This window comes from Gossypium raimondii, chromosome 13 (assembly GCF_025698545.1).
Source record: "Gossypium raimondii isolate GPD5lz chromosome 13, ASM2569854v1, whole genome shotgun sequence".
In the NCBI taxonomy this organism is placed as follows: Eukaryota; Viridiplantae; Streptophyta; class Magnoliopsida; order Malvales; family Malvaceae; genus Gossypium; species Gossypium raimondii.
In genome coordinates, this window is record NC_068577.1 from 43,607,806 (window position 1) to 43,751,984 (window position 144,179).

The 144,179-nt window shown below is 35.5% G+C and overlaps 3 protein-coding genes and 1 pseudogene across 16 annotated transcripts; all 4 read left to right on the forward strand.

Moving 5' to 3' along the window:
- The first annotated feature begins 30,087 nt into the window (after positions 1–30,087).
- On the forward strand, positions 30,088–33,215 carry LOC105784398 (uncharacterized). 5 transcript variants are annotated; one of them, XR_008192600.1, is made up of 6 exons: positions 30,088–30,252; positions 30,627–30,928; positions 31,036–31,329; positions 31,925–32,005; positions 32,242–32,329; positions 32,830–33,215. XR_008192600.1 is itself a non-coding variant. In XM_052626123.1 (6 exons), the coding sequence occupies exons 3-5, from the start codon at positions 31,059–31,061 to the stop codon at positions 32,265–32,267; spliced, it is 378 nt and encodes a 125-aa protein (XP_052482083.1). In that variant the 5' UTR covers positions 30,089–30,252; positions 30,627–30,790; positions 31,036–31,058; the 3' UTR covers positions 32,268–32,329; positions 32,830–33,215. The 5 variants fall into 5 exon arrangements, 3 of the variants coding, with proteins under 3 accessions (XP_052482083.1, XP_012465733.1, XP_052482082.1); XR_008192601.1 differs by having other exon boundaries at positions 30,627–30,686; positions 30,791–31,329; XM_052626123.1 differs by having other exon boundaries at positions 30,089–30,252; positions 30,627–30,790.
- Positions 33,216–39,334: 6,119 nt separating this feature from the next.
- Positions 39,335–50,598, forward strand: LOC105784041 (ABC transporter C family member 3). 10 transcript variants are annotated; one of them, XM_052626321.1, is made up of 14 exons: positions 41,237–42,276; positions 42,457–42,507; positions 42,780–42,869; positions 43,710–43,787; positions 43,897–47,365; positions 47,525–47,611; positions 47,688–48,314; positions 48,422–48,586; positions 48,742–49,036; positions 49,141–49,355; positions 49,435–49,740; positions 49,827–49,890; positions 49,970–50,209; positions 50,293–50,598. In XM_052626321.1, exons 5-14 carry the CDS (start codon positions 44,993–44,995, stop codon positions 50,409–50,411), a joined length of 4,491 nt encoding a protein of 1,496 aa, XP_052482281.1. In that variant the 5' UTR covers positions 41,237–42,276; positions 42,457–42,507; positions 42,780–42,869; positions 43,710–43,787; positions 43,897–44,992; the 3' UTR covers positions 50,412–50,598. The 10 variants fall into 10 exon arrangements, with proteins under 10 accessions (XP_052482282.1, XP_052482283.1, XP_052482281.1 ...); XM_052626317.1 differs by having other exon boundaries at positions 42,780–42,845; XM_052626320.1 differs by having other exon boundaries at positions 41,237–42,262; positions 42,780–42,845.
- A 13,216-nt stretch (positions 50,599–63,814) lies between these two features.
- LOC105783945 (ABC transporter C family member 3) lies at positions 63,815–80,612 on the forward strand. The gene is made up of 12 exons (XM_012609660.2): positions 63,815–64,070; positions 65,917–66,070; positions 74,607–77,172; positions 77,382–77,468; positions 77,565–78,197; positions 78,275–78,439; positions 78,612–78,906; positions 78,984–79,198; positions 79,274–79,579; positions 79,680–79,743; positions 79,874–80,113; positions 80,195–80,612. Exons 1-12 carry the CDS (start codon positions 63,815–63,817, stop codon positions 80,290–80,292), a joined length of 5,079 nt encoding a protein of 1,692 aa, XP_012465114.2. The 3' UTR covers positions 80,293–80,612.
- A 1,051-nt stretch (positions 80,613–81,663) lies between these two features.
- On the forward strand, positions 81,664–114,375 carry LOC105784089 (putative DUF21 domain-containing protein At3g13070, chloroplastic; annotated as a pseudogene).
- Positions 114,376–144,179: the final 29,804 nt, after the last annotated feature.

Consider the following 144,179-nt stretch of genomic DNA (forward strand, 5'->3'; position numbering starts at 1 on the left):
ACCACTTAAAGAAAATATCGATACCTTAGTGTTAGTATCGATACCTATGGACCTAGCTTCGATACCTATGGACCTAGCTTGAGAATTTTACTGAATGGACCTTATGCATTTTAACACCCCAAACTCGGCTTGAACGTTATGGCCGAATCTGGCGATGTCACATGGTAGAGTGTTTGAAAATCGTAACGTTGCTTAAAACATTTTCTGTTTACAATATCTTCACTTATTCATTCTAATATCATGTTAATTAATCATTCGAAAGCTTTCAAAATGTTTATTCTATGCAGAAGCTTTTAAAATAGTTTGCGTATCCGTGCGTATTTTGTTAAAACGTTTGGTTCGTTTGAAAACTCGAGTTTTCCTAAAGCTAATAGTTATAATCCATAGCTAATAAAAATCCAAAATTTAAGAAAAATCCATAGAGGCCATATTTACAATAAAATTCCCAAATCAAATTTAAAATCATAATTAAGTACGAAACAGAGTCAAATAAGGTTGTGTGGCCACAGCTGAGTCCTCCGCCACATCGATTCGCCCAAGCATAGCGATTACCTGTGCAGATAAATTAGAAGGGTGAGTTTACGAAAACTCAGTGTGTAATCCCCATATAGAACAAGCAATCAACATGCAGTCATAGTTTGGGCTTAAGCCCTTTCGGTACCAGATTCAGTTTCAGTTTGGGCCTTAGACCATTTTTGTACAGAAGCAATCATGCATTAGGGCATTGGCCCATTACAGTATCAGTAATTAGTACAGTAATAGACTTCCAGTCAAAAATCCTACCCAACCAGCCTCTACACACCATCTCCGTCCAACCCTACACTCCATATGGGGATATAATCAACCCACCCATCCCTACACTCCAAAAAGTATCGAATGCAGCACTAAACATTGGTGTGCAGCTGAGCTGCCAGTAAATTAGGCCCGAGGCCTTTCAGTACACTTCCTCCAAACAATACCAACCCCCAACCCAATGCAATGCAATATACAGTACTGACATGCTATATCACAGCAACAGTGCATACAAAATTAATTCATTAAATATCATCACGCTCGATAACATGCAAATATATATTAGTCATACAATCATTTCAGTCAATTAGGAGTCTAGGTAAGTTTACCGACCCTACAGTAGATCCGCAGTCGACTCGGGTTTAACCCTCCTCCTCTCCATTCCACATCATTAGTGTACTTAACACTCTTAGAAATAACATTTTCTAAAATTGTCTATCCGAGTCAGGATCACTAAATTATTTTTATCTGGAGCTGAAGAACTCCAAATTAAGAACTGTTAATTTTCCTGAAACTAGACTCACATATATTCTTACCATAAAATTTTTAGAATTTTGGGTTTAGCCAAATAGTACAGTTTATTCTTTAAAGTTTACCCTGTTACGCAGTCTGACAGTTCTAATCACTCTTCACTAAAAATGAATTATCTCATTATACAGAATTTTAATGGTGTTCTTGTTTGTTTCTATTGAAAATAGACTCATTAAGGATTCTAAGAATATAAATTATAACTCATAATTATTTTTAAAATTTGTAATGATTTTCCAAAATTAGAATAGGGATTTTGATATCAATCCGACCTGTCTCATTAAAATTCAAATATATCAAAATATATAACTCTTTTTCTTGCTATGTTTCTTTTATGTAAAAATTGATTCATTAAGCTTTTATTTCATATCTTATTCAATCTCTAATTCAATTTCCACCATTTTTTGTGATTTTTCAAAGTTACACAACTTTCGTTGTACAAAACTATTTTATTCCTAAATTTACTCTTTAATAGTTTCATTACTTCTTTTCATCTTAGTCAAGGGTCGATTAAATATCGTACCCAAGATTCATCACGTAATCTTATCCATTTCACATGTACTTTCACTTGTCCAATTTCCCCGATGAACACTTCGGAATATTAACCGTTACTCGGTGGAATCACCACTTAGCAACCACCTTATATTCAGTGATACGGGGATTCAGCACATAGCAACCCCTTTCACAATCAAGGATACGGTGGAATCAGTATTTAGCAACCACCTTTAGAATCAATAATTTGGGGAATTAGCACTTAGCAACCCCTAAGGGAATCTGCACTTAGCAACCCCCTTTTACATCAGTAATTCGGGGAATCCGCACTTAGCACTTCGGAACCTATTATTGACCAACATTTAATTCAATTAGTCACTTAAACGATCGAATTAAACTTAACCCCAAAAAAAAAAGTTATCTTCCAAGCGAAAAAATCCTTACCTTACAAACTACGAATGCTTTCCTCTATAATTCGACACTAGCACGGCCCCTCACAATAGAATTTTGTCTATCAACACAGCTAAACAAATATTCCCCAATTAATAACTGAAAAATCAAAATTTTAAAGCACCATTAACACTTATCGAACAACTGTGACTCTATGTTGTGCAATATGACGAATTGAAAACAAAGTTGAAAAGGGAAAGGAAGAAAAAAGGTGGATTCCACAAGAGGGAGGGTAAAATTTGGCAGCAAAGGAAAAATATAGAGGAAAATGACAGAGAATTTTTTGCAGAAGAGAAGAAAAATAACTGGGTAACTCCCAAATCCCCTAATTTTCTCCTACTAAACCACATCCGTTTCAACTACTTCAGTATTCCAGTCTATCTCAAACACCGACACGGCATTAGCAGCAAAAATAATGCCCAAGTACAGACTTGAACACAAGGCCTCCCTCACACCAACACTCCACTTATCCACCAGACCAGCAGGCTCATTCTGACATTATTTTACAAACAACTCTACTGTAAACCCTTTAAGCAAGGGTAAGACTTCAATCATTAAAAATTAAAAATTTGCCCAAGTCAAGGCCTGAACATGTGACCTCTCACACACACCCAGGACACTTAACCACTGAAGTAGACAGATATTTGTGTCATTTGATAGCAGAAACATATACAGAAATTTTAGGGGCGTTACAACTCTACCCTCCTAAAAGAAAATTTTGACCTGGAGATTTTACCTTATCAAAATAGATGAGGATATTGCTGATGCATCACATCCTCAGGCTCCCACGTAACTTTCTCCATGCTATGATTAGGCCATAGGACCTTAACCAGTAGAATGGATTTTCTCATCAGAATCTTTACATCACGATCCATTATCTGAACCGGCTCCTCCTCAAAGGTCAGATCTGGCCTAACCTCGATCTCTTCAACAGGAACAATATGCGTGGGATTAGAGCGGTAGCACCTCAACATCCATACGTGGAAAACATCGTGACTCCTATCCAACTCTGGAGGTAGCTCTAATTGGTAGGCAACCGGTCCCACTCGTTTCAGTATGCGGTAGGGTCCAATAAACCTAAGGCTCAACTTGCCCTTGCAACCAAATCTCAGTACCTTCTTCTATGGCGAGACCTTAAGAAAAATAAAGACTCTCACAGAAAACTCGATCTCACGATGCTTCAGGTCTACATAAGAATTCTGTCTGTCGAACACCACTTTCAATCAGTCTCGAATCAATCTAACTTTATCCTCGATATCAAAAACTAGTTCAAGGCCCAGAATATGCCGCTCGCCCAATTCAGTCTAACATGAAGGTGTACAACACCTACGACCATATAATGCCTCATAAGGTGCCATCCAAATGCTACACTGATAGCCGTTGTTATAAGCAAACTCTGCTAGCGGCAAGTAATCCTCGCAACTGCCACAGAAATCAATCAGGCAACTCCTTAACATGTCCTCCAGCATCTGAATCACCCTCTCTGACTGACCGTCCGTCTGAGGATGAAACACAGTACTGAAGTCCAATTTAGTACCCAGAGCTTCATGTAGCTTCTTCTAGAACTGAGACGTGAAGCGAGGATCCCTATCAGATATTATTGAAATCAGTACCCAATGCAGTCTCCCTATCTCAGACACATACAGCTTAGCCAGCTTCTGTAGAGAGTAGTCAGTACGAACATGTATGAAGTGTACTGACTTGGTCAATCGATCCACGACGAATCAAATAGAATCCTTCTTAGTGGGTGTCAAGGGTAACCCACTAATGAAGTCCGTAGTTACTCGTTCCCATTTCCATAGTGGAATCTTAATTGGTTGCAACAAACCCGAAGGTAACTGATGCTTAGCCTTAACCTGCTAGCAAGTCAGAAATTTACCCACAAAATCAGTAACCTCTCGTTTAAGTCCTAGCCACCAGTATAACTCACGAAGGATTCGGTACATCGTATTTTCACCACGATGCATACCATAAGGGCTACTATGCGCCTCTCGTAGTATAGACTACCTCAACTCAGTATCATTCGGTACACAGATTCTCCCACGGAAACAGAGTATCGCTTCGCTATTCAGTCCAAAATTTACAGTATTCCCACTCTCAATTTGTCGGAAGCGAAGACCCAAAGACTCTTCCTCCAACTGTTTACCCTTAATCTCTATCCATGTCGGTTTAACCTAGAGTTCGACCAACAAACTACGATCATCAAATAAACTGAGACGAACAAACATCGCCCTCAGATCAGTCACAGCCCTACGACTTAGTGCGTCGACCACCACATTAACCTTACCAGGGTGGTATTCAATCGTACATTCATAGTCCTTAAGCAGCTCAATCTATCTACGCTACCTAAGATTTAGCTCCTTCTGAGAGAGGAGATACTTGAGGCTCTTGTGATCCATGTAGATGATACACTTTTCACCATATAGGTAATGCCTCCAGATTTTCAATGCAAACACCATTGCGGCCAACTCTAGGTCATGCGTCAGATAATTCACCTCATGAGTCTTAAGTTGACGAGATGCATATGCTACCACCTTACTCTATTACATCAACACATATCCCAAATCGACATGTGATGCATCACTGTAAGCAATAAACTCTTTCCCAGACACTGGCTGTATCAAGACAGGGGCCTCAATCAGTACGGTCTTGAGCTTTTTAAAGCTCTTTTGCTGCGCATCCATCTAGTTAAAAGGCACACCCTTACGTAGCAACTTGGTCAAGGGTGGTGTAATAAGTGAAAAACCCTCTACAAATCGTCGATAATACCCTGTCAATCCCAAAAAACTGTGAATCTCAGATACAGTCTTAGGTTGTTTCCAACTCAAAACCACCTCAATCTTTCGAGGATCAACCCTAATCCTCTCAGCAGATACCACATGGCCTAGAAATGTTACTTCCCATAAGCAAAACTCACATTTACTGAACTTGGCGTACAATTGTTTCTCTCGCAAGATCTGCAGAACCACTCTGAGGTGTTCATCGTGCACATCATAAGTCTTCGAGTACACCAGTATGTCATCAATAAATACCACCACAAACCGATCCAAATAGGACTGGAACACTCGGTTCATTAGATCTATGAAAGTTTTTGGTGCATTCATCAGTCCAAATGGTATCAATAGGAACTCGTAATAACCATAGCGAGTCCTAAATGTCATCTTATGCATGTCAGCCTCCTTAACTCTCAACTGGTGATACCCTGATCGGAGGTCAATCTTAGAGAAAATTGTAGCTCCTCAAAACTGATCCAACAAATCATCTATCCTCGGTAAGGGGTACTTATTCTTAATGGTCAGTTTGTTTAGTTGCCGGTAGTTGACACACATACGTATGGATCCATCATTCTTTTTTACAAACAGAACTGGTACTCCCAACAGAGACACACTAGGGGGATGAAGCCACGATCCAGTAACTCTTGAATCCGAGCCTTAAGCTCTACAAGCTCTTTCAGTGCCATTCTATAAGGAGCGATAGACACCGGAGCTGTTCCAGGAAGGATCTCAATTCTGAACTCTACTTCACGATTCGAAAGTAACCCGGGTAGCTCTTCAGGAAAAATATTTGGAAAGTCCTTAACCGTCCTGATATCCTTAACCGAAGAATCCCCAGAATCTAAAACACTGATGTAGGCCAGATACGCCTCACAACCCTTACGAACCAACTTTTTTGCCCTCAATGCAGAAATCACATTCCATAAGTAGTTGTAACGTTCCCCAATTACGACTATCTCGCTATCCTCCTCAGCTCTCAATACAACCTTTTTTGTGGCACAATCTAAGCTCACTCGGTGTTTAATTAACCAGTCCATTCACAGTATCAGATTAAACTCTCCAAAAGGCAGTTCCATCAGATCAGCTAGAAAAATAGCCCCTTGAACCTCTAAAGGAATGTATCTAAACAAATTATTTACTCTTACTGATTGTCCCAAAGGACTCAGTACAGTCACTTCACTCGTAGTGCTCTAAACCAAGATACCCAAGTCCTCGGATATTGTACAAGCTATATAAAAGTGAGTGGATCCTATATCTATTAGTGCACTATAAGGTATATTATAAATAAAGAACATACCCGTGATAACGTCCAGAGCATCTCTATCCTCTCAGTGATGTGTAGCATAAATTAAGGCCGGTTGCCTCACCTCAGCATGACCAGCACTTTTATCCCATGCTCTCTGACCACAGCCCAACCCATTACCACCTCTGGCCTGACCACGACCTCTCGGTGGCTGCGGAGCTGCTCTCAGTGGTGGTGTAGTACCAGAATTTGGGGCTTACATCTAACCAGACCTCTGCGGACACTCTCTAATACACCTTAAACAAGCTCCAGTTCTTTTCCAACACCCGCCCTGATGGCATCTACTACAGTCAGTACACAACGACTGTCCAATAGCAGCAATAGGAGCCCCAATTCTGATCGGCCCATCAATTATGACCTTTTTCTTAGGCTTCTGAACAGAACTTGAGGGCTCCGAATCCCTCTTACTCCTACCTCTCTCTCGGTTTTGGCACTCAGCGCGCTTTACTTCCTCGGTGATCTTTGCCTTATCAACCAATATAGCACAGTCCCGCTCGCTCTGTTGAGCTATCAGAATGCTAAGATTATCCCTGAGGCCATCATCGAAGTGAACACATCGCTCGTACTTAGTCCCACCATACATCGCACATAGCGGCTGAATCTTAGAAATTCAGCCTCATACTTGGCCACCGATCTATCTCCCTCAGTCAGATTTAGGAACTCCCTCCTACGGGTATCCACATAATTGGCCCCCACATACTTCCTCTAGAAAGCGATCTTAAAGAACTCCCAGGTCAGTCGATTGGGGTGAGTGCCCTCTTTAACAGCGAGCCACCATTGATACGCCTCATCACGTAGCAACGATACAGCAACCTTTAATTTCTGCTCGAGAGTGCAGTCCAGATCATCCATAATCCATAATCATCCATAATACCCCTGAAAAGCTTAGCTCTGTTAGACCGAAGTCATTCCGTAACCGACCCGCGGCCTCCAACTCTAGTATTGGGCCCAACAACCCTCTCTAAAATCCTCAACATGGCCTAAGATAGTGCGTCGTCCCCAGCCGCTTGATCATGAGCCCCAATCTCACTCAGAGGTGAGTTCGGTGTTTTACTAGTATTTAAATTAGGCAGATTGTCAGATGACGATGACCCAGCTCGAGCACCTCTACGGCCTCTACCACGGCCTCTTGTACCCTGTCCGCGAGTAGCTTTCGTACTCATTGTCTAATTACATTTTATAAGTATTAACAGTTTTATGCATCAGTTTACAGTTCAAGTGTTTATTAACAGATATTTTATGAAAACAGTATCAAATGTGTAAAGTTTGTTTCATACATCGCAGTGTCAATCAATGTCTGTCAGTTTTACTATAGTCTCTGTATACACTATTTTAATTTTTTATAGTACAGTCTATCTACAGTAGTCTCAGTATATACTACCTATAGCAGTTTCAGGATATACTATCAAAAATAGTTTCAGTCACCGGTAGAGTGTTTGAAAACCGTAACCTTGCTTAAAACATTTTTCGTTTAGAATCTTTTCACGTATTCATTCTAATATCATGTTAATGAATCATTCGAAAGCTTTCAAAATGTTTGTTCTTTATGGAAGCTTTTAAAATAGTTTGCGTATTCATGAGTATTTTGTTAAAATGTTTGGTTCGTTTGAAAACTCGAGCTTTCCTAAAACTAATAGTTATAATCCATAGCTAATAAAAATCCCAAATTTAAGAAAAATCCATAAAGGCCATATTTACAATAAAATTCCCAAATAAAATTTAAAATCATAATTAAGTATGAAACAAAGTCAAATAAGGTTTTGTGGCCACCGCTGAGTCTTCCATCGCACCAATCTACCCAAGCCCAGGGATTACCTATATAAAAACTCAGCGTGTAATCCCCATATAGAACAAGCAGTCAATATGCAGTCATAGTTTGGGCTTAAGCCTTTTCAGTACCAGATTCAGTTTCAGTTTGAGCCTTAGCAAATTTCAGTACAGAAGCAGTCATTCATTAGGACCTTGGCCCATTACAAGATGTCGAATCAAGATAAAGAATGTGAGACTTACAGTCACAAAATCCTATCCAACCAGCCTCTACACACCATCTCCGTCCAACCCTACACTCCATGTGGGGATATAATCAACGCACCCATCCCTACACTCTAAAAAGTACCGAATGCGGCACTAAACAGTGGTTTGTAGTTGAGCTGCAAGTAAATTAGGCCCATGGCCTTTCTGTAAACTTCCTCCGAACAATACCAACCCCCAACCCAATGCAGTGCAATATACAATAATGACATGCTATATCACAGCAACAACGCATAGAAAAGCAATTCATTAAATATCATTACACTTGATAACATGTACATATATATTAGTCATACAGTCATTTCAGTCAATTAGGAGTCTAGGTAAGTTTACCGACCCTATAGTAGATCCACAGTCGACTTCGGTGACCAGTGAAACCTTGGCAATAAAATAGTAAAAATGGTTACAAGCCTATGATGTTCACCAGTGTAGGCCTACAAGTCTATGATGTTCACCAGTGTGGGCCCACACGCCCGTGTGGCCCATATGGTCCAAATAGGCCTTGCCCACTTGATCCATTTTAATGTAACCTGTGCTAGTTAATTATTCATATGTGTTTCCACTATTTACTTATATGATCCTTCAAAGCTATCTACGTGGGTCATTGTTACTAAATTTGAAACAGCCCATACCCAGCCTAGGAGTTATGGCCAAATCTAGCGGTGTCACATCGAAGTGTCTTTCGAAAATCTGACTCGTTGGTAAAAATTTGTTTCTAAGTTTAAAAAAAAAACCCCTTATTATTAATTAACAAATCAACTAGTCAAAACGTTTTCCTTGTTAATTGGCATTGATATATTAAGTTAAATTAAAACTGGGAAGCATTTGAAACCTTTAACGTTTAAAGTTCGTGTCTTTGAAAACAGTAATTATTTTAAAAATTTGTTTTCACCTAACTGGAAGTATAAAATATGCAAACAAAAGCCCAATTAAAATTTTAAAACCAAATTATAGGCCTTATTACAAAACAAAACCCAACTTATAATTTAAAGTAAAATAAATGCAAGTGTGAACAGCAGCAATTGTGTGGCCACCTCCGTATCCCTCGCAGCACCGAATCATCTATGGCTAAGGATAACCTGCATAGTTAAGAGGAGAGGGTGAGTTTACGAAACTCAATGTGTAATCCCCTGCTAGTCAAACAGTAACAATATACAGTAACAGTCTAGCTTGAGCCCTATTCAGTGATAGTACAATGAGGGCCTTAACCCAATGCAGTAACAGTGTGGGCCTTAGCCCAATATAGAATCAGTGTGGGCATTAGCCCAATACAGAATCAGTGTGGGCCTTAGCCCAATACAGTAAAAATGTAGTGCAATAATGCAGCCCATCCCAATCCAGCCAACACACCACTCCGTACCACCAACACACCATGTGCAGATAAAATCAAACCACCTAGCCAACACACCAGTATCGCAGTAAAGCTGCCAGTAACAGTATATGTGGCAAAGCCACCAGTAGGTCCACAGTCGTCTTGGGCGACCCGTGCGACCTTAACAGTATAGTACACTTCCTCCAAATATAACAACCCAACCTCATGCAACATGTCGTGACATAATATCATACGTGTATGCAAAATGTCATGCTCAATCATAGTCATACATATCATAGAGAAAATTAATCATACATAACATAAGGCCATAACAGTCATTTCATCTCCTAGGGGTATAACAGTTATTTTACCCTATGGGGGTATTTCGGTCATTTTACCCTACGAAGGCATTTCGTTCATTCTAACCTATGGGGGTATTTTTGTTATTTTACCCTATTGAGGTATTTCGATCATTTTACCCTATGGGGGTATTTCGGTCATTCAACCCTATGGGGGTATTTCAGTCATTCTATCCTATAGGGATATTTCTGTCATTTTACCCTATGAGGGTATTTTGGTCATTCTACCCTATAGGGGTATTTTAGTCATTCTACCCTATGAGGGTATTTCAGTCATTCTACCCTATGGGGTATTTCGGTCATTCTACCCTATGGGGGTATTTCGGTCATTTTACCCTACGAAGGCATTTCGTTCATTCTAACCTATGGGGGTATTTTTGTTATTTTACCCTATTGAGGTATTTCGATCATTTTACCCTATGGGGGTATTTCGGTCATTCAACCCTATGGGGGTATTTCAGTCATTCTATCCTATAGGGGTATTTCTGTCATTTTACCCTATGAGGGTATTTTGGTCATTCTACCCTATAGGGGTATTTTAGTCATTCTACCCTATGAGGGTATTTCAGTCATTCTACCCTATGGGGTATTTCGGTCATTCTACCCTATGGGGGTATTTCGGTCATTCTACTCTATGGGGGTATTTTGGTCACTTTACCCTACGAAAGTATTTCGATCATTCTACCCTATGTGGGTATTTCGATTATTTTACCCTACGGGGGTATTTCAGTTATTTTATTAACCTCACGAAAGGTCCGCAGTCGCCTCGAGCAACTCAAGTAACCTAAATGGGCAAAATAGTGTAAATGGGTCTGAAGCCCATTACTCGGCCCAAGTAGGCCCAGACGTTCGTGCGGCCCACTCAGTCCAGAATTTGCCACGACTATGGGAACTATATACCCCAGTCCAGTATTTGCCACAGATCGTGTATTTCATCCATGTGGTGCCCACGAGCCCATTGGGCCGCCACGGTCCATTCCGTCCCAACGCGGCCCATTACGGCCTAAGCCCATGAAAATGCTCATGGAGGCCTCTACAGTCTATCTCCCATGATTTGTGTGTTTGGCTTACCACACGAGTGATCGCACTCTCGTGTGGTCTCAAACGTTGTATTTCGGCTTTTGTCGTTCTACAGTTAGAATGGTCATCGCACCCTTGGTTCCCAGGCAATGTGCCAATCAACCTCAACCACTACCAGTTAGGAATGGAGCAATGCAGGTTGGAGAAAGCGACGAAAACCTTGAAAACCTCACTGATCTCCCCCTTCAGATTAAGGAACAAATGAGATGGATGATATATAGCTCTCTACAATAACAACCTCCCCAAATCCCAATATTCTCTCCTCAAATCTCTCCAAATATCCCTCATCAATTCTCTCTATGACCAGTTCAAACTCCATTCAAACTCTCCCCTTTAGCTGTGTTTCAGTCCAACTCCACCACCTACCCAGCTCAAGCAGCAAAATAAATACTTCATTGCACACCCCAAGACTTGAACCTCAGACTTCACAGTTATATAACACGCCACCTTGCCAATTAACCACAAGCTCTTTTTGTGATATAAAACAAACACTATTACTTATAAGGCCTATATGCCAGTGTCCAGATTCATTTAGGAGCAAAACTAAAAATTCTACAAAAGCCAAGACTTGAACCCAGACTTCTCAAACACTCGCAAACACTCCTAAATCACTTAACCACTGAAGCAAACATTCATTTATGTCACTTCCTTGCACAACTAACTATTTATGTGCAGCCTCTTAACTATTCGCTTGTTCAAAACCTATTTCTTCTAGGCCCAAAATTCGGGATGTTATAAAATTATTTATATCTTGAGCTACAGAATTCTGAATTCAGATCTGCTTAATGTCTTTGAAAATAGACTCAAATACCTTTCTACCATAAAATTTCTAGAGTTTTTGGTTCACCCAATAAGTACAGTAAAATCTTTTAACTTACCCCTCTTCTGCTGTTTGACAACTTCGACCATTCTTCACTAAAAAATAGTTATCTCTTAGTACAAAATTTGGATGACATTTCAATTTTTTTCTACTGAAAATAGACTCATTAATAGTTTAAACATGTAAATTTTAACCCCTAACTATGTTTCTACAATTTTTCATAATTTTGCAAAGTTAGAGCAGGGGAACCCGAATTCATTCTATCCTTGTTTCACTAAATTTATATAACTCACGATTTACAATTCCATTACTTACACAATTTCTTCTATTGGAAAATAGACTCAATAAGCTTTAATCTCATATTTTGTTCATCCTCTAATTCAATTCCCAATTTATGGAAATTTTTCAAAGTTAGCCTATTGCTACTGTCCAAACAGCAAGCAATTTCGGCTTTTCACCGAATCCCTTATTTTTGTGTTTTAGGTACACACCTGATTTTGATTCGAAACTAAAGCCACCACGAGCACTCCAGAACCTATTATTGACCAACATTTCACTCAATTAGTCACTTAAATGATCGAATTAAACTTAACCCCAAAATGAAAAAGTTATCTTTCAAGCGAAAAAACCCTTACCTTACAAACTACGAACGCTTCCCTATATAACTCAGCACTAGCACAGCCCCTCACACCAGATTTTTGGCTATCAACATAGTTAAAAAATATTCCCCAATTAATAACTTAAAAATCAAAATTTTAAAGCACCATTATCACTTACCGAACGAGTGTGACTCTATGTTGTGCAATATGACAAATTGAAAACAAAGTTGAAAAGGGAAAGGAAGGAAAAAGGTGGATTCCGCAAGAGGGTGGGTAAAATTTGGCAGCAAAGGAAAAATGGAGAGGAAAACAGCAGAGACTTTTTTGCAGGAGAGAAGAAAAATAACTGGGTAATTCTCAAATCCCCTATTTTGCTCCTACTAAACCACATCCATTTCAACTACTTCAGTATTCCAGTCCATCACAGCATTAGCAGCAAAAATAATGCCCAAGTACAGACTCGAACACAAGGCCTCCCTCACACCACCACTCCACTTATCCGCCAGACCAGCAAGCTCATTCTGACATTATTTTACAAACAACTCTACTTAAACCCTTTAAGCAAGGCTAAGACTTCAATCATTAAAAATTCCAAATTTGCCCAAGTCAAGGCTTGAACTTGAGACCTCTCACACACACCCAGGACACTTAACCAGTCAAGCAGACAGATATTTATGTCATTTGATAGTAGAAACATATACAGAAAATTTTGGGGAGTTACAAATCTACCCCCTAAAAGAAAATTTAGACCTCGAAATTTTACCTGATCAGAATAGATGAGGATACTGCTGACGCATCACATCCTCAGGATCCCACGTAGCTTCCTCCGTGCCATGATTATGCCATAGAACCTTAACCAGTAGGACGGATTTTCTCCTCAGAATCTTTACATCACGATCCAATATCTAAACTGGCTCCTCTTCGAAGGTCAGATCTGGCCTAAGCTCGATCTCCTCAACAGTAACAATATGCGTGGGATTAGAGTAGTGGCACCTCAACATCCATACGTGGAAAACATCGTGAATCCTATCCAACTCTGGAGGCAGCTCTAAATGGTAAGCAACCGGTCCCACTCGTTTCAGTATGCAGTAGGGTCCAATAGACCTAGGGCTCAACTTGCCCTTACGACCAAATCAAAGTAACTTCTTCCATGGCGAGGCCTTAAGAAAAATGAAGACTCCCACAGAAAACTCGATCTCACGACGCTTCAGGTCTGCGTAAGACTTCTGTCTATCGGACACCGCTTTCAATTGGTCTCGAATCAATCTAGCTTTATCCTTGGTATCAAAAACTAGTTCAGGGCCCAGAACACGCCGTTCGCCCAATTCAGTCCAACATGAAGGTGTGCGACACCTACGACCATATAATGCCTCATAAGGTGTCATCCGAATGCTAGACTGATAGCTGCTGTTATAAGCAAACTCTGCTAGCGGCAAGTAATCCTCCCAATTGTCACGGAATTCAATCACGCAACTTCTTAACATGTCCTTCAGTATCTGAATCACCTTCTCTGACTGACCGCCCGTCTAAGGATGAAACGCAGTACTGAAGTCCAATCTAGTACCTAAAGCTTCATGTAGCTTTTTCTAGAACCGAGACGTGAAGCGAGGATCCCTATCGGATACTATTGAAATCGGTACCCTATGCTGTCTCACTATCTTAGACACATACAACTTTGCCAGCTTCTACAAAGAGTTGTCGGTACGAACAGGTATGAAGTGTGTTGACTTGGTCAATCGATCCACGACAACCCAAATAGAATCTTGCTTAGTGGGTGTCAAGGGTAACCCACTAATGAAGTCCATAGTTACCCGCTCTTTACTTCCATAGTGGAATCTTAACTGGCTGCAACAAACCCGAAGGTAACGTAGGCTCAACCTTAACCTGCTAGCAAGTCAGACATTTACCCACAAAATCAGTAACCTCTCGTTTAAGTCCAGGTCATCAGTATAACTCACGAAGGTCTCGGTACATCTTATTTTCTCTAAGATGCATAGCATAAGGGCTAGTATGCGCCTCTCACAGTATAGACTGCCTCAACTTAGTATCATTCGATACACAGATTCTTCCACGGAAACAGAGTACCCCTTTGCTATTCTGTCCAAAATTCACAATATTCCCACTCTCAATATGTCGGAAGCGAAGCCCCAAAGACTCGTCCTCTAGCTGTTTACCATTAATCTGCTCTATCCACATCCGTTTAACTTTGAGTTCGACCAATAGACTACCATCATAAAATAAACTAAGACGAGCAAACATCGCCCTCAAATCAGTCACAGCACTATGACTTAGTGTGTCGGCCACCACATTGGCCTTACCAGGGTGGTATTCAATCATACATTCATAGTCCTTAAGCAGCTCAATCCATCTACACTTCCTAAGATTTAGCTCCTTCTGAGTGAGGAGATACTTGAGGCTCTTGTGATCCATCTAGATGATACACTTTTCACCATATAGGTAATGCCTCCAGATTTTCAATACGAACACCATTGCAGCCAACTCTAGGTCATGCATCGGATAATTCACCTCATGAGTCTTAAGCTAAGGAGACGCATATCCTACCACCTTACTCTATTGCACCAACACATATCCCAAATCGACATGTGATGCATCACTGTAAATAGTAAACTCTTTCTCAGACTCTGGCTGTATCAAGACAGGGGCTTCAGTCAGTACGGTCTTAAGCTTTTCAAAGCTCTCTTGCTGCGCATCCGTCTAGTTAAAAGGCAAACCCTTACGTAGCAACTTGGTCAATGGTGCTGCAATAAGTAAAAAACCGTCTACAAATCATCGATAATACCCTGCCAATCCCAAAAAACTACGAATCTCAAATACAGTCTTAGGCTGTTTTTGATTCAACACTGCCTTAATCTTTCGAGGATCAACCCTAATCCCCTCAGCTGAAACCACATAGCCCAGAAATGTTAACCCTAATCCCCTAAGCAGAAACCACATGGCCCAAAAATGTTACTTTCTGTAACTAGAACTCACATTTACTAAACTTGGCATAGAGTTGTTTCTCTCGCAAGATCTGTAGAACCACTCTAAGGTGTTCATCGTGCACATCCTCAGTCTTCGAGTACACCAGTATGTCAGCAATAAATACCACCATGAATTGATCCAAATAGGGCTGGAACACTCGGTTGATCAGATCCATGAAAGCTGCTGGTACAATCGTCAGTCCAAATGGTATCACTAGGAGCTCGTAATGACCATTGCGAGTCCTAAATGTCATCTTATGCACGTCAGCCTCCTTAACTCTCAACTAGTGATACCCTGATCAGAGTTCAATCTTGGAAAATATTGAAGCTCCTCAGAACTGATCAAACAAATCGTCTATCCTCAGTAGGGGGTACTTATTCTTAATGGTCAGTTTGTTCAGTTACCGGTAGTCGACACACATACGTATGGATCCATCATTCTTTTTCACAAAAAAAAACTGGTACTCCCTACGGGGACACACTAGAAGGGATGAAGCCACGATCCAGTAACTCTTGAATCTGAGCCTTAAGCTCTACAAGCTCTTTCAGTGCCATTCTATAGGGAGCGATGGACACCGAAGCTTTTCCAGGACGGAGCTCAATTTCAAACTCTATTTCACGATTTGAAAGTAACCTAGGTAGCTATTCAGGAAAAACACTTGGAAAGTCCTTAACCGTCATTATGTCCTTAACTGAAGAATCCCTAAAATCTGAAACACTGATGTAGGCCAGATATGCCTCACAACCCTTACGAGTCAACTTTTTCGCCCTCAATGTAGAAATCACATTCCATAAGTAGTTTCAACGTTCCCCAATTACGACTACCTCGCTATCCTCCTCAGCTCTCAATACAGCCCTTTTTATGGCACAATCCAAGCTCACTCGGTGTTTAACCAACCAGTCCATTCGCATTATTAGATCAAACTCTCCAAAAGGCAGTTCTATCAGATCAGCTAGAAAAATAGCCCCTTGAACCTCTAAAGGAACATATCTACAAAACTTCTTTACTCTTACTGATTGTCCTAACGGACTCAGTACAGTCACCTCACTCGCAGTGCTCTCAACCATGATACCCAAGTCCTCAGACTTAGTATAAGTTATATAGGAGTGAGTGGATCCTCTATCTATTAGTGTAGTATAAGGTATATTATAAATAAAGAAGGTATCCGTGATAAAGTCCGGAGCATCTCTATCCTCTCGGCTACATGTAGCATAAATTAGGATCGGTTGCCTCAGCTCAGTATGACCAGAACCTTTGTCCCATACTCTCTAACCACTACCTGACCATGGCCTCTCAGTAGCTACTAAGCTGCTCTCAGTGGTGGTACCGTACCAGTATCTGGAGCTTGCATTTGACCGGACCTCCGCGGACACTCTCTAATACGGCACTCTAATGAACCACACCTTAAACAAGCTCCAGTTCTTTTCCAACACTCGCCCTAATGGTGTCTACCATTGTCAGTACACAGCGGTTGTCCAGTAGCAGCAATAGGAGCCCCAACTCTTATCGGTCCATCAACTATGACCTTTTTCTTAGGCCTCTGAATAGAACTTGAGGACTCCGAATCCATCTTGCTCCAACCTCTCTCTCGGCTCTGGCGCTCAGCGTGCTTTACTTCCTCGGTTATCTTCACCTTATCAATAAATGCAGGAAAGTCTTGCTCTCTCTGTGGAGCTATCAAAATGCTCAGATTATCCCTAAGGCCATTCTCGAAGTGAACACATCGCTCGTACTCGGTCACCACCATACCTCGTGCATAGCGGTTCAATCTTAGAAATTCAGCCTCATACTTGGCCACCGATCTATCTCCTTGAGTCAGATTTAGGAACTCCTTCCTACGGGAATCCATATAACTGGCCCACACATACTTCCCCTAGTAGAGCATAGCGGTCTTAAAGAACTCCTAGGTCAGTCGATAGGGCTGAGTGCCCTTTTTAACAGTGAGCCACCACTGATACGCCTCATCACGTAATAGCGATATAGCACCCTTTAATTTATGTTTAAGAGTGCAGTCTAGATCATCCATAATCCTCTCTGTGGCCTCTAACTAGTACTCAACCACATTAGGGGCAACTCCAATAATACCCCTGAAAAGCTTAGCTCCGTTACACCGGAGTCGTTCCGTAACCGACCCGCAACCTCCAGCTCCAGTATTGGGCCCAGTGACCCATTCAAAAATCCTCAACACGACCTGGGACAGTGCGTCATCCCCAACCGCTCGATCATGAGACCCAGTCTCAGTCATAGGTAAGGCCAGTGTTTCACTAGTATCCAAATTAGGCAGATTGCCAGATGACGAAGACCCAGCTCGAGGACCTCTACGGCCTCTACCACGGCCTCTTATACCCCATCCGCGAGTGCCTCTAGTGCTCATTGTCTAACTACATTTTATATGTATTAACAGTTTTATGCATCAGTTTACAGTTCCAGTGTTTATTAACAGATATTTTATAAAAACAGTATCATAAATGTAAAGTTTGTTTCGTACATCGCAGTGTCAATCAATGTCTATCAGTTTATCTATGTCTACGTATACACTATTTTAAGTGTTTTTAGTACAGTTTATCTATAGTAGTCTCAGTATATACTACCTATACCAGTTTCAGGATATACTATAAAAAATAGTTTCAATCACCGGTAGAGTGTTTGAAAACTGAAACCTTGCTTAAATCATTTTTTGTTTAGAATCTTTTAACTTATTAATTCTAATATCAAGTTAATTACTTATTCGAAAGCTTTCAAAATTTTTATTCTACGCGGAAGCTTTTAAAACAGTTTGTGTATTCGTGAGTATTTTGTTAAAACATTTGGTTCATTTAAAAACGCAAGTTTTCCTAAAACTAATAGTTATAATCCATAGCTAATAAAAATCCCAAATTTAAGAAAAATCCATAGAGGCCATATTTACAATAAAATTCTAAAATAAATTTAAAATCATAATTAAGTACGAAACAGAGTCAAATAAGGTTGTGTGGCCACCACTGAGTCCTCCGCCGTACCGATCTGCCCAAGCCTAGAGATTACCTGTACAAATAAATCAGAAAGGCGAGTTTACGAAAACTCATCCTGTAATCCCTATATAGAACAAGCAGTCAATATACAGTCATAATATGGGCTTAAGCCTTTTCAGTACCAGATTCAGTTTCTGTTTGGGCCTTAGCCCATTTCAGTACAGAAGCAGTCATGCATTAGGGCCTTGGCCCATTACAGTATCGGTAATCAGTACAGTAATAGACTTACAGTCACAAAATCCTACCCAACCAGCCTCTACACACCATCTCCGTCCAACCCTACACTCCATGTGGGGATATAATCAACCCACCCATATCTACACTCCAAAAAGTACCGAATGCGGTACTAAACAGTGGTTTGCAGCTGAGCTGCTAGCAAATTAGGCCCGAGGCCTTTCAGTACACTTCCTCCGAACAATACCAACCCCTAACCCAATGCAATACGATATACATTAATGACATGCTATATCACAGTAATAGTGCATACAAAATCAATTCATTAAACATCATCATGCTCGATAACATGTAAATATGTATATCAATCATACAGTCATTTCAGTCAATTAGGAGTCTAGGTAAGTTTACCAACCCTATAGTAGATCCACAGTCAACTCGGGCGACCTGTGCAACCTTAACAATAAAACAGTGAAAATGGGTCTACAAGCCCATGATGTTTGCCTGTGTGGGCCCACACACCCGTGTGGCCGACATGGCCCAAATTGGCCTTGGTCACGTGATCCATTTTGCTAGTTAATTATTCATATGTGTTTCCACTATTTACTTATATGATCCTTCAAAGCTATCTACCTGGGTCACTGTTACTAAATTATTTATATCTTGAGCTACAGAATTTTGAATTAAAATATGCTTGATGTTTTTGAAACTACACCCAAATACCTTTCTACCATAAAATTTCTAGAATTTTTAGTTTAGCCAATAAGTACAGTAAAATCTTTGAACTTACCCCTAATTTGCTGTCTGACATCTTTGACCCTTCTTCACTAAAAATTAGTTATCTCCTACTACAAAATTTGGATGATGTTTCTATTTGTTTTTATTGAAAATGAACTCATTAATAGTTTAAACATGTAAATTTTAACCCCTAATTATTTTTATCCAATTTTTGATAATTTTCCAAAGTCAAAATAGGGGAACCTAAATTCATTCTAACCTTGTTTCACTAAGTTTATTATAACTCACAATTTACAATTCTATTACTTACACTATTTCTTTTATGAGAAACTGGACTCAATAAGCTTTAATTCCATATTTTTTCCATCTTCTGATTCGATTCCCACCATTTATGGCGATTTTTCAAAGTTAGCCTACTACTGTTGTCCAAACAGCAAGCAATTTCAGCTTTTCACCGAATCCCTTATTTTTGTGTTTCGGGTACACAACTGATTTCAATTCGAAGCTAAAGCCACCACGAGCACTCTAGAACCTATTATTGACCAACATTTCACTCAATTAGTCACTTAAATGATTGAATTAAGCTTAACCCCAAACCGAAAAAGTTATCTTCCAAGCGGAAAAACCCTTACCTTACGAACTACGAACGCTTCCCTCTATAACTTGGCACTAGCATAGACCCTCACACCAAATTTTTGGCTATCAACACAGTTAAACAAAGATTCCCCAATTAATAACTTAAAAATCAAAATTTTAAAGCACCATTATCACTTACCGAATGAGTGTGACTCTATGTTGCACAATATGACGAATTGAAAACAAAGTTGAAAAGGGAATGGAAGGAAAAAGGTGGATTCCACAAGAGGGTGGGTAAAATTCGGCAGCAAAAGAAAAATGGAGAGCAAAACGGCAGAGACTTTTTTGCAGGAGAGGAGAAAAATAATTGGGTAACTCCCAAATCCCCTATTTTGCTCCAACTAAACCACATCCGTTTCAACTATTTAAGTATTCCAGTCCATCTCAAACACCCACACGACATTAGCAGCAAAAATAATGCCCAAGTATAGACTCGAACACAAGACCTCCCTCACACCAACACTTCACTTATCCACCAGACCAGCAGGTGCATTTTGACATTATTCCACAAAAAACTCTACTTAAACCCTTTAAGCAAGGCTAAGGCTTCAATCATTAAAAATTTCAAATTTTTCCCAAGTCAAGGCTTGAACTTGGGACCTCTTACACACACACAGAACACTTAACCACTGAAGCAGATAAATATTTGTGTCATTCGATAGTAGAAACATATACAGAAAATTTTAGGGCGTTACATGCATGTTTTAATATGTTTATAAGACTATTTAATGTAAGTTAAGCATGTAATAATGATAACTAGCTAGTAAAATTTACTTAAGACCGATGCAAATAGCAAACTGATGGATGTTTTATTGGAATGAGCTTTTACTTGTTGGATATTGCATGAGATCATGGTGTGGCACCTTGATATTCGGGCTTGGCGACCAGGCCGGGTATAGGGTGTTACAATAAGTATGATGTAGTGATGATAGGTTAGCTAAGATGTGCAACAATAGAAAATTTCAAAAAGAAAATCAGAACGAGTAGAAAAAGTACTTGTAAAGTAAAAGCATTTGTGAGGGAGATGTATTGAAAAAGAAAAATTGTGATAAAGTCATAAAAGTAGAAAAGCTCATTTATTAGTGCAAAAAACCTTATGAATTAACCGTTGTTGTTATATTATACTGTGACTTCCTATGTGGAGACATGAGGAAGGTGAGAGAATGAGAAATAAGGCGATGAGCGGGAAAGGGTTACTATGTGCAAACTATTTTTATGGTTGAAACTATATTGTGCTTACTATTCTTGAAATCCATACCTATCCTAAGCCTCAGAACGTTACAAGCCGAAAAGCCCTATGTGATCTAGGTAGACTTATTCACAATTCAAAATCATACTAAATAATTGCACTTATAATTGTTTGTATTCTGCTAGGATAATCAAATTACTTGTATAATTTATTGATCGATTAATACATTTGAGACCCTTAATGCTTGTATGCTTTGTAATATATTGAATCTAGGTGTTTGATATCAAAAGTGGTAAGCCAACTATATCTCATGCCAAGATTTTGAAATCTTGATTTTCTTGATTCTTGAAATCGCTCCAAATAGCAAAATTGGGCCAAGATTCGGTTTCTTGATTTTCTTGAAAACAAGAAAGTGAATCTTGATTTTCTCTTTCCTTCGTGTACGTATCTAAGGCTTTTGTGACTCGTATCATTCCCCCTTCCTCAAAATTATTCGTCCTCGAATCTTTATAAGCAGAAGAAGAAGGGTCGATTTTACCTTTTCCATTTAATACAAACCTTCGCTCATCGAGGGCATAGTGTAGTCGAAGCTCTGTTGTTGAGTTAACCTTTGTCAAATGGAACTCAAACTTCATGTACAACCACCTAAACTATTTAAGGCACGAATATAAATTGAAAACAAATTTGGAAAATTTCGTTACCTTATTCACCAAAATAGATTTGCACAAATTCGCGGATTTTACACAAGGCAAATCAAGAGAATAATAACTCACGCTTCCTTTCGTAATGACTTTATCAACCACAATCAAAGAATAACAATTAATCGGATCAAAATGAGGGGATCTTTTAAGAATTAAGTCACCAAAAGTTTTATCAATAATTTTCAAATCTGCACGGGACTCGGTTGATAAAATTTCCTTACCTCGCTTACCTTCGGGCTCATGTAGTGTGATTTCATCTTTGCCTATGTTGATCATATGAAAGCGTCTTTCATCGGAAAGGTATTGAAGTTGGAAGCTATCTTTCATATGTGGCCAATGGAAGTGTTCTATCCCACGCAAAGGTGGTAAACCTTTAGTGGCCTCACTAAAAACATCCTCATAATCCTGCGAAAAACATTGAAACACACTAGGTAAATTTTCATTAATGTTAGATGGAGATAAATAATTTTGCCTAAACCTCACAAGGATACAAGGCTGTTCATTGGATAGGTCTCTCCGCACATCTTTTTTTGTTGCAATTAAATTTTTCACTCTATTTTGACCACTTGCGGATTCACTCACCTTTGGGCCATTTAAATTTTGACTTTTTTCACTAGTAGCCTCTTTTCTCTCTGTCTTTTTTATTTGTCCTTTCTCCCTCACCCCCTCACAAAATTTCATCAATTTTAATTGATCTTTATATACATTACTGGGATTTAAAGGAGCAAGAGTGAATTTTCGGCCTTTAAACACAAGAGAGTATCTATTAAGCTTGCCTTGGTGTGTAACATCACGATCAAATTGCCAAGGCCATCCAAGGAGCAAGTGTGCCGCATGCATTGGGACCACATCACACCATACCTCATCCTCGTAATTCCCAAGCTTAAAAGTGATCAAGGACTATTTTGTAACTTTAACTTCTGAGCATTCATTAAGCCACTGAAGGTGATACGGCTTAGGGTGCTCAATACAAGGTAACTTTAAGGAATCCACCAAATAGCTGCTAACTACATTCGAACAACTCCCACTATCAATAATAAATGAACATAAGTTACCTTTTATAAAACACCTAGATGGAAAATATTGGTCCTTTGGTTATCACAATCATCTCCCATTTGGATGTTAAGGGTGTGGCAGACTACCATCTTATTTTTTTTCTCTCTTTTTTTTTTGAAATACCTGTAAAACAAATACTCAACACTCAAAAGAAAAATTAGCAAACCTCACTGTTAGTCACTCAAAAAGAAAAATCAAATTCTCATTGAGGTAGAATTCAGTCTTGTGAGTTCTTTAGTAGAGTCTATATCAACCAATTAGAAAGTGTATGAACTGAAACTACCAAAGAGTCCTAATTTGCACTAAGATGCCAAAAACTGACGAGACACCAATTAATTTGTGTTGCACCGAGGAAGAATTGTGCACACCTTAAAATCCTACTAACACAAGAAACAAGAATGTGTTAGATAGTGTAAAGGAAGAATAAAGGCAAACAAATGAAAACCTATAGCTAAGGATCAATAAAAATTGCTGAAATCGAAAAACCCGAAAAACTGCGGAGTAACTTGATAACTTCGTTCGAGATGTTCCTGATCTCCAAAAATCACGAAATTAAATCTGGAATGTACTTAAATATTGAATTTTTGATCTGGAAAGTTTGGGCACCAAACTCAACCCGCTGAATCTTTTTTTAAATTTTTATTGGATTTTTTTCAATTTTTTTGACTTTTTTGACTGATTTTTTTGCGAGAAATATTTTTTTTATATTCAATCACAGTGCCACAAATATGTATGCAAAATTTAAGATCAATCGGAAAACGTTTACCCACTCAAATTTTTTTTGAAAATTTTTTTGGGTAAAACTGCTATTTGTAGTTTAAAAAATAGATATCAGTTTAGAAATCAACCAAGAACACCCAAAACGCCCAAAATCTAATACCAAATGATAGAGGGTTGCGTGCGGACCAAGATCGAGTCATCAAGTCACGGGAAACTCCTAAGAAAGCTTTAGACGATCAGATCTGAATCGAAATAGCAAAACTTAATTAAAATCAATTAGATCTGGAAACTAAAAATCCCCAAATCAATAAAGAACAACCAAGAATCTAAGCACTTATGAATATATGTTCTTGGAAGCCAAGAACACAAAATTAAGCCCCAAGATTAACTTCCAATCAGCCGAAACTATCAAAGAACACAAAACAGCAACTAAATTAAAAACAGATTGCAAAATCAATGGACACTAGTTCTAGGGATTGGACAGCAAGAAAAAGGGGGATTTTTGTGAATCAAAAACGTTTCTTTATGTCCAAGGAAGTGCCGAATCAGATCTTGAAGTTTGGAATGGCTGAAACGAAACAAGAACAATTAATCCCAAATTATTTAACAAAACGACACAAGCAGAATTTAATAAAGAAGAATGAACAACAAAAGAAAATAAAGAAAGTCCTAAGAAGCCTTGAAATCCCGAAAAATTTCACAACTCCCTTCAAACGGCTCTAATCTCCCCTCCAATGAAGATCAATGGCAAGAAGAAGGTTGAAGATGGCTCCCACAATCAAAAAGATTGTTAAAACTACTTCTAAAGAAAACTCAAGAGAAAATTCTTGGAGAACTCAAAGAGAATTTTCACTCAAAGCAAATCTAAAATTTTTAATGTAATTGTAATGTCTAACAAGGGTGGCCGACCATGCCTATAAATAGGCCTTATAACTATTTCCTAATCTCATTAGGAAAACTTAAAAAAAAAACTAATTAACAAATTTAAGAGGGAAATTCGGCCAAGTCATTTTAATGGGCTGCTTGGGCCAAATTTTTACATATAATACTCCTAAAGTCTAAAAATTAAATTAAACAATTAAAATTTTTACAAATTGGGCCACTTTAACAATTTGGTCTGATTTTCAACTAAGTATAATTTGACTTCTTGGTTGGGCTTGGAATCCTCTTATTGGGCCTTGCCTTCAAGAACTTGGGCTTGTAGTCCATCTCCTACGAAATTGGCTCGTTGATGCTCGTAACGGAGATCCAATGCGCTTTGGCTGCAAGATTAGGATTCTTGGACCAAGATTTCCAAGATTTGAAATCTTGATTTTCTTGATTCTTGAAATCGCTCCAAACAGCAAAATTGGGCCAAAATTCGATTTCTTGATTTTCTTGAAAACAAGAAAGTGAATCTTGATTTTCTCTTTCTTTCATGTACACATCTAAGGCCTTTGTGACTCGTATCAGTGATGGAATGATTAATGCATGTGGGAATATTTAAACGAATTGACAAAATAATAAGTGAATAATTATTATTTTATGTGATTTTGGAATCTTAGTTAAAATTTTATGGAGAATTAAATTAATTGGCACAATTTAGAAATAAATATGAAATATACATAAAATGGGTAAACTACTTTAGAAAGTGCAAGTCCTCTAAGGGACTTATTTGGAAAACTTTAATAGTTTTGTTAATTTTATAAACTTTGTTATCTTCTATTGAATATCATGTTTTAATGATCTCCTTTAACTCATAAATAATTCTAGCAAAAATTCAATTATTACTAAAATGAGTAAAATGGTCTTCAATAATCAAATAATATGATACATCGATCGAGGCCGGTATGGGGTATTACACGTACTAAGCGTAAGTAAGGATTAGAAAGCATTCTCCAATTTGATGGTTTTATTTTCTATACTTATTAAAATTTTAAATTTTAGTCCCAACTCAATCGCTAACCACTAAATCTATTGACTTTAATGATGTAACATTTTGTAATTATTATATGAAAATAATAAGTTGACATAACATTACAATTGTAACATTATGTTTGTTGCATAAGACTTTGGAAATTTCATAATTTAACTTAACAAAATTAACGATAATAGTTTGATCAAGAACTAGAATTTTAAATTCAAAAATAAAAGGACTAAAAATAATTAAATTAAGTTTGAAAAATAAATTCACAACTGAAGTATAATAGAAATACTAATAATATAATTTAACTTTTTAAAATTAATTATGATTTCTTTAGTGATAGTTGTTTAAATTTGATTAAATGATAATATTTTCACATTTAATTTAAAATTGATAGCTTTTTCAGCCCTCCAGCCTTGTTCATAATTTAAATTGTTGTGTATTACAATATTGAATAATTAAAATCCAGAGTTTTTATGAAAATTATAATTTTATTATAATATAATAATTAATTTTTATAAAAACTATAAGTGAAGAAATAAAATTAATTTTTATCATATAAAATTTATATCTTTCTAAAATATTATATTATTATATTATTAATTATTAAAATTTTAAATACATAAAATCATTAAATATATTTAACATAAAAGATAAAGTAAGTATAATTCGATAAAACTTAAAATAATAAAAATTCAATCTTAAGTTTTTCTCTAAAAATGTCATCAACTTATTCATCGGTCATTTATTTGATTTCAATTTCTTAATAGTTCTTTTCTACATTTAAGTTCCTTTTCAGTAAATATGATAAAATACTATTAATACAATGTTTAAATTAAAATCAAAAATTAAAAATAATTATAGTTATTTTATTAATAATATTAGTGGAAACAACATATAAAAATTACTTTAGATATAATTATACAATATTAAAAATTAAAATTATTCAATTGAATAAAAAGTTTATGTTGAATAGATAGCTCAACAAATTTACACATTATTGTGTATTTTATGATGTAGGAATATTATTATGAATATTATAAGTATAATGCCTAGAATATAACGATACATGTAGTTTTTTATTTTGACTTTTTCGATAAATATGATAAATATTATTAATATAATATTTAAACTCGACATCAATATAATTATTTTATTAATCATATTAATTGAAAACAACATATTAAAATTACTTTAGATACAATTTTAGTAAAGGAAAAAATTATCAAGTTCCTTATAACATTGAAATAAATAAAAGAAAATTCATCAAATAAAAAGTTTACTTTTAATATATAACTCAACACATTTACACATTGAATATTTTTTATGAACCATTATCAGTATGTTTATTATTATGGATATTATAAACATAAAGCATTTATTTAACCTTGAATGTAGTCTTCTATTTTCATTTTTTGTCGGTAAATATGAAAAGATATTACTAATTATATCATGTTTGAACTAAAATATAATTATAACATTCTATTAGAAATATTAATTAAACAAATCCAAATTACTTTACATATGACTCTATCAAGGCAAAAATATATTATTCAACACTTGCATATAAATTATTTATTTTAGAATTCAAAGTAACATTATTCTTTAATTATTTATAATATAACTAATTTATTTAGATTATTTTTAAATATCAAACTAATAACAATAAAATAGTAAAAGGTATGGATTTGCAATATCTTCCTCTTTTAAACATAAGTTACTACAAATACAATTTTTTAAGAATATTTTATATATTTTAGCTATTTATCTCTTAATAATAATTTATTAGATTAATTATATAATATTATAATATTTTATTAAAATAATTTAATATGTATATTCAACTGCAACACTTAACGTAAAAAATTAATATATTTGATAAAGCCTCAAATAAATTAAAATTTCAGTTTCGTAAGGGAAATTAGTACATATAGTGCATATTGGCTCATGGTGTGCATCTTGACACACAAAGTTTATCCTGACACCTGAGGTGCATCCTCGCACATAAACCCATACACAATCTAATCATATGGCATGTCAAATATATCTGACAGAGTTGAACAACTAATAGGGTACCAATGTTCAATTCCATTTTACGACTCAATAGATATCTCATTTCTAAATCACAATCATATTCACAACCCAATTTATTACCAATACACATTATATCTCATGTCATATAACATATTTCCATCCAATTTCCATACCATTCCAAGCATTTCGTAACCTCCCCAACCCGACCTAGACGTTAGACCTGAATTCAGGAGATTATATCGCCCATTGAGATGGCCCAGTATGATCGAAGTTTATAAAACATTTATTTTTTTAGAAGAAATTTTAGTCTATTTTCAAAAAAAAACTGACAAGTTATAAAAAAAGGTTTCAGTTTAACTTTCCTAAGTATTAGGGAAGTCCAACGAGGTGAAGGATTTTCCTCCATTTTATAAAAGGAAAATAAGTTCTAATTGAAAACAAGGCTTGGCAACAAAAATCCCCTGCCCCATCCATGCCCCACGCCTTTTCTAAAAAAAAAACTATTTCAACGAACGAAGGCTTTTATTCGGGGGAACATCAAACTTATACAGACTAATAGGGTTCCTTAGTGCCATATAGCAAGACCATTACGAAACTCATACACCACCATGACCTCCCAATTGCATTTCAACCGTTCCACCACCACCCACCAAATCTAGAATGGATGTGCTGGCTCTATCATATCTGTAACTGAACAGACCCCCCTAAATTATCCAGAGCAAGGATAACATATATGTTGATGAATAAGTATGTTTTTATTAAAATAAGTACTTTTTCTTCTATTGATGAATTTTTTTTATTGTTCCTATTTTTTAAAGTTATATATTAAGTGCAAAGAAGATCAAGAATTATACGTCTTAACTTTTTTATAAAATATTTTTTCCTTTTATATCTTAGTTAAAGTTGTGACTCACTACACCAAAATAGGCTTTTAGTGGCGTTTGGATAAAAAACGCCGCTAAAAATCAAGTATTAGCGGCACTTTTCAAAAAAAGCCGCTAAAGATCGAGCATTAGCGGTGCTTTTTAAAAAAGCGCCGCAAAAACCTAAGCCCAGCGACATCGTTTTTTGACCTTTCGGGGCTTTAGCGGCGTTTTTGGAAAAGCGCCGCTAATGCTCGGGATTTAGCGGCGCTTTTTTATCTGTCTATTTACTATTTAATTTGTTTATTTATATTAATTAAAATTCAATTTATTTTTAATTGAATATTTTTTAAAAATGGATAAATTTGAAATAATGACACGTAGAAATAATTTGTTTATTTATTAAAAACATAGAAAAATATTTGTTAAAATGGAAAAATTAAAATACTATTATTTAAAATAATTTTAAAATTTTTTGGGTACATGACTGATTGATTTTTAATTTATATATTAAATAATTTCATATATAATTGTAAAAGATACGATAGTATTAATTTTAAAATATTTAATTAATTATCATTATAGTTTAGGGTTTAATATATATGGTTTAGGGTATATGGTTAATTTAGGATTTAAGGCCGATTTAGGAGTTACAATTTTAAAGTTTATAGATTATGGAATTAGGGATTATGGATTAGGGATTCTGGTTTAAGGGTTGTGATTTAGGGGTAGGGGCAGGGGTTAGGGGTTAGAGATTAAGAGTTAGGGATTAATTTAGAGTTTATGGATTCAGTGTCAGGTTAGGGTTTAGGGGTTAGGGGTTAGAGGTTAGAGGTTAAGAGTTAGTGTTTTAGGGTTTAGAGATTTGGGGTCGGGTTAAGGTTTAAGGTTTAGATTAATTAGTAATTTTTTAATTTCTATATCAATTAAGTTCTTATATAATTGTAAAAGAGGGGTTAGAGGTTAGAGGTTAGGGGTTAGGGGTTTAGGGTTTATGTTTTATGATTTATGGTTTAGGATATAGGGGTTAGGGGTTAGATTAATTGGTGTTTTTTTAATTTATATGTTTAAATATTAGATTTAAAAAAACATTGATAAATAAATAAATAAAAGCAATGATTGATATGGATAGGTAACTATTTATTGATAAATAAATAAATAAAAGCAAAATAATAGTAATTATATTTTAGTTAGAAAAAATATCTCTAATAAAATAGAGATTAGATCGAAAAGAATAATTTAAAATCATGATTAACGTCTCAATCTTTAATAGAAATTGATATGTGAGAGATTGATTGCTTATATTGGATAATTCTAACTTAATAATTAATTACAGTCATTTTATTATTTGTTTTCTTATTAAAATATAAAATATTTATTTTGAGAGTACTTAGTTTTTTATTTTATAAAATCAATTTATAAAAATAGTAATAATAAATGTTTTATAAAATTACTTAACTAATAATTTTTAGCAGACAAAATAAAAAAATTTTAGCATAACAAAACAGTATCGTTTTATTTCAAGTTATTATCGGGTCTCATAGTTTTCTACTTTTACTCTTTTACTAAGATTAAATGTCATCAGGATTATTGTTTCCTCTAATAGATCTAGCATATCGATTTGATTAATGCTTCTTTGTTTCAGCGCTTGAGAAGCTGTTAAAAAATCATGCTGGAATATGCGACTGGAGATGAAGTTTCCATGGTTAGTTTCATTCTCTCCTGTTTATACATGCCTTTGAATTAATGTGGTTTGATTTTATTTTATTTTTTAGTTTTATTTTTATTTTTTTGAGGGGGGTGCTTCCTGCAACAATATGTGATTAAGAAAATGTAGATCAGGCATCATCTAGATGCCATTCTGCCCCTGAACTGTATATGCCTTTGGATTTCAGATGAAATGAGTTAGCCATAGATCTAAGTTCTGTTTAACTTAGCTAATATCATCTTCTGTTGCCTGTTATGAAACCCTTTTAGAAGTTCACTCCTAATGTACTGTAGAATAAGAAATATCTGAAACTATTTATTTTGAAATGTTCTGAATAATACATAAATATGGCCTGTTGACTTTGTTTGCAGGCAGATCTGTTTCTAGCACCACAGATTCTGGCTGGGATTGAACGATTCAATGTTGACATGGTAATCTGCTTATTCCATTAACTACTAGTTTCTGCATCCAATTGATATTTGTTCACTTTTAACTCATTTGAAGTTGCCATTCCTCTCCTCACACTCAAACGCAGGCATGTATTCTTGGCTTTTCTATTTGCTCTTATGCTTCTGAAATTTTTGTGAGTTAGAGGGAGAAATATTGCTTCATATAACCATCCTCCTAAGATTTTTCAATGACACCAAATAAATTTTTTCTGCTCTTGACTCAGGTTTCTTTTTTACTTGGACTTGTACACACACTCTTATCACATTATGCAAAAGACACATATCTCACAAAATTACTCTCTTTCTTAACAAAAATTTGGGGTCAAACCAGGGTTCTGCAGTTAAGCAGTCTTAATGGGGAGTTGTGTATCAGCACCTGCTGAAAGAATTAAGAATTTGAGAAGGCCCCGTCGTCGGTTCCGAAAACACCGCAGGAAGGTTTCCCGTTCCATCACAGATGGAACCAAGAAAAGGAATGGTGATGCTCGTGTAACAGATATAGCTGTTAGTGAATATTTACATATGGAGAATGGTGCAACCACTACTCGTAGAAGATCGGAGGTTTCGAGCTCAACATTCAATTTCACTCAATTTCAGTGGCATCTTAGTCAAATTGATACAAATGGTATATCATTTCCTTTTCATCAATGTTAATAATCTTTGCTGAAGAATATAGTAGGTTACGAAAAACTTATGAAGAAAGGGTATAAATTATTTTCCAAAATCGAAGGGACTTATATTTTCAGAATTGCTATAACTTCCGATCATGTTCTGTGATAAATACTTTGTTAAAAAGGAACTAATGTAAATGATAGTATACAATAAGCATTTTGGTACTTTATGTTATTTCTCCAAGTATATGTACAATACAGGTATGCTCAAAAATTAAAATTTTTTCCATATATGTGGAGGATCATGCCTTCTTACACATGTCCAAATATTTTTCAACCATGTGTACTTGAAGAAAAACGAATAGTTGAAGTAACATAGTTGGTCTCCTTATACTTTCCAGTGAACTTTTCATTCTGTGCAATGAACTGTCTTAAAAACCAGGTTTTTGTCATGATTCCATGCTGTTTTCGGTTCTAAATTTCCTTTCCTTTTTCCAAAAAAGATTCCTACTAAGAGGATTGTGTCTTTTGGTTCTTGCGCACTAGATTTTAGTATATACCAGTAATGGAAATCAAAGTTGACCAAAAGAAGTTTCTTTTTTGCTGTAGCTTGCCAAGAGGATCTTTGGTTTGATTCAGTTAGTATTCTTGAATCCGATTCGGACGATGATTTCCTCAGCATTCATGGAGGTAACGGAAGATTCAACCTTTCCTTGACCATATTTAAAGGAGTTCTGTAATAGAAAATAAAGCATGATGATATAGCAATGGGACACTGTGGAGCTGAACTATGAATCCTCATATGAGACTAGTACTCAATTATCTTGTCTAAAATTTTCTACATCTGCTGAATTTTAGACAATGTCAGTTACTAAATTTTAGACAATACTTATGATTGCTAATTTTTCTTGGTTTTTGTTTTTTAGTATGCACAGACAAGGGGAAGATTTAGTCATCAACTTAAGGGAACTAGATATGAGGGCAATGAATTGAAAGATTTGGCGATCCACCAAGGTATCATTTAATTGAACTTTCATTTTTGTTCAAAATTTAGAAATTTAGTTTCAATTCTTAGTAAGGGTTATTGTGATAGATACTAAAAAAATTATATCATTTCATACTTGAAACAAATGGGTGGAAAAAAAAGAATTCAGTTTAAAAAAAATTAAGAAATAAGGGTTTGGTGAAAACATCTTCTAAATCCTTATAGTGTGTTTGGAATTTGGAATTTGAAGCAAAGAGAAGAAGTATGTATGGAAAATAGTAAGCAGCAATATAACTAAATCACCATTTGCTGATTATGAGAAGATTTATTGTTCCTATTCTCCTGGCTCCAATTTTTTTGGTTCAAAACTTGATGTCTAAGTGTATGATTGAGTATTTGGCAATCAATCCTGTGAAATAGTTTCTAGTTAAGGTGGCATAGAAGCATATAGTCCAGGCATAATCTGTTCTTACAATTTATGATTTTTTTTGGTTTCTCCTCACCACAAATTCTCTAATGTATTTTGCAGAATGAGATACATGCATTTCTCTATGTGGATGGGTAACCTATATCTTTGATTTGAGGCATAGTTTGATGACAGCATAACTTATTGCTGAAGTTATACAGCCACGTTGTTTGCATGTTGATGACCAGTTTTGATGTTTAAGATTTCAGAATTGAGATGGATTTCCAGCTTGGAAGATGTATAGAGCCTGGAGAAGGTTATGATAAATAATGTGCTTGTTGTTGCACTTATATTAAATATTGTACCCGTTTCTGTGAAATTGTTGTCTTTTGAAATATCTTTAAGATTAAGGAACTATACTAAATGCGGTCACAAAACTTATGTAATTCTAATATAGAATGTAAAAAAATTTCTTATGTAATTCTAATATAGAATGTATCTTGTTTTAATTTTCTTAATTTAAATTCATTAAATTTTATATTTAGCTTTAAGTTAAAATTTTAATAGAAAATTTAATTTAATATTTTTTTATCCTTAAAAGTATATAGTTTAAAGTTTAAATTTCAAAAATAAAACATAATATAATATTTATGATAGAAATAAATATTATTTAATTAATTTTTTTTAAAAGTCATGTTTTTAGCGGCATTTGTGAAAAAGCGTAGCTAAAGGTTATGATCTTTAGCGGCGTTTGTAGTAAAAGCGCCGCTAAAGGCCCTTTTAGTGGCGTTTTTATAAAAGTGCCGCTAAAAGTCATGACCTTTAGCGGCGTTTATTTCTAAAAACGCCGCAAATGTTAGCGACGTTGTCAACAGCAGCGTTTTTTGCGGCGCTTGTGAAAGCTCCGCTAATACTTTTAGTGGCGCTTTGCCAAAAAAAATGCAGCTAAAAACCTGTTTTGGTGTAGTGACTATTTTTAAATTACATATTAACAAATCATATTTTTTTTTTAAATTTATAGAATAGAAAAATGAATATGGTAGAAGATTAGGCTACTCTAGTAAGTTGAGTTTCGACTATACAATTGTTGAATTAAATTAGTTTTTCCATCGATTTCGTTCTTTATCCTTGAAAATAAATATTGACTTTAGAAAAGAAAAACCAACTTTATAAGTTGAGAATTGCTTTAAATCGACTTTTTAATTCATAACTATTATATTTATTCGTAATTTATATATTAAAATAAATGTAAAATTAATCCATGGTTAAGTTAATTTTTGGTTTAATATTTCAAATTTAATTTAAAATTAATGTTTAATATTACAAATTTAACTTAAAAATCAATCTACCAAAACTAAACTCAGTAAACTATAGTGTTTTTAAATTAGATTGTACTTGCCAATTAGACCAAGAATTATTTGGTATACAATCAAGACAAAAGGATTGAACTAATCTTTGAGTGAACTGTTCAAAACAAGTACAAATTTGAAAACTGTGATAAAAAAAAACCAGTGATTGAACCTGTTTATAAAATTTTAATAATTTGTATGAATTTTTAATAATTATTGCTAGACCGATAGCCGAACTAGTTAAATTGGAAATTGGTGGTCCAATCAGTTTGACCACTGGTATGCTTTTAAAAACATTACTAAACCAGAGAAAGCATTGTTGCGAAGAAAAAAAGCTTATGTCGAGTTCTCTTTGTGAAGGTGATGGGGGTGTTTCATGTCCTACAGGAGATCGTAACACTAAGAAGGTGTGGTTTAAGGATTTGAAATCAAGTTCGAATCTAGATATGGTTGTTGATTTGACTCCGGTGCAAACCTTATCTTGGAAAGATAAGCTTTTGGGTAAAGGCTATCTCGATCGAAAAGGGGTGAGTGAAGCGACTAGTCTTGAAGTGGATGATGATTTTGTATTGCTCAATGATGATATCAAAAGGTCGTTTGTTAATGATATTCCTTCGATTGAGTTTTTGGCCAGGATCAACCAACTTTTAATCAAAGATATGTCTACTTCGGTGGTGCTCAAATTATTGGGGCGAAACATAGGTTTTGCGACACTCTAAAGTTGGATTTATGGTCTATGGAAGCCTTCCATGCCATTCCAATTGATGGATATCGAGAATGATTATTTCCTAGTGAAATTCCATAACTCAAAGGATTATGAGAAGGTTCTCTCCCAAGGCCCATGGACTATTTATGGCCAATATCTGACTGTACAACCTTGGACAATGAAGTTCAATCCTGTGCAACCATACCCAAGTATTGTGATGACCTAGATTAGATTTCTAGGCCTCCTAGGCCATGTGTACAAAAAGAAGATACTCTGGAAATTGGCAGAATGGTAGGACAGGTTGCAAAACTAAATTTAATTCGAACAACAAAATGAGAGGTTAATATGCTCGTATGGTGACTGCCTCCAAATGTGTGAACGTTTAGAGTAAAAATCATGCAAATAAAATATATAAAATTAAGTGTGGTATCTACAAGAGAGCAAGTCAAATTGTAATATAGTTTTGTGTTGCAACGAAACATTGGTAAGTATTCCGAGAATCGTACCTAAGGGATTATAAACTGGAGAAATTTATTATTAAATTAATTGTAGAGAATAATTACTAATCTAATCGATTTACAAGTTAGTAGTGCGAATCTATATTGAAAGATTAATTAAACTAATTAAATTAATTACCTTAAATTAACCTAATAGAATTTCCTATTCCTAGTGTCAACGGTGTGAGCTTTAGCCTATGTCTGATTAACATGTAGAAGATTAACTTACTTCAATGGTTGTAATTAACAGGAGAGCTTGAGTTTTAATGATTAATTATTAATTAGATAGTATTACCTCTCAGCCTTTACTGCCTAACTAATCGACCAGTACACGCTTACCTCTCAGCCTCACTTTCCTGACCAGGAAAAATCCACGATTTACTTAGTAACCTCGTCTCTCGATCTATTTGCCTATATTACTTCCTAGGGTCATCAATCCTAAGGTTTAATTATAAATGGAATTATACCAACTAATTCGTATGAGAAACCGTTGTGAATCCGCTAACTATGCAACATACACTCATTAAGCTACTTAATCAATTAAACATTTCCATAACCGAAACATGCTAGATATAAATAAAGCACATGATTTTATCCCAATAGTCATACAAACATTAGTTGATCATTTTAATAGAATATAAATAATAGAATAAAATAGTAAAGAAAAGAGAATGTTCATTGATAAATAATTGAAGCATGATTCTAGAACAATCTCCACTTGCAATTTTCTTCACATCGGAATAGAAAAGTTCCAACTAAGCAAACAAAAAAATAAAACTAAATAAAAACAAAGTAAAATAAAATTGTCTAAGTCTAGGTCTAACTTCTAACTAAGTCTAACCCCGTCTCAAGAGACTATAAGGTGACTTATATAGGCTAAATGTTGCTTGGTGCCCACACAACCCTAGATACACTTTGATTCTAATTAATAAAATATACTATTAAATACTTAGGGTCAAATTAAAAAAATAATCCAAAATTGTTATCCAAGGAAAATAGTTGCATCTTTCCTTGAAATTGTCGCGGTGTCGCGACATCAAGGTCCCACGTCATGACATTGGCCCTTTTTCAACCCTGGATGCTTCGATGATCGATGTTGCGATGTTGCATGTTGGTGCCACAACACTGGCATCATCCTTTGTATTATTAGGCCTAAATTGACACCCTACACACTAAAATAGCCTGTTAGTCATTCCAAAAGCTGGAGTTGGCCTCATGGGTTATTAAAACACCAGAAAATGCGTAAAAATATTTATTTTGAAATAAAATAGATCTAACCTAATAAAAATGAAAATGCAATAAAGAAATATAAAATGACTAGAAAGCAAGCTCTTTAAGTGCCGAAAAGACTCTAATTTACCACAACAAATTGTGGCAAATCATATGGCTATTTATGTCAACCTAGAAAATTTGTTAACTTCTCAAGTCTTGATAAATGAAAATCTCCAACGCATCGAGTATGAGTCTCTGTAGGTGGCTTGTTTCTCTTGTGGGCATTATGACCATTTTAAGAAAGTATGCACGTATGCGGAAGAGGTTGTGGCTAATCTAAAGGGAAAAGCTCGACATCGGATATGGCAATGGTAGATGCTGACACGGTGGAGGAAGTAGGATCGTGTAAACCCTAGATGCTGGTGGAGTAGAAAGTTAGGAGGCAATCAATGGATCCACATAAGGTTGGAAAGAACATTCCGAGAGAGGATTTTTCGGGATCTTATTTTAATGAGTTGACTTAACTAGAAAGGAAAGAGGATGCTATTGTTTTAGGGAATGAGGGTTTCATGGGATCCAAAAGCAATGGTAAGGATATTTTGGAGGGCCTATCTAAGGGTGATTTGATTGAAAGGGATAGGTCGAGTGTTGGCCTTTATCGGGAAAGAATGGGGCCTTTTAAAAAGACAAAACAGACTAGGCATTGTCGGCCTAATGTGTTAAAGAAAGGATTAGATGCTGAGGGAGATATTTCAGGCCTGGTTTGGACTGGCAAATCAGTGAATGGTCCAAATAAAATCCAAATGCAAGTAAGTGGACTAGGTCTGGGGTCTTTGGTGAATCCCATGGTTGTTGTAGCGATTCCAGGCCCTAAGTGCGCCGAGGTGGGTTCTAGTTTACTGGCCCAAGATGCAAAGGCCCAGGTTCAAGTAGCTCAAGCTACTATTGTTGTTTTCCCCGATCCTCGTTCTATTTCTGTGCCAAATAAGAATGTTTCTGCTAATGAAATTCTTACGTCTTTTGGTCTTCATGAAGGGGTTACTGCCCATTTCAACCCAACATTCGAGGGTCCGAAAAAGGTTGGAATTTCGATAATTGAAGATGTTTCGGACCCCGAGAGGCATACGTTGATTATTTTTAAAAAAATATGTATAAGAAATCTCCTACTGTTTGATAACGGGATTTCAGAGGATTTGGGTGTTGATAGCTTCGGCGCCAAAGGTCAAGCAATTGGAGGCAAAATTGTTATTGGTCGAGTTGGGCGAAAATTTAATAATCCTTTACGAGGGCGAGAGAGCCGTTTTAAGTCTACTGGGAGCTATCGAGTGCCTCTAGTTGAGTCAATGAAAGCGGTGGTGGGGCTCATATACTCTCAATTGGCTTATGTAGCTGGAAAAAAGACTCTGGGGTAGACTGACACTTGGTTGGATGGCGCTCCAATAGCTCTACAGTAATGGCAAGACCTTTTTTCTGTTATTTTAGATATGAAATTTTCAATTTTTTCTTAAAATTGTCAGGGTTGTTCTAGCATTAAATTCCTCCATGTTTTTCACGAATATAATGTGGAGTTTAAGCCAGATAACGTGAGCTTGCTTGAACCTAGGGTTAGTGGAGCCAAAGCAAACACTATTATTGCAAAGTTGGGTTTTCAGTGCTCTCACTGAGTCGAAACAATTGGATATTCCGGAGGTATTTGGGTTGGTTGGAAGGAATCAATTCAGGTTGAGGTGGTGCGGAATCATCCTCAATTTATTCTGATTTTGGTACCTTCTTGCTCTTCCTAAATGTCAATTTTCATCTCTTTTTTTATGGTAGTCCTGATCGGTAGAAGCAAAAGTGTCTTTGAAGGATTTGATTTTGTCTATTCCTTTGGATAGGGGTGAGCAAAACTCGATTCGACTCAAAAAAATAAAAAAATTCGAATTTCGAGTTAAACGAATCGAGTTATTCGAGTTAATCGAGTTATTCGAATAAACTCGAATTTTTTTTTGAACTTTGAGTTCGAATTGAGTTGAGTTTTCGAAATCGAATAACTCGAATAATTCGAATATCAAACTATAATATTTTACATTTTTACCCCAAACTCCAAAACCTTTTTACTTTTCCCTCAAAACTTTTACTCCTTCCCACTTTCCCCCCAAAATTTCCCCTCCCCTCTCCTCCCAACCCCCCAATCTACCCAAAATCAATTTCCCACCAAAATTTTACTCTCCCATTTATTTTTTCTCAAAATTTTACTCCCAAAAACCCTCAAAACCTTTTATTTCCCCCCAAAATTTTTACTCCCTCCCACTTTTCCCCTAAAACTTTTATTCACTTCCCATCTCACATCTCATCTATCCCAAACCCTCCCCCCTCCAATTTTTTTTAAATATTTTTCCTTCAAAATTTTACTCCCCCTATTTACTTTCCCTCAAACTTTTATTCCCAAAACTTTTTTATTTTTCCCCTAAATTTTTACTTCTCACCATTTACTCTCAAATAAAAAATTAAAATTATCCAAAAAAAATCACTAAACATAAATAGTAATAATTTTATTTATATCTACTATTTATATTATTAAAGTAAATTTCACATTTTATATTATTTATATTATTGAATTGTTTAGTCATATTGAATATTTATATTAAAATTGAATTATTAATTATGCCATAAAATATTCGTGTTAAAATTTTATATTGGTATCAATTTCACATTTTATTTTAAAATAAATTTTTTAAAAATCATATTTTACATTTAATATATTTTTAATTCTAAAATACATAGTGAAAAGAATCAAGATAATTGAAACAACTAAGCAAGCAAAGAAGCTAACCAATATATAAAAATTAATAAATAAATTATGAAGTGATGAAAGTTAATAAAAAATTTGATTAAGGTGGACAAATTTTATTACGATGGGTGACAATGGTTACAAGGACCCAAAATTATTTTTTAAAATTTAACTCGAACAAATATATTCGATTCGATTCGATTCGAATTTCATCTCACTCGACTCGATTCGAGAAAACTTCAAATAAATTTAGGATGATAAAATGAGATTCGAAAACTCGATTAACTCGAAAATTTTCGATTCGATTCGATTCGATTCTATTCGATCGAATGCTCACCCCTAACTTTGGAGCAAGTTCCTTGGATGGCGATTGGGGATTTCAATACAATCCTATCTCCTAGTGAAAAAAGGTGGACTTTTTAATGGGAGGAGATGCCCCCTATTTGGTGAGTTAGTAGACACGAATGAGCTGCAAGATTTGAGGGTTTGAGGGTTATCCTTTTACATGGCACAAAGGTGGGCTTTTTGATAGATTAGACCGTGCGTTAGGGAACGATGGATGAGTGAAAGTTTTCCCTAATAGTTTGGTTACCTATCTCCCAGAGATTAAATCTGATCATAGACCCCTTATTCTTTACTTAAGGTCGGAGATCAACATGCCTAGAGGTTGGTCATTTCGTTTCTTGGCTAGATGGGTCGAACACCCAAAGTTTGTTGACTTTAGATGAGTTTGGATGGGCGGTGCGTTTATCTGCTGTTAGTGTAAAAACAGCAGTGGCGATGAGATTAGATACTATAGTGATACTGTAGCGTGAGACAAAAAGTAAGCTAAACGCACCGCACCGCACCCAATCGCCCATCCAAACCCACCCTTTGTGCAAGATAAGCGGAGGTTCAATAGAGATATGTCAGCTGCGCTCGCTCAGTTTACAGATAATATAAATGAGTGGAACAAATTAGTGTATAGTCATATCACCACTCGCAAGAGACAATTTCCTAACAAATTGTCCGGTATTCAATGGAGGATGAACAAATTGTTAAAAATTTGTTGTGGCAAATTAAAGTCTTTTCGGCACTTAACGAGCTTGCAAAAGACAATTGCTTAACTTAGGGAATAAATTGTAAAAATTTAGACTAAATTGAATAAACATAAAACGGCTCTAGGTGCATAATTAGATAAATGAGATTGAGAGGAGACCATGCTGAGTATGTATTCGATCGTCCCTATTTGGTCTAGTGAGATCAAGAGATAATTTGGAATAAATCGTCTAATTGGGTAAACTAGTTATCGAGAGGTAAAATTGAACCAATTAATAAATTTAACAATTTAGGGCCCTAAATTGAGAATTAATTAGTGAAATGGATATTAATCAACTACTCTTTTATTCTTTAATTTTTATGTGAATTTGTATTTTTTGCAGTTTAATTCTTTAGTTTATAATTTAGTTCAATTCAACCTTTAAATTGCAATTTAAGTGATTGTCATACTATTCTATTTAGCCATTAGCTAACTAGACTCTTTAATTGCATGCTTTATCACTATTAATTCATTGAATCACTCAATCTCCTTTGGGTTCAGTTCTCAAAATGCTTCATGTTCCATTGAAACACAAACATATTACAAGTAGACCTGCGACACTTGCAGAACATCGCATTTTACTTTATTTGTTTGTAATTTTCTTAGCTCGGTGTACGTATGTCGAGGCACGATTAAATTGTTGGCACCGTTATCGAGGAGATTTTGTGTGTGATGGTTGAATTTTTGTTTATATTTGCATGCATGTTAGGAAGATAATTAGTGACATCTAAAATTATAGATACAACATTTTACTTTCTTTTGTGCATTCTTTTATTTGTTTTTTTTTTTTTTGTTTTTTTACAATGTTTTACTTAGTTGCTTTATTTGTTTTTGTGCATTAATTAAATTCTTTCATTTTGTTCAATGGCTTTGAGTATGATAGTGGTAGATAATTAGGATTCTATGTGTTTTTAGTGTTTTTTTTTTAATTTGCATTATGACTTCACTATTCGATTAAATGTTATTTGACAGAAATCAACTTCATTCTAGTATCACTACTCTGCGGATTAACAGTCCGCATTTCGAGATAAACCTGGCTTTGGTAACATGAGTATCGTCTAATTTGCAATTTTGCAATGTTGAAGCAAAATACCCAATAGAATTTCTTCAACGATTTGAACATCTATGTAACACTGTAGTATATGCGGGAGTTTCGAATATGACAATATGTCTTTTATTGATTCCATTTTATTTGGAAGGAAAAGCAAAGGAATGGTTAGAAATGTTGCCTCTAGAAACTATTACTACTTGGGAAGAATTTATCCAGTTACTCCTTCAAATGAATATTCTAATGATGATTGTGCTCGTAACATATGACGGATTATTCAAGTTCAAATAGAAAAATATTGAGATGATAGGTCAAGCTTGGGACATGTTCAAGAGTATACTCCGAAGATTAATTGGGAATGGTGTTGATAAGGTCATTCAACTGCAATATTTTTACAAAGGGTTGGATGTTAGCAATAAGGTTCAATTTGACGTCATATCTGGAGGGAGCATTTGGACTAAAATCACTCATGATATAATTGTGCTTCTAGATAACGTTAGTAGTAATGATACGGCTTGAGAGAATAGTCATATTAATACTTTGGAACTGGTAGCAGAAGCGAAGGACAAAGGTTAATACAGTGAGCATTATTAGTGAACCGGATACGATGAGTCTAAGGCTGCTTGAACAAAGGGAGAATGATTCAGTAGAGGAATTGGTGGAATGTGATAAGGAGCGTTAAGAATAGATTACAATCCAATTTGGTAGGCTCACCACCAAACTTATGTTTGGTTGGTTATAATGGCCTATTACGACTTGCATTGATTCAGGGTTTATTCCAGGAAACGGCTGCATAGGCATTCCCTTCCCCCACCACTGAATGGCCATTCAATCTGATGGAATAGGGAAATTTTTTTTCTCATTTTCAATTTTTTCCCTCACCTTTAGTCAGAGTAAGAAAAGGCTGGTAACTTCCTTTCCTTTCCATCTCTACGTTTCACTTTTTTTCCCCTTTGGTTGTAGAGGAGATTTAGGTCAATCGATTGAAGCCATCATCCTCTGTTCTTTCTTCTTTTTCTTCATGTTTTAAGCTAAGAAAACCCTTTGGTTGTTACAACATTTTTTTTCCCTTCACCTTTGGTTGTAGAGTTGCAAGCGAAAGTGACGACCAAGTGCTTCTTTGATGTTGAAATCAGTGGTAAAGTTGTTGGCAAAATCGTTATGGGCCTTCTTGGGGATGCTGTTCCTAGAACTGTTGAGAATTTTCATGCCCTCTGCACACACAAGCTAGGCTGAATCTTCTACATTTACTTATGTTTTTGTTTTTTCCTTAATATTTTCCTTAATTAGGTCAACATTTTTTATTTTTATGGATCCATTGGACAGTGTTTTCATTTATGTTTCACCAGTCTTGTTTAAGTTTACTGATTCATCGTTTACATTGATAATTTGATATCTATATGCTATTAGTGAGCAATCATCAACGGTTATTTGCTTATTGCTGCAAGTGGAGGACTAAATCAACAAAAAATAGGAGTAAGTGGAATTATTTATCACCAGGTAGTCTAGTAGGACTGAATCAACACCTTATGCCTTATATACTTTATAATCTTTCTTTGTTTTTGTTTTTTACAAATGGATGCTTCACAGAAAACTATTCTTGTTACTGGTGGTGCTAGGTTCATTGGCACTCACATAATGGTATAACTAGTCAATGAAGGTTTTAAAGTGTCAATTATTTACAATCTTGATAATTCTATTATTGAAGCTGTTGATAGGGTTAAGGAATTAATGGGTCTTGAGCTATTTAAGAAAATCTAGTTCAACTTGGTAAGCAAAATTTTTTCCATCTTTTACTCTAAATATGAAACCTTTGTTGTATGTATCATTGTATTATGATGATCATACATTTGGGTTTTTATTTATTTGAAAATCTATGATGGGATCAAAGCTTTTTCATACAAGAGTGGTAAATTTGGTGCTCATAAGAGTGGTAAAATTGGTGAAGATCCAAAAGGCATCCCTAATAACCTCCTGCAAGTGAAGGATTGAATCAACAAAGAACATGAGTAAGTGGAATTATTTATCAACAAATGAAATCATTACAAACATGTATATAGGGTTACACGTTGCTCAATGATAGTTAGATTGATGTAGTTTTTAGTTGAACTTTTTTAACTTGGTGTACATATAAGTTCATGAGCATCACAACTAATCATACAACTCTTGTATGCTCTCTTTCAACTATTGTCAAACTAAGACCCGAAAATAACAACTTGGTTTGTTTTGTTGAAGCATAGTTTAGTTTTGTAAGTAAACATTGTTGTATTTGAAGCATATATGTAGGTTTCATATATTTTTGGTGTAAATTTGACATGTATTGGTGGGTTGTGGTGACAGATGGTGAGCCTTGGGGCATGGTTGATTGATATGTGCCAAGAAAGATATGAAGTTAGGGAAAAGAAGAGTTCTAATAAGGTAACATATGATTTGGTTTCTCTTCTTTTACATTTCCTACAATGCAATATAAATTTTTTTTTTTACTATTATTCATGTTTCTGATGTGGGGGGTTTTGGCATGATGCAGAAACCAAGGGGATTGAAGGCCATGAGGGGTATGGAAAGTGATTCAGATTGAAGATACATTAATGGTAGCAACAGAGCCCTTTTTCTTTTCTGGTATCTTTAGCGGAATATTTTTAGACTTGATGTTAATGAGTTAGGGAAAAATATAGAGAAGTTAGAACAGAGGTCTGCTTGCTAGGGTTTGTTTGGTATTTTTCATATATATATAACAATGAGAATAATTATTTTTTGAACTAATTTTTGTAAATTTGGCAACTATAATCCCATGTGATTATGTTTTGTCCTTCATATTAGGCATGTAGTAAGATACGACAGTAGGCTTGATAAAAGAAATTATGTTAAATTCGATGGCCGGAATCACCCATATAACAAAAGGGAAGTGTGTGTAGGATGAAAGGGTAGCATTTGTGTGCATAGATTCCCCTTACAAAATCTCGAAGATACATCCTTTCCCTATAGATGAACCAAATATAAATCAAATTATATTAAGAATGTTATTAAATTATATATTATCATTTTTATTAAATTTTATTTAATAATAATTATATTAAAATATGATTAAATTATATTTAATAATAATCCTATTAAAATTTAATAATAACAATAATCAATTACCTACAAAAAAATTCTGCTAAGAATATTTAGCTCATTTAAGTTATTTTCCTTTTAATATTACAACATCTATTCAATCAAACATTAAAATACATAAGAATACTATTATTCCAATTTCATTTAACTAAATAAATTAATTAATAATTGTAACTCTATTGTATTATACTCCTATTCCATTCCCCTCCTCCCTGTAAGTGTCCGGTCCAGTTCATTGCAAACTGTTTTTAGTCAACCAACTTGTACAATTTCGACGAGGATTCATTATGATTTCACATGTAAATGAACATAATTTCCAAATCTAAAACAAATATTTGACTAAAAGACTTGGAATCCTTTCAGCAAAAATTGTCAAATTTTACCTTATGTAATCCCACAGAGGAGTTGGAGGATATATTTGTATACAGTCTCCACTTAATCAAAACAATACCTTCATCAGTTCTCACAAAACCTTTTTTTTTCAGTCAGTGGAAGAAACACCAAAACGAATGAAGCTTTTTGCTTCAGAATCATTTTTGCTGATGAGCTCAGCTTCTAGTTTTGATTTTCTCCTGAAACCCATTTTCCTTCATGGCTTTTCTGCTTCATTACACCTAGTTTTACTGCTTTTCTTGTCACTCTTATGGGCCGTGAACAGAGTTAAAGGAACTGGCAGGGAAAGTTCGATGAAGACGTTGAAACAAAGGAAGGTTCTGTGGTACAACCAAACTTTAGCTTGTTGTGTTGTTGTTTCAGCATTTAATGTTGTCTTGTTTTTGCTAAGTTGTTTTTGTTGGTATAGAAACGATTGTTCTGTGGTAAAGTTAGTGATACTTTCTGATTTTGTGGTAAAATTACTTGCTTGGTGTGCAATGTGTGTTTTTTTGCATTGTCAATTCTCCAACTCTGGTGGACAAATGGAGTTCCCATTTTTGTTGAGAGTTTGGTGGGGTTTTTATTTTTCAATTTCATGTTATTGTCTTGTTATAGACATTGTTCTTTTCACAAAACAAGTTCCTTTCCCAAGCCAGTATTTAGTATCCGATGTTGTTTCTGTTGTTACTGGTTTGTTCCTTTGTATTGTGGGGTTTTTGGCTAGAAATGAGGGTGCAAAGGCCCTCCTTCAGGAGCCCCTATTGGACGGTGATTCTAATGTTAGTAATGGTATAAACTTGAGTAGGAAAAGAGGCAGTGATACCATAACCCCATACTCGAATGCTGGTATTTTCAGCATTCTTACATTTTCTTGGATGGGGCCTCTTATTGCTGCTGGCAATAAGAAAACTTTAGACCTTGAGGATGTTCCTCAGCTAGATAGCCATGATAGTGCAGTTGGGGCTTTTCCAAATTTTAAAAACAGGCTTGAATCAACTGACAGTGAGGGGAATGGAGTTACCCTGCTTAAGCTGGTGAAGGCATTGTTCTTGTTAGCTTGGAAAGATATTCTCACAACAGCTTTGTTTGCATTTCTGTCCACTGTGGCCTCGTATGTTGGCCCATATCTCATTGATACTTTTGTTCTGTACCTGAATGGGCAAAGATTGTTTAATTATGAGGGGCATCTTTTGGTTACGGCTTTCTTTGTTGCAAAGCTAGTCGAGTGCATATCACAGAGGCACTGGTTTTTTAAGTTGCAACAGGTCGGGCTTAGGCTGAGAGCTGTTATGGTAGCAATGATTTATAACAAGGGTTTAACACTCTCTTGCCAGTCAAAGCAGTGCCACACCAGCGGGGAGGTCATCAATTTCATGACTGTTGATGCAGACCGGGTCGGAGAGTTTTGTTTTTACATGCATGATCTTTGGACAGCTGCTATGCAAGTTGTTTTGGCTTTATTGATCTTGTTTAAATACCTTGGTCTGGCTTCCGTCGCTGCTTTTGTTGCAACTGTTCTTGTTATGTTGGTAAATATCCCATTGGGCAAAGTACTAGAGAAACTTCAGGAGAAGTTGATGGAATCGAAAGATAAAAGGATGAATGCAACATCTGAAATTTTGAGGAACATGAGAATTCTCAAACTTCAGGGGTGGGAAATGAAGTTTCTGTCCAAGATTATCGGGCTTAGGAATGTCGAGGAAGGATCATTAAAAAGATTCATTTATACGAATGCCATTAGTAGTTTCTTTTTCTCTATTGCACCCTCGGTTGTGTCTGTATCCACATTTGGTGCTTGTATCCTTCTAGGAGTCCCACTTGAGTCAGGCAAGATCCTATCTGCACTTGCAACATTCAGGATTCTTCAAGGGTCCATCCACGCTCTCCCTGAAACAATTTCGATGATCGCTCAGACAAAGGTGTCTCTTGCTAGAATTGCTTCCTTTCTTCAGCTTGATGACTCGCAGCCTGATGTTATAGAGAAGCTTCCAAGAGGAAGCTCGGATACAGCAGTTGAGGTTGTTGATGGGAATTTTTCTTGGTACTTCTCGTCTACTGCGACACTAACAAATATAAATTTGAAAGTTTATCATGGTATGAAGGTTGCTGTTTGTGGCACAGTTGGCTCCGGCAAGTCGAGTTTACTTTCCTGCATTTTGGGGGAACTACCCAAGATATCTGGCTCTCTTAAGTTGTGTGGTACAAAGGCCTATGTTGCTCAATCACCTTGGATTCAAAGTGGCAAGATTGAGGAGAATATATTGTTCGGAAAGGAGATGGATCGAGAGAGGTATGACAGAATACTTGAAGCTTGTGCCCTCAAAAAGGATCTTGAAATCCTGCCATTTGGTGATCAGACCGTTATTGGTGAGAGGGGAATCAATTTGAGCGGTGGACAGAAGCAAAGAGTACAGATTGCGCGTGCTCTGTACCAAGATGCCGATATCTATCTCCTTGATGATCCTTTCAGTGCTGTGGATGCTCACACAGGATCTCATTTATTCAAGGTGACTCTTAAGTAACAGCTTTACTACTCTGTTTGATAAGTGATAACTAATTGAAATTCTATCAATATTTCCTATTGGCCAGCTTTCTCTTTTATTTTTGAACTTCCTTATTCTGTTGATGCATTGCTTGAGTATCTTGGTTTTATCTTTGGATGACAGGAAGTTTTGCTATGCAGTTTGATTTCGAAAACAGTGATATATGTCACTCATCAAGTTGAGTTTTTACCAGCTGCTGATCTTATCTTGGTAAGCTTTTTAAAATTTTTCCTTGGATTCATAAAAAAATTGACATTACTAGATTTAATGTGTACATTTGTATTAGGTTATGGAAGATGGAAGGATTACACAAGCTGGAAAGTATTATGACATTCTCAAATCAGGGACCGATTTTATGTTCCTTGTGGGTGCACATAAGAAAGCTTTGTCAGCCATTGGTGCTGTTGAGACCGGAACTGATTCAGAACAAAGTAGGAGTGAAGGTCTTAAAGGGGATGGTGGTTTGGAAAGTGCTCAGGGTAATGAGAGTGATAATATAGAAGATGTTGGACCAAAAGGACAACTTGTTCAAGAAGAGGAACGAGAGAAAGGAAAAGTCGGGTTTTCCATCTATTGGAAATATATCACAACAGCATATGGAGGCTTTCTGGTCCCTCTGGTGTTGCTGGCGCAGATTCTCTTTCAGACTTTCCAAATTGGTAGCAATTACTGGATGGCTTGGGCCTCTCCCACGTCTGCCGATGTCGAACCTCCAGTTGGGAGCTTTACACTAATAATTGTATATTTAGTTTTGGCCATTTCAAGTGCCTTTTCGGTCCTTGCCAGAGCCATGCTTCTTAGTACAGTCGGATACAAAACAGCGACTCTTCTCTTCAAAAAGATGCATTCCTGCATATTCCGTGCTCCTATGGCTTTCTTTGATTCCACACCTAGTGGAAGAATTCTAAACAGAGTAAATTATCTTTATACACTCCTTTTATGCTTCAAATTTTGGGCTTTTTAACCATTTTTCTGGTTTGTTTGTAAGATTTTGATATTTTTTTCCCCTGCCTCGTATAGGCTTCTACAGATCAAAATGCTGTGGATTTGAGAATTCCATACCAAGTAGGGGGATTTGCCTTTTCGGTTATCAATCTACTTGGAATCATTGTTGCCATGTCTCAGGGTGCTTGGCAGATATTTATCATTTTTATCCCTGTCATTGTTACCTGCATTTGGTACCAGGTAATTCTTGTCACTTCATTCTCTAGTTTGGTAAATTGTGGCTATCGAATACAGGACTTTGCATACATGCAACCATGTATTGATATATTGTAAAGTTCGAAGTTCTATCATATAATATATATACATTCAACCTTGCATAACACTTGGACTTGCAGCAATATTACATATCTTCTGCACGAGAACTTGCACGTTTGGTTGGTGTATCCAAAGCTCCAGTAATACAGCATTTTGCTGAAACACTTTTAGGTGTTACAACTATCAGGTGCTTTGATCAAGAATCAAGATTCCAAGAGACAAACTTGACATTGAATGACTCCTATTCTCGTCCAAAATTTCATGTTTCTTGTGCAAAGGAATGGCTGTGCTTCCGCCTGGACATGTTGTCTTCTATTACTTTTGCTTTTGGTCTGTTCATTTTGATCTCCGTACCAAAGGGAGTTATTAATCCGGGTAAGCAATTGCAGATGATTGTCATCTCATCTTCATTGATTACCATATCATTCTAGATAAAGAATGTTAAGGGAAAATGATGGAATGTATTTTCTTTTGTTTAGCCATTGCGGGGTTAGCTGTTACATACGGACTCAATCTCAATTTATTGCAAACTTGGCTTGTATGGAATATTTGCAATATGGAGAATCAAATTGTATCGGTTGAGAGAATGCTTCAGTACAGTAGCATTCCTTGTGAGTCTGCGCTTGTGATAGAAACTAATTGCCCAGAACGTTCTTGGCCATTCCATGGAGAAGTTAATATTCTTAATCTGCAGGTAATGCAGGTTTTGTTGTTTATGAATTTGATTCGTATAGTTTTTTTTTTTTTTAATTAATTGATGATGATTGACGTAGGTACGGTATGCCCCACACTTGCCTCTCATCTTGCGAGGTCTGACATGCACATTTCCAGGAGGGTTGAAAACTGGCATTGTAGGAAAAACAGGCAGTGGTAAATCAACTCTTATACAAGCACTTTTCCGGATAATCGAACCTGCAGCAGGCCAGATTATAATTGACGGTGTCAACATCTCATCGATCGGACTGCATGATTTGCGGTCAAAACTCAGCATCATTCCTCAGGATCCTACCATGTTCGGAGGGACTGTACGTAGCAACTTGGATCCACTTGAAGAGTATACAGATGAACAGATTTGGGAGGTGGGGTTCATTTGGTTCTTTTTCTGATATGACACTGTCGCTTATGGTTCATATTTGAAGGTTTGTGTGTTTGTATTTCTTTAAAGGCATTGGATATGTGCCAACTCGGGGATGAAGTTAGAAAGAAGGAAGGGCGGCTCAATTCGACAGGTTCAATATTCTATCATATAGCGAATACTAGTTGATTATTGAAGAAACATTTTACAGTATTATAGCGCTTGCTGTGCAGTTAGTGAGAATGGAGAGAATTGGAGCATGGGTCAAAGGCAGTTGGTTTGTCTGGGGCGTTTGCTGCTGAAGAAAAGTAAGATCGTGGTGCTCGATGAAGCTACGGCATCTGTGGATACGGTTACTGATGATCTGATACAGACAACTCTAAGGGAGCATTTTTCGAGCGCTACAGTTATAACAATTGCTCACCGTATAACTTCAGTTCTTGACAGTGATATGATTCTGCTTCTAAGCCAAGGTCAGTATGATATTCGTGATTTATTAGTTGTTGGATTTGTTGAAATGCAACTTGTTTAAGACCCAGTTTTTGAATTATTACAGGAGTTGTTGAAGAATTCGATTCTCCGGCTAGATTGCTAGAAAACAAGTCATCATCTTTTGCGCAGCTTGTAGCAGAGTACAGTACGAGATCAGATTCAAGTTTGCAGAAACTTGAGTGAACTGGATAACAGTGAAAAAACCACTCATCCCTTCTTCTACCTTTATCTATACCATCCGAGTATGCCGCGGAACGAATCAAATCTAGCAATCGCTTCCTTTCTTCAATATATATATACAAGGCTATTATAACTATTGAATGACCAAAATATCTGGCAATATACAAATAAAAGCTTTTTTTTTCTTAAATTACTGAAATGGGCTGGGTAAAAAATTAATTATCAGAATGACCCTATTTCTCCGAAAACGCGTCCACGTCAACGCGTTGTCAGGTGACGAAGCAAGAAAATGCTTCCTCAAGGAAGCGTTTTGCCCGTGTCTCCTGTTACTGTTAGGGTTTTGGGTTTTTGGTTTAGGGTTAGGGTTTGGGGATTTTAGGTTTAGGTTTTTAAAGAAAAAATTAAATAAATAAGTGATTAGGGTTTAGGATTTCTTAATTAAATTAACTATAAAATTTTTAAAATTAGATTAGGGTTTCGTGTTTATAGTTTTTCTAAAAATTAATTAAATTAGGGTTTAGGATTACTTGAGTAAATTAATTAAAATTTTTAAAAAATTAGATTAGGCTTTGGTGTTAAGGGTTTTTAAGGAAAAATTAAATAAATTAGAGTTTAGGGTTACTTGAGTCAATTAAATATAAATTAAAAAATTAGATTAATGTTTAGTGTTTAGGGTTTTTAAGGAAAAACTCAAATAAATTAAGGTTTGGGGTTTAGGGTTACTTAAATTATTTGTTAATTTAAAAAAGCTTTCACGTGGACGTTGTTTTGCTACAATAGCTCTTGAAAAAATAATTTTGAGAAGACGTTTCTGAGCAAATAGTGTTAAAAACGCTTTAAGCAGGATGCATTGTCAGCAAAAGTATTGAAAAAAGTTCCCACGTGGACGTTTTTTTGTTACAGTAGCTTCTGAAAAAATAATTTTGAGTAGACGTTTTTGAGCAAATAGTGTCAAAAATACCTTAAACAGGATGCTTTGTCAGCAAAAGTATTGAAAGAAGCTCCCACATGGACGCGTTTTTGCTACAGTAGCTCCTGTTTGGCTTGAGGCTATAAATGAGGCAAAATTTTTTTCTCAGATTGCATAAGCTACAGCAAAAAAAAATTTAGAGAGGCTAAGAAAGATAGAAATTGAAGATGAGTGAACGCATCATTGCTGTTATTTACCATGATGGTGAGGTTCATCATACCGAGAACGGTGTTATTTTTTAATCGGAGAATACAGTGCGACTGGTTTTTAACCAGAACATAGATTTGACAGAACTTCGTAAAAAAATTAGGCATAAAATACTCGAAATGACGTCAATGAAAGTTCTGTCTATTATGTATCGATTTTGTTCTTCTGTTGATCCGGTGACATATGACTCGTTTGACATAAAAGGTGCTCGTAGCTTAGAGGCAATGTTGCAGACTCATCTCGCTAGTGAAGCGCCCTATATTGAGTTATATGTACAATTTACATCGTCAAATGATGCACTTACGATTTCTGTTCGAGAGGTATACACGACCCTTGCCCGACACTCGGTTAGTGGGTTACAAAACACGAAACAACCCATGTTTGGTAACAGTATGGAATACACAACCCCTGCACGACACTCTGTCAGTGGATAGGACATGCACCTCGGTGGGTCGATGTTTGATGCTGGAAATACGTACTGGGGAACGACATCAACTTCTAATGGTTGGCAATCTACATTCAATTGGGGACGTTACGAAACGCCCAGAAGAAGGGATGATGTACTCCCTACGACGTCCACCGGTGAGGGGACCTCGTACGTTGCAGATGATGGTGGGTTAGAAGATGACTCCGATGTGGATCCACCTCAAGAGCCCGGGCCCGATGGTGCAGAAGTTGCATTATTTTCTAAATCGGAGCCTATTCCAACCGAACTTTAAGATGTTGAAGGGGTTCAGATGAAGAAGATCCACGATTCAGGGCATGCTCACCTCCAGCCCACGTGCATAATGTCAATCTGTCTACAGATGATGCGTTGAAGTTTCCAGATCTACCACACAGGTTGCGTGATCGTACAAGTTCGCTACTGGATTTAGGTAAATTTGAAGTTGCTAATGAGTTTTCCAAAAATGATAGTTTTATTGGTGTATTGAAACAACATAGTATCAATAACGGCGTTAACTACCACGTGGTTAAATCCAAAGTTGATAAGTTTGAGGCAAAGTGTACAGTGCAAGACGGTATATGTTCATGGAAAATTTACGTCTCGTTGAGGAAAATGACAGGGTTCTGGGAGATAAAAAAGTACAAAGGTCCACATACATATGCTGCAGTACAATATTTAGGGTTTCTGAATAATACTGTTATTATATAATGTTGCATTATTTAATGTACTCCGTTGATAGGTATTTCACAAGATCATCCCAAGATGGATTCAGCTATGTTAGCTAGCTTGATACTACCCATGGTGAAGGCAGATCCTAGGACTTCAGTGCCGGTCTTAATTGCCAATATTCGTAGCCAAATGGGGTACACGCCCTCTTACCGCAAGGCTTGGACAACTAAGCAAAAGGCGTTGGAGAAGTTGCATAGTGGGTGGGACGCTTCATATAATGAAATATGGTAGTGGTGTCAAGTGCTAGAAAGATATATCCCAGGTTGCATAACAAACCTTGAAACGGAACATGCGTACTACAACGACCGATTGCTACGTGGATGCTAGGTGTTCAAACGCCTGTTTTGGACCTTTAAGCAATGCCGAGACGCATTTCCATTCTGCAAGCCATTTGTACAAATTGACGGTACCTTTATGTTTGGTAGATATACCCATCGGCTATTGCTAGTAGTGGCACAGGATGGCAGTGGGAGAATTCTTCCAATTGCATTTGCAATAACACCGGGGGAGTCAGCTGATGACTAGGATTTCCTTTTATCTAGGTTAAGGGGGCATGTGTGCCCCCAACCTGATATCTGTGTTATTTCAGATCGGGACACCGAAATATTATTTGTAATTGATCGACAGGGAAGCTTATGACAGTGCACACACCATCGGTATTGCCTAAGGCACGTTGCTTCCAACTACTATAGGCAATATCCATCTAAGAGTGAACGACGACAAGTGACCAACATGGGTATTTAGTCTCTATTAATATAATTTCGTTTGTCATTTTGAATTTATTCTAAATGAAAGAGTGGTATGTAATATTCACTATGAACTTATATTGGCGGGGTATGAAATAAATAAATACTGTTTTCATGAGATGTTGGCAGTTTTGCGTTTAATTAACGGCGAAGGAGCGGACTACCTTTGTAACATACCTTTCGAATAGTGGGTACAACATACGATGGCTGCCTATGATATGGTCATATGGCTAAATGCATAAATTCTGTTCTAAAAGGAATGCCGACAATCCCAATTGCAAATTTACGTCTTCCAAAGTGATAGTACACTCTCCACATGAAAGATGGAATGTGTGCGTATCGGGTCTCCACCTCTCAATCAACGCACTAATGAGTTTTGGGTCCAACTTGCATTCCCGGCCTACCGTCGCCACGTGCCAAAAACTCGCTTCCCACAGGTAATTCTTTACCAGCGGTGATGGAGGACCATGCATATTACGGATATAGCATTGCAATATCCGATCTACAGACTTTTATAAGAAATAATAAAATAAAAATTATTTAAAATTGCATAAATAAAAATCTTAAATAATATTTAAAAATTAAATTTAACACTTACCATTTTCATTTGTCTGACGGATATGTGCTCGTTATCGAGACGAATTAATTCTCCGGCCATTGCTAACACGATCTAATTTTTATGATTTAAAAAAATTCAAAAATATAAAATTAAAGCTTTTTTAAAAATAATTAAAAAAATTAAAGCTTTTTTTAAGAGGAATTTGAGAGAATATTGGAGAGAAATTGATAGAAAGGATTTAGGTGTGAAAAAAATAAAATGGGGATTTTTATAGTTTTTTTTACTGTTGGGGGGTCATCAACGGTAAAAAAAGTAGTCGTTGCTACTGTTCACGTGCGGGCAAAACGCTTCGTCAAGGAAGCGGTTTGTCCAAGTTGATAGAAAGCGCGGCACTTCATCGACGAAGCAGTTTCTTGCCTAGTCACCTAGCAACGCGCTGACGTGAATGCATTTTCGGGGAATTGGATCATTCTGGTAATTAATTTTTTACCGGGCCCATTTCAGTAATTTTTTAAAAAAATGGGCTTTTATTGGTATTTTGCCCCAAAATATCCTTTCAAATTAATACTAAATATTTTAATGTTTTAGTTTATATAAAATTTTATCTATTAGAATTTTACATTATTAGATTTTTTATAGGGTAAATTACTCCAACAGTCATCCAATTTTGGGGTAGCTAACAAAACAGTCACCTAGGTTTCATTTCAGTCACTCAACTTTCAAAAATTTACAAACAGTCCTTTTTGCCGTTTTTCGTCACAGACATCACTGCAAAGTGACATGGCAAATGATGGCATCCTTGGTGTCAAAAAAATCCTCCAGCTGGCCGGTTACTTTCAATTTAACAGCTTTACTAGTACCAATTTAGGGTTAGAAAAAAAGAAAACAAGGAGAAGAGAAAAAATAAAGATGCCTAAAATGATTTTGGTGTGTTATTGTAGAAACCCAGCCAAATTAAACACGTCTTGGTCCAATGACAACCCAGGTAGGGGATTTTTTGGGTTTAAGAAATTTGACAGTGGATTTCGAAAACCATGTTGGTTTTTTACCTAGTTGGATTCACCATTGATGCCCCGTTCACGAATTGTGTTGTTGGGTCTTCTGAAAAAAGTGAGGACATTGGAGGATACAAGGAGGAGGGAGAAAAAAACATGGTTTTTGGTGCTTGTATTTGTAACTATGTTGTTGTTTTTTAAACCCTAAATCAACTTATATTGTTGTTGTTAGCACTGAAAACCAGCTTATGTTTTGTAATATTGTTGCTGGTATATTGTTACGTATGTTGTTATACATGACTACTGGTATATTGTTGCTTATGTTGTTATACATGGATGCTGGTATACATGGCTAACTAGCTCATGTTATTGTTTACAAACTTGAAAAACATGAAATGAGATATAATATGTGATTGTTGCTTACAAATTGTTTTGTAATATTGTTGTTGCTTACAACAGTTAGAAAGTTGTTTTGTAATATTTGATTTCATTTCAAAGTTGACAGACTTGAAAGAATGTTTAATCTTCATTTTATTTGTATTTCTTAATACTCATATATCAAAAAAGATAACACAGATGAATTTTTTTTGTATTTCTCAATTCTCACACATTTTTTTCTCAATACTCATATGTTAGAAGAGATAACACAAATTACATGGATCAATGCTCATATATTAAGGCCAAAACGTCAAACTGTTTACAAAAGGAATGAGGGGCAAAATATTTCCAAATTTTCTTACAATTCAACACAATTGAACAGATGCAAATCGTAGGCAAATTTACCAAAAAAATTAGTGACTATATGACAAAGTTTATCAATAGTAGCAATCATAGGAAAATTTACAAAAATTAATCTAAGTTAATAAATCAGTAGCAGGAAAATTTACACAATTTCAAAAAGTTAGCAAAATAAGGTCTATTCACAATGTCATCATCGGTCTGTCATAGATGACTTTTGATAAGGGGCATCCATCTAACAGTGGTTCGTCTCCTCTTGAATGGGAGCTTTTCTCTTTGGGCAGCATCTTTTTGGTGAGTGGGGGCAGCTTGTTGATGAGTTGGGACAGTTTGTAACTAAGTTGGGGCAGCCTGTTAAGTGCGTAAGATTATAGATTTAAAAGGCTATGGCAGTCTAATATGAAGTACGTAACATAAGACCATGGATGAAAGATGCCATGGTGGCATAGTACAAAGTATACGATATACAGTGTAAGTGTTAGAGTATGCCCAAAGATCAATCATGAGATGGTTGTAATAACATACTTGATTTATCATGTTTATTAATATAAGGCGTTACCATTATTATTTCAGTTTCTTTTCTGTGTGCATAAATAAACTATTTTATAATAATGTCCTGAGAATAATATGATTATTCTTAAAAGGTCCTTAGTCAAGTATTATTGTTGGCTAGACAACAATAATGCATTAAGACTAACATGTAGTTGATCGATGATAAAAGGTTGTCATTGATATGAAATGTCAAGATCGATGCATGAATATGTGTGTTAGAGAACAACATATTGGACTGACCCATTATGAGTATGTTTCTTGGATTATTAGGTAATTGTCACAACATTACTCACAGTGATTAATATGTATATGATCCTCAGACTTGAGATCATCATAATCCCAACATCGTGAGTTGTGTATTTTGATACAGTCAAACGTACACCGTAACTGGTTGTTCTATAAAGGCTGATGTTGGATATACCACGATCAGTGTAGAGGGATATGGTCGATCGATATAGGATAAGTCCCTCCTACATAATGGGATTAATATATTAGGCCACTTGATTGAGTGAGACTAGAAATGCATGGCCATGCTCAAATAAGCTAATATGAGATGTCATACTTATTTGTATATCATAGTCTGCTTAAGATATCAAGGAACATGGAATGGACTATGCAAGTGTGACTATTCCATGACTTGTGTCCAATCCAGAGATAAAGGACTTAAGGATTATTGCATGAAAGGTTAATCATAAAAGGTTATGTCGAATCATGATTTCTTGTTACTTAGGTAGCAATGATGCATTGCTAGGTGCCACTCATTGTTTGTAACATTGGAATCGTTCTAGTATTACTGCTAACGTTACAAGAACCTCTGTGGTCACACCTATAGTTGAAATGAACGGAATAAAACATAGTTGGTATTGTGTTTGGTTATCGCTTGAATTAAATTAATTATAGAATTAATTTAATTGGGTAATCAAATATCGAACACATTATATGTGCAAGGTTGTTGTACGCATAATGAGAACATGAATTTGGTTAGTATATAAATTCAAATAAATATATAGTTTATCGAAATCATTATTATAATTAATGTAATTATAATTTTTGGTTGAAAAACATTGATATATTTATTTAATTTCTAGAAACCCTAAAAAGGGATATAAAATCCCGTTTTGCTTTGCTTGGTGGGTCTAGTAGCCGTCAAAGCAAAGTCTTCTCAAAAACAGTTTTTGGGATTCTTTCTGTTTATTGTCAACATGGTGGATTACGTAGAGGCTGGGATCACGATAGATTGCGGCTAGATTCGATAGTAGATCAGATTACTCATTGCCAAGGCATCGCTTTCGACTCTGAATAAGATTCGGTAATTTCGAAATCTTTTTCTCCCCTATTCGTTCCTCCCACATGGATCCATGGTTAGGATCATCGGATATTTTATTTTTCTGCTGTGCCGTAGGGGTGTCGGCGTTCCAACAATAAGACCATAGATGAAAGATGTTATGACAACCAGGTATGATGAGTAAGACTATAGATGGAAGACTCCATGGCATCATGTAATAATACGCCAAGATGGTGAATCGATATAAGACCATCGATGAAAGAATCTATAACATTCACAGAGAAAGTCGTCGGGAAAGTAAATACGAGTTAAGTTTGTTGGGATAGTAAACACAAAATAGACAATCCGCTATGATAGTAAACACATAATAGACAATCTGTTAGGACAATAAACACAGAATAGTTAGTTCATCGGGACAGCAAACACGAGTTGATCTGTCAGGACTAAGGGAGTAAGTGGCGAGAAGGGTGTAAGACTTTAGTTCGACTAAGGTAACTAGTAAAATCCACTGGTATGTAAGTGTAGATAGTCTGCCAGGACAGTAAACATGGGTATTATGCTCAGACAGCCCATAGTGGCATGGAATTATGACATCCCAGAAAATTCGTTGAGACGATAAATGCTAAAGGTTCGCCAAGATAAGATATATGAGACCCTAGCGGGAAGTTCACCATACAGAAGGTACGCCATGGGCTAAGATAGAAAGAGTAGCGTGAATAGGGTGTTAAACTATAAGCATGCATCAGCGAGATGCACCCGAGGGGTGTGGATCTCCGGATTAATAAAAGGGATTCGCCAAGGGCGATGTAAATTGAAACCAACAATAGGACTATAGAGTCTGCCAGAGAAACAATGAATCCTTTGAGAAAAGCACATATGAGGCAAAACTCTACTGGCTTGAAGCCACGAGCCTTAGGCCAATGAATGGACCACTGGCATATTGTGGGGAGAAGAGGTTGTAAATGGCTGGTCGTTAAGACTAGATCGTCAACAAAATAGGAGAATTCAGAGTAACAATAAGTGATCAAGAGGAACTAGACAACAGGGATCTGTAGGTGAGGGTCTGTCGGGGCGGAATAAGCCCGTTGATAACTGAGTAAACAACAGTTTGCCAAGAATAGCGAAGAACGAATAAAAAGTTAGAAGTTGTAAGAGAAATAGAGAGACGACCACAACTCCGGTAAAATCTGTTATATATCAAGAGGAGACAAGGAGTTGATATCTCTGTAAAAAACTTATCTTTAATGTTGACTTGCTAGATTAGTTATATTATGTTGTAAAGGATATTCTCACTAAGTTCATCAGAACTTATATAATTTACTGCTTAATCGCAGGACAAGGTGAGTAGAGCTCACTTTTATCATCTTTGGTTTCTAGCCCCTTTTGAGCACACTGTTATTATGGATTTGTGAATAGAGCTCACACTCTAGCAAACTGAGGTCGAGATTAGTGAAAAAGATCGAGTAGTAGAAAGCAGAGAAAAATCAAGTCCACCTAATCCAAAAACACATGTATAATTCAAGTAACAAGGTTTATTGATATAAATATCACAATGGTTTAGTTTTAAGAAAAATTTTAAAACTATGTTATGTCAAAATATTATTTTTTTATACTGATTTTTCCAACATTACTAATGTTCCAACAATACATTACACTCCCAATGAGAGAACGTAGGTTCGATATTTGGAAATGGCATTATTTGGAAGCACAACTACGAACCCTGAACATGGATCATAAAATGGAAGTGTTTGCAAATCAGTCACTGTCCCCGATACATACTCATACATTCCAGCTATCCACCCTTGAAGCTCGTTGTATGACACATCCCAGTCGCCATACAACTCTCACATCGCCATTTGCTTTGCCCACCATGCCTTTTGGTACGACACTTTGTACTTGAATCGAGCTTGCATATCCACAATAAGGACCGACACTTGAATGGTGGTTGACTCTTTCACCGAAGGGATGATCAGTTGCATATAGCTTTTGCATCTAACTTTCTATGGTCTTGCGACATACGAGCGGATGTGCATGTGTGTGGACCTTCTAGTTTCCTTATCATCCACATCTGTGTCCCCTGCATTAACGCAGTTCGGGCACGCCATTTACAACCACTTGACGCTTTCCAACATTCTCCTGCATACAAAAAATGCGTCGACTTCGTTACTTTATAATCCACACCTAATTTCAAGCTAAGTTGTTTTATAGCATGTAAACAGTCTTTTTTGTTATCAAATTAATGCCTCACAAACAACTCATCTTCGTCAAATCCATTGTAAACTAAGTGAGTCGGCCCTTCCTCGTCTATGTCTTCAGGGATATCATCCAAATCGGGGTCACTAAAATCATCGTTGGGATCACGGTGGGACTGATCATCATTATCAGACCCTTCATCACAATCTTCTATGCTGGCCAACACCTCTAGATGGATCTCTAGACGATGACACGAGTATGGGGTGTTATACGAACATCCACCAGTGTTTGGATTTTCGAAAGTTGACGCTGATCGTACAAAACCTGACTGATCTTCCCAAGAGACGTTAAGATCAAAATCAATTCCGGAGCGCTGGCTTGTTGGAATTACCCCTTGAATGGGATCCGGTTTAGCTATCTCCGCGAACAACTCAACTGGATTGGGATTTTCTATTCCAGGGGGGCAATAAATTGCTATCATTGTACCTAAACCATCATCATCTTCAAGCTCAATTTCTGAGAACTTTAGTGGATCAGTTGAAACCGAAAATCTGTAAAACAGTCTCAACATTTGCTTTTCGCAACGGCTTGCTATCTTTGTACTGATTTTTCGTTTTAAATCCGACACCGATTTTTTTTTTCTTTTTTCGTATACTGGTGTCGGCCATTGACACGAAAAAAGTAAAAAAAAAATTGGGAAAAAGGTGGTGCTGGCCATTGGCAGGCCACCACCAAAACGATTTTTTTACTTTTTCAGATATCGATGCCGACCATTGATGGACCAAAAATAAAAAATTGAAACAGTGGAGTAGGCCATTGGCGAGCCACCACAAAAACATTTTTTCCTTTATTCAGATATCTTGGTGCTTAGGCCATTGACAGACCAAAGGTAAAAAAAAATTTGGGAAAAAGGTGATGCTGGCCATTAGCAGGCTAACCAAAACAATTTTTTTTTTACTTTTTTTTGTTTCAATGGCAAGCACTAGTATACGAAAAAAGTAAATTTTTTTTTGCAAAAAGGTGGTGCCGGCCATTGGCAGGCCACCATCAAATTTTTTTTTACTTTTTTCGTATACTGGTTCCTGCCATTGACATGAAAAAAGTACAAAAAAAATTTGAAAAAACGTGGTGCCGACCATTAGCAGGCCACCACTAATTTTTTTTTATTTTTTTCTTATACTGGTGCCTACAATTGACACGAAAAAAGTAAAAAAAAATTACTTTTTAAGGTGGTGCCGGCCATTGGCAGACCACCACCAAAAATTTTTTTTTTACCTTTTTCATATTCTGGTGCAAGCCATTGACAGACAAATACCTGAAAAAAATTTTTTGTATACAGGGGGTGCCGACCACTGACAGGCCAGCACCCAAAATTTTTTTTTTCCTTTTTTTTCTTTTCTGTATACCAGTATTATACAATATAAAAAACTACACTGGTTCCGGCCATTCACAGGCCACAACCCTATTTCACTGTTCATTTCAGGTTATTTTGGTGATTATTTTTAAACCTGGGTTATCTTTGTAAATATAATATTTTTTGGACTATTTTTGTAAAATAGCCTACCAAATAAAATCAAACTACTCCAAAAAAAAAACATATAACATATACATACGGTGAAACTGAAATCTACACATAGTAATTATAAATAATAAAATTTAAACTCGAGAAGACATTGTAATTTTGGAGTAAAAATAAGCTACACAAAATTGAAACCCTAATATCGAATATCAACCCAAAACTTCTTTACCACATGATGTTGACAATAAAAGAGAAGGTAAAAAATTGAATGGTCCCGTCCCGTCCAGTCCCATCCCATCCATAAACAAATTGTAGTATTGGAGCAGTTCATAGTTGACTGAGAGCCTACTTGATGAAGAAAGCAAGTGAGGCCCATTTCCAATCACTTATTATTATTGTCTTGAATTCATGGTTTGTCCCTTTGGAAGGCAAGATTCTTTTTCTATCCAAACAACAACGACCCAAATAGAATCTGGAAATTTTGAATGAATTTTTGAGCACGCATTTCGGAGTCACGTAGGCATCCCCATTGCCTCGCTCCTTTCCTCTCTTCCCATAAATGGTTTGAAAATTCCAACGGTTTCTACCGGACTTTCTCGGGTCTTCTTTTTCCATTTTTGTCCTATTAGTTGCTCCTAATTATAATTGAAAATTTTCTCTCAAACTATATATACAAATTGAATTATTGTAATTATAAAATACTAAATTATAATATATTTATGATGTGAGTGGATTAAATTATGTAATAAATTTATAAAAAAGTTTATAATAAATAAAACTTAGTGGGCCATAAAAGTTAAAAGGATATTTTATAATTCACCTTAACAAAACGTTGAATTATGTATGCTATTTTTGACTTGCACGGTGTTTGAAATGCATAGTTATAGCCCGATGACCCATTTGATAAAAGGTTGTAATTTTATAAACACGGCCTGCGTGTCGTGCCTTACTACTATTCTCTTGTATTTCTCTTCTCATCTTACTCCCTCGTATGCAAAACGAGTTTCTGTATATTGTAATTTACAAGCGTTGCTGTGGGCTAGACGAAAAGGAAGATGGGCCAACTAGTGTGGACCGATAGCTTGTGAAGCAGCTTACACCTATAGGCTTCCTTTTGGTTCTCCCATTGGCTTGGGTTGCACCACATTAGTTTATGGGCTATAACTATTGCATTTATTTATTGATTTATTTATTCATGTATGAGGTGCTATGGATGACTAAAGCATGCCAAATTTTAAATATTTTAAAATTCGTTAATAATGAACCACATTAACTGATGAGATCAATTAAATGGCTAAATGAACTAAATTAAACCATAATTGGTAAGATGGAACAACCTTAATAAAATCTCTCTATTAAAATATTAAGTCAATATAGCCTTCCAACTTTTCCCTTGTTAAGGCCTCGATCAATACTGTGTAGGTTCTGCTAAAGCAAAGTACTAGTATTTATCTTGGTTAAATGCGAAGAATAAACAAGTGATATTCGCTGGTTAAAATTGGTTAATGACTTAACTAGGTTATTCTAATAGGATTAGAAACCTAGAGGCAAGTAATTTGGATAAAATCATAAGATGATTAGAACAAGAGTTGTTCACCAAATTTTAGGAGTTACATATGATGTAATTAGCAAGTGTTGCTTACCTAGATAACCATAATCTTGAGAGTAAAGCCAAAGCTGACTTAAGAGGAGGTGAAATATGGATCCTTAACCCATTTGAAACACTTTTTGAGAAAGTTTTTCCGAAACTAATATATGAAGGTTATTAATTTTGTAATAAAATAGTGGGAACATCATTTAATAAAGTTCTTTTAATGATTGATATAAATTTGGTAAATTTACACACGCATATTTTATTGTTATAGATATATTATGGCTGCAAACGCTAATACATTCTCATTGCGATGGTCCTTGAGAAGGACAAACTGAATGGTTTGAATTTTCTTGACTGGTTCCATAACTTGAGGATTGTCCTCAAACAAGAACGGAAATTATATGTCATTGAACAACCGCCTCCTAATGGACCACCCGCTAATGCCTCGAGGGCTGATAGAGATGCTTACAAGAAGCATCTCGATGACATGGTAGACGATGGATGTCTTATGCTTGCCACTATGAATCCTAAGCTTCAGAAGCAACATGAGGACATGGTTGCTTATGAAATAACTGAGCACTTGAAAGAACTTTATCAGGGGCAAGCACGGCAAGAGAGGTTTGATATCTCTAAGACCCTATTCCAGTGTAAGCTGGCTGAAGGAAGCACAGTAGGACCTCATGTCCTTAAGATGATTGACTATATTGAAAGCCTGTCTAAGCTTGGGTTTCCATTGAGCCAAGAGTTGGCCACTGATGTTATTCTACAATCGTTGCCGGATAGCTACAGCCAGTTTGTCCTCAATTTCAATATGAATGAAATTGGCAAGACTCTGCCACAGTTGCTCAGTATGTTACGAACTGTTGAAGGCAACATGAAAAAGGTTGGACCCAAGCCCATATTGATGATCCGTAATAACAAGGGCAAGGGAAAGGCCAAAGTTCAGACAAAGCCCAAAGGCAAAGGTAGGCCCAAGCTTGGAAAAGTAAAGGTTGCATTGAAACCTAAAGGTAGGGTGGCTAAGGAAGGAAACTGCTTTCCTTATGGTGTAACTGGACATTGGAAGCGCAATTGCCCTATCTATCTTGAGGAAGTCAAGAAGGTCAAAATAAGCGGAACGTTTGCTTTAGGTATTTATGTTATTGATATTAATTTATCAACTACTACTTCATGGGTATTAGATACTGGTTGTGGTTCTCACATTTGTACTTCTGTACAGGGACTGCAAAGGAGTAGGACTTTGGCTAGAGGAGATGTGGACCTGCGAGTTGGAAATGGAGCAAAAGTTGCTGCATTAGTTGTGGGAACATATAATTTATCTTTGCCTAGTGGACTTGGTTTATGTTTAGAGAATTGTTATTATGTGCCCAGTTTGACTAAAAACATTATTTCAATTTCTTGTTTAGACAAAATTGGTTTTGAGTTAATTATTAAGAATAATTGTTGTTCCTTTTATCTCAATAATGTTTTCTATGGTTTGGCACAATTGATTAATGGCCTCTATATTTTAGATCAAACGAATCACATTTACAACAAAAATACTAAAAGATCGAAAATAAATGACTCAAATTAAACTTATTTATGGCATTGTTGTTTGGGCCACATAAGTGAGGAACTCATATCCCAGCTCTATAAAGATGGTCTCTTGGATTCATTTGTTTTTGAACAATTTGAAATATGTGAATCTTGCTTATTGGGAAAAATGACTAAATCTCCTTTTACTGGTAAAAGTGAACGAGCTAGTGATTTATTAGGCCTAATACATTTTGATGTATGTGGGCCAATAAATACACAGGCTAGAGGTGGATTTCACTACTTCATTACTTTTACTGATGATTTCAGTAGATATGGGTATGTCTATCTCATACGCCATAAGTCTGAGTCCCTTGAAAAGTTCAAGGAATTCAAAAATGAAGTATAAAATCAACTAGGCAAAACTATCAAGACACTTCGATCTGATCGAGGTGAAGAGTATTTGAGCTTAGAGTTTGATGATCTTTTGAAGGGTTGTGGGATTGTCTCACAACTTACTCCTCCTGGTACTCCTCAATGGAATGGAGTTTCTGAGAGAAGAAATCGAACTTTGTTAAACATGGTTTGATCCATGATGAGTCATGCTGATCTGTTGACTTCCTTTTGGGGACATGTACTTGAGACAGCTGCTTTCACACTAAATCGTGTTCCATCTAAATCGGTTCAAAAGACGTCATATGAGATGTGGACTGGGAAACGTCCCAATATGTCTTTTATGAAAATTTGAGGTTGTGAAGCTTATGTTAAACGTTAGACATCTACTAAGCTTAAACTCAAATCTGAAAAGTGTGTTTTCGTGGGGTATCCGAAAGAAACCAAAAGATATTATTTCTTTAACCCCACTGAGAACAAAATACTTGTTACTCGGACTGGTGTCTTTTTAGAGAGAATTTGTTTCTAGAAAAGGAAGCGGGAAAAAGATTAAACTTGAAGAAATTCGAGAATCACAAAATACCACTGAACCAGAGATAGAACAATAGTAAATTCCACAAGAAGTTGAGGAACTAGTAACTGCTGTAGAAACACAACCACCGCATAGATCTTTAAGAGAATGCCAAGCACCTGAGAGATATGGATTTCTCATTACAACGCATGGTGATGTTTTTCTTATAGATCAAGATGAGCCTAGGACTTATCAAGAAACGGTGACGAGCCCAAACTCTGAGAAATGGCTTGAGGCCATGAGATTTGGGATGGATTCCATGTATGAAAACCAAGTATGGACTTTAGTTGACCCACCCGAAGGGGTTAAACCCATATGGTGCAAATGGGTTTTCAAAAAAAAACCCAATATAGATGGTAATGTACAAACATACAAGGGGTGATTAGTCGCTAAAGGTTTTCGCCAAATTTATGGTGTTGACTATGATGAAACCTTTTCTCCTGTAGCTATGTTTAAATAAATTTATGGTGTTGACTATGATGAAACCTATTCTCCTGTAGCTATGTTTAAATCCATTAGGATCTTGCTCGCTATAGCTGTATTTCATGACTATGAAATTTGGCAAATGAACATCAAAACAGCTTTCCTTAACAGGAACCTTGAAGAGGATGTGTACGTGACACAACCTTTGTCAATCCAAATGATGCTAGAAAGGTATGTAAGCTACAAATATCTATTTATGGATTAAAGCAAGCTTCTCGAAGTTGGAATCTTTGTTTTAACGATGCAATCAAAGAGTTTGGTTTTATCAAAAATAAAGATGAGCCATGTGTTTACAAGAAAGTTAGTGGGAGCACTATAACATTCTTGGTAGTGTATGTGGATGACATACTTATTATTGGAAATGACATACCTACCTTGCAGTCTATTAAGACTTGGTTAGGAAGTTGTTTTTCTATGAAGGACTTGGGCGAAGCCACTTACATCTTAGGAGTGAAGATCTATAGAGATAGATCAAGACGACTACTAGGTCTAAGCCAAAGTATATACATAGATAAAGTACTAAAAAGGTTCAATATGGAAGAATCTAATATAGGATTCCTACCTATGAGACATGGTATTTCACTATCGAAGGAAATGTGTCCTTCAACTCCACAAGATAGAGAACACAAGAGTAAAATTTCATATGTTTTCACTATTGGATCTATCATGTATGCCACGTTATGTACCCGTCAAGATGTCTCATATGCCTTAAGTATGACGAGCAGGTACCAAGTAGATCCCGGTGAAGGTCACTAGACCGCAGTCAAGAATATCTTTAAGTACTTAAGAAGAATTAAGTATACGTTCCTAATATATGGAGGTGGGGAAAAGTTAAGTGTAAAAGGTTACACTGATGCCAGCTTCTAAACCGACAAGGACGATTCTCGATCGTAATCAGGTTTTGTGTTTTGCCTTAATGGTGGCGCTTTGAGCTAGAAGAGTTCAAAGCAAAGTACAATAGCCGATTCTACAACAGAGGCCGAGTATATTGCAGCCAGTGAGGCAGCAAAGGAAGCGGTTTGGATTAAGAAGTTCATTACTAAATTAGGAGTTGTGCCTAGCATATCAGATGCTATAGAACTCCGATGTGATAATAATGGAGCCATTGCAAAAGCTAAAAAAACCTAGATCTCACCAGCGATCCAAACATATACTTAGGCGCTACCATCTTATTCGAGAGATTATCGATCGAGGGGATGTAGAGATATGCAGAGTTCCTACAGATCATAACATCGCTGATCCCCTAACCAAGCCTCTGACACAGCAGAAGCATGATTGTCACACTAAGTCGCTTGGTATTAGATATATAAGTAATTGGTCTTAGTGCTAGTGGGAGATTGTTAGAGTATGCCCAAAGATCAATCATGAGATGGTTGTAATAACATAATTGATTTATCATGTTTATTAATATAAGGTGTTACCATTATTATTTCAGTTTCTTTTCTGTGTGCATAAATAAACTGTTTTATAATAATGTCCTAAGAATAATATGATTATTCTTAAAAGGTCCTTAGTCATGTATTATTGTTAGCTAGGACAACAATAATGCATTAAGACTAACATGTAGTTGATTGATGATAAAGAGTTGTCATTGATATGGAATGTCAAGATCGATGCATGAATATTTGTGTTAGAGAACAACATATTGGACTGACCTGTTATGAGTATGTTTCTTGGATTATTATGTAATTGTCACAACATTACTCATAGTGATTAATATTTATATGATCCTCAGACTTGAGATCATCATAATCCCAACATCGTGAGTTGTGTATTTTGATACGATCAAACGCATAATCGTGAATCGGGTTGTTCTATAAAGGCTGATGTTGGATATACCACGATCTGTGTAGAAGGATATGGTTGATCGATATAGGATAAGTCCCTCCTACATAATAGGAGTAATATCTTAGGCCACTTGATTGAGTGAGACTAGAAATGCATGGCCATGCTCAAATAAGCTAATATGAGATGTCATACTTATTTGTATATCATAGTCTGCTTAAGATATCAAGGAACATGGAATGGACTATGCAAGTGTGACTATTCCATGACTTGTGTCCAATCCAGAGATAAAGGACTTAAGGATTATTGCATGAAAGGTTAATCATAAAAGGTTATGTCGAATCATGATTTCTTGTTACTTAGGTAGCAATGATGCATTGCTAGGTGCCACTCATTGTTTGTAACATTGGAATCGTTCTAGTATTACTGCTAACGTTACAAGAACCTACTGGGTCACACCCTATAGTTGAAATGAACGGAATAAAACATAGTTGGTATTGTGTTTGGTTATCGCTTGAATTAAATTAATTATAGAATTAATTTAATTGGGTAATCAAATATCGAACACATTATATGTACAAGGTTGTTGTACGCATAATGAGAACATGAATTTGGTTAGTATATAAATTCAAATAAATATATAGTTTATCGAAATCATTATTATAATTAATGTAATTATAATTTTCGGTTGAAAAACATTGATATATTTATTTAATTTCTAGAAACCCTAAAAAGAGATTTTTTCTTTGCTTGGTGGGTCTAGTAGCCGTTAAAGCAAAGTCTTTGTAATGACCCAAAATTTACGGGTATCAAAAAAGTACATTATCGGGCATCCGTCTTAGAGAACCGAGTTTGTAAATAATTATTAGGAGTAATTGTGAGTTTAGTAGTATATTTAAATAGGCTTTAATTAAGTGAAATTAATTCAACTTAGAAAAAATAGTAAAATGACTAAATTGAATTAGGGTAAAAGTTTAATTATAGATTAAAATAAAATAAAGGGATTAAATAGGCAATTATGCCAATTACCAAATTTGAGTGACATAAGCATAAAAATCTAAGACTTTTATGTGTTAAAATATGTTGTTATTATTATTATTATTATTATTATTATTATTATTATTATTATTATTATTATTATTATTATTATTATATTGTGAAATATTAAAATAGTGACAAATGTATGGTAGTGATAATAAACATGTGTAAAATATATAAAAATACATTTGTAATAAAATAAAACATTTTCTTATAATTTAAGTAAAAGATATTTGTGAATAAAATATTATTATATGATTATTATAATATATTGTTATTATTATTATTAACTAATACGTAAAAGGAATAGAATAAAAGAATAAAAGAAAGAAAAGAAGAAAAGAAACAGAGACCATTCGAAACAAGGGAAGGAAAAAGAAAGAAAGAAAAGAAAAGGAAAAACTAGGGTTTAAGGATTTAAGCAATAATTTAGTAAGTCAATCAAGTCCTTTTCTTTTAATTTTGATGTTTTAGAAGCTTTAGAATAGAGTTTTGTTGAAATTAAGTTGAGGTTTTGGAAGTTTATAGGTTTTTAGCATGGTTCATGTTGAACAAATTGTTGAATTAGGGATTTAATTGAATGAATTTCAAGTTAGAATTGATAAAATGATTAAATTGTAAAAGAAACTATAAGTTTTATGTGTTAGGGACTAAATTTAGGAAATTTGAAATTAGAAAAATATGCTGAAATTTTAATAGTTAAATTTGAGTTTGGATGAAATTTGAATGGATATAGAGTGTGAATTGAATTAAGAAAGTAAGTAAACTTAGTTAGGATTAAATTGGAATTAGGGTATAAATTGGGTAAAAATCCAATTATTATTATTAATTAGTGCTGTAATTAATAGTGTAAATTATTATTATTTTCGTAGCTAATAAGAACCTGAGGCATCAACATCAAAAGGAAAGGAGAAAGCTATCGAGGACTAAAACGGGAGATTTACGGTTTGTATTACTATAATTTCAATTTATTTATTATCAATTGTTAAATTTCAATTAAAGTACTTGGTAAGTGAAATTGAGGTGAGTATTAAAATATTGCATTGAATAAAAGTAAGTGAAATTATGAATATGTGTGAATATATGATTTGCATATTGATTGGAAAAGTGAATCGAAATGAATTGAATTGAAGTAAAATTATCTGAACTGTGTATTGATTAAAAAGTGGAAAGTGAAATTGAATTGAATTGTGATTGAACCGAAAGTTAATTTGAAATAGAAAAATAATTTGAATACCCTATTAACTAGTCAGGCTGAGTCAGATATAGTTGGCATGCCATAGGATTGGAAGAGTTCAGGGATACTTCGACCTCGAGTCGATGAGACACTGGGTGTCACTATATTTCTTCGGATAGATTCGATAAGGTACTGGGTACCAACTTACTTCGGCTTGGCCGATGAGACACTGGGTGTCAACTTTACTTCGAACTATCCGATAAGACACTGGGTGTCATTCTGGTGTGTTTGGTTGGATCCATGTATCCGCCAAAGTCCGAGTCTTGTTAATACGGGTAAATAAATGGAATAGCAAAAATCGAATGAAAATGATTGACTTTATTCATGAAATGAAAAGTGAATTGAAATTGAGAAATGAGAATGAAAAGAATGAATCAAAGACTCATGAAGCGATTTATGTTCAAATGAAATGTTGTATGATATTAAATTTATGAATAGCCAAAATAAGTTGTTATTGTTGAGAAATGAAATTTCAGAATAAATTAGTTTATTTATGAATTAATTGTTATATAATTTGACATATTTATTTGTTATTTTACTTAAATAATTTAAATTATAGTAATACCACTGAGTATGAAATACTCAGCGTACGGTTGTTTCTGTGCCCAGGTTAAAAAGGATTTAGAGTCTCGGTTCAGCATCCAGGACAATCCCGACTCCAGCATAAATATTTTGGTGCTGTTTTCTTTCTTTAAGTGAAAGTGGCATGTACATAGGGATTATAGTGGTTATTTTAGTATGTTATATAATTTTGTTGTAAAGAAAGATATTTGATGTTTTGACGATTAAATTAGTAAAATGGTAGAAATTGTTTATGGCATTGGTATTGAATTGCAATGGCTTGAATAGTTGATAAACTAATTAGAAATGTTAATAGGGTTTTCAGTAATTAAAGTAGTAAATCAATTTATTAAGCATGATTTAGTGGCATTTAAAGTATAAAATCCTTGATTGAAATATTGTTATTGGTTTGTTGTTGGTTTTAAATTTGCAGGGGGTTTTATGTAAAAATAAGTAGAAATACTGTCGAAATTAAAAAAAAAAGCCAATTTATATAAATTTTATATGAATTTATGATTCTTTTATATATGTTTGTTATTTATTTAAAGATTATTTGTAAATTGTCTGAAATGTCCGGTAATACCTCGTAACCTTGTTCTGGCGACGGTTTGGGGTTAGGGAGTGTTACAATCTTCTCAAAAATAGTTTTTGGGATTCTTTCTATTTATTGTCAACAGGATGGATTACGTAGAGGCCGGGGTCACGATAGATTGCGGCTAGATTCGATAGTAGATCACATTACTCGTTGCCAAGGCGTCGCTGTCTACTTAGAATAAGATTCAATAATTTTGAAATCTTTTTCTCCTTGATTCGTTCCTCACACATGGATCCATGGTTAGGATCGCCGGATATTTTATTTTTCTGCTGCGTCGTAAGGGTGTCGGCGTTCCAACAGTAAGACCATAGATGAAAGATGCTATGACAACCAGGTATGATGAGTAAGACCATAGATGGAAGACTCCATGGCATCATGTAATAATACGCCAAGATGGTGAATCGATATAAGACCATCGATGAAAGACTCTATGAAATTCACAGAGAAAGTCATAGGGAAAGTAAATACGAGGTAAGTTTGTTAGGATAGTAAACACAAAACAGACAATCCGTTAGGATAGTAAACACAGAATAGACAATCTGTTAGGACAATAAACACAGAATAGTCAGTTCATCGGGACAACAAATACGGGTTGATCTGTCAGGACTAAGGGAGTAAGTGGCGAGAAGGGTGTAAGACTTTAGTTCGACTAAGGTAACCAATAGAATCCACCGGTATGTAAGAGTAGATAGTCTGTCAGGATAGTAAACATGGGTATTATGCTCAGTCAGACTATGGTGGCATGGAATTATGACATTTCAGAAAATTCGTTGAGACGATAAATGCTAAAGGTTTGCCAAGATAAGATATATGAGACCCTAGCGGGAAGTTCACCATACAAAAGGTACGCTATGGGCTAAGATAGAAAGAGTAGCGTGAATGGGGTGTTAAACTATAAGCATGCATCAGCGAGATGCACCCGAGGGGAGTGGATCTCCGGATTAATAAAAGGGATTCGCCAAGGGCGATGTAAAATGAAACCAACAATAGGACTATCGAGTCCTCCAAAGAAACGATGAATCCTTTGGGAAAAGCACATACGAGGTAAAACTCTACTGGCTTGAAGCCACGAGCCTTAGGCCAATGAATGGACCACTGGCATATTGTGGGGAGAAGAGGTTACAAATGGCTGATCGTTAAAACTAGATCGTCAACAAAATAGGAGAATTCAGAGTAACAATAAGTGATCAAGAGGAACTAGACAACAGGGATCTATAGGTGAGGGTCCGTCGGGGCAGAATAAGCCCGTTGACAACTGAGCAGACAACAGTTTGCCAAGAATAGCGAAGAACGAATAAAAAGTTAGAAGTTGTAAGAGAAATAGATAGACCACCGCAACTCCGGTAAAATCTGTTATATATCAAGAGGAGACAGGGATTTGATATCTCTGTAAAAAACTTATATTTAATGTTTACTTGCTAGGTTAGTAATATTATGTTGTAAAGGATATTCTCACTAAGTTCATCAGAACTTATAGAATTTACTGCTTAATCGCAGGACAAGGTGAGTAGAGCTCATTGTTATCATCTTTGGTTTCTAGCCTCTTTTGAGCACACTGTTATTATGGATTTGTGAATAGAGCTCACACTCTAGCAAACTGAGGTCAAGATTAGTGAAGAAGATCGAGTAGTAGAAAGCAGAGAAAAATCAAGTCCACCTAATCCAAAAACACATGTATAATTCAAGTAACAAGGTTTATTGATATAAATATCACAATGGTTTAGTTTTAAGAAAAATTTTAAAACTATGTTATGTCAAAATATTATTTTTCTAAACTGATTTTTCCAACATTACTAATGGTCCAACAATACATTACACTCCCAATGAGAGAACGTAGGTTCGATATTTGGAAATGGCATTATTGGGAGGCACAACTACGAACCCTGAACATGGATCATAAAACGGGTACGAAGACCAATAAGATTATAAATTAAGTAATTTTCAAAAATCAAATTTCATTATTATCAAGCGACATAGTTACATTCAGTACTTAACTTTTACTAACATAACGAATAATTCTATAATATAAATTCAACACTTATAAAATTTTGTATTAAAAATTTTATACTTAATTCTTCAACGACTAAATTTTCAGTTTATCAAACAACCCTAAGTAAAAAAGTATTTTTATTTAAATATATTTATAAAAATATAAAAATTAATATAATATTTTTAATTTTTATTATTAAAATTTTAAAAATTTCACTAGCACAAATACAATATGGAATCAAGTAAAATATATATAATCAATTACATATAAAATCCAACCAATACAACACATTACGGATGAATAACCAAATAAAATCAAACTACTCCAAAAAAAAAAAAACATATAACATATACATACGGTGAAACTGAAATCTACACATAGTAATTATAAATAATAAAATTTAAACTCGAGAAGACATTGTAATTTTAGAGTAAAAATAAGGTACACAAAATTGAAACCCTAATATCGAATATCAACCCAAAACTTCTTTACCACGTGATGTTGACAATAAAAGAGAAGGTAAAAAATTGAATGGTCCCGTCCCGTCCCGTCCAGTCCCATCCCATCCCATCCATAAACAAATTGTAGTATTGGAGCAGTTCATAGTTGACTGAGAGCCTACTTGATGAAGAAAGCAAGTGAGGCCCATTTCCAATCACTTATTATTATTGTCTTGAATTCATGGTTTGTTCCTTTGGAAGGCAGGATTCTTTTTCTGTCCAAACAACAACGACCCAAACAGAATCTTGGACTTTTGGATGAATTTTTGAGCACGCAATTCGGAGTCACGTAGGCATCCCCATTGCCTCGCTCTTTTCCTCTCTTCCCATAAATGGTTTGAAAATTCCAACGGTTTCTACCGGACTTTCCCGGTCTTCTTTTTCCATTTTTGTCCTATTAGTTGCTCATAATTATAATTGAAAATTTTCTCTCTCAAACTATATATACAAATTGAATTATTGTAATTATAAAATATAATATATTTATGATGTGAGTGAATTAAATTATGTAATAAATTTATAAAAAAATTAATTTAAAAATCAAATGTTATTTCAATTGTGATTACATTACCAATTATCATATATTTTACTAATATAATTTGGGCATATAAAAATCATATAGTTTTTTTAAAATATTTGGAAAGAAATGAATTTTCTACAAAGGTTGATTAACTTTGGGTTGTTTAATAAAATTGTTTATTTTGTTTACTTATAGATATGGGAGAAATTTCATTTTATTTCTTTCTTATCCCTCAAAGTAGTAATTAGTATAGACGTTTTTTTAGTATTAAATTTCTTAAATCGGTAACTTTTATAAAAGCAAAAGTTAGAAACTTGTTGCCACGTTTGTCGGATCCAAATTACTGAATCTCAAAACAAAACAAAAAGAGGAAAATTCATTTTTTATCTAAATTTAACCTCTTGAAATCAATAAAAAATATATCACTTAAAAGACTTAAAATTTTCCATTTTTTGGATACAAGGAAATTTTAAATTTCGCATTTCCTTTACTATGGTCTCTTTTTTCTCTCATTGTATCAATCTCATGTCTCTCTCAAAGATCACGACTTTCCTGGAAATCTTAAAAGAATAGAACTCACGAAAATAGAAACTTTCTACTGCTCAACCAAACAAAATCTTGTGCAGAACCTAAAACCCAAGCTTAACTTCAGTAAAAATACCAAAATAAAAGTGAATCTTTTTGGTTCCGAGTTAGCGTTACTCATGAGTTTAGATACTAGTTTTGATTTTCTCCTAAAACCCATTTTTCTTCATGGGTTTTCTGCAGCACTGCACATGGTTTTGTTGCTTTTCTTGTTGGTCTTATGGGTAGTGAACATAGTTAGAGAAGCTGGTGAGGAAGGTTCAAAGGACACGTTAAGGCAAAGGAAGGTTTCGTGGTATAAGCAAACTTTAGGCTGTTGTTTTGCTGTTTCAGCTTTTAATATTGTCCTGTGTTTGCTAAGTTATTTTTATCAGTATAGAAATGGTTGGTCTGAGGAGAAGTTAGTAACTCTTTCTGACTATGTGCTGAAAATCCTTGCTTGGGGTGCGATATGTGTTTATTTGCATTGTCAATTCTCCAATTACGGTGAACTGAAAAGGTTCCCGTTTTTGTTGAGAATTTGGTCGGGTTTTTATTTTTCATTTTCTTGTTATAGTCTTGTTGTAGACATTGTTGTTCTAAAAAAACATGCGTCTTTCCCAAGCCAGTATTTAGTATCCGATGTTTTTTCTGTTATTACTGGTTTTTTCCTAAATATGGTGGCGTTTTTCCCTAGAAATGAGGGTGAAGATGCCCTCCTTGAGGAACCTCTCTTGAGTGGAGATTCTAGTGTCAGTAATGGTGTAGAGTTGAGTAAGAAAAGAGGGGGTGATACTGTAACTCCATATTCCAATGCTGGCATTTTCAGCATTCTTACATTTTCATGGATGGGACCTACCATTGCTGCAGGCAATAAGAAAACTTTAGACCTTGAGGATGTTCCTCAGCTGGATAGCAGGGACAGTGTCGTTGGGGCATTTCCGAAATTTAGAAACAGGCTTGAGGCAGCTGATGGTGAGGGAACTGGAGTTACGACACTTAAGTTGGTAAAGGCATTGTTTTTCTCAGTTTGGAAAGATATTCTTTGGACAGGTTTGTTTGTTTTTATGTACACTGTGGCTTCATATGTTGGCCCCTGTCTCATTGACACTTTTGTTCAGTACTTGAATGGGCAACGGGTGTTTAAAAATGAAGGGTATCTTTTGGTTACTGCTTTCTTTGTTGCAAAGCTTGTAGAGTGTACATCTCAGAGGTGGTGGTTCTTTAAGTTGCAGCAAGTTGGAATTAGGTTGAGAGCAGTGTTGATTGCAATGATTTATAATAAGGGTTTAACTCTTTCATGCCAGTCAAAGCAGAGCCAGACCAGCGGAGAGATCATCAATTATATGACTGTTGATGCAGAGAGGGTGGATGACTTTAGTTGGTACATGCATGATCTATGGATGGTACCTTTGCAAGTTACATTAGCCTTGTTGATCTTGTATAAAAATCTCGGGCTAGCAGCCATTGCAGCTTTTGTCACAACAATACTTGTTATGTTGGCAAACATTCCTTTGGGGAAAATGCTAGAGAAATTTCAGGACAAGTTGATGAAATCAAAAGATGAACGGATGAAGGCCACATCTGAAATTTTGAGGAACATGAGAATTCTCAAACTTCAGGGTTGGGAAATGAAGTTTTTGTCAAAGATTATCGGGCTAAGGAGCGTTGAGGAAGGATGGTTAAAAAGATTTGTTTATACTAATGCTATGACCAGCTTTCTTTTCTGGATTTCACCGTCGTTTGTATCTGTAGCCACTTTTGGTGCTTGTATACTTTTAGGCATCCCACTGGAGTCAGGGAAGATACTATCTGCACTTGCAACATTCCGGATCCTTCAAGAACCTATTTACGGTCTTCCTGACACGATTTCAATGATAGTTCAGACAAAGGTGTCTCTTGATAGAATTGCAACCTTCCTTCGGCTTGATGACTTGCAGCCTGATGCTATGGAGAAGCTCCCAAGAGGTAGTTCCAATACAACAATTGAAATTGTTGATGGCAATTTCTCATGGGACTTGTCTTCTTCCTCTCCAACACTAAAAGACATAAATCTGAAAGTTTTCCATGGTATGAGGGTTGCTGTTTGTGGTACAGTTGGCTCTGGCAAGTCGAGTTTACTTTCCTGTATTTTGGGAGAAATACCCAAAATATCTGGAACTCTTAAGTTCTGTGGTACAAAAGCCTATGTTGCTCAGTCACCTTGGATACAAAGTGGCAAGATCGAAGAGAACATATTATTTGGTAAGGCGATGGACAGGGAAAGGTACGACCAAGTGCTTGAAGGTTGTAGCCTTAAGAAGGATCTTGAAATCCTCTCATTCGGTGATCAGACAGTTATAGGTGAGAGGGGAATTAATTTGAGCGGTGGACAAAAGCAAAGAATACAGATTGCACGTGCTCTATACCAAGATGCTGATATATATCTTTTTGATGATCCTTTTAGTGCTGTCGATGCTCATACGGGCTCTCATTTATTTAAGGTAAAATCTTGTCTTCGTCTGATACTATAGCATGCATATTAAAGTTCTCATACTTTTGTTTTATGCAGAAAGCTTTACTGTTGTATTTGAGGTAATCAATTCAAATGCTAATATTTGCATCTTTTTTTAGTTTAAAGTAAAAAATCAATTTATCTTTCTTCTTTTGTTGGTACGTTGCCTGATTGTCTATGTTTATCTTTGAATGGCAGGAAGTTTTACTTGGCATTTTGAGTTCAAAAACAGTGATATATGTCACTCATCAAGTTGAATTTTTACCAGCTGCTGATCTAATCCTGGTAAGCTATTTATAGTTTCAGTTTTTTTTTATCCTATCCCTCAGGTTCATGAAATAATATAAATTACTGGGTTCAACTTCTACTTTTTTTTATTAGGTGATGAAAAATGGGAGTATTACACAAGCTGGAAAGTATAATGACATTCTGAATTCAGGTGCTGATTTTATGGAACTTGTGGGTGCACATAAGAAAGCATTGTCAGCCCTCGATACTGTTGAGGCAGGATCTGTTTCTGAAAAACGTGTCAACGAAGGAGATGGTGCTTCAGGAAGTGCCAATGGGGAAATGCTGAAAGAAGGTAACGAGAATGGTAAAGTAGATGATGTGCCAAAAGGACAGCTTGTCCAAGAAGAAGAGCGAGAGAAAGGAAGAGTTGGGTTTTCAGTCTACTCGAAGTATATCACAACAGCTTATGGAGGAGCTCTTGTACCTTTTATATTGCTGGCACAGATTCTATTTCAGGTTTTTCAAATTGGAAGCAATTATTGGATGGCTTGGGCATCTCCTGTGTCTGCCGATGTCAAACCTCCTGTTACCAACCTTACGCTAATTATTGTCTATTTAGCTTTGGCCTTTGCAAGTGCTTTTTCTGTCTTTGCCAGATCCATGCTTCTTAATACAGCTGGATATAAAACAGCCACTCTTCTTTTCAAAAAGATGCATTTATGCATTTTCCGTGCCCCCATGTTGTTCTTTGATTCCACACCTAGTGGAAGAATCCTAAACAGAGTAAGTATCTGGTATTCATGTCCCTTTTCCGGCATGCCTCCCTTGTTTCTAAAATTTTCTTTTCCCGACACTTATAGGCCTCTACAGATCAAAGTGTAGTGGATTTGACCATGCCATTACTAGTCGGGGCATTCGCCTTTTCAGTTATCCAACTCCTTGGAATCATTGCCGTCATGTCTCAGGTTGCTTGGCAGATCTTTATCATTTTTATACCTGTGATCACTACCTGTATTTGGTATCAGGTAAATCTTGTTCTACTATGTTGTAAGCCAAATTGTGGATATCAAATACATGACCTCATTAACTTGCAATCATGTGCCAATATATTATACTTCCCAAAGCTTGGTTTGAGAAAATATTCAACCTTGCATAATGCTTGGAGATACGAATTCTTATAAACATGTAACCTTACAGCAATATTACATATCTTCTGCTCGAGAGCTTGCACGGTTGGTTGGAGTATGCAAAGCTCCAGTAATACAGAACTTTTCCGAAACAATTCTAGGGGCAACAACTATCAGGAGCTTTGATCAAGAATCAAGATTCCAGCAGAAGAACATGGAACTAATGGATGCTTATTCTCGTCCAAATTTTTATGTTGCTGGTGCAATGGAATGGCTGTGCTTCCGCCTCGACATGTTATCTTCTATTACTTTTGCCTTTTTTTTGTTCTTTTTGATCTCTATACCTAAGGGAATTATTGATCCGGGTAAGTGATTGCAGATTGGCATCTTAATTTTAGTTTTCTGTAAAGGAGAATGACTGAATATATTTTTTCGCTTTTAGCCATTGCGGGTTTAGCTGTGACATATGGGCTCAATCTAAATATGTTGGAAGCTTGGGTAGTAAGGAATATTTGCAGTATGGAGAATCGAATTATATCTGTTGAGAGAATTCTTCAGTACAGTAGCATCCCTAGTGAGCCTGCCCTTGTAATAGAAACTAATAGGCCGGACCAATCTTGGCCATTTTGTGGAGAAGTTCATATTCATGATCTGCAGGTAATGCAGTTGAATGAGGTTTATGACTCTAATTTGATGTATTATTTTTGAAGTTAATGATGATGATCTATGTAGGTGAGGTACGCCTCGCACATGCCACTTGTCTTACGAGGTCTGACGTGCACATTTCCTGGAGGTTTGAAAACCGGCATTGTAGGGCGAACAGGCAGTGGCAAAACAACTCTCATACAAACACTGTTCCGAATTGTTGAACCTGCAGCAGGCCAGATTATAATTGATGGTGTCAGTATCTCATCAATTGGACTGCATGATTTGCGGTTAAGACTCAGCATCATTCCTCAGGATCCTACCATGTTTGAAGGGACTGTACGAAGCAATTTGGACCCTCTCGAAGAGTACACAGATGAACAGATTTGGGAGGTGGGTTCATATCATTTTGATCCGTACCATTTCCTTTCTAATGAATGCAATCTTTTATGATTTGTATTTGAATCCTGACATGTATCAATGGCGCCTTAAGGTGTTGGATAAGTGCCAACTTGGGGATGAAGTTAGAAAGAAGGAAGGCAAGCTAGAGTCTTCAGGTCCGATATCCTATAACATAACATACAAATTGGTTGTCTTTCCTTTTGAATGTCATACAAATTGTTTAAGATCTACTTGATTTGAGTTTTTGAAAGACAGTATTATGATTTGATGACATTGCTTCAACAGTTAGCGAAAATGGAGAGAATTGGAGTATGGGGCAAAGGCAGCTGGTCTGCCTTGGGCGTGTACTGCTCAAGAAAAGTAAGATCTTAGTACTTGATGAAGCAACGGCATCGGTTGATACAGCTACTGATAATCTGATTCAGACAACCTTAAGGGAGCACTTCTGTGACTGTACGGTCATAACAATTGCCCACCGAATAACTTCGGTTGTTAATAGTGATATGGTTCTACTTCTAAGTCAGGGTTAGTATTGCAGTAAATTATGATTTGCTTGCAACACTCTTTGAAGTTGCACTCCATTTAAAACTTGTAGAATTGTTGCAGGAGTTATTGAAGAATATGATTCCCCGGCTAGATTGCTAGAAAACAAGTCATCATCTTTTGCACAGCTTGTGGCGGAGTACAGTATGAGATCAAAATGAAGTTGACTGGATTAGATGGTGGCGAAAATCAGGTGTTAATTTTACATCTTCATGTAGAAGAGTCCAAGTGCTCATTAGGGTGAAAGCAACGCAGGGTGTTTTTTGCAACGCAATCCTTCTTTTTTGCTTCCATAAACAGTTGTAGAAAATAATAAAGCATTGAGTCTTGTAGGTTGTCGAAGAAAAATTTTCATGGAATGAAGTTAAAAGTGTTAGGAATCTAATAATGCTGTATAATCTCTTCTCATTTATAAAAGCATCATCATTGTAATCTTTTGAACAGTTTTTGTAATATGCGGATTCACATTTCTTTCTCCAAATCTGTGATCTACATATTCTCTTGTTTAAAGCAAGATCTCCTTCTACGAAGTCAAAAGCATGCATGGGTGTAGAAGTTTCCTTCCCAGATAATGCATAAAAAAGACAAAAAGGTCACTTATTTTATATGATTCTTTATTTTTAAAAAATAAATATCTCTCAATCAAAATCTTAGCTTCACCCCCAAGATATAAAAATTGATTCCAATTGACTTATTCAGGGTCCTTTCCGAATGCATCAAGTGAGATTCCTTATTTTTTTTAATTATTTTTTGTTGTTGTTTGTTTGGACAAATGATGAATTTTATTATCTAAAAAGAAGCATAATTCAGCTACAAAGTACATAAAAAAACAACCAAAACAAATGAACAGAGGAATAACTACCCCAAACATTACTCTATACGATCCCAGTCCCTACAAAGTTGAAAATTAACAGTATCAATCCTATCCTATTAATCAGTTTCCCCCTAAGTTGGAACCTTACAATATCCTTTACATGCTGCAACATAATTTGAACCTAGGAATTCACCAATTATGATGGATGTTTAGCAACGATCTCACAGATGGTGAATAACCAAATTCCAATTTGGAAATGAATCTTTAGGATGCTTTCCTTTGACAAACTTTCTTCTTCCTAGTGCACTGGACTGTTTACAAGGCATCCAAAATTGATGTCTTGCTGCCGATGTTTGAGCTATCCAAAATTTAAAAACAGTCCAAAATGCTTGAGGAAGAACATATCAAGTTGCCAACTTGGCTTACTCTTGAAGTATGTTGAAAACAACATTATGCATAGTTTTGGTTACTTGGCACTTGCTTCTTTGACTCACCATTATCCATTAGTACAACTGTTCTATATTCTCAGTTGTTCATATTAAAATCCATGTCATTTTCATATTCTATTCATGGTTTAATTTAGTTGGATTGGAGTTCTGGTTATTGCCAAATTCAAGCCATGTATTGTTTTCTACCACATATTTTCTGAAGTAGATAGAAAGCGGTAACTAAACTTCAGTTAGTATAGGGAGAGAGTTGTAATTGTAAAATCAATGGGGATTTTTTTTTTTTTTTGGGGGGGGGGGGGGGCAAGTTTTGTTGTTTTTGCTTCATTCACTCCTGCACTAGCTGCAAGCAAAATCTTCCCTTTCACCAAAAACAAGCCTTCTCCGAAAGACCCCCTCTTAGAGTGATGAAGGGGCACCCTTCCATGGGAATCCTCTTCATCCCAATAGAACCTGAGAGTCCCTTTCTTTTCTTTCTACTTCCATTCTTTGTTTAAACAAGTTTTGATCCTTTTTTGGTTTAGAATATTATCTTATTCTTATTGATGGAAATGGCACTTGAATCCTCCTTTCTGAGCCAACCCACTTATTTCTTCAACGAAGTCCTCACCTTTCAACTTTTTTAATCGAAATTTGAAGTTCCCATCAAAGTTTTTATCCAAAATAAAGCATTGCCCAACTCCTCAATTCTCCAGCTTTCCCAATCCCCATGTTTTCAAATCCTTTGGATTGCCAAAAACTGGTTCTTCTGGAGATCAAACACGTTTGGGGTTGTCAAATGAAGAAAATGAACAGAAGTTGAGTTGACTGAGAAAGGGAATTTTGGGGGCAATGGTTTGTGGTATTTTAATCCTTGGATGCAAAAGGGTGTTTGCTGTAGAAGAAGTGGTTAATGCTGGTTATGTGGTGACTGGGAAGTCCATGTTGCTGTTGAGAAATGCTTGGCCTAAGGCATCTATGATTCTTAAAGTATTCAAGGAGCAAGGTGTGGTTTTGACACTGCTTTTAGGTCTGTCTGCCTTGTTCTCAATGGCTGAGACTGCTATAACTACATTATGGCCTTGGAAGGTATTTATTTCTTTGACCCTGTATTTAATAGCTTTATACTCATTGAATGCATATTTCTGGTGAGTAATGCGGTTTCAGATTGTTGCAAGTTGGAAAGAATCTAGATGCTTCAGTCAATTTTACTCCTATCTTTTGAATATTTCATTGTTGTGTGATTTTCTTTGGTGAATTGTTGAATTTGGCTCAAGTTGATATAAATCAATTTTTGTTTTGCTATGTCAACTTTCCATATAAATTCCATATCGTATTATTATGGTGAATTGAGCTTTTTTAGTGATATTCATCTCTTCAAGATAGAATAAAGGAAAACATTCAGAGTGTAAAGGGAGAAGAAAGGAGAGACGGAGAGAGAATAAAGACAAGCAACTTTTTTTTATAATCCATAGGAACAACATAAGGGCATCAGATAAATATTTTGAAAAATAGATTGCAATTTAATTTTTTAGTTAGAGATGGCTGAAGTAGAAAATATCGGATGCAAGTTTTCTTCTTTGTATACTGGTTGTTTCTAGTTTGTCAGGTCATCGAACCTTTAAAAATTCTATCATCCATTGATAATTTGATGTTAATTTGTCTCAGATACATGAGCTGGCGGAAAAAGAGTCCGAAGACGGTGTGTTCAAATGCTTCATAGTGATGTAACTCGGTTTCTCACTACCATTCTTATAGGCACCACGTACTCCTCTTTTGTTGAAGTTGGCAAGCATGTGGCACAATGAGCAGCCAAGGAAGAAATTAGGTAGGCCGAGCCAAGCAGACACAGTTGAAGGCAATGCAGCTGATTTCATTTGTTCTTTTTGTAACCTTAGTTGTTGTAATGTGTTTCAGTTCATTTTGAACCATGTTAGGTTAATGCTTGATGTAATTTGATAGTGTTAACTCAGCTTTGTTTATGTGTACAAGCTTGGTTTTCCAAGTTTCAATGTATTAGTGGTAGTAGGTATTGATTAGGTGACCACATACTGATTTTGACAAGCTAAGTGCTTGGTTTATGTATTGACATTATGTTATTCATTTTTGAACGAACTCAATTAGTTTTTCTTCTACATACTCTCCATTTTTCTTTGTTTTCACTTTGTTTTCCTATCTTGAATTCTGTTGTTTCTTCTGCAAGCATCGAGCCTTGTTGCTCAAGCCAGTAGCTGAACTTACTTGCATTTTGTTCTAACACCAACAATTGGTATCTAGAGCTGTAATCTCAGTGGACCTGTTACAATTTAACTTCAAAATCAATGGCTTCATCAAGCTTCTCACCTGCTGCACCACTAGTCTTCAATGGAGAGGACTATGACATATGGGTGGTCAAAATGAAGACCTACCTGCAGGCATTTGACCTATGGGAAGTGGTCAACTCAGATGTTGAACTAGAGCCACTTAGAGCTAATCCAATTGTGGCTCAAATCAGGCAGCATGCTGATGAAAGGACCAAAATGCACAAGGTCATGTCATACATCCAAAACTTTGTGTCAGATGTGATCTTTACAAGGATCATGGACTATGAGACACTAAAACAGGCCTGAGACAGATTGAAGGAGGAGTTCTATTGGACTGAAAGGACAAGGCAGCAACAACTATTGAATTCGAGAAGATATTTTGAGAATTTGAAGATGAAGGAGGAAGAAATTCTCAAGCAGTATTCAGATAGGATTATGGCTGTGGTGAACAGCATAAGGCTCCTTGGAGAGCAGTTCAGTGAAGCAAGAATAGTGGAGAAGGTAATCTCAACCTTGCCTGAGAGGTATGAGGCAAAAATTTCATCCCTTGAAGACTCAAGGGACCTGACCAGCATCTCATTGATAGAGTTGATCAATGTTTTTTATGCACAAGAGCAAATGAGAGCAAGAAGACTAGAGGAGCAACAAGAAGGTGCCTTACAAGCAAAAACCATGCCTCGAGCACCTCTACCTACAAAGATAAAAAGACTTGGAGAGACAAGCCTAAGCTTGATGCTGTAAGAAGAAGGGACCAACCTTGTAGGCATTGTAAAAGGCCTGGTCATCCAGAGGCAAATTGCTGGTTCAGACCAGATGTGCAGTGCCAATACTTCAAAAGGATGGGTCATGTTGAAAAGGTTTGTAAAAGCAAGGGCAGACCAAGGCAGAATCAATCACAACAGCCAAAAGCTGAAGTTCAAGTAGCAGAAGAGGGTAGTGACCATGAGGAGCAAGTTTTTGAAGTTTCATGTTCAGCTGCTAAGGAGAAGGTCACAAAGGGATGGCTTTTAGACAGTGGCTGTACAAATCACATGACACCAAATGCTTCAATCTTCAAATCACTTGACAGAAACTTCAAAACAAAGGTGAAGGTAGGAAATGGTCATTTCATCAAGGCAAAAGGCAAGGGAGATGTGATGATATGCACTCCCACAGGTAATAAGCTTGTCTCAAATGTTTTGCTGGTTCCTGAAATTGATAGAAACTTGCTTAGCATAACTCAGTTGCTTGAGAAGGGCTATACTGTGGAGTTCAAGGGCAATGAATGCCAAATTAATGATCCAATTGGATCCAAGCTTATGACAGTAGTCATGACAAATAAAAACTTTGTTATTGACTGGAACAAACCCTTAGATTCAGTCTATACAGCCTTATCTGATGAATCCAAGCTTTGGCACCAAAGGCTTGGTCATGCCAACTACAAGGCTATGGACCAACTAACCAAAAAAGATCTAGCTGAGAACTTGAAAAATTCTGTAGAAAAGTAGGAAGTTTGTGAAGTATGCCAGCTAGGAAAGCAAGCCAAGCTACCATTTCCTTCAAACCAAGCTTGGAGAGCCTCTGAAAGACTACAGTTTGTGCACACTGATGTGTGTGGCCCCATGAAGACTCAGTCACTAAATGGCAGTAGGTATTTCATTCTGTTCATTGATGATCACTTGAGATTTTGCTAGATTTATTTCTTGAAACAGAAATCAGAGGTGGCCTCAGTGTTCTAGAAATTCAAGGCCGCTGCAGAGACTAAAACAAGCTGCAAGCTCAAGACTCTAAGGTCTGATAATGGGAATGAGTAAATCTCAGCTTAGTTTCAAGCTTTTTGTGATGAAGTAGGCATTAAACATCAATTTACTAACACTTACGCACCTCAACAGAATGGTGTAAGTGAAAGAAAGAACAGGAGCTTGATGGATATGGCCAGGTGTCTACTGTTTGAGAAGAATTTGCCCAAAACCTTGTGGGCTGAGGCAGTTAACACTGCTGCGTACATCCAAAACAGGCTCCCAACTAAGGCATTGGCTCACAAAACTCCATTTGAGGCCTGATTTGGATTCAAACCTTCACTGGTACATATGAAAATTTTTGGCAGCATATGCTATACTCATGTTCCAGTAGTGAAAAGGGACAAGCTAGCCAAGAAAGCTCAACTTGGCATTCTGGTAGGCTACAGCACAATCAAAAAGGGGTACAGGATTTTAGACCCTTCAACAAACAAGGTGATTGTGAGTAAAGATGTGGTATTCGATGAGAACTCCAGTTGGAACTGGGAGAAAAATGAACCAAAGGCAGTTTGTGAAGACCTTATAGCAGATCAGACTGAATCTGATCAAAATGGTCCTGAAATGGACTTTGATGATGTACCCGTCAGGGGCACTAGACTATTGGTTGAGATTTATGAAAGAGCTCAAATAGCTATAGTAGAACCAAGTTGCTTTGAAGAGGCTGAAGCTCAGCAAGGCTGGAAACAAGCCATGGTAGATGAAATCAACATGATTAAGAAAAACCAGACCAGGAATCTAGTTGAAAGACCAGCCAACAAGAAGATCATCGGGGTGAAATAGGTCTATCGAGCTAAGCATAATGCTAATGGGAGCTTGAACAAACTTAAAGCTAGGCTAGTTGTTAAGGGGTTTAGCCAAAAGTATGACATATACTATCTGGAAACCTTTGCACCAGTGGCCAGGCTTGACACCATCAGGCTATTAGTTGCCTTAGCAGCACAAATGCAGTGGAAAATTCACCAACTCGATGTGAAGTCAGCCTTCCTCAATGGATTTCTTGAAGAGAAGATCTTTGTTGAACAAATTTAGGGTTTCAAAGTGGCTGGTAAGGAAGACATGGTTTACAAATTGAAGAAAGCCTTGTATGGCTTGAAACATGCCCTAAGGACCTGGTATAGCAGGATCGATAGCTACCTGGTCAGTTTGGGATTTGAGAGAAGCATGAGCTAGCCAACATTGTATGTTAAGAAGGAAGGGGTGCAAACTCAGCTCATTGTATCCCTGTATGTTGATGACCTGTTGGTGACAGGAGGACCAAGCAATATTGAATGATTTCAAAGCCAAAATGCAAAAAAATTTTGAGATGTCTAATCTAGGATTAATGACGTATTTCCTTGGCATAGAGGTGACAAAAATGCAGAGTGGAATATTGCTAATTCAAAAAGCCTTTGCCTCCAAAATACTGGCTAAATTCTCAATGCAAAATAGCAAAGTAATAAGGACACCTATTACCATAGGAGAAAAACTATCGAGCCAAGGGGATTTTGAGCAGATTGGTGAAAGTGTTTACAGGAGTCTAGTTGGTTGTTTGCTATATTTGACTGCCACTAGGCCATATATCATATTTTCAGTAAGTTTGCTCTCAAGGTTCATGCATTGTTGCAATGAGAAGTATTTTCAAGCTGCAAAAAGGGTGCTCAGGTATATTAAGGGTACACTGAGCCATGGAATGTTGTATGGCAAAGCTAAAAACCTGAAGTTGGTTGGCTATACTAATAGTGACTGGGCTGGTTCGATGGATGACATGAAAAGAACCTGAGGATATGCTTTCAATCTTGGTTCGGCCATGTTTTGCTGGAGGTCGAAGAAGCAAACAGTAGTTGCTCAAGCTACTGTTGAAGCTGAATATGTAGTAGCTGCAAGTGCTGTCAACCAAGCCATTTGGCTAAGGAAAATAATGGCTGATTTGAATGTGCACCAAAAGGAAGCAACAAAGATCTTTTGTGACAACCAGTCTGCAGTTGCAATTGTAAAGAATCCAGTGTTCCATGGAAGAACAAAGCATTTCAACAACAAACTCCATGTTGTCAGAAAAATGGAGCAGGCACAGGAAGTGAAACTGGTTTATTGCAATTTAGAGGATCAACTTGCTGATATTTTGACGAAGCCCTTTAGTGTGAAAAAGTTCTAGCACTTGAGGAAGAGACTAGGAGTTTGCAACATGCTAGCCAAGGAGGAGTGTTGAAGTTGGCAAGCATGTGGCACAATGAGCAGCCAAGGAAGAAATTAGGCAGGCCGAGCCAAGCAGATACAATTGAAGTCAATACAGCTGATTTCATTTGTTTATTTTGTAACCTTAGTTGTTGTAATGTGTTTCAGTTCATTTTGAACCATGTTAGGTTAATGCTTGATGTAATTTGATAGTGATTGAGTTTTTAACTCAGCTTTGTTTATGTGTACAAGCTTGGTTTTCCAAGTTTCAATGTATTAGTGGTAGTAGGTATTGATTAGGTGACCACATACTGATTTTGACAAGCTAAGTTCTTGGTTTATGTATTGACATTATGTTATTATTCATTTTTGAATGAATTCAATTAGTTTTTCTTCTACATACTCTCCATTTTTCTTTGTTTTCAATTTTTTTTCCTATCTTGAATTCTATTGTTTCTTTCCAAGCATCGAGCCTTGTTGCTCAAGTCAGTAGCTGAACTTGCTTGCATTTTGTTCTAACACCAACATCTTTCCTTGCAATCACCTTGATATTTTCCTCTTCCATTTCTTTTTAGCTTAAGCTTCAAAGAATTTCTTATTGTAGATTGTATTTATGCACTCAGCACGTCCAATATTGGAGCAACCACTTTAGTCACAGATGCTGCAACTGAAATATTTGGAAAAGCTGGTGTTGTGCTGCAACTGGAGTAATGACTGCATGTTTCATTATCCTGTTCTTTGATTTATTTTCATGTTTATGTTTGGCATGCCTGAAAATCTTCGTTTCTATCTCATATCATGAACTTATGCTAAGTTAGTAAAAAAATGTTGGTGTTTTGACAGAAAACTAAGAAGAATTGAAGCAAAGAAAACGGATGCAAAGAAATTTGAACAAGAAAAAAAATTGAAAAAATTCTGATCAGACTTCAAATTTTCATTAAGTCAAAAATATATAGGTTTCAAGGCTGTTACCTAATGTGTAACTGCTCCCACTGATTACTTGACTAAAGTAAAACTTAAATTACACACAAAATGTAGTTGACATGTCAATTATTATATCAAATTGGACATCATTTAAATCAGCAACTAATCCTACTAACTTTAAAAACAAATTACAAAAAAACTTAAGCTAGTTACATATAAACAAAATGTTGCTACTGTGCTGGTTGAGCTTCAATGCTTCTCTGATGTTGCATTGCAGGCCAAAGTTAAGCATATCTCCTTGGACTATATGCAACAAACACCAATACTTCTCCTTAAGTTCTCAAATCTTGTAGCACCGAGAGACTTAGTCAGAATACCAACAAGTTGGCTTTCTGAGCTGCAATGGATTAGATTAACGTCCTTTGATTGCTCAACCTCTCTAACAAAATGAAATTTAATCTTAAAATGTTTGGTTTTGCCATGAAATACTGGATTTTTTTGCTATTGCAACAGCTGACTGATTGTCAACTCTAATCTCAGTAGCTTCAACTTGATCTTCATTCAAATCACATAAAAGTTTCCTAAGCCAAATGGCTTGATTAATAGCTACAGCAGCTGCAATGTACTCTGCTTCTGATGTTGATTGAGTTACAATTTGTTGTTTCTTTGAAATCCAACAAAAGACCCCTGAGCCAAGAGTGAAGAAATAACTAGATGTGCTCTTCATGTCCTCAATGGATCTTGCCCAATCATTATCAGAATACCCTAACAGTATGAGTTCTTTTGCCTTCTCAAATTTCATTCCATAATCCAAAGTCCCTTTCACAAATGTAAAAAATCTTTTGGCTGCCTTGAAATGAACAACATCGCATCAATGCATGAATCTAGAAAGAAGACTAACAGCAAACCTGATATCAGGTCTTGTAGCTGTCAAGTAAAGCAAACAACCTACAAGGCTTCTATACTCTTTCTTATCAACTCTTTCATGGTTGCTATTATTGGTTAGTTTTTCACCTTGATGTTGGATCGCCGGCACCCCTACGGCGCAGCGGAAAAATTAAAATTGGCGACCCTAACTATGGATCCATGTGTGAGGAACGAATCGAGGTGATCAAGGTTACGAATTTACCTAATGCTTATTCAGAGTAGACATCAACACCTCAACAACAAGTAGTCTGATCTGCTGTCGAACCAAAACCGCAATCTATCGTGATCCCGGTCTCTACGTAATCCACCCAGTTGACTACGAATGGAAGAAATCCCCAAAACAATTTTGAGAGTTATTTTTCTTATGCGGCTGCTAGACTCAAACAAAGAAAAACGTGATTATTTATATCCTTTTGTTTTTTAGGGTTTTTTAGGGTTTTTAAGAATTAAATAAATATGATAATATTTTAAACCGAAAATTATAATTACATTAATTATAATATAAGTTCGGTAAACCATATATTTATTTGACTTCTTATGCTAACCAAATTCATGTCCTCACTATACGTACAACAACCTTGTACATAATGTGTTGGAAATTTGATTACCGAATTAAATTAATTCTATAATTAATTTAATTGAAGCGACCCAAAAACAATACCAACTATGGTATATTCCGTTCATTTCAACTATAGGGTGTGACCAGAGGTTCTTGTAACGTTAGCAGTAACACTAGAACGATTCTAATGCTACGAACAATGAGTGGCATCTAGCAATGCATCATTGCTACCTAAGTCACAAGAGATCATGATTCGACATAACCTTTTATGATTAACCTTTATGCAATAATCCTTAAGTCCTTTATCTCGGATTGGACACAAGTCATGGAATAGTCACACTTGCATTGTCCATTCCATGTTCCTTGATCTCTTAAGCAGATTACGATATACAAATAAGTATGACATCTAATATCAACTTATTTGAGCATGACCATGCATTTCTAGTCTTACTTAATCAAGTGGCCTAAGATATTACTCCCATTATGTAGGAGGACTTATCCTATATCGACCAACCATATCCTCTACATAGATTGTGGTATATCCAACATCGTCTTTGTAGAACAACCGCCACGATTGCACGCTTGATCGTATCAAAATATACAACTCACGATGTTGGGATTATGATGATCTCAAGTCCGAGGATCATATAAATATTAATCATTATGAGTAATGTCGTGACAATTACATAATAATCCAAGAAACATACTCATAACGGGTCACCCAATATGTTGTTCTCTAACACACATATTCATGTAATGATTCGACATTCCATATCAATGACAACTCTTTATCATCAATCAACTACACGTTAGTCTTAATGCATTATCGTTGTCCTATCCAACAATAATACTTGACTAAGGAACTTTTAAGAATAATCATATTATTCTCGTGACATTATTATAAAACAATTTATTTATATACACGTAAAAGAAACCTGAAATAATAATGGTAACGCCTTATATTAATAAACATGATAAATCAAGTATGTTATTACAACCATCTCATGATTGATCTTTGGGCATACTCTAACAATCTCCCACTAGCACTAAGACCAATCACTTATATATCTAATACCAAGTGACTTAGTGTGACGATCATGCTTCTGCTGTGTCAGAGGCTTGGTCAATGGATCAGCAATGTTATCATCTGTAGGTACTCTGCATATCTCTACATCCCCTCGATCGATAATCTCTCGAATAAGATGGTAGCGCCTAAGTATATGTTTGGATCGCTGGTGAGATCTAGGTTCTTTAGCTTGTGCAATGGCTCCATTGTTATCACATCGGAGTTCTATAGCATCTGATATGCTAGGCACAACTCCTAGTTCAGTAATGAACTTTTTGATCCAAACCGCTTCTTTTGCTGCCTCACTGGCTGCAATATACTCGGCCTCTATTGTAGAATCGGCATCTTGTACTTTGCTTTGAACTCTTCCACTCACAAAGACCACCATTAAGGCAAAACACAAAACCTGATTGTGATCGAGTATCGTCCTTATCGGTTTGGAAGCTAGCATCAGTGTAACCTTTTACACTTAATTCTTCCTCACCTCCATATAGTAGGAAAACATCCTTAGTTCTTCTCAAGTACTTAAGGATATTCTTGACTGTGGTCCAGTGACCTTCACCGGGATCTACTTGGTATCTGCTCGTCATGCTTAAGGCATATGAGACATCTGGACGGGTACATAACATGGCATACATGAAAGATCCAATAGCGGAAGCATATGGAATTTTACTCATTCGTTCTCTCTCCTGTAGAGTTGAAGGACACATTTCCTTCGAGAGTGAAATACCATGTCTCATAGGTAGGAATCCTCTCTTAGATTCTTCCATACTGAACCTTTTCAGTACTTTGTCTATGTATGTACTTTGGCTTAGACCTAGTAGTCGTCTTGATCTATCTCTATAGATCTTTACTCCTAATATGTAAGTTGCTTCGCCTAAGTCCTTCATAGAAAAACAGCTTCCTAACCAAGTCTTAATAGACTGCAAGGTAGGTATGTCATTTCCTATGATAAGTATGTCATCCACATACAGTACCAAGAATGTTATAGTGCTCCCACTAACTTTCTTGTAAACACATGGCTCATCTTCATTTTTGATAAAACCAAACTCTTTGATTGCATCATTAAAACGAAGATTCCAACTTGAGAAGCTTGCTTTAATCCATAAATGGATCTTTGTAGCTTACATATCTTTCCAAGATCCTTTGGATTGACAAAACCTTCAGTTGTGTCATGTACACATCCTCTTCAAGTTTCCGTTAAGGAAAGGCATTTTGACGTCCATCCGCCAGATTTCATAGTCATGAAATGCACTATAGCTAGCAAGATCTCGATGGATTTAAACATAGCTACAGGAGAAAAGGTTTCATCATAGTCAACACCATGAACTTGGCAAAACCTTTAGCGACTAATCTCCCTTGTATGTTTGTACATTACCATCCATGTCGGTTTTCTTTTGAAAACCCACTTGCACCCTATGGGCTTAACCCCTTCGGGTGGGTCAACCAAAGTCCATACTTGGTTTTCATACATGGAATCCATCTTAGATCTCATGGCTTCAAGCCATTTCTCAGAGTCTGGGCTCGTCACCGCTTCTTGATAAGTCCTAGGCTCATCTTGATCTATCAAGAGAACGTCACCATGCGTTGTAATGAGAAATCCATATCTCTCGTGTGCCATGCGTTCCTTAAAGATCTACGCAGTGGTTGTGTTTCTACAGCAATTACTTGTTCCTCAACCCCTTGTGGAACTTGCTGTTGTTCTATCTTTGGTTCAGTGGTATTTTGCGATTCTCGAACTTCATCAAGTTCAATCTTTTTCCCACTTCCTTTTCTAGAAACAAATTCTCTCTCTAGGAAGACACCAGTCCGAGCAACAAGTACTTTGTTCTCAGTGGGATTAAAGAAATAATATCCTTTGGTTTCTTTTGGATACCCCATAAAAATACATTTTTCAGATTTGGGTTTAAGCTTAGTAGACGTCTGACGTTTAACATAAGCTTCGCAACCCCAAATTTTCATAAAAGACATACTGGGACGTTTCCCAGTCCATATCTCATATAGTGTCTTTTGAACCGATTTAGATGGAACACGATTTAGTGTGAAAGTAGCTGTCTCAAGTGCATGTCCCCAAAAGGAAGTCGGAAGATCAGCATGACTCATCATGGATCGAACCATGTCTAACAAAATTCGATTTCTTCTTTCAGAAACTCCATTCCATTGAGGAGTACCAGGAGGAGTAAGTTGTGAGACAATCCCACATTATCAAACTCTAAGCTCATATACTCCCCACCTCGATCAGATCGAAGTGTCTTGATAGTTTTTCCTAGTTGATTTTGTACTTCATTTTTGAATTCCTTGAACTTTTCAAGGGATTCAGACTTATGGCGCATGAGATAGACATACCCATATCTACTGAAATCATCAGTAAAAGTGATGAAGTAATGAAATCCTCCTCTAGCTCAGATATTTATTGGCCCACATACATCGTAATGTATTAGGCCCAATAAATCACTAGCTCGTTCACTTTTACCAGTAAAAGGAGACTTAGTCATTTTTCCCAATAAGCAAGATTCACATACTTCAAATTGTTCAAAAATAAACGAATCCAAGAAACCATCTTTATGGAGCTTGGATATGCGTTCCTCACTTATGTGGCCCAAACGACAATGCCATAGATAAGTTTGATTTGAGTCATTTATTTTTGATCTTTTAGTATTTATGTTGTAGATGGGATTCATTTGATCTAAAACATAGAGGCCATTATTCAATTCATGCGAACCATAGAAAACATTATTGAGATAAAAGAACAACAATTATTCTTAATAATTATCTCAAAACCAACTTTGTCTAAACAAGAAATTGAAATAATGTTTTTAGTCAAACTGGGCACATAATAACAATCCTCTAAACATAAACCAAGTCCACTAGGCAAAGATAAATTATATGTTCCCACGACTAATGCAAAGAACTTTTGCTCCATTTCCAACTCGAGGTCCACATCTCCTCTAGCCAAAGTCCTACTCCTTTGCGGTCCCTCAGATGAAGTACAAATGTGAGAACCACAACCAAGATCTAATACCCATGAAGTAGTAGTTGATAAATTAATATCAATAACATAAATACCAAGCAGACGTTCCGCTTATTTTGGCCTTCTTGACTTCCTCAAGATAGATAGGCGCTTTCGCCCAATGTCCAATCACACCACAATGAAAACAATTTCCTTCCTTAGCCACCCTCCTTTAGGTTTCAATGCACCAGAACTTTTCCGTGCTTGGGCCTACCTTTGCCCTTGGGCTTTGTCCGAACTTTGGCCTTTCCTTGCCCTTATTATTACGGACCATCAAGATAGGCTTGGGTCCAACCTTTTTCATGTTGCCTTCAGAGTCAGAACATACCGAGCAAGCGTGGCGTAGTCTTATCAATTTTATTCATATTGAAATTGAGGACAAACCGATCAGTAGCTATCCGCAACGATTGCAGAATAACATTAGTGGCCAACTCTTGGCTCAATGGAAACCAAGCTTAGACAAAGCTTTCAAGATAGCCAATCATCTTAAGGACATGAGGTCCCACTGGGCTTCCTTCACTAGCTTACATTGGAATAGGGCCTTAGAGATATCGAACCTCTCTTGCCGTGCTTGCCCTCGATAAAGTTCTTTCAGTGCTCAATCATTTCATAAGCAACCATGTCCTCATGTTGCTTCAAGCTCGAGATTCATAGTGGCAAGCATAAGACATCCAACGTCTACCATGTCATCGAGATGCTTCCGTAGCGTCTCTATCAACCCTCGAGGCATTAGTGGGTGGCTCGTTAGGAACTGGTTGTTCAATGACATATAATTTCCGTTCTTGTTTGAGGACAATCCTCAAGTTACTGAACCGATCAAGAAAATTTAATCCATTCAACTTGTCCTTCTCAAGGACCGATCACAATGATAGTGTATTTGTGTTTGCGACCATAATATATCTACAACAATGAAATTATGCGTGTGAAAATTTATCAAATTTATGTTAATCATTAAAAGGACTTAATTAAATGATGTTCCCACTATTTTACTACAAAACTAATACCACGACACGTTAGTTTTGAAAGGCTTTCTCGAAAAGCATTTCAAGTGGGTTAAGGATCCATATTTCACCTCCTCTTAAGTCAGCTTTGGCTTTACTCTCAAGATTATGGTTATCTAGGTAAGCAACACTTGCTAATTACATCATATGTAACTCCTAAAGTTTGGTGAACAACTCTTGTTCTAATCATCTTATGATTTATCCAAATTACTTGCCTCTAGGTTTCTAATCCTATTAGAATAACCTAGTCAAGTCATTAACCAATTTTAACCTGCGAATATCACTTGTTTATTCTTCGCGTTTAACCAAGATAAATACTAGTACTTCGCTTTAGCAGAACCTACACAGTATTGATCGAGGCCTTAACGAGGGCAAAATTGGAAGGCTATGTTGACTTAATATTTTAATAGAGGGATTTTATTAAGATCGTTTCATCTCACCAATTATGGTTTACTATAGTCCATTTAGCCATTTAATTGATCTCATCAATTCATGTGGTTTATTATTATCAAATTTTAACATGTTTAAAATTTGGCATGCTTTAGACATCCATAGCATCTCATACATGAATAAAGCAATAAATAAATGTAATAGTTATAGCCCATAAACTAAGGTGGCGCAACCCAAGCCAATGGGAGAACCAAAAGGAAATCTAAAGGTGTAAGCCGGTATTCAAGCTATCAGTCCACACTGGTTGGCCCATCTTCCATCTCGGCTAGCCCACAGCAACTCTTGCAAATTACAATATGTAGAAACTCGTTTTACATACGAGGGAGTAAGATGAGAAGAGAAATACAAGAGAATAGTAGCAAGGCACGACACGCAGGCCGTATTTATAAAATTACAACCTTTTTATCAAATGGGTTGTTGGGCTATAACTAAGCATTTCAAACACCGTGCATGTCAAAAATAGCATACACAAATAAACACTTTTGTTAAGGTTTATTAAAACATATCCTTTCAACTTTATGGGCCACCAAGTTTTATTTGTTATATATTAAAAAAAAATACTTTAAGAGGATGGGGGCTGGGGCGGTGAAGGGAGCGACCGAAACTGTCCTCAGATCCCCATCCCCAAAAATACGACAGAAGCCAGGGGTGCGGGGGCGGAGCCCCCGCGGTATGGAGCAGGGGTGCAGGGCCGGAGCCCCCACGGTACGAACCGCATACCCCATTCAAGTAAAACCTCACGATTTGATAACTTTTACCAACATAATCGTGTTTTCGGGATTTTAATCCGTGAGGTTTCATGCCGGAACAACCCTTGTTCCACTAACCAGTTAACTTTTACTGGAAACTGTCAACACCACCGTCGCACCATTATAGATCTGTTAACACTTAACTGTAATAACATAAAACCAAATAGGCCATAACATCATGATTAACATTTAATCCATTGTCAAAAGGAACGATTATCAGGTTACTATTAAACGATTTAAACAGTCGAAATTTACTAAAATTAAAGCATGCATCTCATATAATTGCATCACCCAAGTATTTAAACCCGAGTCCGTATCACACAAATGGCTCTAACACCACTGTTGGATCGCCGGCACCCCTACGGCGCAGCGGAAAAATTAAAATCGGTGACCCTAACCATGGATCCATGTGTGAGGAACGAATCGGGGTGATCAAGGTTACGAATTTACCTAATGTTTATTCAGAGTAGACAGCAACACCTCAACAACAAGTAGTCTGATCTGCTGTCGAACCAAAACCGCAATCTATCGTGATCCCGGTCTCTACGTAATCCACCCAGTTGACTACGAACGGAAGGAATCCCCAAAACAATTTTGAGAGTTATTTTTCTTATGCGGCTGCTAGACTCAAACAAAGAAAAACGTGATTATTTATATCCTTTTGTTTTTTAGGGTTTTTTAGGGTTTTTAAGAATTAAATAAATATGATAATATTTTAAACCGAAAATTATAATTACATTAATTATAATATAAGTTCGGTAAACCATATATTTATTTGAATTCTTATGCTAACCAAATTCATGTCCTCACTATACGTACAACAACCTTGTACATAATGTGTTGGAAATTTGATTACCGAATTAAATTAATTCTATAATTAATTTAATCGAAGCGACCCCAAAAACAATACCAACTATGGTATATTCCGTTCATTTCAACTATAGGGTGTGACCTTGTAGGTTCTTGTAACGTTAGCAGTAACACTAGAACGATTCTAATGCTACGAACAATGAGTGGCATCTAGCAATGCATCATTGCTACCTAAGTCACAAGAGATCATGATTCGACATAACCTTTTTATGATTAACCTTTTATGTAATAATCCTTAAGTCCTTTATGTCTAGATTGGACACAAGTCATGGAATAGTCACACTTGCATTGTCCATTCCATGTTCCTTGATCTCTTAAGCAGACTACGATATACAAATAAGTATGACATCTAATATCAACTTATTTGAGCATGGCCATGCATTTCTAGTCTTACTTAATCAAGTGGCCTAAGATATTACTCCCATTATGTAGGAGGGACTTATCCTATATCGACCAACCATATCCCTCTACATAGATTGTGGTATATCCAACATCGTCTTTATAGAACAACCGATTCTGATTACGTTTGATCGTATCAAAATATACAACTCACGATGTTGGGATTATGATGATCTCAAGTCCGAGGATCATATAAATATTAATCATTATGAGTAATGTCGTGACAATTACATAATAATCCAAGAAACATACTCATAACGGGTCACCCAATATGTTGTTCTCTAACACACATATTCATGTAATGATTCGACATTCCATATCAATGACAACTCTTTATCATCAATCAACTACACGTTAGTCTTAATGCATTATCGTTGTCCTATCCAACAATAATACTTAACTAAGGAACTTTTAAGAATAATCATATTATTCTCAGGACATTATTATAAAACAGTTTATTTATATACACAGAAAAGAAACTGAAATAATAATGGTAACGCCTTATATTAATAAACATGATAAATCAAGTATGTTATTGCAACCATTTCATGATTGATCTTTGGGCATACTCTAACACTTGAGCCACTGGTGTGCTAACTATTTTGCAATTTAACATGAAAAATTTGTTTAAGATCTTCAAGGCAAAGGCCTGCTGACTTATAAAGATGGCATGATCAAATTGATTCACTTCCATGCTAAGAAAGTAAGTCATTTCCCTCAAGTCAGTCATTTCAAAAACATCTTGTATCTATACTTTAAACTCTTCAATCAGCTCCCTCTTGCTTCCAGTTACTAACAAATCATCTACATAAAGTGATAGAGGGGTGTGCGCGGACCACGATCGAATTGTCAAGTCATTGGAAAATCCTACGAAAAATGATAGAGACTTGGATCTGAAACGAAAACAGAAAATCAATCTTAGCAGCAATAGATCTATAAAGAAATGCCACAAAACAAGAAAGAATCAGACAATAATCAAAACACTTATTAAAAGGGTTGTTTGGATGCAACGAAAATGAAATTAACTTCAAGAAAAAAGAATCCTCAAGCCGAATCTAACAAGGAGAACATAAAACAGCAAATTAAACTCAAAAACCTAGCAAACAGAATTGGATTAGAAGCAGAATACTTGGACGGCAAGAAAGGAGGAAAATTATGAATTAAAGAACGTTTCTTGATGCCAAAGAATGTTGCAAAATAGATCCTTGAAGCTTGGAATGGATGGAAATGCAACAAGAATAATTAAATTAAGTTAATCCACAAATCGGTAAAAACAAAAACAATTAAAGAAGGACAAACAACAAGAAAGATGAATAAAGTCCTAAGAAGCCTTGAAACCAAGAAAGATTTCACAACTCCCTTCAAACGGTTCTAATCTCCCCTCCAATGTAGAACAACAGCAAGAAGAAGGCTGAAGATGGCTCCCACAATCAAAAAGATTGTTAAAACTACTTCTAAAGAAAACTCAAGAAAGAATTCTTGGAGAAAACTCAAAGAGAATTTTTCACACAATAAAAATCTGATTTCAATGTGTAATGTCTAAGGGTGGCCGGCCAAGCCATATATATAGGGCTCCTAACTACTTTCCTAGCCCTATTAGGAAACTAAAAAAAAACCTAATTGTTGAATTTCAAGAGGAGTGTCATCCAATGCTTTTAAATGGGCCTCTTGGACTGAATTTTTACATAGAAATTTATTCATAAAGCCTAAAATTAAAACTAAGTATTTAAAGAATTATATTCATAAAGCCTAAAATTAAAACTAAGTATTTAAAGAATTAAAACTTAACAAATTGGGCCACTTTGACAATTTGGCCTGATTTTCAACTAAGTCTAGTTTAAACTTCTTGGTTGGGCTTGGAACATCTTATTAGGCCGTACCTTCAAGAACTTGGCTTGTAATCCGTTCTCTCCCAAAATTGGTTCGTTGATGCTCATAACTAAGATCCAATGCGCCTTAGCTGCAAGATTCAGTTTCTTGGACCAAGATTTCCAAGATTTGAAATCTTGATTTTCTTGATTCTTGAAATCGCTCAAAACAGCAAAATTGGACCAAGATTCGGTTTCTTGATTTTCTTGAAAACAAGAAAGTGAATCTTGATTTTCTTTTTCCTTTATATACGCATCTAAGGCCTTGCTAATGAAGTCTTGAATGGTTCCATTTAGTTTCGTACGCATTTGTCTGGCCTTTGACCTCGTTATTGGGCCTTGTGGTAATTTGAGCCCATCACGTTCTTGAGCTTGAGTTGGGCCTTTGTGACTCGTATCATTCCCCCTTCCTCAAAAAGACTCGTCCTCGAATCTGAAAAATCAAATGGAGATAAGTCAGCCACATTGAAAGTAGAACTTACATTGTACTCACCGGGTAGGTCAATTTTGTATGCATTATCATTGATTCGCTCGAGTACTTGGAAAGGCCCATCGCGTCTTGGGTCCAACTTGGTCTTTCTTTTTGTAGCAAATCGTTGTTTCCTCATATGGACCCAAACCCAATCTTCGGATTGAAGGACAACCCGTTTGCGCCCCTTATTTGCCTTGTTGGTGTTGATGTCATTTGTTTTGGCTATTTGTTGCCTAGCCTTCTCGTGTAAGGATTTCCCCAGCTCAACTTTCTGTTCGCCATCTAAATTAACAATATGTTCTAGTGGTAATGGCGCAAGGTCAAGTACTGTTAGTGGGTTAAAACCATAAACAAGTTCAAATGGTGAATAGCCAGTTGTAGAATGAATAGATCTATTATATGCAAATTCAACAAATGGCAAACATTCTTCCTAATTTTTAATGTTCTTTCCCACAACAGATCGTAATAAGGCTCCTAAAATTCGATTGGCTACCTCAGTTTGGCCATCAGTTTGGGGGTGACATGTAGTTGAATACAGTAATTTCGTACCAAGCTTACCCCACAATACCTTTCAAAAGTGGCTAAAGAATTTGACATCTCTGTCTGAAACAATTGTTTTAGGGATGCCACGAAGTCTTACCACCTCTTTAAAAAATAAGTCTTCCACATGGGTAGCTTCATCTGTTTTGTGACAAGGAATAAAATGTGCTATCTTGGAAAACCTGTCAACAACAAATATACTATCTCTTCCTTTCTTAGTTCGTGGCAAACCTAGAATAAAATCCATGGATAAATCTACCCATGGTGAAGTAGGAATCGGCAAAGGAGTGTAAAGGTCGTGAGGCATTACCTTAGATTTTGCTTGTTTACATGTGATGCACTTAGAAGATACCTTTTCGACATCCTTCTTCATATGTGGCCAATAGAAGTGTTCTTGCAAGATTTCTAGTGTTTTGGTCACTCCAAAATGTCCCATTAAATCCCCACTGTGAGCCTCATGAATCAATAAGTCTCGCATGGAACAATTTGGTATGCACAACCTGTTTACACGAAAAAGAAACCCATCTACAAGGTAAAACTTCTCAAAAGTAGTATTTCCAAAATTATTATAGATATGGCCGAAATCAACATCATCATTATATAACTCTTTAATATGTTCAAACCCTAATACTTTAGTATTTAATGTAGTTATTAAAGCATATCGTCTAGACAAAGCATCCGCAACTACATTATCTTTACCTGTTTTATATTTTATCACATAAGGGAATGTTTCAATGAATTCCACCCATCGGGCATGCCATTTACTTAACTTACCTTGTCCCTTTAACCATTTGAGGGATTCATGGTCTGTATGTATTACAAACTCATTAGGCAGCAAGTAATGTTGCCATACTTGAAGTGCACAAACCAATGCCAAAAGTTCTTTATCATAAGTTGAGTAGTTTAATTGTGCACCATTCAATTTTTCACTAAAATAAGCAATTGGTTGCTTATCTTGCATTAAAATGGTGCCAATGCCAATTCCTGAAGCATCACACTCAAGTTCAAAAGTATTAGTGAAATCAGGTAATCTAAGAAGAGGAGTAGAACATAACTTAGCTTTTAGGGTTTGAAAAGCCTTTTCTTGATTTTCACCCTATTTGAAACCCACAAATTTTTTTATAACCTCTGTTAAGCAGCAATAGTGGAGAAATTTTTCACAAATCGTCTATAAAAACTAGCTAAACCATGGAAAGATCTCACCTCAGTTATCGATTTAGGAGTTGGCCACTCCTTGATTGCCTTAACTTTGTCCTCATCGACATGAATACATTGAGTACTAACTCGGTTAAAACAATTAAAACCATTTGTTGGTGTTTTGACAAAAAAACTAATGAAAATTGAAGCAAAGAAAATGGATGCAAAGAAAATGGATGCAAAGAAATTTGAATAAGAAGAAAAACTGAAAAAATTCTGTTCACACTTCAAATTATCATTAAGTCAAAAACATATAGGTTACAAGGTTGTGTTACCCAATGTGTAATTGCTCTCACTAATTACTTGACTAAAGTAAAGCTTAAATTACACACAAAATGTAGCTGACATATCAGCTGTTACATCAAATTGGACATCATTCAAATCAACAACTAATCCTACTAACTTTAAAAACAAAGTACAAAAGAAGTAAAGCTAGTTACATATAAACAAAATGTTGCTGCTTTACTGGTTGAGCTTCAATGCTTCTCTGCTGTTGCATTGTAGGCCAAAGTTTAACACTCCTCATTAGACTATATGCGACAAACACTAATACTTCTCCTTAAGCAGAGTAAGAAATAATTGGCTAGTAGATAGTGGTTGTGTGAGTGATATGACAGCAGATGCGAGCGTCTTCAAGAATGTTGACAAAAAGTTCAATTCCAAGGTAAAAGTTGAAAATGACTAGTATATTAAAGCAGTTGGAAAGGGAGATGTTTCAATCAAAACTCCATTAGGTACTAAACTTGTCACAGATGTTCTTTTAGTTCCTAACATAGACCAAAATCTGCTAAGTGTAGGTCAGCTGCTCGAGAAAAACTATTTTGTCGTATTCAAGGACAAAAAATGTTTAATTCTTGATCCAAGTGGACGCGAGCTCATATCAACAAAGATAACAAACTAAATTTTTGTTGTCAATTGGAACTTAGCAACTTCAATAGCATATACAACTCACTGGATGAAACAAAATTGTGGAAAAAAGAATGGGACATGTTGACTACAAATCCTTAACTCAAATGTCCAAGAATAATTTGGTTGAAAATTTATCAAATATGGATGATCATGATGATGTATATGAGCTATGCCAACTTGAAAAATAGGTGAGATCTCCATTTCCTGCGAACACAGCATGGCGAACTACTGAAAAAGTACACTTAGTACATACTAGCATTTGAGGACCTATGAGAACAAAATTGCTAAATGAAAGTAGGTACTTTGTGTTATTTATAGATGAAAATACAAGGTTCTATTAGGTGTACTTCATGAAGATCAAGTTCAAAGTGGCTGAAATCTTATTTAAGCTTAAAACCATGATTGAAAACCAAAGTGATTGTAAGCTCAAAATGGTAGGATCAGACAATGGGGCAAAATACACCTCAGAAAAGTTTGAAAAATTTTGTGAAAAAACTGGTGTCCATCATCAACGGAGCAATGTGTACACTCCATAACAGAATGGTGTAAGTGAAAGAAAAAATAGAACTGTGATGAACATGGCTTGCTGTTTACTATTTGTAAGTAAATTTCCAAATGATTTCTAAACAAAAACAGTAAATACTGTTGTTTACCTACTAAACAGACTATATACTAAAGTGGTTGAAACATCATTCGAGGCTTGGTATGGTTTTAAACCTTTTGTTTCACATTTAAAAGTATTTGGTTGCACTTGTTTTGTTTATGTTCTAGAATAAAAAAAAAAGCAAGCTAGACAGTAGATCGTAGTCAGGGATATTTGTTGGATATTCTAGTGTTAAGAAAGGATACCAAACCTATAATTCTTTCACCAAGAAAGTGATCATAAGCAGAGATATGAAGTTGGATGAAAGAAAAATGTTGAATTGTACTGCAATAGAGGAGATGTGTGAAAAAATGGGGTCTAACACATGATTTGTGAACCACTGGGAACCAAAATGAAAATGTTGCAGTTGATCAACAAACAGTGTCAGGAACCAGGTCCATCACTAAAATCTATTAACAGTGTAATCTGGCGAAGTTAGAACCAGTCAATTTTGAAGAAGCTACTCAAGAAGCTGAATGGCTATCAGCCATGAATGAAATCACTATGATCAACAAAAATAAGACATGAAAGTTGGTAGATAGACCAATTCACAAGAAAGTAATTTGTGTTATACGGGTGTTCAGAACCAAGATGAATCCTAATGGATCAGTCACCAGATATAAAGTGAGGTTGGTTGTGAAAGGGTTTAGCCAGCAATATGGAGTGGACTTCATTAAAACCTTGGCTCCTGTTGCTAGGTTAGACACTATAAGACTACTACTGACTCTTGCCACTCAAAAGGGTTGGAGGATACATAAAATAGATGTAAAACCAGCCTTCTTAAATGGCTTTCTAAAGGAATAAATTTATGTCGAACAACCTCAAGGGTTTTCAATACCTAGATACGAGGCTAAGGTTTACAAACTACACAAAGCGTTGTATAGCTTGAAGTAAGTATCAAGAGCGTGGTATGAAAGAATTGATAATCACCTGACAAAAATGGGTTTAAAAGAAGCATCAGCGAGCCCACTTTATATGTGAAAAAAACTGATAATGAAATACTTCTCATTATTTCATTATATGTTGATGATTTACTTGTGATTGGCAGTAATAACAAACTGGTGACTGTATTTAAAGATCAGATACGAAACAAGTTTGAAATGTCAGACTTAGGTAAACTGACATATTGTTTCGGTCTAGAGGTGAATCAAGCTAATGATGCAATCTTCATAAACTAGAAGGGGTTTGCAATAAAAACACTGCGAAGATATAGCATGGAGAATTGTAAACTTGCAATGAAGATGTTGAGAAGGTTTTTGAAACAAGTTACAGAAGCTTGGTGAGATGTTTGCTTTACTTGACAACATTTAGACTTAACATAATGTTTGTTGTAAGTTTGTTGTCAAGGTACATGCATTGCTGCAATGTGAACCACTACAAAGTAGTAAAAAGAGTTCTACAGTACATAAAAGGAATTCTAGATCATGGAGTGAAGTTTATGAGGACTAAAAAGGTCAAGCTACTTGGGTATTCAGACAGTGATTGGGCTGGATCCATTAAAGACATGAATAGTACCTCAGGTTATTTCTTTATTATAGGATCAAGTATGTTTTGTTGGAGCTCGAAGAAACAAGAATTAGTGGTGCAGTTAACTACAGAAGCTGAGTATGTTGCAGCAGCAGCAGTTATAAATCAAGCTATTTGGTTAAGGAAACTGCTGAATGATTTAAATTTGAAACAAGAAGAAGAAACAAAGATTAGGTTTGATAATCAATCTACTATTGCAATTACAAAAAATCAGATATTTCATAGAAGAACAAAACACTTCAAAATCAAATATCACTTTGTGAAAGAAGTGGAACAAGCCAAGTAACCTTGGTACATTACAGTTCAAAAGATCAATTGACTGATATTTTAACAAAAGCACTTGGAAAGATGATGTTTGAAAAGCTGCGTTATGATATTGGAGTTCGAAGCATGGAGGCTAAAGAGGAGTGTTGTGAAATTACCATCCATTCGAATTGCGGATTGCGAGCTCACCAAAATTGCAAGCTCACCAAAAAATGTGAGCTCACCAAACTTGAGAGCTCACCTGCAAGCTCTTCATTCTACAAGTTACCAACTTGCACTGAAACAATATCTTTTTGATTAGACATTAGCAGTTGATTAGACTGAAACCAACTAATGAAAAAGAAAGTTATATGAATCTAGTTACTAGATTAAACCAAATTGTAATTATTTTATTATTATTTTTAGATTATTTAAGCCTTCTTATTCCTGTAAACATTGCAATTAGTTTTTAATGAAACAATAGTTAAAAAGCTGATTCTTGTTCAAAATTTTTTATTCTATTTGCTTCTGTTTCAAATTTTCCTTCATCAAATATCCAACATGGTTGGCCAACACATGAATGTTGGAAAATATATTTCTTTTAATACATTTAAAAAACTGGTTAAATTTTCTTAATGGTGCTAGGTTGCCATATTGCTTCTTATTGAGATCACACCAAAGAGTATAGCTGTTCACAATCCCGCAGAAGTTGCTCGATTTGTGGTAAGCTTTTTCTGATATTCACCCACATCTGGGTATTTAATTCCGCTATGAGCCAGATGTGTGGTAAATAGCACTAGCTTTTTCTCTTATATTTCATTCTATATGCTTCATGGCTCTCATGGTACTTTGGGAAAGTAAGTGGTTGCAATATTTCTAGGTCAGGCCAGTGACATGGCTTTCTGTAATACTATATCCAATTGGAGGATTTGTCACATATCTATCTATGGAAATGCTCAAAATTCTTGGTTTAAAAGGAAAAAAGTGAAGAAAACAAATACTTGCTTTTAATCTATCTGCAATTGCTAAATCATCATAATGTTTCATTTTTGTTTCTTTCCAATGGTTTGTCAACATATGCCAACATTGTTTTATATGCTTTTGGAATGCCTTCTGCATTTTCTCTTTTTCCTTAGTGAACTTTATGTTACTGAAGATGAATTGAAGCTAATGTTGCGAGGGACAGAGTTGAATGGAGCAATAGAGGAGGAGGAACAGGTAACCCATATACATCACTCATTTCATAAGTATTTATGCTTAAATCTTATTGAGTATTTGGTTGACACATATATTGTATTTGTAATAGATATTTTTCTATTACCTTCTTTTCTATAACCTTAGACCAGTAGGTCTTCATATGCACCCAAATAAAATTTCCTTTGCTTCCCCTTCTATATGTTTTGCTCAGATGAAAATTTTAGTGCAACAAACATTATTAACTCGTTGGCTCCTTGATAAACACAATAGATCTAAAGATATCTTATTTGTTGTTATAATAGTCTTTATGGAAAACTTTTTTCACCATGGATATGTCAATCTATGACGATTGATTCTAAGTTATCTACAATGAGTTCAAGCTCTCAATGTTCATATTACCTCCCCACCTCCCCCCAAAAAAATTGTTCATCTTTCTTTGTTTTTTATTCCAGTGCTCTTATATATTGGAATCCTTCACAGGATATGATTGAAAATTTCTTAGAGACAAAAGATACCCATGTTAGAGAGGTGATGACACCTCTTATTGATGTTGTTGTAATTGATGCAAGCTCAACTCTTGTTGAGTTCCACAATTTATGGTTAACTCAGGAATATTCAAGGTAGATAGTCTACATGAACTTTCTCCTAAGTTCTTTTTAATTTAAAATAACTTGTTAAAAGATTTTTGACATTTTTGCAAGGTGCCCATTTTTGAGCAGCGTGTTGATAATATAGTTGGCATTGCATATGGTATGGATCTACTAAACTATGTTGCCAAGGTAAGAGAATTTCTACTCTCTTTTTTCCAATTTTATCATCATAAATTTTTAGCTTATGAAGTATGCAACAATATCATTGTGCACAACATTATAACTTGTTTGATTTTGAAGGGTGAACTGCTAGAAAGTACTACTGTAGGATATATGGCTCACAAACCTGCATACTTTGTGCATGGTAATTTTTAAGCTTAGTTTCTTCAGTTAATTCTATGCTTTAAGTTAAAATGCAGCTGGATTTTACATGTATTCCTTGGCATCTATTCAGCCAAATGGTATCTATCACTTCTGTTTATTATCATTCATTAACATGTTTTTGTCTACATGTCATTATAGATTATATTCTGAGAACCTATTACAAAAAGAATTATACAATTTATTTTACAGATTCAATGTCAGGCTGGAATTTTCTTAGAGAGTTTAGCATTAGGAAGGTTCATATGACTGTTGTTCTTAATAAGTATGGTGGAATTGTTGGAGTATGTGCTATAATTTAAATCATGAATTGGTTTTGGTTTTTAGATTTGTATTCTTGAATGAGTCTTATTGTCTAGATGTTGAAGAACTTCAAAGTAAGATGGATTTTTGTTAAAACTATTAAAGTTGGCAAACTTGTGGCATAAGGAGCAGCCAATGAAGAAATCATGCAGTTAGAGCCAGAGCCAAACAGATGCAGTTGAAGGCAATGCAGCTGTTGATTTTTTTTTTTGTTCATTTTGTAACCTTAGTTTGATGTCTGATGTAATTTGATGGTGATTGAACTGTTAACTCAGCTTTCTTTATGTGTCCAAGCTTGGTTTACTAGGTTTCAATGTATAGTGGTAGTAGGTATTGATTAGATGACCATATACTGATTTTGACAAGTTGAATGCTTGGTTTATGTATTGCCATTATGCCATTATTTCCATTTTTAGAATGAATTCCATTAGATTTCTTTAGATGTTGAGGTGGTCAACTTAGATGTTGAACCTGCACCACTTAGAGCCAATCCAACTGTGGCTCAAATCAGGCAGCATGCTAATAAAATGACCAAGAGGCACAAGGTCATTTCTTGCATTCAAAACTGTGTGTTAGATGTGATCTTTACAAGAATCATGGCCTGTGAGACACCAAAGCAGGCCTGGGAAAAATTAAAAGAGAAGTTCCAAAGAACTGAGAGAACAAGGCAGCAACAGCTATTGAATTTGAGAAGGGATTTCGAGAACTTGAAGTTGAAGGAGGAAGAAATAGCCAAGCAGTATTCAGATAGGATTATGGTTGTGATAAATAACATAAGGCTTCTTAAAAAGCATTTCAATGAAGCAAGAATAGTGGAGAAGGTGATCTCAACCTTACTTGAGAGGTATGAGGCAAAAATATCTTCCCTCGAAAACTCAAGGGACTTGACCAACATCTCATTGACAGAGCTGATCAATACTCTTTATGCACAAGAGCAAAGAAGAGTCGGCAGGCTAGAGAAGCACCAAGAAGGTGCCTTCCAAGCAAAAACTAAACCTGCATCGAGCAGTTCTACCTACAAAGGCAAAAAAAATTGGAGAGACGAGCCTAAGTCAGATGCTGCAAGAAAAAGGGATCAACCCTGCAAGCATTGCAAAAGGTCCGGTCATTCAGAAGCCAATTGTTGGTTTAGACTAGATGTGTAGTGTCAATACTACAAAAAGATGGGTCATGTTGAAAAGGTTTGCAAAAGCAAAGGCAGACCAAGACAGAACCAACCAAAACAGCCAAAGGCTAAAGCTCGAGTAGCAGAAGAAGGAAGTGACCATGAAGAGCAAGTTTTTACAGTTTCATACTCAACTACTAAAGAAAAGGCCACAAAGGGATGGCTCATAAACAGTGGTTGCACCAACCATATGACACCAGATGCTGCCATCTTCAAGCCAATTGATAGAAGTTTCAAAACAAAGGTGAAAGTAGGTAATGACCACTTCATCAAGGCAGAATGTAAAGGGGATGTGATGATAAGCACCCCCACACGTAACAAGCTTGTTTCAAATGTGTTGTTGGTTCCTGAGATTGACAGAAATCTGCTCAGCATGGCTTAACTGCTAGAGAAAGGATATTTTGTTGTGTTTAAAGGCAATGAGTGCCAAATTAGTGATTCAAGTAGATCTAGGCTCATGTCCGTCACTATGGCTAATAAAAGCTTTGTTGTTGACTGGAAAAATGACTCAAACTCAGCCTACATAGCCTCATTAGATGAATCCAAGCTTTGGTACCAAAGGTTTGGTCATGCCAACTAAAGATAGATAGACCAGCTAACCAAAGAAGATCTGGTTGAGAACTTCATCAAATCAGTTGAAAATGAGGAGGTTTGTGAGGTATGTCAGCTAGGAAAGAAGGCCAGGCTGCCATTTCCTTCAAACAAGGCCTGGAGAGCCACAAAAAGGCTGCAGCTTGTACACACTGATGTGTGTGGCCCCATGAAGACTCAGTCATCGAATGGCAGCAGATATTTCATTCTGTTTATTGATGATCACTGAAGATTTTGCTAGATTTACTTTTTGAAGTATAAACCAGAGGTGGCCTTAGTGTTTTGGAAGTTCAAGGCTACTGCAGAGACTGAAACAGGCTGCAAGCTCAAGACCCTAAGGTCTGATAATGGAATTGAGTACACCTCAACTCAGTTTTAAGCCTTTTGTGATGAAGCAGGCATCAAACACCAGCTCACCAATACCTATACTCCTCAACAGAATAGTGTTAGTGAAAGTGAAAGAAAGAATAGAAGCTTGATGGATATGGCCAGGTGTTTGATGTTTGAGAAGAATTTGCCCAAAACATTGTGAGCTAAGGCAGTTAACACTGTTGTGTATATCCAAAACAGACTCCCAACCAAGGCATTGGCTCACAAAACTCTATTTGAGGCCTGGTTTGGGTTCAAACCATCACTGGCTCACTTGAGGATCTTTAGTTGTATATGCTATGCACATGTTCCAGTTGTGAACAGGACAAATTGGCAAAAAGGGCTCAACCTGGCATTTTGGTAAGCTACAGCACAATCAAAAAGGGTATAGGATCTTGGATCCTTCAGCAAACAAGGTGGTTGTGAGTAGAGTTGTGGTATTTGATGAGATGCCAAGCTAGAACTAGGGAAGAAAGAGCCAGAGGTAGTTTCTAAAGACCTTGTAGCAAATCAGACTGAATCTTATTAGAATGGTCCTGAAATGGACATTGATGATGAACCAGTCAGGGGCACTAGACCATTGGATGAGATTTATAAAAGAGCTCAAGTAGCCATAGTGGAACCAATCTTCTTTGAAGAGGCTGAAGCTCAACAAGGCTGGAAACAGGCAATGGCTGATGAAATCAGTATGATTGAGAAGAATCAGAATTGGGAACTAGTTGAAAGACCAGCCAACAAGAAGACCATTAGAGTGAAATGGGTCTATAGAGCCAAACATAATGCTGATGGAAGTTTCAACAAGTTGAAAGCAAGGTTAGTTGTGAAGCGGTTTAGCTAAAATTATGGCATAGACTATCTAGAGACCTTTATACCAGTGCCCAGGCTTGACACCATCAGGCTGCTAATTGCCTTAGCAGCACAAATGTAGTAGAAAATTCACCAACTCGATGTGAAGTCAGCCTTCCTCAATGAATTTCATGAAGAAGATATCTATGTTGAACAACGTCAAGGTTTCAAAGTGGTTGGTAAGGAAGACATGGTTTACAGATTGAAGAAAGCCTTGTATGGCTTGAAACAGGCACCAAGGGCCTGGTATAGCAGGATTGATAGCTACTTGGTCAGTTTGGGATTTGAAAGGAGCACTAGTGAGCCAACATTGTATGTTAAGAAGGAAGGAGAGCAAACTTAGCTCATTGTATGTTAAGAAGGGCCTTGTATGTTGATGAACTGTTGGTGACAGGAGGAGACCAAGCAATACTGATTGATTTCAAAGCCAAAATGCAACAGATGTTTGAGATGTCTGATCTAGAAAGGATGACTTATCTTCTTGGTATGGAGGTGACACAAACACAGGATGGAATATTCTTAAGTCAGAAAGCCTTTGCCTCCAAAATTTAGACCAAATTCTCTATGCAAAACAGTAAGGCAACAAGCACTCCAGTTGTCATGGGAGAAAAACTATCAACCCAAGGCAATTTTGAGTAGATTAGTGAAACAGTTTATAGGAGCTTAGTTGGTTGTTTGCTATACTTGACTGCCACTAGGCCAGACGTTATGTTTGCTGTAAGTTTACTCTCAAGGTTAATGCACTGTTGCAATTAGAAGCATTTTCAAGCTGCAAAAAGGGTGCTCAGGTATATAATGGGTACCCTGAGTTATGGAATGATGTATAGCAAAGCTGAAAGCTTGAAATTGGTTGGCTATACTAATAGTGACTGGGCTGGTTCGATGGATGACATGAAGAGCACCTCAGGGAATGTTTTCACCCTTGGATCAACTATATTTTGCTGGAGTTCAAAAAAGCAAAATCTTGTTGCTCGGTCAACTGCTGATGCAGTATATGTAGTAGTTGCTGAAGTTGTGAACCAAGGTGTTTGGCTAAGAAAAATCTTGGCTGATTTGAATCTACACCAAAGGGAAGCAACAGAAATAATGTGTGACAATCAATCTGCTGTTGCAATTGCAAAGAATTAGGTTTTCCATGGAAGGGCAAATCACTTCAACATCAAGCTTCATGTTGTCAGAGAAATGGAGCAAGCACAGGAAGTGAAACTGGTTCATTGCAGTTCAAAAAAGCAGTTGGTTGACATTTTGACAAAAGCCCTTAGTGTGTCAAGATTCATGGAATTGAGAATGCAAATGGGAGTTTGCAACATGCTAGCCAATGAGGAGTGTTGAAGTTGGCAAGCATGTGGCACAAGGAGTAGCCAAGGAAGAAATCATGTAGCTGTTGATTTTTTTTTTTTTCATTTTGTAACCTTAGTTTGATGTTTGATGTAATTTGATGGTGATTGAACTGTTAACTTAGCTTTGTTTATGTGTACAAGCTTGGTTTACCAAGTTTCAATGTATTAGTGATAGTAGGTACTGATTAGTTGACCATATACTGATTTTGACAAGCTGAATGCTTGGTTTCTGTATTGGCATTATGCCATTATTCATTTTTTAGAATGAATTCCATCAGATTTCCTTTTATATACTCTCCATTTTTCTTTATTTTTGTTTTTAATTTTGTTCTTGAATTCTGTTTGCTTCTTTTGCAAGTCTCGAGCCTTGTTGCTCAAGACTCAACCAAACTTGCTTGCACATTGTTCATAACACCAACAAAAACTGTGGTTTGCACATATTCATGTTTTATATAGAAGTGTTGACATAGCGTAGCTAATAATATTCTGCTCTATTCCCACTTAAACTAGAATCAAATAATTTGTATGGCATAATTTAAACTTATTTTGTATACAGTATTAATATGAAACTGAACACAAACATGTTTACCTGCAATTGAATTGAATGAGTTGTCAAATGTTCCAAAGTCCCTTTAACTCTTGTTAGAAAATCAGGTGAGATTGGAATCTGCAATATGCTTAAATCTAGCAAACTCCAACAGAAACAAATATGCATTTATACCTCCCTCCCTCTTGCACCATCATTCGATTATGCACTGTATATTAATTTATATCTTCTTTTCTATTTTGGAGCAGATAGTCACCTTGGAAGATGTGGTTGAGGAGATTGTTGGTGAAATATTCGATGAAAATGATTCTAAAGTAGGGCTTGCTACATCTTTTCCCAACTTTGCATTGATTATGTTAGCATTGCATTCAGAAAGATTTGGTGGTGGAATGAGGATCAAATAATACTTATATCAACCATGCTATTAATACATATGTGGACTTCATTTTCAAGTTTATATGATTTTACATTTTTCCTGCTATGACAGGAGGAGATCCAGAAGAAAACTGGCTATATTGTAATGCGAGCAGATGGGGTCTTTGATGTTGATGCTAATACTTCTATTTATCAACTTTCTGAAGATCTAAATATCAAATTTCCAGAAGTAAGCTACTTCTATTACATATTATTTATATAAATCCTCATGCATAAGCTTTCATTCTACCTGCAGATGTTTGCTAGAATAGTTTAAATGTTCATAAATATGCATTTCAATGTTAAAATCGTGATTTTCCATTCATATGGAATATCTGTATTAGAGGAAAAGGAACTACAAGTTGGACCTCCCATCAGAGTATGAAGAACTGGATCCACAAATATAAAGTGTATGCTTGTCAAATAAATATATTTCGTTTTTGCTGTTTTTTAGGAACATCAGTATGAGAAAGTGTCAGGTTTTGTCTGTGAGGCCTTTGGATATATACCAAGGACAGGTGAGAGTATTAAGGTAGTCCTTGAAAAGGAGGACGAAGAAGATGATGAGGATTCTGAAGCTGGATCTGATCATCATGATTCCAAGGAAAGGCATCAAATTTATAAACTCGAGGTACGATATTCTTTTGCCACATGCATTTGTATTGCATAACATTGCTTTTGAATATTGTTCCTCAAAAAGAGTTAGTTGCATACATACAAAATGAATGCAGTTAGAACTAATGCGTTCTGGATTACGAATAATCAGAATCTCTAAAACAAGTAAACGAAATGTAAAAAACATTTTGCCATTGGAATTATGATGAACTTTATTCATTACGATATTTTCCTTATAAATCAGTTTCTTTTTACCTTAATGGCAAACGAATCTTCCTTCTTTTGAGACGAATCATTCAAATTTCGATATTCTTCTGAGATATTGTGGGACTGATTGTTGTACTCAATCACAATGAAAGCAAACAAGAATGCTCACCTTCAAGAAAATGGTCATAGAATATATGTTACAGAGTTCAGTAAAGCTATTATGAAGGAAACACTGATGAGCACTTGCCATGGCATCTCTTCTTCATGCTGGATGTAGACTAAAGCTTCTTTTTTTTTACTTAAATACATCTTCTCTGTCAAGTTTTGTATTGATTCAAAATGTTTATAAGGCCAAAACTTAATCAACTGTATTACTAACACTTTAATGTGGGCAATTTGTGTTTGGTGCAGATATTGGCAGGAAATGCCCGAAAAGTAAGTGCCGTTAGATTTGAATGTATAAACAATGAGGAATTTCTATTAGATACCATGGAGGTAACTCCAAAGGTTCCAAAAATCATGAAGAGGAAACGAAGCAATGATGAAGACTCAAATAATGGTAACAATGGTGAAGAAGATGCATTTGGAAAGAGGCAAGAGGATGACCTCTCAGATCACTACATAACTGCTGATCATAATGAGAATAAAGAAAGTCCTTATGGACAGTAGTTATATATATTACACTATTTCTTTTTATCTCATTCCCCCCCCCCCCCCACCTCCGGAAGGCTGCCCTTTTTCCCTTACCATTTTCTTACAGGTCCATAAGAAGATGTAAAGACTCCAAAAACTGGAGAACGAAACAAAAATATGAGAATAGACTAACATTGTACAGTTGTTCACAGATGAAGTGATGTGTCAACATCTGAGTCATTAAAGGTAGATGTATGCAAGACCATATCTCTCTGCTGTAAGTTCGACAATATCGGAGTCTCAAGAACCTGACGTCGAATTTGCATGCTAGATTCACGGTGTACAGATCCTTGGAGAGGTGGTCTAGGCTGAAGGATCAATTCGGAATGGAAAAACAATTGAGATGCTACATTCGGTGTGCCTTGATTGATCCTCTCCGCTTCAGATAGCAACCGTAAAACCTCTCTTTCCTGCCTCAATTCCTTAGCTCTCTGCAACCGTCGGAACCTCTCTTGCAAGAGAGCAATGGAAGAATGAACAGCTGGTTCACTCTGCCTTCCCATCCGAAATTAAACTAGAGCCTATCAATGGTACTGAGGAGAATGCTCATAAGGTGATCTGAGGTTGCTTTATTCTTATATATATAGGACATTTATAAGCTTTAAAAGCGTTAATCTATTCAATGTAAGCCCCTTCAATTGATTTTAATGATGTAGAAGGAAGGAAAAAAAAAGCAGAATCGGCCGCTGAGATGTAAAGTCCAAGCAGGCAGAGTTATGTTGCAATATGTTGAGGTAAAAATAGATGATAGGAAGAAAAGGGTGTGACAAAAAATCCAAACTGAGATGGAATGTAGCATTTGGATGTGATTCTTTTTGCAGAATTAAAGGATGGTTGATTCTCTGTCGGCTTGTTGCCAAGAGCTATTGGCCTTTCAACAAAGATGAGTGTCCCTTTTTTGGTGGGGGATCTTCTTATATTATTTTCACCTTTCAACCTTCTATTCACTTTTGTTGATCACATTAGTTTTCGAGTTCGAATTTTAGTATCTATAATTTTTTTTTCGGAAAAAAATGATGACAAAGAGTTGAAGTAGAGAATATATTTTGGACATTGGAGTTGGATGGTTTTCTCTATGCAAGCCCTTTCATTGAGAAAAAAGAAGCCTCTTTTTTCCTATTTCTCTCTCTATCTCTTTTTCATGTAGTATTTTGTCATGAAGTTGTTGGATAGAAATGGGTTGGAAGGAGAAATGTATAGTTTTTGGATTCTTTCAATGGCCATCGTTGTTGGAACACTCTTGTCTTTGAACTTAATTGTTGGAAGAGTGGGCGCAAGCTAAAAAGCAGCCTACCCTCCCTAGATATCTCATGGAATTTAGCTAAGTATATTTTGCCTTTTAGCCTGCCCAAAATCATGAAAAAGTTGAATTTGGGTGGTGCAACTTTTTTTTTCAACTTTCTCTTGTCTTGGACCTCAGATATCAATGGTGATATTGCTGACGAATTGTACTGTGTTCCATATTAGTGCAATTAATTTGTGTGACTAATTGTTGTTTTGATTCTTTATTAAGTTTGAATTGTTTGTATTTGACACGTTAAAACTTAAATATATAATTCTTCAAATTATTTATTAAAAATGTTTAAATAAAAATGAACTTGGGAGATGATGATTAAAAACATAGGTGGCAACATTATGCCAATTGAGCCAGGCTATTGATTGTCTCATAGTGGAGAATTACTAGCACAAACAAGTTCTTGATTTTTGGATTTAGTGTATGTTGTCATTATAAAAAATTTAAATAAAATGTTTTGACAATGAATGGGTCTATCTAAAACTAGAATTCAGCTCATGATTTTCAACACAAGTTTTATAGATTTGAATAAGTTTAATATTTACTCATATTTTTATTATATATTAAAAATCTTATTTATTTAAATTTAATTATAAGCAACATTTAAACATAAATATAATTTTTCAATATTATTTCGAAATAAAATTTGTTTTTCTATCTACGCAATCAAGGTTTACAAATCGATGGTTGAAATAGTCAAATCATTAGTTCTCGGTTCAACTGGTTTGATTAATTCATCTAGTTTAACTGAATAAATTATTAAATATTAAAAAAAAACAGTTCAATCGATTCACAAGTTAACTAATCCAACCTTTTATTTCGTATTGATTCTTAATTCAGCTCGTCCAATGCAATTCCAAAATCAGTGAACTCAACTAAACAAGAGTTTTGGAATGAACTTTTTAGAGTACACTTCCATAAACTCCAATTACACCAAACATTTATTGGTTTATACATATTATTACAATCTTTTAAATATTTTATGTAATTATATAAAATATTTTTTAATTATACAAATTGTAATACCTAATTTTAGCCCGGGCTCACAATAATAAAATAAAGTCTAAGTCCAGTACAAAATTATATCATTTGGCCCGATCAGAATGGCCCATTACTTAAAAAGGTTGAAGGTCCATCTACAAGCTTATGGAAACATAATCTTCAAGGATATGCAATCTTAGATATGATATGCAATCTTAGATATGATATATGCAATCTTGGATATAATATGCAATCTTGAAAGATATGATTTTGTAATCTTAGAGATTTAATTTGTAGATACCCTTTAATCTTAGCCGTTGATGTAATTGATTTGTACCGCTGGATTTGGGGAGGCTCAACTATAAATAGAGGCCTCTCCCTTCATTGTGGAGGAAGAAAAAAAATCAATAAAAAAAAGGGAGAATGATTGTCAGTTTTTTAAAGGTGGCTTACTGTTTTTTTATTATTTTTACTTATTTACGATTTTAAAAAATGGAGAAGGTGATACCATTGCGAATTTTATTTATTTTTTTAGCCCTAATAAAGTGACGCGTTTCAAAGGATGGAGATATTTTCCCATTCGAGCCCTATGAGTTATTCGCGCCTTTTAATTGGGCCCTTCATTTTTTTTTCTTTTAATTCTGTTTGGAGTTCAATTTAAATCCTTGTTAATTCAATGTGCTTGATTTCTTACACCACTATTTTTAAAAAAAAATATATATATTTAATTTTGAATCTAATACTATTTTAATGATTAAGCTTAGTATTTTTCATTTATTTTACATTTTATATGTATTATGGCTATAAGTTTATTGAATTATATGTATATATTACCCTTTTAAAAAATTATAATGTATCATTATTTTGAAATTCAATATATATTGCTATTATTTGATTTATCACACTTTTTATATTTTAGGTAAATTCAACATGATTTGTATATATTTTTGATATTCCTATTTTGTAATATATTTTGAAATTCACTTTACATATTTATATGTCTTAAAGATTTATATGAAAATGTTTTTATACAATACTATTTTATATATACATATATAATTTGTAATAAATTATTTTTATTCTATATATTATTGATTTCATATTATTTTATCTATTACCCTTAAATTCTCTCTTAAATAGGTTTATGTATTTTCTTTCAATTCATTTATTATTTATCATTCATTAGTGTATGTTTTATTTACTAATTATCGCTCCATGTTGTATATTATCATTTATCGCATTCTATTCGCTTAAAAGGCTATGTTCGATATCATTCAAGCATCAAAATCATTTTATTCAAAAATTTTTAAAATTGAGATAATACTCATATTTAGGATTTTCAAGGAAATTGAGCCTTAACGTATTGGGTTCCGATTCTCTTCGTTAAATCTAACGATCGAGAGTTGCTCATTAGTCAAAAAATAAAATGAAAAGCTTGTTGTCGGGAATTTAATATGTTGTATCCTAACGTATTGGATGTGACGTATTAATTTCTCGAGACAAATATTTTTTTAAAAAATGATAACAAATGAAATATTCCAAGTTTAGGATTTTGAGAAATTGTGCCCTAACGTATTGGGCCGCGATTTCTTAAATCTTAAATAAATGGATATTCTTTTAAATTTTTATTATAAGAGTATTTTGGACTAAATCATTTTTGAGGAAATAGAATGTCGTGCCCTAACGCATTGGGTGTGACATTTTCTTTCTCTGAAATGGTAAGAGTCTTAATCAGAAACGTTTTTTAATTTTTATTAAGGATCATATTTTTAAATTTTCGACATTAAGACACTAATTAATTAACTAGGTACCAATTTTGGGAGTTACGAGGGTGCTAATCCTTCCTCGTACGTAACCAACTCTCGGTTCCATTTTTCTAAATCTCGTAGACCAAAGCTATTTTTTAGGTGATCCAATCACACCTCAATAAAAGATTGGTGGCGACTCCCAATTTTTGTTTTTTTTTTTAAGTCGACAACTAATTTTTGTTTTTTTTCCAAAATAAAAAAATGGTTTCGACAGCTTGGCGACTCCACTGGGGACTTTTTTCAAAAAAGAGAGTCGAGCCACAAAGTTGATTAATTTTTGTCTTATGGTCGAGAAAATATTTAAAAAAAAATTCATGAGATACTTTTGCATTCATTATTTTCTTGCTTGATTTTGATTTAAATATTGTTTGCATTACACATTACATGAGTCGAATGATTTTACCCTTCTAAGTGGGAGTGAGAAACTATTTCTTCGTGAGGTTTTCACCTCCGTATAGGATAGTGGATCGCTTTCGGAGTATATCGGTACCTATGCCTTCGTGAGATTTTCATCTCCGTATAGTCATAGGGAAAATGTATTCCCCTGAACCGAACTTGATCTATATGAGCCTATAATGGGTGAAGATCGAGGAATCATTGGTTGGTACCTTTGCCCTAAAGTAGAACTTCATATAGTGAACCTTAGGAATCCACCTTAGGTAGAACTATCTTTGAACCCTAGTAGATATCCGATTAGGTGTTTTACTATTTCTTGATTATATTTTATGTTGTTATATGACACTGACTTTTTGTGTTTTATTTTGATTGCATGACATGACATTTCATTTCATCATAAAAGGCGTCAGTTCATATTCAGTTGCTAGATAGAAAGCTTGTCATGGAAAAAGGGTTTCTTGATAAAGCAGAGGACAATGCGGCTGTCCGAACCTGGTCTGAAACAATGCAGCAAGAAAAGGGTGATAGTTTGGTTGATGGGTATGTGTTGAAATTATGGGACTTTACGCGCATTAGTGTAACTCAAAACAATTTGCAAGAATTAAAGGAGATATGGGATCAGTGGAATGATGAGGTTAGACAGCTATTCTATGATAATTATGGGGATTTGTCTTATTTGCTTGACGTAAAGGTAGAAAAACGTTTATTTCGAGCCCTCACCCAGTTTTGGAATCCTGCTTACAACTGCTTTACATTTGGGAAGGTTGATTTGGCACCTACGATAGAAGAATATGTGGCTTTACTCAGATGTTCAAAGTTTCAAGTAGACAGCGTTTACTCGAGAGTGGTAAATGTGCCAACCTTATCAAAGAAGTTGATGAGTATAACAGGAATGAGTGAGTAGTGGGTTACTGCACGGATTAAGCAAAAGGGGGATAGTAAGTGCGTTCCTTAGAGAAGCTTGAAAGATGCAATTCTAACACACCCAGACGTAAGAAAGAGGTTAGATGTCTTTGCTTTAAGTATATACGGCTTGGTTGTCTTCCCTAAAGCCTTGGGGCATGTGGATGAAGCAGTCACTAATTTATTCGACCGACTCGATAAGAAGGTTACATCGATTCCAGCAATTTTGGTAGAAACTTTCAAGTCATTGAGTGCATGCCGAAAGACGGGTGAAAGTAGATTTATTGGATGTGCACAGCTTCTACTCGCATGGTCTCACAGTCACTTTTGGAAGGTGGATAAGGTTTTGTATCGGGTTTTCTCTGAAAATTATTCACCACTAAAGGAGATAGTAGCTACGCCGAGGAGAGATGATATTTCGGAAGAGAAGTGGGTGGCAATTCTTCAAAATCTTCAGGAGGAGGACGTTGAGTGGAGAGCTCCTTGGTTTCTTCCAAATGAGATCCTGTATAGGTGTGGTAATTTTGATTGGGTTCCTTTGCTTTGTATTTGGGGAGCTGTTAGATATGCCCCATTATTGGTGCTAAGGCAATATAGGTCAAGGCAATTTATACCTACGACCCAAGGGATAGTTGATTGTGAATTTTCGTACAAGGATGATGGTTATAGAAAGAAGATTCAAGAGATGTCTAGTGCATGGAAACAGACTCACCAAATGAAGAGGTTAGCTGTGGGTCCGATGACAACTCCTGAGTATCATGAATGGTGGGTTAGGAGGATTAACGATAATACACCTAAGTTAAATCAAGAAAATAGTCAGTCAATAGAGGAATATTTGCGGGTCATCCCTTTTGAGTTGGAAATCATAAGACAAGATTTTGAGAGAAGAAATGCAGATTTAGAAAAGAAGATAGAGCAAATGGAGGAGGAAAAGACGAACTTGAGATTGGACATAGACGTTCAAAAGCTTGAAACTGAGAAATTAAAGAAGGAGGAAAACAATGCTGAGGAGGAGCTGGGTAGTCTGAAGACGGATTATAAAAAGTTGCGTCTGTCAATGAGAACTGCTGGGCTGGGAAAAACTTCAGAACAGTGGCGAGCAAAAATTCGAGAAGAAAAGGACAAAGTCGATAGATGGGAACAGAAATTCCAAGAGATGCAGAGATGAAATGAGGCTTTAGAAAAGAGTTTGTCAAAAAGCCAAAAGGAAAAGGGCGAGTTAAAGGATAGGGTGACTGAGTTGGAAAGAACTCTTCATCAGTATCGAAATTGAAATTTCGCAATAGAGTTGAAAGAAAGCTTGAGCAAGATTGAAGAAATGAAGAAAAGAATAGAAGAGCTAGAAATGGCGTTGCAAAATTGTGAAATCCGGATCAAGCACTTGGAAGCAAATGAAAATCGTAATAGTGAACAGCTACACTACTTTCAGAACCAAGTTAGGAGCAGAGATCATATTATGGAGGAAGTTGTGGTCCAGATCCGAGAAGTAGCTGATCATGTACAAACTTTGGCGATCTGAGCGGACATCTTTGAGTGTGAAGTATGAATTAGAATCAGATCGGGGGTAAGAGTTAGCTGTGTTACTTAGGAAGATTAGAATGCTGAGTAATAGGGCAAAGCTTTATTTGTAATTCACTTTATGTAAAGAAATTTGTTTTCTAGTAAAGTTTTCTTAAATGCAATTGAATCAAAATTGACGCCTTTTTGCATTCATTTCATGCATTGCATGCATTAAAAATAATAATAAATACTAAAATATTTTAATTGATTCCTCAGATAATCTGGAAACCAACCTACCAAACACCGCTATGGTACCTGATCAAAGACTAAAGACATGGACCAAAGGCTAGAACAGTTCCAAAAAGAAATGCAAGATCAACTTCAACAACAAATGAATGAGCAGCTTGAAAAGATTCAACAAATAATGGATAAAGTGATGGAATCTTAGGGGAATATTATGGCTAAGTTGACTCAGTTGTTTACTGGAGGAGTTGATAAAGGAAAAAGCTCTGTGCTTAATGTTGAAGAAGGAGACAATGAGGGACCTGTCTATCCTTCAGACTTTACCCCCCAGCAAGTTGAGATATACCCGCGCAGGTCCTCTGTTACCATTAAGCCTCAGCAATTTTAGGATGACGCTGCAGCGCTAATGAATCTTCAGGTTGGATCAGGCTGTAACCCCGGAGCCAACCTTGTTAATCCTGCTATCCCTGACTTCGATGAGATAGCTGGGAAGGAGAAAATGAATGATGAATTGCCAAAATAGCTAGAGGAAAAGTACAAATGGCTGGAGGAGAAATTTAGGACGATGGAATATGCGGAGAGCTACTATGGGATGGATGCTAAAGAATTGAATCTGGTTCCGGATTTAGTACTCCCTTACAAGTTCAAAATGCCAGAGTTTGAGAAGTGCAACGGAACTAGTAGCCCCAAAGCTTATAATACCATGTTTTGCAGACGAATGACTGGTTATGTCAATAACGACCAACTCCTGACACATTGCTTCCAGGATAGCCTCACAGGGGCAGCATCCAAGTGGTACAATCAATTGAGTCGTACCAAGATTAATTCGTGGAGAGATTTGACACAGGCATTCATAAAATAATACAGTCATGTGACTGACATGGTACCTGATAGAATCACTCTACAAAACATGGAAAAGAAACCCGGTGAAAGTTTTAGGTAATACGCACAGAGGTGGAGGGAGGTTGCCGTCCAAGTTCAGCCATCTCTTCTAGAGAGAGAAATGACAATGCTTTTCGTTAACACATTGAAGGCCCCATTCATTATGCATATGTTAGGAAGTGCTACTAAAAGCTTTTCTGACATAATTATGAATGGTGAAATAATAGAAAATGCTATCAGAAGTGGAAAGATAGATGCTGGAGAAAGTAGCAGAAGGTCAGCCTCGAAGAAAAAGGAAAATGAGGTCAATAACACCAGTTATTCAAAGACGATTATGGTGAATCAGTCGAGAAAGGTGGCTGATAACCAACAAGGTTCTTTGAGACAAGAACTTGGAATGAAACAAGGTACTGGGAAGCTCCAGTTCACACCAATCCCGATGTCGTATAAGGAGCTGTATCAAAACTTTTTCAATGCACACATTGTTTCCCCTTCCTACTTAAAACCTTCACAACCTCCGTACCCCAAGTGGTATGATGCGAACGCACAATGTGATTACCATGCGGGTATTACGGGGCACTCAATAGAGAATTGCATTACCTTCAAAAAGCTAATTGAAAAGTTCATCAACATGGGTATTGTCAAGTTGGATGATCCATCTAATCCACTACCCAATCATGATTGATAATGGAGTGAACGTAATATATGAAGAGGTGTTGGGAAGGGTTCACATCAATGTCATATACGGAGACAAAATTGAAAAGGGACCTTGTTAGATGTCCACCCTTATAAATTTGGGAGTGTTCAAAATAATTGGATTGCGGAAGAAATCTCTGTAGTCTTTAGAGCTTATTTAAGTAATGTTCAGAACATTCTTGTTGTTTTTAGCCTAAAAATGATAGGAATTCTTTTGTGAAATAGGCTCATGTTTGAACATCATTATTCTAATAAAATACATCTTTGCATTTATTTTTGAGCCAATATTATTTCATTCTTTGCGAGTAATTATTCTTTCATTCTTTTGGATTTTCTTCCATTCTTTCATTCTTTCATTTATAATAATTATTCGTAAATTCACACATTCTTTTGTATATTCTTTTGCACTTACTATGGGTCCCCAGATATCAATGATATGAGTGATGCTGCTACAGACTTAGAATCTCCTTTTGAGCGAGATATATGTTTAGAGGGATCTCATAACTTTGAAGATGACATAGATTATAGCCTATTTCTGAACTTGTTAAGGATGGTAGAACAAATCGAGAAACGGATCTTACCCTAAAAAAAAAGTCATTGGGATACATGACTTCTCCTTATGTGGGGCATGAAGGTCATTTGGTTGATCTCGCCAAAAGAGTCTGATGGTTATCGATTCATCTTTGTGATCATCAATTACTTTACTAAATGGGTGGAAGTTGCTTCGTATGCCAATGTCACAAAGTCGACAGTTAGCGAATTCTTGAAGAATCATGTGGAACGCCAAAAGGATCATATCTGACAACATAATATCAAAAGTTTGTAGTCTGTTCACGATCAATGCCATATAGCCAAAAAAGGATGGTGCAAAAAAAAGAAAAAAAAGAAAAAAACTCTTCTAGGGCAATACCTTTCTCTTGGGCTCATCGTGGTTTTACCTATTAAAGACAATATTATTTCTCTCTGAGTTTTTGGATTAATTCTGATTGAAGAGAAACGTTCAAAGTTATCCATCATGGTTAAATATGCCAAAAGCAAATGATACGAGCTCACAAAAAAGGTCCGCCCTAGAGAATTCTTTGAGAGGGACTTGGTATTAAAGAAGATCCTTCCCGTACAAAAAGAACTCCATCCCAAGCCGGGAAGGATCTTATGTGGAAGGCCTTATCTGGAAAAACGAAGATAGCAAGGACATGCCTAATCCTATGAGTTCAGATTCAATCAAAAAATATTTCAAAAAAAAAAAGCAAAAGGGAGAGACCAAGGTGAAAATCCGCAAAGGACGCATTGAGACCAAAGGGGATTTGAGTTGAAAAACCCAAAAAGGGCGGCTCAAATAGTGATCAAAATGAGGCATGAGGTGATTAGAGCAACTCGAATCTTGATCAGATTGGGGCATGTGGTGATCTAGTCAATAGGAAAGAGTAGGCAACATCTTCAGGCATCGACAGGGTACTGTAGATTTCTCAAACACATGTCAAACTCAGAAGGGTCTTCAGAAAGTTTGTACAGAGAAGTTCAAGCTGCGATATATGGGGCACCCAATTTTCATACTATTGAATTTGTTGTTCTTGGAATACTTCATTCTTTTCAAAGATACACATTCCCAATAATTTCTTTGTCATCCTTCTTTGCTATTTTTGATAATTTATTTCTTTCGAGCTATGCTCAGAACCAACTTTTTCTTATGTATTGTTATGACCTTTTTTGCAAGCATGTTGCATTGGAATAATGATTAATGGACTAATAAAACTTTCACAAGGGAAGTTTTGCATATTACTTTAGAAGTTTCTAAATAATACAGGAACCTGAAACAGGACTATTGTTTAGAACGCACCAAGTTTAAAGGTTGGAAATTTAAGAAGGAAAAGTCTAATTAGAAATTTCTGGATTCTGTTGTCAAAAACATTGATTGAGCAAAGTGACAGGATGTCAGGTTGGTGACAAAGATAAAATAAACAAGCGAGCAATGGTCACCAGGTAATAGGAAGAGGTTTCCTCAGAGAAGAAAGACTTCATTTGCACATGAGTCTTTGGTACGACACCTTAGGCATGGTGTAATGGGCCAAAGAATTTTACATTCTGTATATTTGAATTGTGATAGGAGTGGATTGAGAAGAAGCCATATATTTCTACCATCGGGTTGCAGTGGGAGAATGATGGTACAAATTTTACGTCCTAGTAGATTGAACTTTAATGTTTACAGCGGGGGAAATTTGACTAAGTGGAGACTCCAGCCGAGCAAGAAAGCGTTGTAGCACGTTAGTGATAAAGCCTTAATAAACTTCGAGCAATGATAACTTAAGTGAAAAAGGGGATTATTTTCAAAAATAGCATTCTACATCCATGCAAACACCATTCACACATGTCTAGTTAGGAGCATTTGATGCATTTCGATCATGCAATCCTAATCTTAGGCATATTTAGGTTCTTTATACAGGTCATGTTCCTCAAAGAACAAATCGGTGAAATTACAAAGTCTTGCCTTCCTGGTTTGCAGCAGAGCAGGTTGAAAATAACAGATTTTGCCTTCCTGTACTGACGGCGAAGCAGATCGAAGATACCAGCCTTGCCTCCTTGGGTTGTAGTGGAGCAGGTTGAAGATAGTAAATCTTGCCTTCCTGCATCGACAGCGAAGCAGATCGAAGATACCAGCCTAGCCTCCCTTGGTTGTAGTTGAGCAGGTTGAAGATAGCAGATCTTGCCTTCCTGTACCGACAGTGAAGTAGATCGAAGATACCAGCCTTGCCTCCCTGAGTTGTAGTGGAGCAGGTTGAAAATAGCAGATCTTGCATTCCTGTATCGACAGTGAAGCAGATCGAAGATACCAGTCTTGCCTCCCTGGGTTGTAGTGGAGCAGGTTGAAGATAACAGATCTTGCCTTCTTACATCGACAGCGAAACAGATCGAAGATACCAGCCTTGCCTCACTGGGTTGTAGTGGAGCAGGTTGAAGATAGCAGATCTTGCCTTCCTATACCGACAGTGAAGTAGATCAAAGATACCAGCCTTGCCTCCCTGGGTCGTAGTGGAGCAGGTTGAAGATAGCAGATCTTGCCTTACTGTATCGACAGTGAAGCAGATCAAAGATACCAGCCTTGCCTCCCTGGGTTGTCGTGAAGTAGATCGAAAAAAGCAGATCTTGTCTTCATGTATTGGCGTGAAGTAGATCAAAGATAGCAGATCTTGTCTTCATGTATTGGTGTGAAGTAGATCGAAGATAACAGATCTTGTCTTCCCATACTGGTGGCGAAGTAGATCAAAGAAAGCAGATCTTGTCTCCATATATTGGCGTGAAGTAGATCAAAGATAGTAGATATTGTCTTCATGTATTGGCGTGAAGTAGATCAAAGATAGCAAATCTTATCTTCATGTATTGGCGTGAAGTAGATCGAAGATAGCAGATCTTGTCTTCCCATACTGGTGGCAAAGTAGATCGAAGAAAGTAGGTATTGGCAAAGTAGATCGAAAAAAGTAGATCTTGTCCTCATGTATAGGCATGAAATAGATCAAAGGTAGCAGATCTTGTCTTCCCACACTGGTGGCGAAGTAGATCGAAAATACAAGTCTTATCTCCCTGAAGTTGCAGTGGAATAGATTGAAACACTAATTCCTATACCTCTGACGATGCAGTAAGATGAAATGTGGCTGCTTGAAGAAGAAGAGCACCAAGATCCAGCGTGACCGGGCAAAAATGGTTATTTCTAAAGTCTTTTCTCCTTTCCTGTTACACTACAACGAGCAAAGAGGGGCAGCTGTAATACCCAATTTTAGCCCGGGCTCGCAATAATAAAATAAAGTTTAAATCCAGTACAAAATTATATCATTTGGCCCGATCAGAATGGCCCATTACTTAAAAAGGTTTAAGGTCCATCTACAAGCTTATGGAAACATAATCTTCAAGGATATGCAATCTTAGATATGATATATGCAATCTTGGATATGATATGCAATCTTGAAAGATATGATTTTGTAATCTTAGAGATTTAATTTTTAGATACCCTTTAATCTTAGCCGTTGATGTAATTGATCTGTACCGTTGGATTTGGGGAGGCTCAACTATAAATAGAGGCCTCTCCCTTCATTGTGGAGGGAGGAAAAAAATCAATAAAAAAAGGGGAGAACGATTGTCAGTTTTTTAAAGGTGGCTTACTGTTTTTTTTGTTTTTTTTATTTTTACTTATTTACGATTTTAAAAAATGGAGAAGGTGATACCATTGCGAATTTTATTTATTTTTTTAGCCCTAATAAAGTGACGCGTTTCAAAGGATGGAGATATTTTCCCATTCGAGCCCTATAAGTTATTCGCGCCTTTTATTTGGGCCATTCATTTTTTTTTCTTTTAATTCTGTTTGGAGTTCAATTTAAATCCTTGTTAATTCAATGTGCTTGATTTCTTACACCACTATTTTTAAAAAAAAAATATTTAATTTTGAATCTAATACTATTTTAATGATTAAGCTTAGTATTTTCCATTTTATTTTACGTTTTATATGTATTATGGCTATAAATTTGTTGAATTATATGTATATATTACCCTTTTAAAAATTATAATGTATCATTATTTTGAAATTCAATATATATTGCTATTATTTCGATTTATCACACTTTTTATATTTTAGGTAAATTCAACATGATTTGTATATATTCTTTGATATCCCTATTTTGTAATATATTTTGAAATTCACTTTACATATTTATATGTCTTAAAGATTTATATGAAAATGTTTTTATACAATACTATTTTATATATACATATATAATTTGTAATAAATTATTTTTATTCTATATATTATTGATTTCTTATTATTTTATCTATTACCTTTAAATTCTCTCTTAAATAGGTTTATGTATTTTCTTTCGAATTTATTTATTATTTATCATTCATTAGTGTATGTTTTATTTACGAATTATCGCTCCATGTTGTATATTATCATTTATCGCATTCTATTCGCTTAAAAGGCTATGTTCGATATCATTCAAGCATCAAAATCATTTTATTCAAAAATTTTCAATACTCGTATTTAGGATTTTCAAGGAAATTGAGCCCTAACGTATTGGGTTCCGATTTTCTTCGTTAAATCTAGCGATCGAGAGTTGCTCATTAATCAAAAAATAAAATGAAAAGCTTGTTGTCGGGAATTTAATATGTTGTATCCTAACGTATTGGATGTGACGTATTGATTTCTCGAGACAAATATTTTTTTTTAAAATGATAACAAAGGAAATATTCCAAGTTTAGTATTTTGAGAAATTGTGCCCTAACTTATTGGGCCGCGATTTCTTAAATCTTAAATAAATGGATATTCTTTTAAATTTTTATTATAAGAGTATTTTGGACTAAATCATTTTTGAGGTTTGAGGAAATAGAATGTCGTGCCCTAACGCATTGGGTGTGACATTTTCTTTTTCTGAAATGGTAAGAGTCTTAATAAGTAACGTTTTTTAGTTTTTATTAAGGATCATATTTTTAAATTTTCGACATTAAGACACTAATTAATTAACTAGGTACCAATTTTGGGAGTTACGAGGGTGCTAGTCCTTCCTCGTACGTAACCAACTCTCGATTCCATTTTTCTAAATCTCGTAGACCAAATCTATTTTTTAGGTGATCCAATCACACCTCAATAAAAGATTGGTGGCGACTTCCAATTTTTGTTTTTTTTTAAGTCGACAACTAATTTTTATTTTTTTTCCAAAATAAAAAAATAGTTTCGACACAAATTATTATAACCATTGTAATATTTATTTATAATTTCACAAAGCATTATACAACTATACAAATTATTATGGATCTCATTTTGTGTAACACTAATTATACAAAGCATTATTCAATTACACAAACTATTATAACTTATGCAATATTTTATGTAATAGAAACTCATTCTAAAGAACTTTGCTTAGGCAAGGAAATAAAAGCGCATACTCCAATACGTAAATATCTTTATATTAAAGATTGAGAACATTTTAAGATTAATTAATATTATTTCTAGTAATAACATAAAATGTGAAAATGAATAATAAAAATGATCCTAATAAAAGAATAGTTGAGTGATTAATTTCTTTGTTCGTATTCCAAATATTAGGATTAAAGTTTTATTATGGTCATCCCCTCCCTAATCTGTATATAAAAAAACAGCTGCTGGTAGAATTAGCTAAACTTAAACCAAAGAGTAGAGGACAACCAACAAAAAAAAGGAAGCAAGGAAAGGTGACTAAGCAAGGCCTGAGGAGTAGTCCTGCTTATCGCGTTTCCATGACTATTTTAATTTGGAACACATTGGGTCTAATCCTTTAAAGCAAAATGGGCTTATTTGGAGGGTAAATAAGTTAAAAGTTGAAATTCGTTGTCTACTGGAAACAGCCATGAGAGGAAATTTAAAGGTTGGAAAGTTGTAAATAACTATGAACAAGCACCAAATGGGAGGATTTGGGTACCTTGGAAGGGAGATTGGCAAATTGATGTGGTCATTACTTGTTCTGTCACTTTAGGTGAGCAGCAATTTTATCGATCAGCTGTTTATGGTAGTAATAATAGTATTGAGAGGAGAATTTATTGGAACAAATAGAAATTTGATGCTAATTGTTAACAGTCCTAAAGAGAGCTTTGATTTTACTAGAAATCAACCTGTCATAAAGGAAATGTAGGATTTTTTGGACTGTCAGAATGCTCTGGAAATTTTGGACCATACATTGACTGGCCCTCTCGTATAACGATAGGGCTAATGAGCCCCTTTCTAGAAAACTGGATACAAAGTCCTTGTTTACTTTGAATGACACTCTCTTTACCCTACTTCTATCATAGAGTTTTTGTATGTATCATTGCTAGGTAACGAGGACTTAACAAACTAGACACAAAAATCATAATCACTAATCAATTATATTAGTTTGGTTAGTCACCTACAGCTTCAAATTCCAGGATTAAAATCTAAAATAAATTTAGGAGTAAAGCTTAAAACTATGGCTTAGTCTCATTACCAAATAAGAATTCAAGAGTATAGTTATATGTAAGGAAGATTATAACACCCTTACAACGCCTATATCTAAAGTCAGTCTTACAAAACCAGTTAATAAATTTTAAAGTGATTTAAAGTCAACAAATCTAAAGCTTGAAATTCAACCATTATAATCAAGAGGTCAAAAACGGTGTTAAAACTGAAAGAAATTGAAAGGAAAAACCTAAATGAACAAATAAAAATAACTAAATAAAAAAAACTTAATACTAACCATATACATATATATAATCTAAATGGGAATTTCTAACCTAATATCCAAATTCTAGTTTCAAAATGTAATATATATATATATATATATTAAAAAAGGAAAATCTAATCTAATATAATGCCTAATACTATAAATCTAAAATTTTATAAGCTTTGAAATCTAACCATCTAAAAATCTTGAAATCTAGATCAAAGACCTAATATCTAAAGTTTTAAATAAAAATCTAAGAAAATATAAAATTCCTAAAATCTAATTTAAAGATATAATATTTAAAATCATGAATTTAAAAATCTCAAAATCTAATGTAAAATATAAAATTCTAGAATCTACTATAGAATTCTAAATAAAATTTTAAATTCTGAAAAATATGAAATGCTGACATCTAAATTGATGATCTACTATAAAATCTTAAATTCTAAAATCTAATCTAATATAAAACAAAATCCTAAAATTCAATTTAGATTCTAATATAAAATCCTAAATTCTAAAATATAATCTTTTTTAAAGACAATTTAGATTCTAATAAAAAATCCTAAAGTCTAAAATCTATTCTTTTTTAAAAGAAAAGCTACTATGAGCACTATTTAAAAATGATAGTGACATAACAAACCCCCAACCTTTCTTTTTTTTTTTTTACTTTAAATTAACTAAGTCTGTCGGTTTTGGCACGTCTCTTTAGTCTGCCGAATTGGCACGGAACCCTACTTTTCCCAGTTGTTTGTTTTAGGTTTTCTTGCAGCTGTATCAGACTGTGGAATCACGATAGAGGATGCGATGGCGAATATGAAGTTGTTGGACGATGAGGAGGAAGAGATTTAGGAAGTTGTAGGAGCAGAGAATTTTGTTTATCAATTTTGCCTGGTGGGTCGTTGCTTAACAGATAGCGTCGTCCACTTCCCATCATTGCGTAATACCATGGGGGATCTTTGGTATCCAATCGGAGGGATCAGTATTACGGAGTTGGGGGAGAAAAGGTATCTGTTTCAATTTTTTAATAAAATTGATTTTGAAAGAGTTACTGTAGGGACGCCATGGTTTTTCAATAACCACTTGCTTATACTTCAATCAATTGCTGAGGGGGAAAATCCAGCAGTGATGGAGCTAAAGTTTACTGAGTTTTGGATACAAGTTCATGACTTACCGCCAGGATCAATGAATGACTCAATGGCGAAACAATTTGGTAACTTCTGTGGGAAATTCATTGAGTATGATACTTCTATACCAACATTGGGTACTCAAACTTTCTTACGCACACGAGTTCGTCTGGATGTTACTGCCCCCTGAAACATAAAAAGAAAGTCCAGTTTGGAAAGTCCTTGGTTGTGTATGCTAGGTTTAAATATGAGAAGCTCAGCCTGTTTTGTTTTATTTTTGGAAGATTAGGCCACGGAAAAAGTTTTTGCCCCCTTCGATTACAAGTTGAACCTTCAAAAATTATCTTTGGTTGGGACTTATCATTGCATGCGACGGTCAGGCATCGGAATATGGCAGAAAGTAGATGGTTAAGGGCAGCAGATGGGACGCCGTGTAATTTTGACAATTCGGGAAATTCCAATCAGGGTAGTCTGTTATATGAGGGGAAAGTGTTGGGGCGGAACTTTAGGGGAGCTATAGGGAATCAAAACTAAATCCCAATCTCATTCAGATGGGATCTGGCAAATATGATGGTAATAGTAGATATAATAAGGGGTATGTTGGTGGGGATGATAAAATGGTGACTGATGGGGCTGGGTATGGATCTATGGATTTGGTCTCGAATGAGGAGGAAGACCCTATTGCACTGTTGGAAGGCAAGAAAAGGTAGCGAATCATGGAGAGGTTGAGGATACCATTGGAGGCTATTGATGGACCAAGTTATATGGATGTGTCGGCTAGCTTTGGAGACCAGAGCAACTGAGCTCAATGAAAATTCTAAGCTGGAACTTTCGTAGGTTGGGGAGACCACGAACTGTAAAAAGGCTCAGGAATAAGTTACGAGCCATAAATCCCCATATTTTGTTTCTTATAGAAATGAAATTAAGTTCAAAAAGTATGGAGAAGGTACGGATGCAGTGTGGTTTTGAAAATGGAATCGATGTTGGGGCTGTAGGCACAAAAGGGGGTTTGTTGTTGGGCTGGAAAGGCAATGCATTGGTGCAGCTTAAAAGTTTTTCTTTGTATCATATAGATGTGGAAATTAATGACAACGAATGTGGCGATACATGGAGGTTTACGGGGTTTTATGGGCACCCAGAGGAAAGAAATAGAAGTGCTTCGTGGGACCTACTTTGTCAGCTAAGTCATGATCAAACTATCTCTTGGGTAGTAATGGGAGATTTTAACGAAATTGCGAATTCCTTTGAAAAAGAGGGTCGGCGTCTTCGACCAGATCGGTAAATGAAAGATTTTTGTGATGCATTGGAGGATTGCAATATTACGGATCTAGGCTTTTCGGGCAGATGGTTCACATGGGAGCGTGGACGATTTGTCACTACAAATATAAGGGAGCGGTTGGATCGTGGTGTGGCTACATTGAGTTGGGTGAATCGTTTTCCTGAGTATAGGATTGAACATTTGAGCCATTCTTTTTCCGATCATTGTCCCATTCTCCTTGATTCCGAGGGTGTCACAAGAAACAGGGAGGTCAACAATGTGAATACTTTTAGGTTTGAGGCCAAGTGGTGTTTGGATAACTCTTTTGAAGAGTTAGTTAAACAGTGGTGGGCTGAAAACGATGGAAATGTTCTGGGCAAATTAGAAAAGCTGGGAGGCAAGATACTTCGATGGAGGCAATCGACAGGTAGGCGAAAAAGAAGAAAAGATTGGATTTAGAGGACAGATTATCTATATTGTATAATCAGGATATTACAGATAAAATATTGGCTGAGATCACGGAAATCCAACTGGACCTAAATTTAGAAGCTGACAAGGAAGAATTTTATTGGGAGCAACGTGCCCGTGCGAATTGGCTAACAAATGATGATCGGAAAACTAGTTTTTTCCATAAGGTGGCCGTGCAACGTCACTTCAGAGGAAGAATTACGGAATTGCATGATGATAATGGGCGACAAGCGAATTCGACTGAAGAGTTTGTACAAATAGCATCTAATTATTTTCGCAAACTCTTTTCTACTTCAGATGTGGGTTCAGATGAATGTTTATTTAGATTGGTGGAGGAAAAAGTGACGGAGAGTATGAACGAAGAATTGTTAAAGGAGTTCACTGAGGAGGAGATCATGCAGGCAGTTAAGCAGATGGCACCATTGAAAGCACCCGGTGTGGACGGGTTTCATGCTATATTTTTTCAAAGGTATTGGAATATTGTGGGCGTGAAAGTCTCTCAATTTTGCTTAGCTCTTCTAAATGGGGAAGCTGAACTAGGAGATCTCAATAAAACACGTATCATTTTAATTCCAAAAATTGATAAGCCAAAAGATATGTCGCACTTTAGGCCTATAAGCCTATGTAATGTGGTTTACAAAATTATTGCGAAAGTACTGGTGAACCGAATGAGTACCATGTTGGGGCATTGTATCAATGAGGCTCAAGGGGCTTTTATTCCAGGTCGGTTAATTTCAGACAACATGTTAATTGCTTATGAGGTGTTACACTCTTTAAAGATGAAGAAACGCGGTAAGAAGGGTCATTTTGCACTCAAATTGGATATGAGTAAAGTGTATGATCGTGTTGAGTGAGATTTTTTAGTAGGGATGATGAAGCACGTGGGGTTTCATATGGATTGGATTACTCTAATTATGCGCTGTGTTTGTTCTGTCTCATGCTCAGTTTGTCTTAATGGATTTCATGGTGAGTGGTTTTCCCCCTCGAGAGGGTTAAGGCAGGGAGACCCTCTTAGTCCCTACTTGTTTTTGATCTATACAGAAGGATTTTCAGTGCTTATTAGCGATGCGAGGAACGAAGGACGATTGGTGGGAGCAACCGTTTGAAGGGAGAGATTTGCTGTGAATCATTTATTTTTTACGAATGATTGTATCTTATTTGGAGATGCCTCTTTTGAGGGAGCGGGGGTCGTTCGGGAGAGAATTTGTGAGTATGAGAAGGCGTCAGGGCAACAGGTGAATTTTGAAAAGTCACTAATTTATTTCAGAGCTAATGTGCAAATGGAGGTGAAGGAGGATATCGTCAATCAGCTAGGTGCCCGGTTGGCTTCCAATCCAGAAAAGTATCTAGGATTGTCTATGATGGTGGGTAAGAATAAAAAATGGGCTTTCGCAAATTATGTGGACAGATTTAGGAATAGGGTTGAAGGGTGGAGTCTGCGCTATCTGTCGATGGGGGGAAAGAGGTATTTATTAAATCGGTTTTGCAAGCTACGTCAATATATGTGATGCAATGCTTCCTACTACCAAAGACTTTATGCCAAAAGCTTGAAGGGATTATGAACAGGTTTTGGTGGACTAATAATAGAACGTCAAAGGGTATTCATTGGAGTACTTGGAAAATGCTTTGCAAACCAAAAAGTTTTGGGGGTCTGGGTTTCAAAAATCTGTTGATGTTTAATAAAGCGCTGTTAGCAAAATAGGTCTGGCGCATTCTAACTTGGCCGAATTGTCTTTTAGCCAAAGTGTTTAAAGCCCGTTATTTTCCTTATTTAGATATTTTATCAGCTAAAGTTGGCTCTTACCCCTCATTTACCTGGAGAAGTATTTGTAGTGCTCGTGAAGTGATTCGAGAAGGGATGGTGTGGCGGGTAGGGGATGGTGGTTGCATTAACCTATGGAACGATCCCTGGTTACCTGGTAAGGAAAACAATAGAATTCAAGGTCAAAATATTAGTACAAATTGGACAACGGTAAATCACCTTATTGAAGGCAATACCTGGAACAAGGAGGTTATCCATAATTTGTTCGATGGCGAAACCGTAAAAAAAAATCTCTCTATCCCTATTCTGAGAGTAGACCGGAAGATGCGAGGGTCTGGAAGTATGAAGGTTCGGGTGAATACACAGTCAATAGCGGCTACAGGGCCCTTTTTATAGAGTTATTACAAAATAGAGCTAACTTATCCCCTAAATCTTAGGAATACAAAAAATTCTATACGGGTCTGTGGAATTTAAATATTCCTGGAAAAATTAAAATACATGTTTGGTGGTTGTTTCATAATCTGGTGCCTTACTATGAAAATCTGGCACGACGAACCTTGTGCGAAGCTGCGGTGTGTCCACTATGTAAGACAGAGTTGGAGAATTCTGAACAACTTTTGTGGACTTGTGATATTTTGCAGGATATTTGGAATGCATTAATGGTGCAGGTTCCTCCTTTTGAAAGCTCACTGGACCACAAAGAACTTTTTCTTAGGGCATTTTTGGAAGCAGACGATCGTCATAAAAAGATTATTGCTATTTCGTTATGGAGTCTCTGGTACTGCAGAAATAAGTTAGTGCATGAAGGAGTCAAATTTTCGAGGCAGGAAATATTGGGTTTTATTAGCAGTTTTAAACGAGAACTAAGCCTCAATAGTGAGAATATCAGGCCTGTTACGGGATCTGCAGGTAAGGAAATTTGGAGACCACCGGACGATGGATTTATCAAGATTAATTTCGATGCATCCTTTGTGCAAGATAAAGGGTTGGCCATAACAGCAGTACTAGCTAGGAACCATAAAGGTGAAGTTGTTGGAGCAGAGACTTATCTCTTAAATGACGTAGCTGACCCTTTTGTGGCAGAGGCTCGGGCTGTGAGAGGGCGTTGGTATTTGCAAGATCGATGGGCTTCCAATGTTGGTGGTGGAAGGGGATGCACTATCTGTTATAAAAAACATTAGTAATGGTGAGGCGGGTAAATCAATTATTAGACCGATCATTTACCACATCCAACAGTTAGCGAGGATATTTGAAGAGATTACCTACACTTTTGTGCCTCGGGAGGGGAATGAAGCGGCGCATGTTCTAGCTATCGAAGGACGGAGGAAAGGGGACTGCCGGAACTGGGCTTCGGATGTACCGGATCTGGTTCTGACGGCGGTGAGAAAAGATTGGATTGCGTGGGTACGGAAGTCGCAAGATAAATGACGAGTTAGTTTTGAACTTTGGAGAAGGTTCGGTTGAATCTCCAAGAATCATTCAAAGCTCTGTTATCTCCTTTTGTGAGCGATTCTTGAGATCTAAAAGGAGCACCTTGGTGATTTGGGACGATGAAGAGCCACCGCTTATTTCGTTTGGCGTTTCATTTACTTTTCTTCTTTGTTTTGTTCGGTTTTACATTGCTTTATTTTTACGTCGATATTTTCTATCGCGCTTTGATGCGGGACATTTATTCTTGATTGTTTGTCACTCCTCTGAGGCCTCTCGCTTCCTCTCAATCGTGAGTGAATTAATATAAATCACCTACTTTACTACCAAAAAAAAAAAAGAAAAGCTACTATAAAATCTTAAATAAAAATCTTAAATTCTAAAATTTAATTCTAATATAAATATAAATTCCTAAAAGTCAATTTAAATTCTAATATAAAATCCTAAAGTATAAAATCTATTCTAATATAAAATATAAAATCCTAGCATCTAATTAAAATTCTACTATAAAATCTTAAATTCTAAAATATAATTCTAATATAAATATAAAATCCTAAAATCTAACTTAAATTCTAATATAAATGTCCTAAAGTCTAGAATATATTCTAATATAAAAAATGAAACCCTAGCATCTAATTTAAAATCTACTAGAAAATCTTAAATTCTAAAATTTAATTCTAATATAAATAAAAATTCTAAAATCTAGCTTAAATTCTAATATAAAAATCCTAAGGTCTAGATTCTATTCTAATATACAAATATGAAATCCTATAATCTAATTAAAAATCTACTATAAACTCTTAAATTCCAAAATCTAATTCTAATAAAATCTAACTTAAATTTCAATATAAAACTCCGAAGATCTACAATCTATTCTAATATAAAAATATGAAATCCTAGAATCCATTTAAAAGAAACTACTACAAAATCTTAAATTCTAAAAATCTAATTCTAATATAAATATAAATATAAATATAAAATCCTAAAATCTAGCTTAAATTCTAATATAAAAATATAGCATCTTACAATCTAATTAAAAATCTACCATAAAATCTGAAATAAAAATCTAAAATTCTAATTTCTCATAAAAATGTTAAATCAAAAGCTTAGAATGTTTTAAATTAACCCAAAATCTCTAAGAACTAACTTCTAAATAAAATAAATTGAAAATATAATAACCTAAATTTTAAATCTAAATCTACTAGCAATCAAACTGCCAAAAATATCAAGAATGAAACATAAAGGACATATTAATAAAAAACCAATTAGAAACAAAAGGTAAGTAAAATGAAATTAAGATGTTAAATATCATAATGATAAAAAATTACATGATAAACATATGTAAAAAGAAAAAGAAAATGGAATGAAATGAGACCCTAAAAATAAAATTATGTCAAATATCCTTCATTTTCTCTGTTTCAAAAAAAAATGGCTTAATGGTTTTTCCTCTTTCTTAATTGAATAGGAAGTAATTAAATTCAATATTTGAGTTAAATATTTAAATTATGTTTTAGTCCACTCAAATAGTTAAACTTGGAGAAATTATTCTATGGACCATTCCCACCACCTCATATATGTCTTACCCAATTATTTTATGCCACATCAACAAATTTTTCTAACTCAAATTAAAGGGATTAAAACAATTTTCACGTCATATTAAAAGGATTTAGGGTTTTGATGATTTTATTTATTTATTCTTTTCTTCATCATCTTCATTGTTGGAAAAAAGATTTAGGGTTTTGTACAATTCAAAATCAATAATGGAAGGATTATAGGCTAAGCAAAAAATGAAAGGATTACATGATCAGGTTCATTCATATTTCTAATAAAATCAATAGTTTTAGTCTTTTCATGCAACTATGAAATAGTTATTGAATTTAGTTCATAACATTTTTTATTAGAAAAAAGAAAAGAAAAATTGAAGTAAAAATTCTGAAGAGTAATCCTTTTGAAATTTCTATCAATACATATGCAGTGAGCGAGTAATCCCTTCTTGTATCTTAAGTCTTTTCTCTCTAAAACTCTATTTTTTTAGTTGAAAGATAGCCAACGCAATCACAGCCTTTGTCCGAAACAAGTTCAGGAGATACAAATGGAAATAACAGTAATCAAGGTATTGATATGTACATTGATGCTTGTCTGGTCTGTGAAGTTTAGAGCATTTTACTAGAAGCTGGGACTATCAAGAGTTAATTGAAAAGTGAATTGGCAAGAAATGTTGTTGGTGCAGGCATTCCTCATAATCGTGCAGGGCAAATCTTGCACAGTTGTGGTTCTTGGGACCTTTAATGTTGGAGATCAAGGTGAAGGCATTATTCCAGACCTTATTAGGATAAGTATTTTCTTTTTCTTTTTTAAAAATTTTGGAGCATTTCAGTTCAGGTTAAGTGTGTTTCATTCTTTAATTGGCATGTGAAGTCAATGATATTCTTTATTACTTGACTTATAGGTTATTGGGGTTGTTTTAAATTCTTTTGGAGTTGGAAGCCAGCCTTCTGCTACTAGTATCACTAGGCAGTCTCCAACCTCTGCAAGTAATGCTTGATTTCAACATTTGACATTGGGTGGCTTAGAAAAGACATGATTTACTTTCACTCAGTGCATATTTCCCCCTCTCCTTCCTGTGTTCACAATTGCTTCAGCTAGAAGAATATCAATTATTTTACTATTAACTCTAAAGTACATGCCAATGATTTAGATGAATGCAGTCAAAAGTCAAAACTCCATTTTTTTTTTAAATTGTTGAAAGAAAATAGGGGAAATACTACGACTAACTTTATTAGTGGAATTCTCTCACTGAACCCATATATTTTTTCCATCACTTTCCCTAGATTTTGTAAGTACTCAGCAATAAAGAAATACCCAGAAAGTCTACATAGCTAGAAGGTCAGTTAACATCTTGTTTATTTTGTTTTTTAAGTTTTGGTTTATACCCAAATCGATATAGGTTTAAATTTTCTTTTACCTTCTTACTTGGAATTTGTTTTATTTAGGAATTGGGTGTTTGGATCATATGATCAAAATTTTAGTTTATGTTTGGTTGATTAGAAAGTGAAAGAACAAAAAGAAAATGTAAGTTCTTTTTCGAGTTTGGATCATATGATCATCTTACAACTATTTGATCTGGACTAGCCCATGTTCCTACCTTTTCATGCATGGTTGAGCCCTATTTCTTCCACAAGATCAAACACTCAAAGGCCAATATCAACTCAAGTGCCTCTCCCGCCAAGAATGAGAACAGGAGCTCTGCCATTTTCAACTAGGCCCGAGTTTGAAAGAACGAACATTGGCAATATGCATCCCATTTTCATGGCACCACCAATTAGAATAAGATCAGTTGTACAGTTAGACTAGACATTATTTAGAAGCAATGACATTGTTCTATAATGGTTAACCATTTTGTTTTCAACTAGTCGGTATTTGATTGGCTAAAGAAAGTGTACAAATTTGACGAGTTTATGAATTGAATATGATTTCTAATTATTTCTTTTAATTGTTGTTTTGTATGTTCTTGAGAGCTGATATTGTTCCAGAATTGTTACCTATTGATTTGATGGTGTAGTAATTTCATCAATGAAATTATACATTTTACCTTCCAGAAACAGGAAAATAACTCATTGCAAAATATCTTGATAAGATTCAAACATGGGACATAAGAAATTAACATTGGAATATAAAATAAGAAACTAACATTAGAATATAAACCAAATCACTAGCAAAAATCTCATTATGAAACACCAAAGAAATGTAGCTAAAGAATTCAACACTTGATTAAAGAACATCAAATAATGAAGTGCATAGATTCATGATCACACCATAGAACATTCAAGTCTTTTATACATTGTAATGGTCATATTAACGACCATGTACAAAACAACATTTAGTTTAATATCAAATGCCATTAAGCACCAAATCTAAAATTTGTTGTACCAATATAGCTTCACCATGATGTGCAACTTTTTGACTTTCAAAAACACAATCCAGGGTTTTATCCTACATCATTGGAACAAACAAAAAAAAAAAATAAAATTATATATAAGTATAATTCATTGATAAAAGAATAAGCATTAGTATGAAATAAACATGTGATTAACAGTTAGATTTTGGATATCTCTAGTTACGTGTAAGTGATTCCTATAATTAATTTATTAAAATAATTAAATTCACACAAAAATAAATTTTAAAAAATTTTTAAGGAAAAAATTCAATTGAATATTTGATGTAAAATCAAACATACTATATATCTACAAATAAAATAAAAATGAATACCCGACACGAGTTTGGAGCTATTACACCAGTACTTTATTGCATGCTATTATAAGGTAAATTTGAACCAGTTAAACACCAACCGGTACTTGGGGTCTCAAGAAAAAAAAAGTTTTATTTACATGGCATTCTAAGAAGATGTAAATATAATATAATTATCGGTTGTGGTTACCATGTTGAAAACTTGCATTGAAATTTGACATGGATATGCATAGATATTGTTTGTTAGCATCATCATTGAAGAAATGACTTATAATGCCGACAAAAAAAGGAGTTAATAATTTGTAACAACAATAAAAATACTTCTATGTAAAATGTGACTAACTAATTTTATACTTACAAAATTTTTATAACTTAGAGTAGAGTCAATGGGTACATCTAAGGATTCTCTAATTGCCAATTGTTTTCTTTTTGCTATATAAAATGTAACATTTATTAAAATAAATATAATTAAAAATAAATAAATTTACAACAAAGTGTAACTTTATAATCAAATTACTTACCCGACTTGTGCAATTGGGATGCTTTTGGTTTTATTTTCTCAATGTGACCTTTAAGTTCAGAATTAGATATCCCTTTCGGCTTAACACATGGTGGATCTAATATTGGAGAAGTTTTACTTTCACCCTATTTTACAACATTATCTTCCTTGCTCGATAATTCTTCAATTATTAACCTCTTCACGTTTTCTAAATTAAAAATAAAACAACTATCACTTATGTAAGAAAAAGATAAAGCATTTAAAATTATTGATTATATAGAAAACTTACTAGACCGAATGACTACTCTTATATTTGTCTCATTCTTTTTGTGTTCATGATTCTTAGATTCACATAACTTTGTTAATTCTTTCTCAGCTTCCATGTCTCATTCATATAAAATCTTCTGACAAAGTTGTTTTATTTTCTTCATTTTCTTGACTTTTTATAATCAAATCATAAGAAAATCGAATCATACGATTACGAAATACAATTTTAACCTCCGCATTATACTATTGTGAAAACTCAACTACATTACCACCATACATGTTTGTTTAGCATCTTTAGTCCATCTTCGAAAGATATACAAATCAGAAATTTTCTTGACATTTTTAACACCAAGAATCCGTAAAGCATGAGAGCAAAGATAGCCACAAAAATCAAACTTCTTACAAGTACAATGAATCTCCATGGTGGCTGTAATAAAATGGACCGTTCAAACTCTTGAACTATTTTCATCCATCATTACTTCAAAAGTATAAGATGTACCATTTTGTGCAACTTCTCTCCATATCAATGGAACACCATCAAGAAATTTTTTCTCAAAGCACCTATATATTTCATGAGTATAAACTTTCGATGCATTAGACAAAATACCACAATTTTTAATTGCACACATGATTGAGCAATTTCTGCATTGAAAATCCTTCTCAGCTTCGGAAGAACACCATCTTGCCACTAAATTCTAGAAATTAAAAAAAAATCGATAAAAGAAGTAGTGGCTTTAGAAATACCATGCAAAACATTATTTATAACCTTGACCCTTTGAGAAGATTCAATTTGAGAAGAAAACATATCGATGCTAAAAGCAATGCTTCATTTTTCACAACATTTGTACAAACCTTTCAACCATGAATGATCTTGAAGATTGTGATCATTTATCATTTTTCCAAGTCTTCTCAAATTCTATTTTAGATTCACAACCTTGCATGCATTTATGAAACAAAGCATGAAAATCAACATTTCAATTGAGATTACTAAGATATAAAGGGGCATTCCTAGAAATGTGCCATAAACATAATCTATGACATGAATCAGGAAAAAATTCTCCTATTGTTTTGCTAATTGCATGATCCTGATCAGTCATTATAGTCTTTGGTGACTGATTACCCATTGATTGTAAGAAAGACTTGAACAACCATGCAAAGGAAGTAGTAGTCTCATCTAACAAAAAATGCACACCCAAACATTATTGTTTGTCAATGATGATTAATACCCACAAAGGGAGCACATATTAGGTTATACCTATTGGTACGATAAGTTGTATAAAAAACCACAACATCTCCAAAGCAATCATAATCAATTCTTGATCTACCATCTTTCCAAAAAAAAGTTTGTCATTCGATTTTCTTGATCCACTTGAACTGTGTAAAAAAAAACATTGGATCTTCACTTGCTTTAACCTTGAAATGATTAAGTAAACTTTGACCATCTCCAACTTCAATCATCATCATTATCATCTTTTGTTTGTTAATGTAATTATAACAATCTCATTTTGTAAACCCAACATTTTTAGTTCCACCAACTTTATTTGACATGTAGGAGTAAACATCTGTAGGACGTATACAAGCACTAACCATTGAATTAATGACATTAGCTTTAGCTATTGGAACTAATTGAGCTAACCTGAGTAGATGTCTTTTTGAAGGAGTTGCTAACTCATGATTATACTTAGAAATAAAATGAGTGACTTTCCATTGATCATCTTGTTCTGTAAAGTGAATCATTGTTGGACATCCAATTATTGTTTCCAATTTGTTATTTTTTTTGTATCCTCAACATCTTTAAAATCTTTGAAACCTTGTGTGGAACAATAAAAGTCTTTAGTGTGAATAATCTTTGTGCCAGAAATATATCTATTTTTTCCTTTTTGAACATTGAAACCAATGCGATGGACATAATCAGTATACAAATTATAAGTTTCATCTTTAGTATTCACCACAAGTCCCTTCAAATTAGCATTATCAGTTTCTATCCTTTCTATGTAAGTAAAACTTTAAAAAATTTCCTCATACATGTCATGAAATATATCGTATCAAATTAATCCTATAATTATATAGAACAATTACGAATCTAAAAAAACAAATTACTCAAATCAATAGTGAGCATGGATGATGTGGTAAGGAGGATTCATAAAAACTTTCTCGTCCACCTAGATATTGTGCAAAATTATAAAAAGTAAAAAAAGATAAAATTATAAAACAAATTTCTCGTTCACCTCAATCCCAAAAATGACCTTACATTTTCTTTTTGTTCTTTCACTTTCTAATCAACCAAACAAAAACTAAAGTTTTGATCCCATGATCCAAACACCCAATTCCTAATTAAAACAAATTCCAAGTAAAAAGATAAAATAAAATTTAAACCTATATTGATCTGGGTATAAATCAAAACTTATAAAACAAAACAAATAAGATGTTAACGGACCTTTTAGCTATGTAGGCTTTTCAGGTATTTCTTTATCGTTGAGCAATTCAATTACCACTATGCAAATTAATCTAAATATATTAGAAGTGGATGAGTTGAATAGGAGGTAACTAATATATATATCATAAGTTGTCTTATTTGCATTCAAATCTTTTGAAAGAAAAGGAATGAGTTTTTTACCACTATCACAAAAGTTTACACAAGCTCCTCAATTACCTTGGAAGTTATACTTAATCAAAGTTGTAAGGTACATAAGTAAATATTTTTAATTATAATAAATATATAACATACTTTATTTATATTTATTTGCAGGAATCTTTTGCATTTTTAAAGTAACAATTACACCAATACTAATTAAAGATGAGTTGTGTTATAATTATTGTAAAGAATGCAAAAGTTCTATTTCTTAATGGGAATGGAATGAAGTGAAAACACGTGATGATTTTATTCAGTATGGTATAAAGTATAACATTGGTTTATAAAATTGTATATCTTTTAATCTTAATTTAATTTTACTTTATAAAATCAATGATTAAACTCTTTTGTAAGTTCATGGTAAAATTGAATGTTTTGGATAA

Bases quoted from the DNA above. Each gene is read 5' to 3' on its own strand.
- LOC105783945 (XM_012609660.2), top strand. From the start codon at position 63,815: ATGAAAAAGGTTGGACCCAAGCCCATATTGATGATCCGTAATAACAAG. The intron at 64,071-65,916 runs GTATTTATGTTA...ATTCTCCTGTAG, and splicing joins AAGCGGAACGTTTGCTTTAG to CTATGTTTAAATCCATTAGG. The intron at 77,469-77,564 runs GTAAGCTATTTA...TTTTTTTATTAG, and splicing joins CAGCTGCTGATCTAATCCTG to GTGATGAAAAATGGGAGTAT.
- LOC105784398 (XM_052626123.1), top strand. From the start codon at position 31,059: ATGGGGAGTTGTGTATCAGCACCTGCTGAAAGAATTAAGAATTTGAGA. The intron at 31,330-31,924 runs GTATATCATTTC...TTTTTGCTGTAG, and splicing joins TAGTCAAATTGATACAAATG to CTTGCCAAGAGGATCTTTGG. The intron at 32,006-32,241 runs GTAACGGAAGAT...TTTGTTTTTTAG, and splicing joins TTTCCTCAGCATTCATGGAG to TATGCACAGACAAGGGGAAG.
- LOC105784041 (XM_052626316.1), top strand. From the start codon at position 44,993: ATGAAGCTTTTTGCTTCAGAATCATTTTTGCTGATGAGCTCAGCTTCT. The intron at 48,315-48,421 runs GTAAATTATCTT...TGCCTCGTATAG, and splicing joins GTGGAAGAATTCTAAACAGA to GCTTCTACAGATCAAAATGC. The intron at 49,037-49,140 runs GTAAGCAATTGC...TCTTTTGTTTAG, and splicing joins AAAGGGAGTTATTAATCCGG to CCATTGCGGGGTTAGCTGTT.